The 107,842-nt window shown below is 43.9% G+C and overlaps 1 protein-coding gene across 1 annotated transcript; it reads left to right on the forward strand.

Annotated features, from left to right (window-relative positions):
* Positions 1-7,698: 7,698 nt before the first annotated feature.
* On the forward strand, positions 7,699-98,798 carry MYO5C (myosin VC). Its single transcript, XM_060095298.1, has 38 exons — positions 7,699-7,841; positions 11,126-11,282; positions 13,691-13,834; positions 14,582-14,663; positions 15,796-15,903; positions 24,010-24,116; positions 27,142-27,407; positions 31,997-32,078; positions 34,350-34,490; positions 36,111-36,236; positions 40,300-40,383; positions 42,234-42,368; positions 42,876-42,973; positions 43,877-43,963; positions 44,416-44,527; positions 45,302-45,513; positions 47,834-47,999; positions 49,361-49,507; positions 51,445-51,609; positions 52,818-52,911; positions 56,075-56,138; positions 58,801-58,981; positions 60,896-60,989; positions 61,250-61,313; positions 61,393-61,473; positions 62,682-62,862; positions 64,483-64,576; positions 65,251-65,314; positions 67,660-67,828; positions 68,951-69,038; positions 79,520-79,618; positions 80,892-81,046; positions 83,603-83,692; positions 86,313-86,463; positions 88,115-88,397; positions 96,663-96,837; positions 97,352-97,432; positions 98,646-98,798. Exons 1-38 carry the CDS (start codon positions 7,714-7,716, stop codon positions 98,796-98,798), a joined length of 4,908 nt encoding a protein of 1,635 aa, XP_059951281.1. The 5' UTR covers positions 7,699-7,713.
* The last annotated feature ends 9,044 nt before the right edge of the window (positions 98,799-107,842 follow it).

Below are 107,842 nucleotides of genomic sequence, written 5' to 3' on the forward strand. Positions count from 1 at the left end.
AGGGGACACGGGTTCAAGCCCTGGGCCGGGAAGATCCCACATGCTGTGGAGCAGCTAAGCCCGTGCACCACAACAAGAGAAGCCACCGCAATGAGAAGCCTGCACGCTGCAATGAAGAGTAGCCCCTGCTCGCTGCAACTAGAGAAAGCCCGCGCGAAGACCCAACGCAGCCTAAATAAATAAATAAATAAATAAGTGCAGCATTCTCTCCTAAAGGCACAAACATTCCCTGTTACAAGAGTTTACACACTCGACAATTACCTTCAGAAGGTCCATTTGTCCCATTGAGGGACAATGCCAGAGGACCAATATTCCTTTGGCCTGTGAATGTAAGGAGGTGGAAAGGAGATGCCACTGTAGGCACCAGCCATATTACCTCCACCACCCAACATATGGGTTTCATCTCAGCTCTGCTCTTGGAGAACTTGGAGTCCTGAGGCCAGTTTTCTCTGGGAAATGAGGGTTAGACGCTGCACGGCTTCTTAGGCTTCATCTAGATCTGGGATCCTGAGCTATTGAGCCTTTGGATTCAGGAGCTTTCCTGGGTGCTACTTCATGTCTCCATGTGAGTGCTTCCCAATTCTTGTTCCTTTTGGCCTGGTTATGTCCCAGGACATCAGGGTATCCTGTAGGGGTGCCCCCATTGATAGAAACCACTGATATGTGAGCAGACAGATGCAAATATACACATAATGCACATGCAGCTCCAGGTTAGAGATTGGCTGAGTTAGTAGGAAGACCATGATGATTAAGAGGAGATGCCTTTCTTTCTTGGTAATCCAGCACTGTGCCAGACGCATACATAAGAGTTGCCCAGGTGTTCTTTTTTTAAAAAATTTTTTTAGGTTTATTTTATTTTATTTATTTATTGGCTGCGTTGGGTCTTCGTCGCTGTGCACGGGCTTTCTCTAGTTGCAGCGAGCAGGGGCTGCTCTTTGTTGCACTGCAACAAAGACTCTCCCTGAGTCTGGTTGTGGCACATGGGCTTAGTTGCTCCTTGGCATGTGGGATCTTCCCAGACCAGAGTTTGAACCCATGTCCCCTGCATTGGCAGGTGGATTCTTAAACACTGTGTCACCAGGAAAGTCCCAGGAGGTGCCCAGGTGTTGGATGGTTGGATGGATGGGATGGATGGATGGGTGAATGAATGAACGAAAGAGTGAATGAACAAACAAATAGATGACCACAGGAGAATATGAAATGTGGGGTCTGGGTGAAAGCAAGAGTAGTCAGTGCATGATGCTGCAGCATGCATGCAGGAGAGAGAAGAATGACTCATGGGGCCCTGTGACAGCTGCAGTATAGAGACATGGCAGTCACTTTGTGTTTACCTCAAGCTGCATTCAGGTGCCCCTGATGACTTCTGGAGAGTGAGCCTGCCCCCTTCCCAGTGTGTGAGTGTGAATATTAGATGTGTGTATTGGTCGGCTTGAGCTGCCATAACAATATTCCACAGACTGGGTGCTTAAACAACAGACGTTTATTTTCTCACAGTTCTGGAGGCTGGGCAGTCCAAGATCAAGGTGTTGGCAGGGTTGGTCTGGTGAGGGCTTCTCCCCTTGGGTGCAGACAGCTGTTTTCTCACTGAACTCCCATGGCCTTTCTTCTGTGCATGCAGGTGGAGAGAGAGTGTGCATGCAAGCTCCCTGGTATCTCTTCTTATAAGGACACTAATCTTATTGGATCGGGGCCTTATGACCTCATTTAACCTTAATTACCTCTTAAAGACCTTATCTCCAAATATATTCACATTGGGGGTTAGGGCTTCAACATATGAATTTTGGGGGGATAATTCATAGCAATGTAACTGTGCTTAAGAACTTGCACATCAGCACTGAGCCAGGTGGGACGCTGAGCTCAGGACTTCCACATTTCCCACGGTGGGAATCCTTGGCTGCCGACCAGTGTGATAAGACTGTGATAACACTGCTGTAACACTGCTTCCACAGCATTTTGCAAAGTGCTGTCAGCTACTCAGTCCAATTTAACCTCCCAGCAAACCTGTAAAGTATTGAGTAGGTATTGTTGTGCCCATTTTATAGATGAGAAAAATGAGCACAAGAAGTTAAGTGTCTGGCCCAGAGCCCCATAGTCCATCAGTGGTGAACCACATCCCTCTGCTCCAGCTCTTGTAGACAGTGCTCAGATCTTCCCATTAAGAGACTCACAGATTTCCTTTTCACTCCCAGGCTTTCCTTTTTCAATATGTATTTAAGAGGCTTTGGGAATTCTATTACCTGTGAAATGAAGCAGCTAGGCCTAGGTGCATTGCAGATACACAAACGATTACCTCACAAGCAAAAATTAGGTAAAAGTATTCCTGGATTTCCCGGGTGGCGCAGTGGTTGAGAGTCCGCCTGCCGATGCAGGGGACGTGGGTTTGTGCCCCGGTCCGGGAAGATCCCACATGCCACGGAGCTGCTGGGCCCGTGAGCCATGGCTGATGAGCCTGCGCTTCCGGAGCCTGTGCTCTGCAACGCGAGAGGCCACAACAGTGAGAGGCCTGCGTACCACACAAAAAATAAATAAAAGTATTCCTAATGAATTTACTGACGTAGTGGACAGAAAGAAATCTCCCTGAGTCTAATCATCTAACGATTTGTGTTTTGCTTTTAAAGTGCTGAAACTAAGCCTTTCTTATTCTGTTGGTCAGTACAACAGGGTTTGGATTCCTGATCCTGAAGAAGTTTGGAAGTCTGCCGAAATAGCAAAGGACTATAGAGTTGGTGACAAAGTCCTGCGTCTCCTGCTGGAGGATGGAACGGTGAGGGTCCTCGATCATAACTACCATGATGTATAAAGGAGAAACTGTAGGGTGGGTGTGGGAGGGGAGCACCTTCGGCGGAGGGCACATGAGGGGGCACCTGACATGGCCAGCTGGTGCTGTGGATCCACCCGTGTGTTTGTACCCCTCCCCACCTCCCTGCCTCCACCCCCCACTACCCTAATGAAGACATAAAGTGCCCTGCGTCAGCTGGGCCTCTCTCTGGAATGAGATGCAGTGGACAGGTCTGTGCTCTGTGCTGCCTTTCTGGGGATTCAGCAATGTTGGGAGAATGCTGAAAAATGATTACCATTTTGGTTTTATGGGTCTCAGCACAGAGACTGGGTGAAGATGAGAAACTTGGAGAGGAGGTAGTTTGAGCCCAAGACATAAACTGGTAGAGCAAAACATCAAGATGGGAAGAGGAAGAGACACAGAATAAGGGAGATAGAAAACAGGAAGGGAGGGCTTCCCTGGTGGCGCAGTGGTTGAGAGTCTGCCTGCCGATGCAGGGGACGTGGGTTTGTGCCCCGGTCCGGGAAGATCCCACATGCCACGGAGCTGCTGGGCCCGTGAGCCATGGCTGATGAGCCTGCGCTTCCAGAGCCTGTGCTCCGCAACGGGAGAGGCCACGACAGTGAGAGGCCCGTGTACCGCAAAAAAGAAAAAAAAAGAAAACAGGAAGGGAGAGGGAGGTGTGGGAGAATGGAGAGTCAGTCTATGGATGGAAAGAAAGAGGTAAGAATTGGGACCTCCAGGAGGGAGTGTAACAGGGCAGTTGGAGGAGTGACGGGAGATGGGACAAGGGGACAGGAAGCCCAGCTGGGTAGGACATTATGAGGAAGCTCTGTGGTGCCGGTGTGGCAAGGGAGAGGCAAAGGATGAGCAGGAGGTTGGGCAGTTGTCCCCATGGTAGAGCATGCTCGTGAAGAGCTCCTCTCAAAGGCTGGTCATGGCTTTCGATGACCAGTTTCTACAGATTTTATCTCCGCTTTAAGTTTCCATGATGAGTTGTCCTTTCCCCCCATAGCTGTAATGACATCCCACTGGACCCATAGTTAGGCTGACCTTAGGTTTTTAGGATCAAGTATCTGGATGCAGAGCTGGACAAAGGATTCATGATCCATCTGGATGTCAGAGTTAGCCCTGGGAATTTCACATGAATATTAAAATGCTGGAATTTCCAAGGCATGGAAATGGTCTCTGCAGAGACAGGACATATTACTGCCAATCAGACTGTCCTGGATTTGGAGTCATCTCCTGAGATCCTGGGAAGGGAGATAAACATAGCAGTTAAGAGCACATCCTCTAGAATCAGACTGTCTGAGTTCAAATCCTGCCCAGTCTGTGGCAGACTATCTGGGTTCAGATCCCACTAAGTCTGTGACAGTGAGCCCCTCGGCTTCCTCACATGTCAGATGGAGTTAGTAACAGCATATCACAGGGCTGCTGAAGATCAGATGAGATCATCCGTGGGGGCGTGTGTAAATGCAAGGGGCGAGGCAGAGGAGCTGCTATTTCCATTTAGCCTTTCCCTTCCCATCAGAAACTCCTTGGGGGCATTTGTTGAGTATCTCCTGTGCACAGTCAAGGTTCTGATTAGGGATCAGATGGCTTTGGGGAGAAAAATCTGAGGGCAGCAGCTGCAGTGGCAGTTTTCTGCTTTAGTAATATGAGCAGGGCTTCAGGTGGTGACATTCCTGGCCCTGAATGAGCTGCTCGGAAGAGGGGGAGAGGCAGGTAAGATGGCAGGTGGCCAGACTGCTTTTTTTTTTTTTTTTTAACATCTTTATTGGAGTATAATTGCTTTACAATGGTGTGTTAATTTCTGTATAACAAAGTGAATCAGCTATACATATACATATACCCCCATATCCCCTCCCTCTTGCGTCTCCCCACCTCCCACCCTCCCTATCCCACCCCTCTAGGTGGTCACAAAGCACCCAGCTGATCTCCCTGTGCTATGTGGCTGCTTCCCACTAGCTATCTATTTTACATTTGGTAGTGTATATATGTCCACGCCACTCTCTCACTTCGTCCCAGATTACCCTTCCCCCTCTCCATGTCCTCAAGTCCATTCTCTCCATCTGTATCTTTATTCCTGTCCTGCCCCTAGGTTCTTAATAAACTTTGGTTTTTTAGATTCCATATATATATGTGTTAGCATATGGTATTTGTTTTTCTCTTTCTGACTTACTTCACTCTGTATGACAGACTCTGGGTCCATCCACCTCACTACAAGTAACTCAATCTCATTTCTTTTATGGCTGAGTAATATTCCATTGTATATATGTGCCACATCTTTATCCATTCATCTGTTGCTTTTTAACTTAACCCTTTATCTATACCATGAAGGACAAAGCCTGCTTTATATAAGAAAATATCACCTCTGTTTCCAGCTGTCGATCTCATGTTCTTCACATTCATATTTTCTCCCCTCCCCCAAAGACTGTCTGTTCTATTTGTCTTTCTCTCTCTCTCCTTCTGTTTCTTTCACACATAAGACACACACACACACAAACACACAGTGGCTGAACTGGAAAAGGAGGTTGTTGATTTAAAACATAACAGAGGGCTTCCCTGGTGGCGTAGTGGTTGAGAGTCCGCCTGCTGATGCAGGGGACACGGGTTCGTGCCCTGGTCCAGGAAGGTCCCACATGCCGCAGAGCGGCTGGGCCTGTGAGCCATGGCAGCTGAGCCTGCGCATCTGGAGCCTGTGCTCCGCAACGGGAGAGGCCACAACAGTGAGAGGCCCACGTACCGCAAAAAAAAAAACAACCATAAATAAATAAATAATAAATAAAACATAACGGAAAAACTCAGGGTAAGTATAAATTATGTATGAGCAGCGCTTTGTCTTATTCTTGAAAGTGTGTGGGTTAAAAATATCCTGCTTGGGGCAGGTCCATAAATATAATTGCATTGATAATGAGCAGGCAGCTGCTATGAGGATCCATGCCCAGTTGTCCTGGATTGCCCTGAGCTGCTCTCCTTATGGAAAACAGTCCAACCAGCTAACAAACGAAACCCCTGTCAGCGTTGACCAGGCATCATGACGCAGGCTTCAGAGTCAGCCAGACCCATATTAACTTTGTGACCTTCAACAAGGAGCTTGACTTCTCTGAACCTGTCTCCTTAACTCTTAGTTAGGGATGTCATGCTCTCCTTAGAAAGCAGTTTTGAGAATCAGATGAAAAACCAGTGCTGAGTACTTGGCACAGGGCCTGCAGAGTGGGCTCTTGCTAAGGGCAGCTGGGTCACTTTGTGCAGCTGGTCCAGGACCAGGTATGGAAAAGAAGGCAGCCTGGGAAGTGGAAGGGAAACAAACCTGCTGGGTGTCCTTGCTCAAGTCACTTCCCCAAGCTGTGAAGTGAAAGTGAAGGAAGGTAGAACAGATGGTAATAAGGTCCCTTAATGCTCTGACATCTGCAAGGCCCACAAGGCATGCTGACCTTGCCTTCATTCTGCTCAGGCAGCTACTTTCGGAATATACATTGGTGAAATCTAGCAGATGAGAGGCCATCCTGGGCCAGTTACTCAGCCCAGGGCTGAGCATCATAGAAATAGGCAGCCCTGCAGCCCTTGGGAACACAGGTGGCTGCAGACAGGAGTCACCTGTACAGGGGGCCTCTCACAGAGAGACCATCACCCCACGTAGGCTCCTTTAGACACTTCTCACCACCAAGAATGTCAACTTCCCACAGAGATTCGGCAACCTTAGAGCTTCAGGGGACCTTAGATCATTGAGTCATTTTAGCAACAGAATCCTGTTTCCAAATGAAAACTTTCATGGCACCAGCAGCTAAACCACATGCAAGTAGAGCCCCTGTGGTAGAATTGGGATGGGATGCCCAGGTCCCTGACCATGTAACTTCCCTGTCACCCCTCATTGAGGCCTCTGTAGCTCTGAGGACCCCTGATCTGGTCCAGCCAGTCTTTTCACAGATGAGAGAAGGGAGGGCCAGAGAGGGTGAGTGACACACCCTAAGGCACACAGCCAATACCTTGATCACCTGGCTGCCAAAAGTCAGCCACGAAGATTATTTTCTCATTGCTATACTTAAATTTGTTTTTTTAGAGTGTCAGGGATCACTCCAAAGTGGGGTAGATAGGAAAGAGGACAGTGATTCAGCAGAAACACCAAAAAACTTTTACTTCCAGAACTTTAATTTCATCTTTGTCCACAGGAGCTGGATTATTCCGTTGATCCAGAATCTCTGCCTCCACTTCGGAATCCTGACATCCTCGTGGGTGAGAATGACCTCACGGCCCTCAGCTATCTCCACGAGCCCGCTGTGCTCCACAATCTCAGAATCCGCTTTGCAGAATCCAAACTCATTTATACCTACAGTGGTAAGGAGAGCAATTCTAGGAGCGCAGGAATGACAAACTTCATGCTCATTGTCTAGAGCATCCTGATTATGTTTTATATTATGTTTATATTAGAAATGTTGACTCTGTCAAAGTGTGTAATCACACCTAAAAATTTGCCTAGATTTCTATCTAGAAGGTACACACGTCTGATCTTAGAGTTTGTTATAAAAAGAAGTATCTAGGTGGGGAGAGTCTTCAACAAAAACTAAGATTGGACTACCAAGAAAAATGTATGTGGATAAAGCTTGTGTTTGAGTTTCTCATTGGATGTGATAAGTTTATTACTTATTTTGGGCAGCGATATTATCATTATGTTTACACTGAGAATTGTAAGAGCCTCTCAGTTTTAGGGTGTTGCCATCTGTCATCTCATCTAACCTTCAGAGTAGCCTAGAAATGTAGGTGACCTCGGCAGGGAACTGAGATTCGGAGCATTAAGTGACCTGCCCAAAGTCACACAGGAGATTTAATAAGTGACAGAGCTGCGGTTTCTCAAAAGAACTCGGCGAAAGAGGTGACACTAAGAATCCCATCACTGCATCTGACATCTTTCCTCAGGAATCATCCTGGTGGCCATGAATCCTTACAAGCAGCTGCCGATATATGGAGATGCCATCATCCACGCCTACAGCGGGCAGAACATGGGCGATATGGACCCGCACATATTTGCTGTGGCGGAAGAGGCATACAAGCAGATGGCCAGGTAGCCTCCTGCCAGGCAGGGCTTCCTCTTGCTCTCCCAGTGCTCCTGCATTTGCTGGGCCTTCACAGTGGTAGGGAGACATCTGGCCGGGTCTCATTAAAAGTGACCATCAATCAGACCGGTGGGGGTGCTTGGTAGAGCAGACTGACTGTACCAAGTAGCAAATGACTGTTTGCTATATAACTGTCTAAACCAAGTTTCCTGGTTTTGCCCCTTCTAGGTAGTCAAGTCAGTCCTACCAATCTGGAAATAGCCGATGCTTTTCTTGCAGTGTGTTTGGTTGGAAGAAAATTGATTTATTCTTCACTGTGAGATGCTTAAGCATTTTTACCCATCCATGGCAGCAGACTCTAATGATAGATGAGCACAGGTTTTAGCTGTAGGAGATTGGGGGGTTTATTCTAATTTTGCCACTTGTTTTTTGTATGGCCTGTGAAGTTATTGTTCTGCTAGCAAACCAGGAGGCTTTTATGAAAAGCCTCCTGTGGACCAGGCACTGTGCACACACTCTCACACATCATCTTGAGTGCCCTCAAAAGAGCGTGTGATGAGGATGCCTGAGCAGTAGTCAGACAACTGAGATGTGAAGCCATCCACCCAAGGTCACCCAGCAAGAGAAAGGCAGAGCTGGGATTTGTGCTCAGATTTCTAGACTCCATGTGTAATTTCTTTTCCCCATAACTATCCTATTTTGGCTTCAACATCCTGATCTGTAAAAGGATCTTTGTAAATCCTTACAGTTTGCAAAAGAACTTTCACAGACAGTGGTCTCCTTTGAGTCTTAGAACACCTCTGTGAAGTCTTTTGAACCGCCATCATGCCCTTATTTCACAGATAAAACCTGAGACACAGGACCTGAGTCTGCTACATTTACTTCATAACCCTGGGCACAGCCCTGATCTCCCTCAGCTTCAGGATCCTCATCTGTGAGCTAGGTGCTCAGAGAGCACCCATTCCAAGCTCTACTGCTTATAACCAGGAAAAAATAATGGTGGCTTATACAAGGTAGAAATGCATGGTTCTCTCCTGCAGAGAAGTCTGATGGGCAGTCCAGGGCTAGCACATCAGCTCTACCAAGTCATCAAGGATCAGTGCCTTCCAGCTTCCCAATCCTTGGAGCGGGATCCTTGGCCTCAGGGCCAAGCAAGTACTCAGCCTTCTTTCTCTCTTTTCTAGGCTACAGAATGTCCCAGGGGAAGGGTGTGCCCCTCCTGGTTAAGGAGCCCTCCCAGAAGCCCCCACAGAGCACTTCTGCCCACAGCTCATTGGTCAGGTCCTACTCACATGACCATGCCTAGCCACAGGGGAGGCTGGGATATGTAGTCTTTCATATACGCAGCAACATGTCCGCTAAAAATTGGGGCCTAGTCCCTAAGAAGCAGGGGAGGATGAATGTTGGGTAGAGAATTACTGATTAAAAACCAGTAACCTGGGACACCCGAACCCCACGTCCTCAGTCTCAGCAGGCGCCCTCCATGCCTCGATGCACCTGTCAGGCCACAACGGATTGTGTGACTCCCTCTCTTTTGTAAACACATCAGAGGCTGGGAGCCAAGCCAGGCTCTGCTCCTGAGGACACCAGCTGGACCCGAACCTGCCGTCCCTACTCTGGTGCTGTGATGAATGATGTAAAAGTCTCCCCCCTTTCCTGAGCCCTGCGGGTAGTGTGGAGGCTCATGAGCAGAGGGCAGCCAAGCCCGATGGTACCAGAAAATGAAAGATCCTGGAGGTTCCAAAAAAAATTGCCAATTACCTTGGCTTCTGCTACAGCAAGGTTCTTTCCAGTGCTAAAACACCCGTGGTTCTGGGATTTACCCTGGCCCCTGTAGGTCTCCAGGGCATCTGCAAGATTAGAGTCTGTGTGGCTCAGAGCCTGACAGGCCAGGACTGCTCCTGGGTGTCAGTAGCATGAGCTCGTTAGAGCTGCAGGACTGAACCAGGTTCAAGCTTGAAGAGACAGTTTCCTCTGGAGGTCTGTCTAACTGTAGTAGCAGAACCGAACCTAAGGCAGGCTCTTACTGGACTTGCTGATGCTAGACTAGGAGTCCGGAGAGCCCAGCTTTAGTTACCCCAGTCCCACTCCATGCAGCTGAGGGGCACGGGGAGTGTCGTTCACCTCCTGAGCATCTTAGCTTCCTCACTGAGGCCAGGAGCTCTCTCTCTAAGGTCCTCTCCAGTGTTCACAGGGAGGATGTGTGTTCTGTGCCTCACTGAGTCACTGTTCTACTCATCTGTAAAATGGGTACACAGTATGTGGCATAGGATTTTTGTGAGGCTTAAATGAGAATCCCTGTAAAGTTTTCACCAAGCACCTGGCACGTAAGTGGTGTTAGGACAGCACTGTAATAAGGTTCTACCATCATGATCTTATGACACAAAAAGTTTAATGCATTTTTTAAGATCTCTAAGTTGTGTAGCAGAACATGTTGGCTTATGGAGCACACGTGTTCCCAAGCACATTTCAAGTAATTGCTCTCCAAATGATGATATCTTTAAAATGTTTTTATATTTAAGTGGGGATATACAGAAAGGAGTTGACATAGGCTTGAGACTGCTATCTTTAGAAACCTGCTTGCAGGTTTGACCTGTGGCAAACCTCTGGGAACTTGGATTTCAGGAAGGTTCTCAGCATTTCCTGTTTGCTGAGAGTGGCTCACTGCACCTAAACTGTTTGTGTGAACAATGTGGTTCCTGCTGAGTATCTTCTTTCCTTCTGGGCATCTGGAATTTTGGTGTGTGATAGCAGAGGATGCCTATGTGACCGGCCCCCAGTAAAAACCCTGGACACTGAGTCTCTATTGAGCTTCCCTGGTAGACAGTGTTTCCCGTGTGTTGTCATAATTCATTGCTGGAGGAAGTAAGTGCATCCTGTGTGACTCCACTGGGAGAGGACTCTTGGAAGTTTACACCTGGCCTCCTCTGGACTTGGCCCTGTATGCCTTTTCCCTTTGCTGATTTGCTTTGTATCCTTCTGGTGTAATAGATCTTAGCCATGAGTGCAAATATGTGCTGAGTCCTGTGAGTCCTGCTAGTGGATCACTGATCTGGGATTGGTCTTGGGGACTCTCAGCACAGGGGACACAACACGAAACAAAGTTGTGTGTTCAGCAGGATCACAGAGGAAAAGACTAGAAGGAAATTCACTGGTATGTTAAAAGCAGTTACTTTCAAGTGATAAAACAAAGTCCCTTCTTCGGGCTTATCTACATTTTTCTTGATGAGTATATATTGCCTAATAGGAAGAAATGAATATTTTAAAAAATCCTTTTATTTATTTGCTTTAGAAATAATAAAAATCAGTCAATAATTGTAAGCGGGGAGTCGGGTGCTGGAAAGACAGTATCTGCTCGCTATGCCATGAGGTACTTCGCCACCGTCAGCAAGTCCAGCACTAATGCTCACGTGGAAGACAAGGTTCTGGCGTCGAACCCCATAACTGAGGTGTGTACCCCGTGGGGGTGGGGAGTGGGGACAGAGGCAGAGGCGTGTATGGAGAAGTGGGCTGGTTTGTGTATACAGGCATACCTCACTTTGCAGATATTGCTTTTTTCTTTTCTTTTTTTTTTTTTTTTTTTTGCGGTATGCGGGCCTCTCACTGTTGTGGCCTCCCCCGTTGCGGAGCACAGGCTCCGGACGCGCAGGCTCTGGACGCGCAGGCTCAGCGGCCATGGCTCACGGGCCCAGCCGCTCCGCGGCATATGGGATCCTCCCAGACCGGGGCACGAACCCGTATCCCCTGCATCGGCAGGCGGACTCTCAACCACTTGCGCCACCAGGGAGGCCCTTCTTTTCTTTTTAAACTAGTTAAAGGTTTATGGCAATACTGCATCAAACAAGTCTATCAGTGCATTTTTCCAACAGCATTTGCTCACTTTGGGTCACGTTTTGGTAACTCTCACAGTATTTCAAACCCTCCACCAACAAAAAGATTCTGACTTGCTGAAGGGTCAGATGGTGGTTAGCATTTTTTAACAATAAAATATTTAAAATTAAGGTGTGTACATTGTTTTTTTAGACATATGCTATTTCACCCTTAATAGACTATAGTATAGTGTAAACATAACTTTTGTATGCACTGGGAAACCAGAAAATTCGTCCGACTTGCTCTATTGTGACATTTGCCCTATTGTGGTGGTCTGGAACTAAACTCACCATATCTTCAAGGTATGCCTGTATGTTGTCCTTGCTAACTTGAGTTCCCTTCCTTTAAAAACCAAAGAAGTGAGGGCAGGGAAGGAGCAAGGAAGTCTGTTCTCCGGTGGGATTTGAAGGAGATTGGGGCATAGATTGCTGCTTTCAAGGCCTCTCTCCTCTACCTGCTGGGCTAGAAATTCTACCATCAGGATTTCAGGAGTCCCCTGTTTACGTTTATATCCCAGGGGAAATTTCCTCAACCACAGAGACAACTGGTACACCAAGACCAGTGGTGTTCTCCAGCGAACCAGCACCAGCTTTCATGGGCTGATTGTTAAACATTCAGGAATTCTTTTGCAAGTTATTGTTAAACCTCTGGTAGTTTGAAATCAGTCATGGTGGAAGTATTTACACCTTATAAATTGGCAAATGTCACATATCCAGGCTGTTCATCTTCCCCTCCCCGAGAGTGATTCATCAGCACACCACTGACTGGCTCAGATATGTGGGCAAGGCCAACCACAATGGCACCCATGGGTAAGGAGACAACCCTCAAGGAAGAAGGGGCATCTGACAGCTCACGAGAGGGCCCAAAGGCCAAGCTTGGCTGCCTTGCAAATTGGGAAGAGGATTGATTTGGATTTATTTGGAAGCATAGCAAATAATTAAGAACGTTAGATTCCTAGACCCTTTCTCCCTGTTTTCTTGAATCAAAATCCTCCATGAATATTTATCAGACCACCTATTTTGTTTAAGCCACTGTGCCAAAATATAATACAGGAAGTAATGAAAATAAGGTCCAATCCCCAAGTTTTAAGACTCCTCTAACATAACATATTTTAAATTCGAATAGAAAGATAAATCATGATCCAAGATGGCAGTAAAAAGGTTGTCAAGAAGCACTACCCTGTTAAATGCCCAGTGGATGATATTGTGTGGTTATTTGTTTAGGGTTTGTCTCACCCACTATTGTAAGCTCCATGAAGGCAGGACCATGTCTACTTGGTTTACCTTCGCCTGCCAGTAAATACATGTTGTCCAAAAGCATGATGGCCTGGACAGGAATGCGATGTGTGTGCATAGGAAAGGTACTTCCAGATGGAAGGTGCCCAGGAAGGGAGAGCAGCGTGGGCAAGAGGAGAGACAGAATTCAGTAGCAGAAGTAAAAAAAAAAAATCATGCTCAGTGTGAGAGGGATGGAAGAAGGCAGTTTTTTGGTTGAGTAGAAAGTTCGAGTAGGGAAGTGGTAAGGGATAAGGACAGAAATAAAGGTTGGATGAAGGATGTAGACTTCGAATTGAGCATCTCTAATATTTTAGGTGTAGATGAGTTGAGTCACTGTATATTATCTCATTTAATTCTCCCAACTCTGTAAGATGCATACTTCCCCATATTACAGCTAGAGAAATTGAGACTTGGAAAGGTGAAATAACTTTCTAGCATCACACAGATAGTAAAAAAGGAACCTAGGGCCTTGAAACATCAGAACCCGTGTGTTTTCTGATCCCGCTCAGTGTCTACCAGTAAGATTGAGGAGAGCCTTGAGGTGAGACTGAGGAGACCTAAGGATGTGTCTTATTCCCTGCGAGCCCCTGCCTCCCGGCCTCCCTCTATAATCAGACTTTTCCCCAGCATACAAGACTGGATTTTACTGTAACTGCTCCAATAATATTGATGCAAAGGTTTTTTTTTAATGTTGTTACTATGTTTTGTAGGCTGTTGGAAATGCCAAGACCACCCGCAATGACAACAGCAGTCGGTTTGGGAAATACACAGAAATCAGTTTTGATGAGAAATATCAAATTATAGGAGCCAACATGAGAACTTACCTACTGGAGAAATCCAGAGTTGTCTTTCAAGTAAGGATAAAAATATTAAATTTCCTTTTCCCCAACTTTTGTAGTATGGTTCACATTCATATATTCATTAGACAACCTACATTGTTCTGTGACTTGAAGAATACAGTTTTCCTATATTACATTTGCAGTTTGGGTTATTTTTTTCTATTTCTTAAAAATGAAAATTGATGAATAGGTGCAGTATTAGTGGAATTGTATGGTTGAGGGAAAAGTTTATGACTTTCAATTTTAGGCACTTAAATCCTTAGCATTTAAAAATCAAGTTTATCTTTCTAGAACACAAAGACTACTTGAAATAGACAAAGCTGTTAGACTGGCTTTTGTATCAGGAAGGGAATGGGATCAGATCTAGAGAGGCGGGGTTTAAGAAAAAGGCTTCTGTCCATAAAATGGAGAAAATTCTCATTGTTTTGGCCCAGAAGGAGAGTAACAGTAAACCTTGTATTGCAGGGAGTTTCTTTAAAATTTCACCTGGTACTAACTACATTATTTCCATTTCGTAGAATGTTTTGTTTAATAACATTTTCTCTGCGGTGGTTATTCGGAAGGTGATCTTGGGCCACCAGTTCTCCCTCTGTGAGCCAGTGGAGGCAAGAAGTTGGGTCACGGCAAAAACACGTAGATGTCCGTGTCCATGAGAGCAGAACTGTCAATACAGATTAGCCATCTAAGACCCTCTTGTTGAAAACCTCACATTTTCATTTGTAAAGGGCTTGTGTAATTTCAGGGCTTTTCTTTATTTTACAGTCAGAAAATGAGCGAAATTACCACATTTTCTATCAGCTTTGTGCATCTGCACAGCAGTCGGAATTTAAACATCTTAAATTGGGTATGTAATGCATGGTGTTGGAAGAGTCTCTTTTTTATGTAGGAATTTTAATTCTAGGTTAATTTCGTCTTCTTATAATATCATCACTTAAAAAAAAAGTATTCTGTCCAAAAATATAAGATCCTTGGGTTCCAGGGGTGGAATTGATGCATTTAACTAAGGAGATAGATTAGTTAGGGGCAAAGTGAGTCCAGGAATAGGGGACCCCTTCAACTCCAGGGTTCTTTTCAAAGCTGCAGAGTGATTGTGGTCCATCCAGCCAGAACTACCTGAAGAAGGCCTTCTGACCACTGGGACTTACTGATCTAAGTCCCCAAACTTTTCTCTTTATCTGAACTTCTTGGATGGTCATTTTTCTAACAGCTATGACATACTTCCATGTCTTCTGAGACAGGGTACCTCTATCATAATTTGAATTTCCTTGATGGCTCAAAATCATTATTAATCGTAACCATAATTAATGAGCTATTTGTCATTTAGTGCAAATGGCCCAACTCCGGTGGTATCTCGGCTCTCCTGTCTTGGTCGTTTGTGCCATGTTGGTAGACAGAATTGTCTGGTGTGTCAGAGTTGAATGCACACTGCCTAATCCTGGAGAAGTTACTTGCACTTGTAGAATCTAAGTTTCTTCAGATTTCATACAATGATAATATCCATGCCTTGTCTGCCAAATAGAATGTGAAGAGCGAACATGGAAGAGCTTTCTGAAGGCTCCCCTACTATTCAAATATTAGATGCATATATGGTTATTATCTTGACCATAGTGATGTTTTTATAACGGTATATGTTTATCAAAACTTATCAAGTTTTCTACAGTTAATCATACGTTCAGTAAACCTCAGTAATGCTGTATAAAATTGTTAGATATGGGAACAAAAACCACGTGCTCTGGAGTCAGGCCTGTGTTTTAATTCTTGCTCTGTGGTCAGCTGTGGGTCCATGAGCAGGCCACTTCACTTTTCTGAGCCTCAGCTTCTGAGTCAGCAATGTAGAATTCTAAGGAATAAGTGGAAAGACATTTGTAAAGTGCTTAAGACAGCACATTAAGTGTGAACTTTTCTTCTCGCTTCTGATGTACATGTATGTTCACATTTCTGTGTCATAGATATCACAGCCTTACTTTTGATTTCAGGGAGTGCAGAAGAATTTAATTATACGAGAATGGGGGGCAGTACCATCATTGAGGGCGTGAATGACAGAGCTGACATGATAGAGACTCAGAAGACCTTCACACTACTGGGTAAGTGAAAGCATCCTATCCCAGGAGTGGCCATTTTCTCCAAAAAGGCTGGGATGCCCAGCATGCATGTGTTCTGAAGACACCTAATAAATTCTAATTTTAAGATTAGCCAATCAAAAAACATACTTGGAGGCCAAGCTGTCAAAAAGGTGCTTTTCCCTTAAAAGATATAGAAATCAACTCTGTGCTCTATGATGAACTAGATGGGTGGGATTGAAGAGGGGGTGAGAGGGAGGGGACATATGTATACATATAGCTGATTCACATTGTTGTATAGCAGAAACTAACACAACATTGTAAAGCAACTATACTCCAATAAAAATGAATGAATGAATAAATAAATAAATAATTTTAAAAACCCTATGGCAGGGACTTCCCTGGTGGTCCAGTGGTAAAGAATCCACCTTGCAATCCAGGGGACGCGGGGTTGATCCCTAGCCAGGGAACTAAAATCCCACATACCACCGGGCAACTAAGCCCGTGTGCCACAACTACTGAGCTCATGTGCCTCAACTAGAGAGCCTGAGTGCTGCAAACTACAGAGCGCACAGGTTCTGAAGCTGCGCTCCACAACTACAGAGCCCACACAGTCTGGAACCCGTGTGCACAGCTACAGAGCCCACACACCCTGGAGCCTGCGCGCCACAACTAGAGAAGAGAAAACCTGCACACCACAACTAGAGAGAAGCCCGCATGCCGCTATGAAGAGCCCGCTTGCCACAACAAAAGATCCCCAATGCCTCAACGAAGATCCCGTGTGCTGCAACTAAGACCCGAGACAGCCAATAAATAAATAAATAAAATCCTTAAAAAAAAAGAAACCTTATGGAAGGGGCACCGAATAATAGCAGTAGTCAAAGTATTCTTCACCTCCATGGGCTCACAGTAAAACAAGGTTTTACTTCAGGATATTCTTGGGAGGGTGAGATGAATTGGGAGATTGGGATTGACATATAATACACTAATATGTATAATAGATAACTAATGAGAACCTGCTGTATAGCACAGGGAACTCCACTTCGCTGTACAGTAGAAACTAACACAACATTGTAAAACAACCATACCCCAAATAAAAAAAAAAAAGGAAAAAAGAATATCCTTGAAGAAGCAATAAAAATAATTAATTTTATTAAAAAATAAATAAATGATCTTAACTAAGAGTCTAACTCTTTGAGAAACAGTGACTTATTGCCAGTGGTTCTCAATACTAGAATATCAGATCACCTGAGAAGATTTTTTTTTTTTTTTTTTTTCTTTTTGCGGTATGCGGGCCTCTCACTGTTGTGGCCTCTCCCGTTGCGGAGCACAGGCTCCGGATGCGCAGGCCCAGCGGCCATGGCTCACGGGCCCAGCCGCTCCGCGGCATATGGGATCCTCCCAGACCGGGGCACGAACCCGTATCCCCTGCATCGGCAGGCGGACTCTCAACCACTGCGCCACCAGGGAGGCCCAGAAGATTTTTTTTAAAAATTCTAATATCTAGATATCACCCCAGACCTACTAAATCTGAATGAGAATATTTGAGAGCAATGATATACCTAAAAGAGAAGAAATAATCATGTCGAAGCTTCTCATTCTCATCTGTGAACTGTGTGAAAACCTTGAGATAGACATTTCAAATAAAAAGTGTCTAACTTTGGGCTTCTTCCTTTCCATCAGGAATTTATGAACTAGCATTCAATTTCTACCCTAATCAGTCATTCTAACAAAACTTCTAATTTTAAAAAGATCAGATCTTTTTTTTTGCTACAAAATTTAATTTTGCAAAGTTCACTTAAACTGAACAAAAGAAAATCTTTGTAGAGAAATATGCAGCTCTTAATGTTCCTCCACATGTATGCATTGGACATGGCTATGAGTCCTCTAGGAACAAGAACTTTATCTTTCTTAAAATGACAATTTATTATTATCTCTTGTGATTCTGGGCTGACTGGGCTCACCTGGGCACTTCTTACTTGGGGATTCTCGTATGATGGTGGCAAGGGCTGGATCAGCTGAGTGCTTCTTCTGTCACATGGGCTGGGATGGCTAGAACTACTGAGGGCTGGGTGGGCATTTCTCTTCCTCCATGTGGCCTTCCTCACAGCATGCCGGTCACATGTGGCTAGCTTCTCCTAGAGCTAGTTCCAACAGGCTCAGGTGGACTCTGCAGGTTTTTTTATGAACCAGCCTCGGAAGCAGTGCAGCATCACTGCTGCTGTGTGCTAATAATCAAAAGCAAGGCATAGGGCCAGCTCAGACTTATGACCCTCAGGGAGAAAACTACACAGGGCATGAACAATGGGAGGGTAATGCATTGGGGGTCATCTTTGGAGAGTAGCCACCACAGTAGCTGTTGGGGATGTTGTGAGGATTAAGAGATAACGTCTCTTGGTTTATGAACTGTGGCATGCTCTATCAGAATGAGAGATCAGTACACATTTAATGAAAGCATGACCTCCAAGTATGAATCACTAAAAAATGTCCTAGGCCAGAGGTTGGCAGATTGCAGCCTGTTTTTGTAAATAAAGTTTTATTGGAACACAGCCACACTCATTTGAGTATGATCTATGGCCGTTTTCATGCTATGGTGGCAGACTTGAGTACTTGTGCCATAGACTCTATAGCCTGCAAAGCCTAATAAGAAAACGTTTGCTGACCCTTGTCCTAGGTGATAGAGTGAGCATAGTTGATGGGTTCCTTATAGTTTTCTTGCAATTTGTGAAAAGATTCGTGGGTGGACTCATGAAGCTAAGCTTCAACCCCAGTGCATTTAAACATGGATGTCCCCTGAGGACCCCTGGTCAGGCAAAGAAGTTTGAGCAGCCTTCAGAGGTCTGTTTGCTGCTGTGGAGTAGATTCATGCATGGAACTCACTATAACTTTGAGATTGCCATCATCCTGTGACCCCCACAGCCAGTAATCTCATGCTGTGTGTTGATTTCATGGTCTCTAAACCTGTGTTGTCCAACACAGTTAACTACTAGCCACTAGCCACAAGTGACTGTTTACACTAATTAAAATGAAATAAATTTTAAAATTCATTTCTCAGTTGCACTAGACATCTTTCAAATGCTCATAACCATATGTAGCTAAAATAGCTGCCATATTGTTCAGCACAGATAAAGAACATTTCATCCCCAAGGAAAGTTCTATCCAATAGCATGTGTCCAACAATGTGAATATCTCGTGTATACTGCTTGTCCCATTGGCTGTGTCCTCTTGTTTGTGTCTCAGTGTTATCATCTTAGACAGAGACCCCCTCAAGGGCAGACTGCCCAACATGAATCGTACATAGGCTTATAACACATTCGGGCAGATACCTTTTTTAAATGTAATTGCTAAACACGTACTTGTTGGTTGATTTGTCCATTGCTGTGGTTTGCTATGGAGACAGTTTGGAGAAACAGACAAGGTTAGCAGTGAGGTCATCTAGTTCAGTACACAAGTCCACTTCACAACACGCCCAGTAAACAGACTTCTGGGATCTGCTCAGACTTCTTTGCCTGGTGCAGGGTCATCAGGGAACCATCACTTTTATACACCCTGGGGTGAGCTAAGGCAGCTTCATGACGCCACAGGTCTTTTCACACACTGCAGTGGTCACTGGCGGTACACTGCTTAACCATGATACACCCGGTGTGATTGTAACTTTGGCAAGTTCCCTAACCCTTCTATGCCTTAGTTTCCCCCTCTGTAAAATGGGAACAGTACTAGTATATATATATATATATATATATATATATATATATATATATATATATATATATATATTTTTTTTTTTTTTTTTTTGTGGTACGCGGGCCTCTCACTGCTGTGGCCTCTCCCATTGCGGAGCACAGACTCCGGACACGCAGGCTCAGCGGCCATGGCTCACGGGCCCAGCCGCTCTGCAGCATGTGGGATCTTCCCAGACTGGGCCACGAACCCGTGTCCCCTGCATCGGCAGGTGGACTCTCAACCACTGCGCCACCAGGGAAGCCCACTAGTACTTTTTATATAGTTGTTGTAAGCATTAGACGAGGTGCTATGTAGAAAGTACTAAGGATAATGCCTGCTGCAGAGCTTCATTTGCTTTCCCTTCTGGCTCTGCTTCTGAGGTACTAAAATGGTTCTGAGACCCAATTCCAATGTGTGTTGGGGGGGAGGGGGAGGGGAGGGGGGTTCCCCACACCAAGCGATTCTCTGGACACCAGCTGGATGTCCTACAATTCGCCTCAATTCTGACACTATCTACCTGGAGAAAGCCTTAGATCCCACAGGTTGAGGGCTTAGTTCCACAGGACTGCCCCCAGCCCACCCCGCTTCAGATCAGGTTGTCACTTGTGATTGTAACCGAATGGCTGTAAATCAGAGGTTCCCACAACCACCTCCTTGGGTTCAATTAATTTGCTAGAGCAGCTCACAGAACTCAGAGAAACATTTTACTTACTAGATCATCAATTTATTATAAAAGGATATAACTCAGGAACAGTCATGTGGAACAGATACACAGGGGCAAGTATGTGGGAAGGAGCATGGAGCTTCCATGCTGTCTGAGTGTGTCACTCTCCACAATCCCCATGCATTCACGTGGGGGCTTGCAAACCTTGTGCTTTTGGATTTTTATGGAGACTTCATTACATAGGCACAGTTGATTAAATCATTGGCCATTGGCAGTTAGTTCAACTTCTAGCCCCTCTCTGCTCCCTGGAGTTTGAGAGGTGAGACTGAAAGTTCCAACTCTCAATCACAGGGTTGTTTCCCCTGGCAACCAGCCCCCATCCTCACATGACCTAGGGGCATTCCAAAATTGCCTCCTTAACAAAAGACATCTTAATCTCTCTCAGAAGTTAGGAAGTTCCTGGGGTTTTAGAAGTTCTGTGTGTTAAGAAACTGGATGAAGCCCAAGGATATACTTCTTAGTTTAAGTCACAATATCACAGGTACTTTAGCTAGCCACAAGTTACCCACTGAGGAAGCAGAATGGGGGTGCATTTTGATCAAGACCTCATTTCCTTTGTTCTTCTGCTGACTCTCATTTAATTCATCCTTTGATCTTTGCCTAGCCGTTAAGATCTCTGACAGAAAGAATACTCTGGAAACAGTCAGACCTATCCTGGACCTCAGGCTCAAGAAACTTGACCACTATGTTTCTCATTGAAATCTACCTCAGGCCAGTGGTGCTTTTGCAGTGATTTTATCTTACTAAAAATAATTACCTAAGTGAGGTCTTAAGTTCTTTCTTTGACATCATTGCTTTGGAGTTATTATTTCACTTTTGTCAGTTTTGGAAAGCATGGGGTAAGCAATGGATCATACAGAGAGTGGGAGTGCCGGAGCAGATTCCCAAACTTTGTATATTTAGTTGCTTTTCTTCATCACTTACCTGTCATTTATCATGGTGATGCTCAGGGGTTTATTTCTGTTAGAATTGTCTGTCCTTCAAATGTAGGCATTAGCACGAAATGGAACATCTGCAAATGCCTGGACTCAGATTGAACTGGAGGCTTCCATGTAATTTTGGTTTGAATTTTTTTTTAAAATTTTTATTGGAGTATAGTTGTTTTACAATATTGTGTTAGTTTCTACTGTACAGCAAAATGAATCAGCTATACGTATACATATATTCCCTCTTTTTTGGATTTTCTTCCCATTTAGGTCACCACACAGCACTGAGTAGAGTTCCCTGAGCTATACAGTAGGTTCTCATTAGTTATCTATTTTATACATAGTATCAATAGTGTATATGTGTCAACCCCAATCTCCCAATTCATCTCCCCCCTGCCCCGCCCTTTCCTCCTTGGTATCCATACGTTTGTTCTCTGTGTCTGTGTCTCTATTTCCATTTTGTAAATAAGGTTGTCTATACCATTTTTTTCAGATTCCACATGTATGTGTTAATATACGATATTTGTTTTTCTCTTTCTGACTTACGTCACTCTGTATGACAGTCTCTAGGTCCATCCACGTCTCTACAAATGACCCAATTTCGTTCCTTTGTATGGCTGAGTAATATTACATTGTATATATGTGCCACATCTTCTTTATCCATTCCTCTGTTGATGGACATTTAGGTTGCTTCCGTGTCCTGGCTATTGTAAATAGTGCTGCAATGAACATTGGGGTGCATGTGTCTTTTTGAGTTAATGGTTCTCTCTGGGTATATGCCCAGTAGTGGGATTGCTGGGCCATATGGTAATTCTATTTTTAGTTTTTTAAGGAACCTCCATACTGTTCTCCATAGTGGCTGTATCAATTTACATTCCCACCAACAGTGCAAGAGGGTTCCCTTTTCTCCACATCCTCTCCAGCATTTATTGTTCATAGATTTTTTGGTGATGGCCACTCTGACTGGTGTGAGGTGATACCTCATTGTAGTTTTGATTTGCATTTCTCTAATAATTAGTGATTTTGAACATCTTTTCATGTGTTTGTTAGCCATCTCTCTGTCTTCGTTGGAGAAATGTCTGTTTAGGTCTTCCACCCATGTTTTGATTGGGTTTTTTTTTTGATATTGAGCTGCATAAGCTGCTTGTATATTTTGGAGATTAATCCTTTGTCAGTTGCTTTGTTTGCAAATATTTTCTCCCATTTTGAGAGTTGTCTTTTCATCTTGTTTATGGTTTCCTTTGCTGTGCAAAAGCTTTTAAGTTTAATTAGGTCCCATAGGTTTGAAATCTTTTATGACTTTGATTTTGTGTGATCTTAGTAGAGAGAAGTCTCTCCAGGTTTGGAAATTATTTAAGAACGTGACCTAGCTGCTGTTGAGATAGTCCAGATATCCTCAAGTTAGAAGCAGCAGGTGGCTGCAGAGGCTCTTACTGGGCGTTTAGGGCCTGCTGCTTTTTTGCTGGAGGAGTCAGGGGTCTCCTGTTAACTGAAAAAAATGCACAACCTAAAGGTTGAGAATTATGTTTTATTTGTAGGATAAAACTGAGGACTTAAACCTGGCACACAGCCTCTCAGCTAGCTCTGAGGACTGCTCCCAAGAGGTAAGGGAGGAGCCAGGATATGTAGGAGTTTTAAGTCAGAACATCAAAAGATTACTGTTAATTAAAGAAAACCAGACATCTCAAATTAAGGAATTTAACACTTTTCTATTTATGGGAAGATACAAGAGTCTGGATTCATTGAAATCATTCCTTTGATACGCACCTTAGCTATCTAGGACCCGTATCCTGCTTTTCTCCATCCTGAATGCCCTCAGTGTGCACCATTGTGGGCAGCGATAGTGGCTGATGGTCTTATGGCCACAGCATCCATTGTTTGCTGATATGGCAGGCAACATTTTTCATTCACAAGTGATATTCCACATACACTGGTCAGGGTCCCATCGAGGAAACATGGGGCACATTCAAATAGGAAAAAAGGAAGAGGGTTTATTTATGAAGGGAGCAACTACAAACTGTGTGGGGCTAAGGGGGCTCTGAGGAGCAGTAGGGACCTGGAAACAGCAGCCCTCTCTGTTCAGGCACAGAGCCTGAAGGAAAGGTTGGGGAAAGTCAGCACTGACTCGGAACAGTCACATTCTGTCAGTCAGCAACACAGCCAGCCTGAGGCAACTTTGCAGGGAAAGAGATGGGGAGATGTACCCAGCACCTGTCTCCTCCTGCTCTCTGATCTCCTGCCAGGGCCCCCACTGGTCAAACCCCACCAGAGCCCATTACCCATTTGCCTTGGTCCAAACAGGCCAGTCCCCTGCAGAGAGCAGGGTACAGAGCTGGAGGGGCCAATGAAATCCTTCCAGCACCCACCATAAAAAGCATCCAGAGAGCTTATGAGCAAAAAAGAAAAAAAAAATTTAACAGTCAAGAAAGCACAGCACACAGAATGAATGAGAGCTGGTTCTCCCAGGAACCCGACATGAAGTGGTTACTCAGGTACTAATTTTTGTGTTCAACTTCCTAGCAGCCACAGCAAAAGGGAAACCTGGTGGGTTGTACAGCTCACATTGTGTGTCTGCACACGTCAAACTAGAAAGACAGTGAACTGGATTTTCCCTGGGGTCTACTCATTGTTCCCTGTCCCAGCTCTTGGCACGGATGGTACTAGAGTGTCATGAGAGAATTCAGGTGTTTATCTTACTAGTAACTGAGCAAGAGAAGAAATGCAGTATTCCTAATTTGGGAAAAATTTTGTTTTCAGGTTTCAAGGAAGATTTTCAGATGGATGTTTTTAAGATCCTGGCAGCCATCCTACATCTGGGCAATGTGCAGATCATAGCAGTGGGCAACGAGAGATCGGCGGTCAGTGTAAGATACGTTTGTTTCACCCTTCCTGTGTTGGGAGGATCATCAGTAGAAACCTCTCGTGGTTACCCTGCTTTTGCATTTTAGCACCAGGCACATTGGGCCTACTGGGGAGACCAGTTTAACAGGAACAAGGCAGGTAGGAGTTTCCACGGGTTACCTTCAAAGAGTAAAGCTTCTTCCCCTTGGAACAGTAGAGAAAGGGGAAATGCATTCTCTCTTTTTCTTTTATTCAAAAAATTTTTACTGAGTGCCTACTCTGTGCCAGACACTGTTATAGGCTCTGGAGAAACAGCAGTGAACAAAACAAGATCAGAAGGCCTTCATGAAGCTTATGATCTGGGGGAAGGAAGTGGAGGAGGGGGAGACACAATCAACAGTTACAGGCTCTGGCAGCTGGCGATAGCCATTAAAAAGGAAAATTAAGCAGAGTAGGGGTGGGGCGGGGCTGTGCCTTTTGTATCTGGCATTCAGAGAAAGCCTTTCTAATTCCAAGAAGTGAGTTGTGTCACTTCACACACACACTTCGAGGAAGAATATTTGAAGTAGAGGGCACAGCAGGTGCAAAGGCCCTAAGGCAGGAAGTGTTATTGGAAAAACAGCCAAAAGGTTGGTAAATGCAGAAAGGAGTGAGAGAAAGGAGGGGTGGTAGATGAGGCCAGAAAATGGGGGGTAGGCAGGAGGGAAAGGTGCAGATCATGCAGGGCCTTAAGGGCACTGGACAGTTTTAAGTAGAAAGGACACCTCCTACCTCCTGACACATGCCTGATTCAAACACCAGTGGTGCTCTCTATGGAAATATATTCCCATGTAAGTTTTGTGATGGATTTCTTTATTTAATGGACACAAGATAAGTTTATGTGTGTGTCTCTTTAGCAACACATGTTATGAGTGGTGATTCTTGGTGGGGTATGTGTTTGCTTATTCTCAACAATATCCATGTAAAGAGGACAGTCACACAGTTATAAATGTTTCTCTGAAATGCAAAATCTTCTTATCGTTAAAGCTTTGTATTAACATGTGTGTCTTAGTCATCTCTGGTCGCCATAACAGAATACCACAGGCTGGGTGGCTTAACAACAGAAATTTATTTTCTCACAGTCCTGGAGGCTGAAAGTCCAAGATCAAGGTACCAGCATGGTTGAAATCTTGGTGAGGGCCCTCTTCCTAGCTTGCAGGCAGCTGCCTTCTTGCTGTGTCCTCACACGGTAGAGAGAGAGAGACGGCAAGCTCTAGTCTCTTTTCTTATAAGGACACTAATCCTATCATGGGGGCCCCATCTGCATGACCTCATCTAAACCTAATTACCTCCTAAAGGCCCCACTTCCAAATACCATCACATTGGGGGTTAGGGCTTCAACATATGAGTTTTTCATATGACTGAAACATTCAGCCCATAACAATATCTACTTTCATGTCCCCAAAACAATGGATGGGAACAATTGTTAATTTTGTACACCTGGTAATTTCTCAACTCTGGGACCTGCGATTTAAGGGGAGAAAGCGCTGAGCAGAAATGGAGGGTGTGTTTTTGGCCTGTTGCCCTATGACCAGGAAGTAATTCTCCTCCCTCTCCTCAGATTCCTACGCTAAGCGCCCCACCCCCATCACCATCAATATCCAGCCCTGACAGAGTCAGTCAGTTCACAAAGGAATGGGAAGTTTGGAGAAAGGTGATGGTAGGCCTGGAATGTGTGTAGGTGTGGTTCTCCCTCTGGATCCTGGCTCATTTACCCCAGAAATGGGCTGCTGCACTTTTTCTTCTGAAACTCCCATGACTTCCACCCAACAAATGCCCTTGCTTTGAACTCTGTCCTGTGAAGTTTGTTGTGAAGGTTGTATTTTGGAGGAGGAGTTAAAATTGATAGACTAAAAATCCTTTGTCTATCAATCTTAGGAGACAGATTCCACAAAAAAGATGTCAAATCTTTGTAGAAAATTATCAGTCCTGTAATTTTCAGTCATTTGCATCAAGAACTTGAAATATTGGGCAAATTCAATTGGATGAAGCCAGCTTACTTTTTAAAACTTGCTGCCCCTTTGCATTTCCCCCGGTAGCTGCACCTGTAGCTGAATGTTTTTAACTCAGAAGGTTTGGTTCCTGCTTAGAAGGAAGGAAACCAATGGCTCTGCCAGTCCCCTCCCCCAGTGAGGGAATCAGGCACATTAAAGACAGGCTTCATATTATTGTGATCTTGGTCAGAAGGGATGTGGGTTGGCAGCAGGACTTTTTAGGTTGTTATCTCCACTGTAATCTGATGCTTTTTAAATACAATCATGTGGTTTTCCCGATTGGCTGAGATGGTGTCTACAGATCAGCCTGCCTCAGAAGTTCCCCTTCCCGAGAGGAATGATGGTGTGCAGTCACATGGGATCACATCTCCTTGCCTAGTGACAAGGACCCCTAGTCCATGCTGCCTGAAGACAAACAGGAGGAGAACTCTCCTTGCCTGCTGGCCAGTGGGGCAGCTCTCCTGCCCAGGCTTGGGAGAGAAATAAGATTCACTTTGTACGTCCAGGAAGAGCCCCCACCACAGCCCTCAAGTTGGCTGGGAAGCTACTTTAGTCCAGGGAGCCCACCATGTTGTCTCTGACAGTGACACCTAGGTACCTCCTGGGCCAGACCCCCCGGGGAAATCCCAAAAACACAGGGAGGGACAGGGTGAGTGTAGGCTCTTACAGGTGGCCTGGGTGTGATGCAAAGGGAAAAGAGGCTTCAAGGCTGTGTCCATATGCACAGGAGAGGGGAGAGGATTGCTTCTGTGGCCTAAATCACTACTGACATTCTTTGGCCAGAACGAAAATCCAGGTGGGACCAAACCCAGGGCTGCCTGGCATCACCACAGCAGTGCCCTGCCAGGGACCAGGTGCAGGCTGAGTGCCACTGCAGGTCCTCCTGCTTCACTCCCAGACCTGGCTCTGTGTCCTGAGGCCTGGTCATGCAGAGGCTGAGGGGCCTGGCTGAGTGGGCCAGTGCCAGTGTAGATGGCCCGATGGCCCTGACAGGGCTTGTGTCTTGCTTTTGAAGGAGGACGACAGTCACCTGGAGGTGTTCTGTGAGCTCCTGGGCCTGGAGAGTGGCAGAGTCGCTCAGTGGCTGTGTAATCGCAAGATCATCACAAACTTCGAGACGGTGGTGAAACCCATGACCAGGTCCCAGGCCATCAACGCCAGGGACGCTCTGGCCAAAAAGATCTACGCTCAAATGTTTGACTTCATTGTGGAGAGAATTAACCAAGCCTTGCACTTTTCAGGCAAGCAGCACACTTTTATTGGTGTTTTGGACATTTATGGGTAAGAGTCTCTTCAGTGAGCCTGTCTTTCCTCATTTAAATGTCGAATGTCTTATTTTTAGGTCATTTTGTTCTGGTTGCTCTTCTGTGTTTCACATGATCAGAAAGATGGTGTTCTCTTTTTTTTTGCATATATATGGATGTTAAATACAGTCCCCTGGGCTACAGTGTCTTTTTTCTAGGGTATATTAAATAAATTTAAAATCAATAATGGCCAACATCCAGAGCCACATGCCAGCTACCATGCTGAGTGGTCTCCGTGCACCTTCTTATTCCTCAAACAACCTTATAATTACCCTCGTTTTACAGACGAAACAACTAAGCCTTAGGAAGACTCTTTCACGGTTGCTCTGCTGGTGGGAAAACCCAGCACTGTATGAGGCTGTCACCCACTTCTGTTTCCCTATAGAGGCCCTGTGAGGTGTAGAGCCCTGACATACCTTTCCCATTTCGTAGGGTGAAAATAACAGCCCCAGCGGTCCCATACCTTGCCCACACTCACAGGGCCAGAGGTAGACTCAAACCCAGGCCTTTTATCAACCAGCCTCCTCACACCTAAAATCCTCTTCCATTCTTGGATCATGAGGGTCATGTGTTTGCCCCATTCTCCAAGAATTCTTTTTTTTAATTAATTAATTTATTTATTTATTTTTGGCTGCGTTGGGTCTTCGTTGCTGCGCGCGGGCTTTCTCTAGTTGTGGCGAGCAGGGGCTACTGTCCGTTGCGGTGTGCAGGCTTCTCATTGCAGTGGCTTCTCTTGTTGCGGAGCACAGACTCTAGGCGCACAGGCTTCTGTAGTTGTGGCACGCAGGCTCAGTAGCTGTGGCTTGCGGGCTCTAGAGCGCAGGCTCAGTAGTTGTGGCACACAGGCTTAGTTGGTCCACTGCATGTGGGATCTTCCCCTACCAGGGCTCGAATGCAGGGCTTGTCCCCTGCATTGGCAGGCGGCTTCTTAACCACCGCACCACCAAGAAAGTCCCTCCCAGAATTCTGATACATTTGGGGGACCAAGTTCCCACACTGGGGTTTTTTTCTTCTTTTCATTGCCCAGTCCTGCTTTTCCAGGTCAGACTTGTGCTAAAGACACTTGTAGAACAGCCAGGAAGAGTGAGTGAGGCCTGGCCAGCGTGAGGGGAGTTAGCACCCGGGCTTTTGTTTGTTAGCAACTGGCCTCGGGCGCCCAGCCCCTTCCCCCTCCCAGGACCCACCCTGGTTTCTCAGGGGGAGGAGGGGCAGATGGTCCCAGGGAAGGCATCACGGAGTATTCCACCGAGATTGGGAAGTATCCCCCCACACCCCGGGAAAAGCAGCTCTCCCTCCCCTTCCCGTTTGGAGGGGAGAGCCAGCTGGCCAGCTGGGAGGGCAGGCAGAAGGGGCTGCTGAACTTTTACCCATGTAGAGAGAAATCGCTTTTCCCACAGCTCTTTAATGTGAGGCTGTGCCTCAGGGGAGTTCCTTGTTTAACTTAGGTTCTAAGTTAGTACTGTACATATGACTCCCAATTAATAGTATCTGTCAACAGTTATAAATTAGTGATACATTGCTGGGGTAGGCTATTAAATTATTTACCTTGTCCGTTCAAAAAAAAAGGATTTGAGGGCGTCCCTGGTGACGCAGTGGTTGAGAGTCCGCCTGCCGATGCAGGGGACACAGGTTCGTGCCCCGGTCTGGGAGGATCCCACATGCCGCGGAGCGGCTGGGCCCGTGAGCCATGGCTGCTAAGCCTGCGTCTGGAGCCTGTGCTCCGCAACGGGAGAGGCCACAGCAGTGAGAGGCCCGCGTACTGCAAAAAAAAAAAAAAAAAAAAAAAAGAGTAGGATTTGAGCAGCCAGTAATCATTTAAGCAGACTTTTAAATGGGAATAGCCCTGCTTAAAAATAGTCTCTCTCATTGTGGTGGAAATGTGACTGTTATATTTTTTCTATTCTGTGTTTTTAAAATGTCTTTAAAATAAATAGCCCTTTATTTTAAGAATATATTATTTCATTCAAGAACAAATATGCATGTGCCAGGAACTATGTCAGGTGTGATTGATAAAGAAAATAGACATGGCTTCTGACCTCTAGGGACTTAAATTTTAGTGGAGGGGGCAGGCAGATACTTAGAGGTTGGGATGATTTCTGGGCAGGGAATAAGTAGATGGATGTGCTGCAGGTGAACAGGGCAGGAAGAAGAGAGGGCGCAGCTGAGAACAGGGAGCAGTGAGTCAGGAGAATGGCAGGCCGGCGTCAGATCCACAGGCTGATAGACCGCTGTCATAAGGAAGTTGAAGTTTTGGTTAAGTGGGCAAATCTTTGACAGGAGTAATTGTAAATTTTTAAGAACTTGTTGGAGTAGATTTTAAATTTATATTTTAAAATTAAATTCCTCCTTGGAAATTTAAAAAGTAACATGCTCACTGCTACCCATGAATTCATTTCATCCCTCCAAAAAAATAAGCTCTCCTCTTTAAGTAAGAGTGTTACTGTCTGGGGCGAATCCTTTCACACCTTTCTCCAGTATGCTTATGTCTAGGTTAGCCCTCGTGTATGCACATCTGCAGCTGTTGAGAGAACTGAGCTCAGGGTGACCTGGAAATAAGACAGCCTGAAAAGAAAAGTTACCCTCTGTGAAGGTGATTAAAGCCAAAGCTATGAGCCTTGAGATTTCAGCTTGGAAAAACATGGAGGCTTGTGGTTCCCCAGCCAGTCAGGTATTTGTGTTCTCTAGACCCAGAGGTGGAAAGGCCTGGGGCTTGGAGTCAGACCGCAGGGAGTGAGCATGGCACCACACCTGTTGTGTGGCCCCCAGAAAGTCACAGAACCTCTCTGAACCTCAGTTTCGGAGGGGACCTCTCTGTCAGGGTTATTACAAAGGTTAAATGGAAGAAATTGTGAAGATATTTTAAGAACAATAAGGGGGGCCTCCCTGGTGGCGCAAGTGGTTGAGAGTCCGCCTGCCGATGCGGGGGATGCGGGTTCGTGCCCCGGTCTGGGAGGATCCCATATGCCGCGGAGCGGCTGCGCCCGTGAGCCATGGCCGCTGAGCCTGCGCGTCCGGAGCCTGCGCGTCCGGAGCCTGTGCTCCGCAACGGGGGAGGCCGCAACAGTGAGAGGCCCGCATACCGCAAAAAAAAAAAAAAAAAGAACAATAAGGATTGTTCAAATGTGAATAGGAAAACAGTCATTGATGTTTGACATTCCGCCCCTGCCCTAGGAAGTCCAGCCTTTGGCCCCAGCTGCGGGCTGCAGGGCACGGTGAGGCCCTTTTGTCTCCCGTCCAGACCCAGCCGTGGCCTGTCTGCAATGTCCAGGCCAGCAGAGCCTTTGGACCACCCAGGGCGCATGTGGAATGGGGCTGTCAGGACTGTGGGTTCTGCTCCTGTTCCAAGTCACCCTGCAGCTGCCCAGAGGACAGTCCGGGCCCTTAACCTCCCCAGGAATTCTAAACTGAGCCAAACGGGCTCAGTCAAGTGAGATTCCCAGGGGACCCATGGTTGGAGTTGGCAGGAACCTCTTGGGATTAGAGCGATTAAGAACTAAGGCTTTAGAGGCACCAAGAGCTGGGGTCGAATTGCATGTCTGGCACCACATCGCAACGGTCACCATCTCTTCTGACCCTCGTGTGTAACAGTGGGTGGGGTCAGGGCAGCTCTTCACTTAGGGCGGTGTTGGGTTAAGTGCGGTGATGAGCATCAGTGCTAACACCTAAAGTACTCAGCCTCCTTCTGGCGGGAGCGCTCATCTGGACAGGTGGTGAATTGGGTGCCCCAGTTTTGTTCAGCCCACATCGTAGATTGGGGTAATTCACATAAAATCAGGTTTCTGGATTCTCTTGAGAATCAGGTGACCTCACATCCTGACCTGCATTAATCCATGGCCACAGCTGGCTGGAGCTGAGTAGTACCTGCCCGTTGGGCAATCCTGGTTATCATGGGCCCCGCACAGTTCCAGCCTGCCCCCCATTCTGTCATCTCCTGGTCTCCTCTCAGCTTGTGAGTTTGCAGCTCCAGAGACAGACACTGAAAGTCTGAAAATGGACGTGGGGCTGTCTGCCTTGGACCTAAAGGGGTCTGCTGGGCTATGGGTATTAGATGGCCTTGCCCTTTTCCTCCAAGGACTATGAAAGCACCCCTTGGGAGGCAAAACCGTGCTGCCTCTGCGTGCAGCAAAGAGTGGGGCAACAGGAAGCAGCATTGCTTTTTCACTGGAAACATAAGTGTTACAGTCAGGTCAGCTCACAGCTCAGTCTGACACTGTTTGTCCTCGGACAAATTTTTCAACTTCTCAGTCTTATAAAGTGAGGATAATAATGCTGATGTCAGTGTTATGGTGTGGATTAAATGATATGCCATGTTGTACCATGCCTATTTTAATGCCTGCCTCAGGTAGGTGTTTTGTACACACAAGATGCCTTCCTGGGGCAGCCTGGAAAAAGGTGACTTATAAACTGAATGCTAGGATATTTAAACCAGAAGCTTTGAGGCATATTTAAAACTTGCAGAAAACATAGCAAACTTTTAAACTGTAAAATCTGTGAAAAAATGCTAACCTATAAATGAGTGTATATATCCTTCAAGTTATATCTTAACTTGTTTAAACTGTATTTCAGTTTTGAAACCTTTGATGCGAACAGCTTTGAACAGTTTTGCATCAATTATGCTAATGAAAAGCTGCAACAGCAGTTTAACCTGGTAAGTGACTTTTCTGCCTTCTTGAAACTAGCTCTCAGCCGTGTGTGTGTGTGTGTGTGTGTGTGTGTGAGAGAGAGAGAGAGAGACAGAGACAGACAGAGACAGAGACAGAGAGACAGAGACAGAGAGAGAGAGACAGACCATGGAGAGAGGCTCAGTCTGGTTCCTTCCCTCTTCAAGTCTTGCTGGATCACTCACATGCTGGGTCACTGCACCATCTTGTGGCCATATCTTGAAACTGCACCTTCCCATCCTATTTCATCTTTGTGGAGCTACTTGCCAACTTCTGTTTCAGTTCATCACCTGCCATTCTTGGACACAGACCACCCGCCCCTGCAGCCAGACCAAACCACTTAGTTTCCTGAAGGCTCCAGTCTTTGCGAGCGTCAGTATCTGCACCTGCTGTTCTCTCTGCCACACCCCACCTGCCCCTGTCCTTTCCCCATCCCTTCATCTTCACCTGAAGAACTCCTACTTGTCGTTTGAAATTCAGCTTCTCCCAGCTGTCTCCCACTGTCATGAAGAGACAGTGTGACATCATGGAGAGCATGGGCTTTTGCTCAAACTGAACTGGGTTTGAGTCTCAGCTGTACCACCTCCTTCCTCTGGGACCTTGGGTTCTCTGAGCCTCATTTTTCTTATTTTGAAAACAGGTCAGTAGTATCTGCCTAATATCCTTGTAAGGAGAAGACCTAACGTTGAACCATACCCAGCAAATGTTTTTTTGCTTTCCTAGCCCTTGCTCCAGAATTAAGTCATGTATAAGCATAAGATTTCACCCTGTTGCGAATTTGTATTCTGGTAACATTCTCAAGGATTCCCTGGAAGTTGAGCATTTAATAACTGAAACTAAGATTTATTCCAAGTGGGTGTGCAGCATAACTCACCTGAAGTCGAACTGTATCTGTAGATCCTGCCCCTCCCGGGACGCCAGTGCCATCTTGTTCCCCAACATACACATTCACTTCAACCTCAGAATAACATGTGCAAGACACCTCCTGAAAATGCCATGTCAGAGGCTGCAATTCCATTTTTCTCTTTTTTTATTCTGTTTTTCCTCCTTTTCCACTTCATCCTCCTTTTCCCCCACCCCACTTTTTTTGGGGGGGGTTTGAGTCATCTATCAATGTACAGATCCTCCTGGAAGAGGTAAAACCTTAAAATATCAACATAAAAGCCTTAGTGAGCCCTCTCCTAGCTCCAGACCCATAAATCTGGCCTCTACTGGACCCCTGCATCTGGGTGGCCTCTGGGAGTTCGGCAGTGACAAAGTGAACCTGCCACCTTCCCTCCTTGGCTCCTTGCCTTCTACCCTCCCTCTTGCGATTAAAGCACCACCGCTGACCCAGTGTCCTGAGCCTCAAGTTCATCCCAACCTCTTTCCTCTTGCTCACCTTCCTTGCACAGTGTTTGGCCTCCACAGAACCCTGGGCTGAGTCCTGACTGGGCTTTCTGCCTCCAGTCCTGCCCTCTTCAAAACCATCCCCACCCCCAAACCAAGTTATCTTTCCAGAACTTAGGTCTTATCATGAACTCTGTGGGTCCTCACTGCCCCTAGGAAAAGGCCACAGGTCTGAGACTCTCTGGGGGTCCACAGGGGGCTGGTGTCATCTCCCCTCTGCTGTCCTTTGCAGTCCCATCCATTGCCCCCCCACCCATCACTGTTGTGCTGTCTCTCTGGCCTGTACAGGTGCCATTCAGTTCTCAACCACCTATTGGGCTTCTGTGCAATTCCCACTGGGATTCTCCTGTGGGCGCCTTTCTCCTCGTAGCCCTTCCCCCTTTGCCACCTGCAGCCAGGATGACCCTGAGCCAGCCCTCTGGGAAGCCTCCTTGGTACCCTCATGGCCTGAGCAAGTAATGTACAAAGCTCTCCAAGTTGTTAGCTTCTCATACTGGCCCCAGAGCCAACATTCTGAGGTGGGCTGGTTCCCACCTGGCCAAAGAGGCTGGGTCTGCCTTGGACAGCAGGAGTGACTGAGCAGGAAGGAGCTCCAGGACCACCCTGAGTGCTAAAGGTGGCAGGCTGGCTCAGGCCTTACACCCCAGGATGTGGGGACCTGCTGCGAGTGGGCTGGAAGATGACAGCTACACCCACGTTAGGACCTCAGCAGCACTGATCATGGGTAAGGAGGGTGGCATGCACCTCAGGGTCTTCCATAAACATCAAATCAGTCATATATCTACATTTTCCAAATGTTTATGTCCTGTTCTTCAGAAGCACACTCTAATATTCTCTTTTACTTTCTATGTTGACTTCTGGATTCCCAGCATGTCTTTAAACTTGAACAAGAAGAGTATATGAAGGAAGATATTCCTTGGACTCTGATAGATTTTTATGACAACCAACCAGTTATTGACCTGATTGAAGCAAGAATGGGTATTTTGGAGTTACTGGATGAAGAATGCTTGGTAACTTTTAAAAATAATTGTTGTTTTCAACTTCTGAGTAGTAATAGATGAGCATATTGCAAAATGGATTTTTTTTAATGTACATGTAAATTCCTGACGTGTTACTATTTGGTTGGATGTTAATACTGAGACACCAGTCCATAGCAGGAGCCCCAGAGGGCCCGGTGAGCCTCCCGCCCTCAGCAGGTGTAGCCCACCCTTGGGTAACATGCATGACCTCTTAGGTCATGTCCAGCAGGGAGGAGCCCTTTGAAGCTGTCGTTAGGCGTATGTATAGAGTGGACATGGAAACAACAAGTGACTACACACCAGTTGTTAATGACTAATAGGAACTGAGTTTTCTCTTACTTCCTGATTCCATGAGTCACCCACTGGGAGGTACAGCTGAAAAATCAACATCATACAATTGACAAAAGAGTCTCTAGGAATTTTCCTATTATTATTACCCTCTGGGAGGAACAACTTTACAGTGAGTCAGCCTAGCAGTGTCCTTCATCAGGCCACAGGAAAAAATAATCCCTAGGACAGTATTCATTTTTTTTTTGGTTTAAAGGTTATATTTTAATGTTTAAACACACATCTTGTTTCTTTTCCAAAGATTTATTTTTACCACCCCCAGCCCCAAATGCTTGTAGCGTTGAAGACTTACTGGTATTTTCTCCCTAGAATTCTCAATTCCATGGTTCTTCTCACAGAGTAGCCTTTCTGGTGCCACCTATGCTTTAGCCCCTTCAGTGATGTAAGATTAAAAGACAGGCATCAGGGCCAAACATTCTGGACTGGTCTACTGGGGGCAGGGGGCAGAGGCCAAGGTAACCTCTAGGAATATTTGTACACACTCTACAGAGTTATTCCCTATATGGGGTATTAGATTCACAGAGTTCAGGCTGAATATAATTGATAGCTTCACAATCACCAGTATCAAGAACAAGTTTTGCAGCTAGCTTAGTTTAAGTAGGTAGTTATTAACTAGGCAGTAAAATAAAAGAACCACTTTCTTCCTGAGGCAGGGGGTGGGGAGGACTACATTTGGGTTCCAATCTTCCCCCATTCAACCAAGAATAAAAATCACGTTCACACAATTTTGGGAGGAAGAAATGTTAAAATACTGCCAATTTTGCATAAATAAAATCCTTCATTCTTACGTCATTATATGACCTTTTCCTTTTCATCAATAACATTTTGTTCTTCTAAAAGAGCACTGATATGTCCATTTAAATATCACTCTAAAGAATAAGATCAAAGACAGATTTATGCCTAGAGTTGCATTTGAAACAGGAGCCTCTCATGTAGAGCAGTTCACTCTGAGGTGCAGCTCATCTTGGTTTCTTAGAATTAGCGCTTTTCCTCCCCTGTTTTCTTCTGTTTGTTTGTTTGTTTTTTGCCGTACGCGGGCCTCTCACTGTCGTGGCCTCTCCCGTTGCGGAGTACAGGCTCCGGACGCGCAGGCTCAGTGGCCATGGCTCACGGGCCCAGCCGCTCTGCGGCATGTGGGATCCTCCTGGACCAGGGCACGAACCCGTGTCCCCTGCATCGGCAGGCGGACTCTCAACCACTGCGCCACCAGGGAAGCCCCCCTCTGTTTTCTTACTTGCTATTTGGTTTGCTTTTCTCTTCCAGTTACCACATGGGACTGACGAAAACTGGCTTCAAAAGCTGTATAATAATTTTGTCAACAAGAACTCTTTGTTTGAAAAACCCAGAATGTCAAACACATCCTTTATCATCAAGCACTTTGCTGATAAGGTACATACAGTGAGAGTTTGGAGCAGTGCTGTCTGCCCCTGGCCCACAGCTGTCTCCTGGGAGGAGCAAGCAGGCCAGGGACTTTGCTGGTCAGAACCCTCACGCTTAGCACGCAGCTGTGATGAAGGATACCTGTGTGTATGCACGCGTGTGTGAGCGTAACAGTTCTTAATTTGTCTTTACACAGAATATATGCGTTTCAGTTGTACTGCTTTAAAGATAAACGTGTTGCCAATGGACCTCATTTCTGATTTGGGGCTTATTGTGAGTTCATTAACCTTTTATCAGTTTATTATCTCCGTGAAATTGCTATAATCAAGACAGCATAGTTGTTTCCTATATTGAAAGGAATATCTTTTTGTTGACCCTTTCCTTTCTTATTGTCATAATATATTTTTACATTGGTAACAGAGACTGACTCAAGATGATGGGTTTTCTAAGTGATCTTTATTTTCTTTATATGTCTCCAATTTCTTATGAAAAAAATGTTTAGTAAAAAAAAAAGTTTTTTTTAATCAAATTACAGAAAGCTTAGGAAATGGAAGGAAAAAAAAAAAGAAAATGTACCACAACCACCTGCCCTAAACATGCTTTCTCATCTTGCTTTCCTTCCGTAAGGAAACTCCTGCCCTCTGTGTTATTGCCAGGTTGGGTGTTACTTCAGTGGCTTGGCCAGCACCTGGGGATCATGGGGACAGCCTGTGCTCGCCTGTCCTAGAGGCTATTGCTGTGGGTCAGTCTGCTGGTTGTACCTGAATGCCCACAGGGGCAGTGGAGGGACAGCCAGACAGACAGCAATAATAACCTTTGTGGGCCAGAGAGTTAAATGTGATCGTCGTTTAGTGCTTAAAGTTTTTCAGATAGGCTCCTGAAGAGATGCACATGAAATGAGTGATGATATATCAAGTCATATTTTCTAGTTGTTGTCCTTTATAATTTCACAGTTGTGATCCCAAGGGAAAAAAAAGGATCAGACTTCATGTAAAGCACATATGGGATTTACTTCAAGAGACCCTCTCTATAGTACATGGTTTCTGTACGTTTAATTCTTGTCACCTGGCACTTCCAAGAAGACCCTCTTAAAAGAACTAACAGTGCAACATTTTGTGTGTACTATGGATTGGTGAGAAGAAACCATACACACCGTAGGGTCAGCTTAGGGTCTCAATTTCATTAGCCAAGGAAATAAAATTGTTTTGAGAGCGAGGCAGCTGTGCTTAGATGCAGAAAATCAGCACACTTTGCCGTGGTCCCCAGTGCCCCCCAACAGAGCCACTCAGGTACCTGCTACCCTGTTCCTGCAAACAGTCTCCTGGGATTGGGAAGGCTCTATATTTGTTACGCCTTTGCTCATTTATACTCGTGGCTCACGCACCAGCCTGGAAGACTTTATACAACAGTCCATGTGCTGTACTCACAAGGGCATGTTTCCAGACAGGATTAAACAGTTAAATGTAAGACCTGAAATCATAAAACTTCTAAAAGAAAACATAGGCAGCACGCTCTTTGACATCAGTCTTAGTAATACTTTTTTGTAAATGTCTCCTCAGGCAAGGGAAACGAAAGCAAAAATAAACAAATGGGACTGCATCAAACTAAAAAGCTTTTGCACAGTGAAGGAAACTATCAACAAAACAAAAAGGCCACCTATTGAATGAGAACTTATTTGCAAATGATATATCTAATAAGGGATTTATATCCAAAATATATTAAGAACTCCTACAACTCATCTCCCAAAAAAGAAACAATCCTATTAAAAAATGGACAGAGGATCTGAATAAACATTTCTCCAAAGAAGACAGATGGCCAACAGGCATGTGAAAAGATGCTCAACATCATTAATCATCAGGCAAATGCAAACCAAAACCACAATGAGCTATCACCTCACACCTGTCAGAATGGATAAAGTCAACAAGACCACACATAACAAGTGTTGGTGAGGGTGTGGAGAAAAGGGGACCCTCCTGCACTATTGGTGGGAATGTAAATTGGTGCAGCCACTATGGAGAACAGTATAGAGAGTCCTTGAAAATAGAACTAACATTTGATCCAGCAGTTCCACTCCTGGGTATATATCTGAAGAAAACAAAAACACGAATTCAAAAAGATACATGTACCCCTAGGTCCTCTGCAGCACTATTTACAATAGCCAAATCTCTGGACTATGTATTTTAAAATGTGATATATATTCTTCATAAATAAAAAAACAAAAATTTACAAACTGAACAAACAGGCTTTCAGGGGTGCTGGAATATGGAGGCAGAGAGGGTGTTCAGGGACCCCAGGGCAAGGACTCTGCTTTGTCCCCTAGGTAGGAAAGTGTCCTTCCTGGTGCACAGTTCGGATTATGAACCAGGAACGCTGGCTGTATGGAAACACGCCCTTGTGAGTACAGCACATGGACTGTTGTATAAAGTCTTCCAGGCTGGTGCGTGAGCCACGAGTATAAATGAGCAAAGGCGTAACAAATATAGAGCCTTCCCAATCCCAGGAGACTGTTTGCAGGAACAGGGTAGCAGGTACCTGAGTGGCTCTGTTGGGGGGCACTGGGGACCACGGCAAAGTGTGCTGATTTTCTGCATCTAAGCACAGCTGCCTCGCTCTCAAAACAATTTTATTTCCTTGGCTAATGAAATTGAGACCCTAAGCTGACCCTACGGTGTGTATGGTTTCTTCTCACCAATCCATAGTACACACAAAATGCTACACTGTTAGTTCTTTTAAGAGGGTCTTCTTGGAAGTGCCAGGTGACAAGAATTAAACGTACAGAAACCATGTACTATAGAGAGGGTCTCTTGAAGTAAATCCCATATGTGCTTTACATGAAGTCTGATCCTTTTTTTCCCCTTGGGATCACAACTGTGAAATTATAAAGGACAACAACTAGAAAATATGACTTGATATATCATCACTCATTTCATGTGCATCTCTTCAGGAGCCTATCTGAAAAACTCCAAGCACTGAAAGGCGATCACATTTAACTCGTTAATATTTATTTATTTATTTATTTATTTGGCTGTGCCAGGTCTTAGTTGTGGCAGGCCGGCTCCTTAGTTGTGGCATGCAAACTGTTAGTTGCAGCATGCATGTGGGATCTAGTTCCCTGACTAGGGATCGAACCCAGGCCCCCTGCATTGGGAGCACGGAGTCTTAACCACTGTGCCACCAGGGAAGTCCCGAAATTTATTTTTGTGCATGGTGTGGGAGTAGTCCAGTTTGATTCTTTTTGTGTAGCTGTCTAGTTTTCCTGGCACCACTTATTGAAGAGGCTGTCTTTTCCCCACTATATACTCTTGCCTCCTTTGTCGTAGATTAATTGCCCATAAAAATGTGGGTTCTTTTCTGGGCTCTCTGTTCTGTTCTATTTATTTATGTGTCTGTCTTTATGCCAGTACAATACTGTTTTGATGACTGTAGCTTTGTGATTAACTGGAGAGTTGAATGTTTAAGCAGCCACCCTGGATATGTTGTTTGAGGGATTTGAGAAGCCTCATGAATCAGAAAGGGCTGCAAAGAGGGTTTTTCTAAGCCAAATTCAGTCAGGGCAAACACTGACCCACTCTAAACGACTCTAAGGGTTTTGTGGTCCTGGAAGGTTTTGTGATCAGCTGGTCAATTTTTCTTTCCTTTCTGCCACATTAATGCTGATTCAGGAAAACATTTCTGTTTGACTCAAAGGACACCACTGAGCTTTTTTCCTCCTCCTGGTGGCTTCAAAGGCAAAGGGAACCCTAAACCAGGTCTTCTTGTATTAGCTGCACATGTTACAGGGAAAAATCAGTCACCTGTGTCCAGTGGGAACTAATGGGTGAGTGTAGAGTGACCAGCGGCCAGTGAGAAGTCCAGGCAGTGGGAGAGCCTGGTGCTTTGCATCAGATGACATATTCCCAGCTTTTTAAGCTTTCTGTAATGGCGTTGCTGTGACAAACAGAAACTGAATCTCTTTTTAAAACATTGCCTTTATAGCCCCTTCATTAATCTTTCTTTAAAAAGAAAAGAAACCTGTGGTACTTAGACACTGTCTGCGTTTGCCTCTTTGGAACTAATTCCTTTCTTTGCATAGGTAGAGTATAAATGTGAAGGTTTCCTTGAGAAGAACAGAGACACCGTCTATGACATGCTGGTTGAAATCCTGAGAGCCAGCAAGGTTTGTAAAGTCCTAAGAGGTAGTTAATGTTATTCATTGTGTACTTGATGTGGATCTAGATGTGTATCAGGAAAGAGTAAGAAGTGTGTGTATGTGTTAACTGTCTTGTAGCAGCGAATTGTAGCTCCTACATACAAAAAATGACTATTTTGGAATTGGTACTAAAATATGTTTCTAGCTTCTGAAAGCATGCAAATTTCCACTATATGCAAAATCAGAAATCAAATATGCAGATGGCAGAGACGAAGGACAGATAATACAATCATTTAAAGAATCATAATTCACATTTTATTCATTCACTCACTTATAAAGCACTTATGTGCCAAGCACTGTCCTAGATTCTGGGGATACAGCAGTGAACAGGGCAGACAGGGTTCCTGCTCTCATGGAGCTCACATCCCAGAGGGAGCAACATACCTTACACATGAAAGCAAACAATGGTAGGTAGTGCTAAGTAAGTGCTCAAGGAAAACCAAAGCAAGATGGAGTGCTGCTCTGCATATGTGAGCTCCTTGAATCCACGGATCTGTATGATGAAGTGTCACCATAAGAGTGACTTCTGGCTTTTTCTTTTCCTCCTTAAACATTTCTTTCAATTTAAGAATTTTAAGAATTCAAATTCTTAAAATTTGAGAAAAAGGATATATCATACACAGTCCTTCATTTTTTGTGAAGATTTGGTTATCATATTTATTTTCCTTCTTTTAGAAGGTCCCCAGTCCTTTGCTGATGCTCAAGTATTTTTTTTCTCTTTTTTAAAAATTTTATTTTAATGCAGTATAATTGCTTTACAATGTTGTGTTAGTTTCTGCTGCACAGTGAAGTGAATCAGCTATAAGTATACATATATCCCCTCCCTCTTGGACCTCCCTCCCCACCCATCCCACCCATCCCACCCATCTAGGTCATCACAGAGCACCAGATGCTCGAGTATTTTGACAATTTCCCAAATGAGCCTGAGCACTTCCCACTAATGGTCATAAGTAAATCACAGGCCATGGCAACTTCAGTTATTAAAATTGATTTATGACAGAGAATTCAGTGTAGGAATAGCCTGTATTTGTGTACAAAATTAGTTGATGTATTTCACCAATTGTTTACCTGGAGTCCAGTCTGGAAGAGGGACACAGATCGTGGTGAAGCACAGATGGGTCTCTGCACTAAGCCCACAAGCTGTCAGAGGTCTGGGAATTTCAGATTCACTTGTTCCACAGGGGTTACAGGATGCATCAGGCAGGAATTCTCCCCCAAAGAAGATTCTCAATGTCTGATTTAAAAGAAGAAAATACGAGGTCTTCTCCAAGAGGGAAGATAAGACATTGAAAGAAATAAGTGATGCAAGGTAGAAAGTAGTGAGTGTCTTAAAAGAGGTACAGATCAAAGATTAAGGTAACTCAGAGGAAGTTGGGATTAATTCGCGCTGGGACACCAGGGAAGTTATTGTGAAGGGGGTGGGGCTAGAGAATATTATAATAGCACCTTGAGTAATGGGTAGGGTTTGGATCTGCAGGGATGAGAACGTGGGGTTAGGAGGGAGGAGATTCCAAGTGCAGAAGCAACGTGAGCCAGAGCGCAGAGGGAGGAAGAATAAATGCTTCTCCTGTTCTGACACTTAGAGTGATACCCACCTACAGACATTCACATGCTTTCCTTTCTGCTCCCATTCCTGGGAAAGAAACCGTCATCCCGAGTGAGGACGACCCCCTTGTGGAACTGAGATTTTTGGCCAAGATTGTTACTTTACCCCCCCACTGGTTTAGACGTGGTTGTTGTGACCATTTCCTTGATTGTTCCAGCTGAGGACTGTGGGCGAATACTTTTGACATTGAAACCCTCTTTGTTCTTCCCAGTTTCATCTCTGTGCCAACTTTTTTCAAGAAAACCCGGTTCCTTCTTCACCTTTCGGTTCAGCGATCACAGTTAAATCTGCAAAGCCAGTCATCAAGCCGAACAACAAGCATTTCCGGAGCACCGTGGGGAGCAAGGTACTGAGAGAGTTTTCTGAGGGCGAGGGGGCTGAGGGCAGGGAGCCAGGGATGGGTGGCACCCATTCCGGGCCTGGACACGGGCACTGGGTTTCTTCAAATCTATTAATATAAATGCAAATGCAAAGAAAAGTAGTAGTTCATCATCATAGTGCCTCAACCTCTAAGGCTACACACATCTGAGCAAACCATATGTTTGCACAGTAACCCAAGTCACTAAAGTCCTTTGCTTTTGAGAGTATTGGATGGAGAACTGCATCCACAAGAGCAGGATATGCTGATAAACCCAGTCACAGACTAAAACCTTTCATAATAGATGTTTATGCATGAAGTTAACTTCTCCTCTTCTTGAGTAACTTATCCAGGTTGGACCTTTTTTTTTTTTTAAACATCTTTATTGGAGTATAATTGCTTTACAGTAAGGTTGGACCTTTTTTTTTTCCCTTTTAACCCGGATCTAAGCATTAAATTTCAGCACGATGTTTGTCACCTGACCTTGTTTCCTAGTTCCGCAGCTCTCTGTACTTGCTCATGGAGACCCTCAATGCCACCATGCCCCACTACGTTCGATGCATCAAACCAAATGATGAGAAATTGCCCTTTGAGTAAGTGTTCTTTTGCAACAGAGTGGGGAAGAAACACCGAGGAAACGGTTTCTGTCTGATGTTGGAGAATTTGCTTGCAATTGTCGTGAACTTTACTGTTTCTCGGTTTTTAAATGATTTCAAAACAAGCCTGCCCTCTACATATAATGTTAGCACAACCCCTCTGGCTAAGCCATCTCATCTCTGGGATTAAGCAAAAGGGTTAGATTTGAAAGAATTATTCTACAGCTAAAGGTTACGCAACTGAGAAAGCCAGAACATTTTCCTTGATGGTAAGAATTTGTATGTGTTTGCAGGAGAAATGCTGTAGAGGGGTCTGAAGTTTTGTCTTCAAACACGCCATGAAGCCTTACTTAGACTTGTTCTCTGGGGCCCCAGGGAAAAGGCTCAGACCCACGAGTGGAAGTTATAGAGAGCCTCTTAGCTGACTCAAGCTGAGAGGTGTCTAAGGGAGTGGTCCATCTGGAGGTGGTGACTGTGTCTGTGTGTCCTCAGAGGGTCAGGCCTAAGCCAGAGGGCCACCTGTTGGGTGTCTTATAAAGGGAACTCAGCAACAAGTAGGCGCTGGGATGGGTGAGCTTGGACATTTCTTCCACTCTGGTTGTCATTCGAAGCTCAGCCCAAAGGCCATTTCCCCACAAGACTTCTCGCTGTTGCCTCCCTCAGTCAGAATCAGCTGCTCCTTTCCCCGTGTCCTCAGTGAAGCTTTCTGAACTGTTTCACAGAGGTGCTATCTTCGTTTGACGTGCAACACATATTTATTAAGTATCTGCTGGGCTCGGGGATTACACAGGCAGATCCTGCTGCCCAGGAGCTCACGGTTGGGGCAGGTCCGCTACACTGTTCATGGGCCTGTTTATCAACCTCGATGGCTTAACACATGATCAGATCGTCTTCTTTCAGGTTTGACTCCAAAAGAATTGTTCAGCAGCTGCGAGCCTGTGGCGTTTTAGAAACCATTCGCATTAGTGCGCAGAGCTACCCTTCTCGGTACGTTGTCAGTTCCTTGTTTGGGGGGAAAAGTGCCCGACTTCAGGTCTGTGCTGAGATCCAAGGGAGGGGCTGCCGCGTTTTCATCAGATATGTTCATAAGATGTCCCTCTGTGCTGTGGGAAGGCCAGATGAACGAGCAGCATGTGAGACAGAGGCCACCGTCCCCACCCTCACACCCCACCCTCATCTCTGCACTAGTGAGGGTCGCCTGCCGCCTCCCTGGTGCCCCTGAGAAAGGGAGCTGGAGGGGGAGACAGCTGTCGGAGCGGAATGTTAACAGGAAGCATCCAGGGAGCATAACCATCCAGGTGTGCTCAGGTGAGGTGTGGGGGCAGAGGGTCAAAGGTCAGGGTCATTGTCCCCAGAACAGTGGTAGGTAAGCCCTTGGGGTCCACAGGCAGCATGCGTTTCCTCCGGCCCGCCTCCTTAGGTCTGCCTTGACTTTCCAGGTGGACGTATATCGAGTTCTACAGCCGCTTTGGGATCCTCATGACCAAGCAGGAGCTTTCATTCAGCGATAAAAAGGAGGTGTGCAAAGTGATTTTACACAGGCTCATCCAGGTCAGTCCTGCTCTCTCCTGGAACCACGGGCTCGCAGACACTGTCCTCATCTCTGGCTCTGGCTCAGGGCTGTAACTGTCGTGAATGCCTAAGCAGAAAGGAAACGTGCCCCGCGCGTCTGTGTGCTAAGGAGATCAGAGCAGACCTACTCATGGGGCATCATCTCCTGACAGCAGGAGACACCTTGAGGGACCCGAATTCAAACCCTGGCCTCCACCGCCACCATGTCCTCCTGTCCTGCTGTGTTCTCCCACAGCCTAGGGAGCTTCTGCGGGCCAAGCTTATGTTACACAGTCAGCTAGACGGTCGCTGAGCCGGGGGTTCCAGGCATGGCCCTCAGTGTGGACTTAGAGGTTTGCTGAAGCCATGACTTGTGACGGAAAAGGGGGGGGGAAGCAGTTATGATGGCCAGGAATGGGTGATGAAGAGAAGCCAAAGGAAGACAGAAACCAAGCCTTTCCAGGTGCCTCTGCTGTTCTGTGGAAACCACCTGTGAAAGGCTGGAGCTCCCCGGTAGCCCAGCCAACAATGCACACACTCCTTCCCACCCCACAGACGGATGCCTCACCCTCAAGTCCATTTCTTCCCCAGAAAGAAGCTTTAAACAAGGCAAAGTATAAACTTATAGGTCATAATCAAAGCTTTTCTGCTTTATGTCAAAGAGATGTCAGAATAACCATGTTGGTGGCATGTTTGGATCTCTAAACATCTTTTCCAAATACTAGAGAAAATCTGAAAGATTTTGTTTCTGATTATGTCATTTTTCTCTTCCAGGATTCTAATCAGTACCAGTTTGGTAAAACCAAAATTTTCTTCAGAGCAGGGCAAGTGGCTTATTTAGAGAAACTCCGGTTGGATAAACTGAGGCAGGGTTGTGTTGTGATACAAAAGCACATCCGTGGCTGGCTCCAGAGGAAAAAATTCCTCCGAGAGAGACAAGCGGCCCTGATCATCCAGCAGTACTTCCGGGGTCAGCAAACCGTGAGGTATGTTGGAACCAAGAAGACGTGTGCCATCATTTGGCTTTCTCCGCTGTCACCTCGGGGGGCGGGGCCTCCTTCCTCCTGGGACCCGGGTGCAGATGCGTCCCCCGAGGTGGCCGTGAGCCTCCAGGTGAGATGGGTGTGTCCTTGGGGGCAAGTGGTGCTGACTGCCTGCTGTCCCTACGTGGCAGAGGTGACAACCAGAACCCTGAAGAGAGGAAGCCCTGATCAGCCTGCTGCTGAAGAGGGTCAGAATTCCTGGTGAGACCAGGTAGAGGGGCTGGGCCGCTGGTCCATGGGAACTGAAAACACCTAAGGTGATCAAGGTCCAAGTGAAGCGTCAGAGTAAAGACATCAGTGTACCTTGCAGGTGGTGGGGCAAACCATGCCTGAGGGGACCATGGCAAGGCTCTGCCCGCAGGCACTAAGCCCCTGGGTGGGGCTGCCTGAGTGGAGGGCAGTTCCGCCGGCCACGCCCACCCCGCCCCTCCTTGAGTGCTCCCAGGAGGCCATGCTGGCCTGGCCAGCAAGACGGGCATCCCTCCTGGGCAGCATTTTGTGGTTCTGTGTCTGCCCTGCCTCCCTCCTTCACTTGCTCTGAGGGTAGTTGAGGGCGCAGGTGTTTAAGGGTCAGGCTGTGTGGCTCAGCCTCCCTTGTCCCAAGCTTGAGCCTGACAGCAGCATCTGGGCTTCTGCACGTGGCTGACACACCACAGCCTTCATCTCAGCACACCCCAAACTGGACTCGCCATTCCACCACCCTACCCCCACCCCAGCCCACTCTCCTCCCAGGCAACCATCTTACACAGAAACACAGCCAGCCTTGCCCTCCTGAGCCTCTGGTGTCAGTTAATAGTAGCAGTCTCCAGGGCAGGAAACTCCAGAGTTAGCTTCTTCCCCAAACTCATAGTCCCTTTCCGTTTGGGAATCACCGTGGCCTGGGATTCTATTCCCGCTTGCCTCTTGTGTCTGTCCCGTTCATTTCATTCCTGCGCCCCTGCCCTGGATGAGGCCTTCATCATTGTTTGCCTTTCACTCTACAGCACAGCCCTCTCCACCTGCTGCCTTTCTCTCCCATCTTCCTAAAGCAGGGCCTGCCCTGCTCCTGCCGTGAATGCCTCCAGGGGTCCCTGTTTCCCACAGAAGAGCACTCAGGTTTCAACATGGTATTCACGTTCCCCCATGGCCTGGATGCAGTTATAAGCATGGAAGCTCTGTGAGGACAGGGACCATACTTGTCTGGTTCCCACTGCATCCATACGTAAGACCCAGCACAGTGATTGTCACATAGTAGGTGTTCTATACGTACATACATACATATATATATATATATATATTTTTTAAATAACAAATTGTCCCCATCTATCTTTCTCACCTCACAGACTACCAGTTTTCTCCATGTGTCTTATATTCTAGCAATTCCAGACAAATTCCCTTTTTCTGAATATTTCAGGCACTGTTAGGCCTTCATGCCTTCACTGGTCCCTTAGTCTGAAATGCCTTTTCCAGCCTTCAGTGTCTACAGAAATCCTACTTTTCCATCCAGGCTGGCTGACATCTCAGCTCTTCCCAAGCAGAATGATATTTCAATAAGATCTCTCTTACAGATCTTTTAGTAGTTACTTTACTTTTCTTCTTCTCCCACTTGACCATTTCTAAGCCTGTCTGTTTCATGAGGTTGCAAACATTGAAGGTAAGAACTTTGTGTTCACCTCCAGGCCTTCAGATAGGTCCTTCAAAAAACTTTTTCTGTAAGGGGCTAATACTTGGGCTTCTGGGGTCATGTGGTTTCTCATGCAGCTGTTAAACTCTGCCTTTGTAACGTGAAATCAGTCATGGGCCATTTGTAATGAATAGTTAGTTGCAGCTGCATTCCAACAAAAGTTGACAATAGGTGGGAGGCTGCAGATTTGGCCCCAGGCCTTAGTTTTCCAACCCCTGATCTAGAGCCTCCAGCGTGATTTCCCACAAGAATGACTAGAGGAGTGAGTGAGTACAATGCCAAAGCACAGTTGTGTTGTGACGGTCTCTGTGGGTATGTGAGTGACAGTGGGGTGATCGGCCTGAATGTGAAGAGTGTGGCAGTTCCCACGTGGTGCCTCGTTCCTGGAACAGGTCCACAGTTCGGATCAGGGTGGAAAGGAGAGGTAATGACACTGATCTTGAGTAGACATCAGCATAAACCACTTACAGCATTTAATGTGTAGATTTGCAAAACATTTGAATATGCCTCAGTTAAGAGGTGTTGCACAAGCTTGCTGCTCTGGAGTAGGTGTCAGTGCCCTGTGGGTAACAGATTTACTCTATATTCTTTTAAACCAAGGAAAGCTGTTACCGCCACAGCCTTAAAAGAAGCGTGGGCAGCCATAATCATTCAGAAGTACTGTCGTGCGTATCTTGTCCGCAGTTTGTACCAACTGATTCGCGTGGCCGCCATCACCATCCAGGCCTACACCCGAGGATTCCTGGCGAGGAGGAGGTATCGAAAGGTGCGGCTTTCTGGGATGTGAATGTCTGTTCGTACATGTCCACTACAGGTGGGATTTGGTTATTGTTTCAAAAGTCTAGGTAGGAGAACATTTGCAAACGATGCTACTGATGGATTAATTTCCAAAATATGCAAAAGAACTCGTACAGCTTAATATCAAAAAAACAGCCCAATCAAAAAACGGGCAGAAGACGCAGATGGACATTTCACCACAGAAGACATACAGATGGCCAGTAGGCATGTGAAAAGATGCTCAACATTGCTAATCATTAGAGAAATGCAAATCAAAACTACAGTGAGGTATCACCTCACACCTGTCAGAATGGCCATCATTAAAAAGTCTACAAATAATAAATGCTGTAGAGGATGTGGAGAAAAAAGGAGCCCTCCTACACTGTTTGTGGGAATGTAAATTGGTGCAGCCACTATGGAGAACAGTATGGAGGTTCCTTAAAAAATTAAAAGTAGAGTTATCATATGATCCTTCAATCCCACTCCTGGGCATATATCCAGAGAAAACTCTAATTCGAAAAGATACGTGCATGCCTATGTTCATAGCAGTGCTATTTACAGTAGCTAAGCCATTGGAAGCAACCTAAATGTCCATCAGCAGAGGAATGGATAAAGAAGATGTGTGTGTATATGTGTGTGTGTGTGTGTGTGTGTGTGTGTGTATATGTATATGTATATATGTATATATACAATGGAATATTACACAGCCATAAAAAGGAATGCAGTAATGCCATTTGCAGCAACATGGATGGACCTCTAGATTATCATATTAAATGAAGTAAGTCAGACAGAGAAAGACAAATATCATATGACTTCAGTTATATGTGGAGTCTTTAAAAATGATACAAATAAACTTATTTACAAAACAGAAATAGACTCACAGACATAGAAAACAAACTTAGGGTTAGTTACCAAAGGGGATAGTGGGAGGTGGATAGATAAGACTTTGGGATTAACATATACACACTACTATATATAAAATAGATAAACAACAAGAACTTAACTGTATAGCACAGGGAACTATATACTCAATATCTTGTAATAACCTGTAATGGAAAAGAATCTGAAAAAGAATATATATATAGGTATAACTGAATCACTTTGCTGTACACTTGAAACTAACACAGCATTGTAAATAATTACAGTTATTTACAATGTAAATAATTGTAATTTACAACGTAAAAAAGAACTTGAAAAAAGATAGGTAATAGTGCTCTGTGGATTGATTACAAGAAATTCAAAATTTTACCCTGTAGGAATATTTTGGTAGTTATATCTCCCAACACTGGAAGAGTTGATGAGAAAAACAGTAGAGACCCAGTTTGCGTTTCACGAAATCTTGTTTTAAAGATGCTGGAGGAACACAAGGCTGTGATCCTTCAGAAGCATGCCCGGGCATGGCTGGCCAGACGCAGATTCCAAAATATCCGACGATTCGTGCTCAACATTCAGCTTACTTACAGAGTTCAACGTTTGCAGAAAAAGCTAGAAGACCAGGTAGGTGTTCCTAACGCACCTTTCACATGTACTTTTTCTCACAGATATATTTTGCTCTGGGCCGGTTCCTTAGCTGTGCTGTTGATGAACTTATTTTAAGGCAGGACAAGGAAAATTGAACATAAAGTTTTCTCTGCCATTTGAGCCACAACCTTGTCCCCTTTAGCGTGCATTGTGCAGCTGCATTATATGTTAACTAGATCCTCTTAGAAGACACAGGAATGCCTACCCACCCCCTCCTCCCCAAAAAAGCAGTTTCCTCCTGGTGCCAGCAAGGTAGCTGCTTAAGAGATAACTTTCCTTCCTTAATCCTGTAAAGGGTCACAGTGATCCACTACTTGTCTTGTTGGACTATGTAAACTGTCAATATATTACTTTGACGTATAGCCCTTTGTCTTAAAAACTTAAACTGTGCTTTGACCTCTAACAGGTGGAACAGTGCTCAGAGCTTTCTGAAAGATTGTCTCCTGGGTTATACTCCTCAGGTTGGCTTGAATAAAATACTTTATTTCTTTTCTAGATTGAATATTGATTAATTATTTTTTTTTGTCAACACTGTTAAGATTTATGCCCATGTTAGGAGCTTCAAACAGCTTACATGGACCAACTGAGCTAGGAGACAGAAGCGCACTGTGAAGGGCTGATACATATGGTTGTGTAGGTTGCACACTGCACAAGGGCACCTGCCCAAGAGAGCAAGTGGGGCTGAAATCCTGTCTGGCTTCACTTGCCAGCCCATGTATCTTGGTATAAAGCTGTACTGCCTTGAGGCATGGGTGCCTTTTTCTAATTTGCACAAAGATGCTACCTGCATGCCAAGCCATGCTCCCTCAGAGCTGCACTGGCCCAGAGAAGTTGCCGTTTTCTAACTTGCCCAAAGGTCTATGTGGTCTAGCTACAGCCCTGCCAAGTTTGGGAAGATTCCCCATACCATTCTCTTTGATAGGAAAAAACTTCATATACCCTCAGCCAGTGGGAGAGAGCTGTGGAATATGCAGTGTCCAGTTCTATGAAACTTACTCCTGCATCTGTCTCAAATAATACTGAGATTCTCCTACAATAAACTAATAAAAAAAGCATGTGTCCAAAAAAAAAAAAAAAAACTTAGCCCTAGGGGTCGTTGGTGAATGGATGAATGTGCAGACAAGAAACTGTAGGTTTTGATAAAGTTCCCCCTCCTTGTGCTGTTGTGCAGCAGGCCTGCATGTTATATAGTTTGTGGAGAACAGCATTGAAAAACAGCCCTGGCCAAGTGGGAGCAGGGCCCGTGGGAGTGTCCACACACCCTGAGCTCCTTTCTAGGTGTTCATATGCTTAGGGCTGCCATAACAAGCCAGTACAGACTGGGCGGCTTAAACAACAGACATTTATTTTCTCACAGTGCTGGAGGCCGAAAGTCCAAGATCAAGGTGTTGGCAGCGTTGGTCTCTCCCGAGGGGTTTCTCCTTAGCTTACACATGGTCTTCCTCTCCCTGTGTCTTCACATCATCTTCCCTCTGTGTGTGTCTGGGTCCTAATCTCTTCTCATAAGGACACCAGTCATACTGGATTAGGGCCCACCTGTATGACCTCGTTTTACCTTAATTACATCTTTAAAGACCCAATCTCTAAATACAGTGACGTTCTGAGGTACTGGTGGTTAGCACTTCAACATGTGGATTTGGGGGGATGGAGGGGACACAGCTCAGCCCACCACATTAGGGCTGTCCTGGAGCTCCAGGGTTGCACTAAAAGAGCCACCCGCTCAGGAAGGCATTTGCCTAACTAGCTCTGCATCCCTATTTCACTAGGTTGAAGGTGCTCATACATGCCATTGGAATGATAACTGGGGTCAGTGTAAAGAAACCTCCGATTTAGATGAGAAGTTGTGAGGAGCAAATGGAACAGCTTCTTTATATTTGTTAAACCCCTAAGTATAGGATGTTTCTTTCCTCTAGAACAGAGAGAACCATGGGCTGGTGGAAAAGCTGACCAGCCTGGCTGCTCTTCAGGCCGGTGACGTGGAGAAGATTCAGAAACTGGAATCAGAGCTGGACAGAGCAGCCACCCACAGGCAGAATTATGAGGAGAAGGGGAGGAGGTACAAGGCTTCCGTGGAAGAGGTCTGTGCCTGTGGGCGTAGGCTGTGAGTCGTGCCGTGAAAGAGATCACAGTGCAGCACTTTCCCACAGAGTAGACTTCTGCAGAGCAAATCAGATTTTGCCATTGGCTTCCATTACCGAAGAGAGCCTGCATCCTAGGGGAGGGGAAATCTGAGGCCTGGAGTCCAGGGTGGGGGGGCAGAAGAGGAGGCTAATGCTTCAAGAAGCACAATATAAGGTTTCCTCTTCCTTCCCACGTCTGTAAAGTGATGAAGGGCCTGAGAAAGAGCCCTGGTCAGATGCTTCCCTCTCTTCCAGCATGACCTTGATCTCCTGTCACCTGTCCACCTGGTGTGCATCCTGGAAGCATCGTCCCCAGAGCAGCAGTGCAAAGCATGGGCAGGTTTTCGTCTCTGTGGTGTCGTAAAAAGAGCAGTAGACAGAAAAACCAGATATCCCAGGCTCAAATCTTCTCTGGGCAACCTTGGACAAGTCACTTACCCTCTCTGAATTTTGGTTTCCTCATAACAAAAAGGGACTGACAGAATTATTGTGAAGATAAAATTGTCAGATAAAATCATTTAACCAAGTGACTGTCATAGAGCCCTGCAAAAGCGTGAACTGCGGTCCTCCAAGCAGGTGGGCTTCATTACCATCCGTTCTGCACCTTCTGAGGTGCCACAGCACCCACCGTAGTGGCAGTCTGGAGCCCCAGGGCATCCCTTAGCCCTCCCCACGACCAGATGCCTGGCTGCACCAACACGGCTGCTGGCATCCCCCTCACTGCCAGTCACCAGCCGTCAGCACCCAGGGGCCCCCAGCTGCCAGCCCAGCAGGCACTTGACAAGAGAACTTCGGTCGTGATCACACATCCTTCCTGAGTCTCTAAGTGTGAATCCATTTTATATCATAAATTTCTTATATTAAATATATAAATACCCTGGCCAAGAAAAAGACAGAGAAGTTTCCTTGACTTTGGGAAGACCTTGGGTTTGGTTCTTTCTCCTTGATTTCAGCCATTTCTGGGCGAGGCTGGGAACTAGTGTCTGTTGAAGTCACATGGAGCCCTTGCACGTGGAGCTAAACACAACGTCTTGGTGGGCTGGTGCCGGCTGTTACCTATGGATGGGAGCCGAGACCAAAAAATACTAATTTAAAAATATACAGGCAGTGGTGACAAAACTCAAAGCGAGGTTTTCAAAAAAGCATTTTTTTCTTCCCTTTGCTAGACATTGGCAAAGCTTCAGAAGCGTAATTCAGAATTGGAAATACAAAAAGAACAAATACAGCTGAAGCTTCAAGAGAAGACTGAGGAGTTGAAAGGTAAAGCCCAAGGTGACCCGACACACATTCACCCGTTCACAAGTCCAGTCATTCAGGAAATAGGTACTGGGTGGGAACTGAGTTTCAGGCTGGACCAGGAGGCTCTGGCATAATGAGAAAACTTTCACTCCACAGAGGATAACTTTATTTAAATCGTGGCAGCTGTACCCTACAGATTCATCCGGTTTATTTCCATCTTTTGTCGGAGCACGGCCGTCCCTGTCTCAGAACCTCCTGAGCCATTTACAAAGTACCGATGGGTGGGCCGTCAGCCTGGAGCTGTGATATCAGAAGATGGGGTGGGGGAGTATCAGTGGGTGGTGGTGGCAGGTATGGTTCAGAGTCTGTATTTTTTTTTTTTCTTTGCGGTACGCGGGCCTCTCACTGTTGTGGCCCCTCCCATTGCGGAGCACAGCCTCCAGACGCGCAGGCCCCACGGCCATGGCTCACAGGCCCAGCCACTCCGCGGCATGTGGGATCTTCCTGGACAGGGGCACGAACCCGTGTCCCCTGCATCGGTAGGCGGACTCTCAACCACTGCACCACTAGGGAAGCCCCAGAGTCTGTATTTTTTTAAACCTTGTAGTCATTCTGATACATTGTCCAGGGCAGTGTTGGGATAATGTTTGTGGCTTACCAAGGATTTGCACTCAGATTTCAGCTCTGTCCAAGTTACTTAGTCTAAGTGGTACCCAGGTCCTCTGCCACTGTCCTGGCCCTGAACAAAGGGCCCTGCTTAGCACTGAGCTACATTAGCCCTGAGCTGTCAGATGCAGGCCCTAGGGACCAGCAGTAACACTTTCCTTTGGAGTGTGGAGCAGCCATCCTTAGCCTAGCTCTGTCCATCTGTACTTGTCCGACCCAAATTCTAATTGCAGGCCCTTGCTAAATCCCAGAAAAGGCAGCAGGAACATGAGCCTAGTGGTTCCTCACCAGGTAGTTTAAATCACCACACTGGATTATCTGTCGTGTCCAGGAGCTATTCCTTAAGCTCCAGCATGGGGGCAAGAGTGCAAGGGTTCAGGCCTGGGGATCTAGCACACCCCTTAGGCCCAGCTGTTGGTGGATGTGCCAGCATCTGGAGCAGCACTAAGCCCTGGGGGTTCAGGTCAGAGTGCAGGAGAAGCACATGTCGGGAGGAGGAAGTAAACATCCTGAGACCTGGCCAGCAGAGCAGGCAGGGTGTTCAGGTGATGCCCAGGATGAGCATAACCTCCTGCTGCAGATACTGTGTGCCCTGCACCCTGTCTCTAAGGGCTGATGATGTGGGTGCTGGGGCCCACGTACGTGGCAGTGATGGACAGGAAGAGGTTAGAGGTCTGTGAGAAAACTTGAACCTGAATTAGGTAAGGGCTTTTTAATTACAATCCATTCCTCTTGAGTGTTTGTCCTTCTTTCTAACTTCTTTAAGTGGAATTTCCCACAAAAAATTTTAAATTCCCACAAGTATATCCTGAAAATTATATTCTTGACAGCATTGACATGTTTGGGTGGGTAATTTTATAGCTCCTTCTAAAAAGTGCCTGAAAGCTTTCACACCCCATGTTTATAAACTGCTTATCCCGTGGGTCTCCCTACACATGGCAAACTGAGTTTTACAAAAGCACCAACTTCCACTTACTCTTGTGACGTGGGACTCAAGGATATTATCGAATGCTGTTTCCCCTTTTTGAGATTCCACCTTGGGCAAAATCTCATTGCTTTGGGGAAGAAAGTCCCATTTGGGCAGCCTCTTTAGCCCATTTGCAAATAGCCCAAGGTGGTAAACACCAGAATTGAAGTCAGTTCTGTGAATGAATTAAACACTTAAATTATACCAAATACGGTATCTTCGAAATTAAAGCTTAAGCATTTTCCCTAGTATTTTCTGGCTGACTCATGACATTCTGAAGCAGTCATTTTGATTCAGGGACATTTTACACTGCATTAGACAAACTATTAAACTGTTGGCTTTTTTTTATTTTTTAAATACAAAGTCATGTGGAGGATTACTCTTGTCACCTCATCCCTGGGCTCCCCTCTGGGGCAGGACTCAGAAATGAGGTAGAACTCAAGGACGAGGTGTCAGCTAAGCACATATCAGGCTGTCAGGCTTTGATGGGCTGCATCTGTTAATCCTGTTCCCATTCTGAAGGGCACCTGTTGTGTGTGGACACATTGGGAACGTGGAGCTGTCCTAACCAGAGACTGTCTTGAACCCCAGTGATTGTTTCCCAGTGGTCAGGTAGGTGTCCACTTAACCTACACTTTGTGTTAGATTCTTGTATTGTATTTAAAGGCAACAGTGGCTTTTTAGACTTCCTCCTCCCCACATGAAGACAGACACTTTATTATTTTCTTGGTTATCATGAATGAGTGATTCTCCACCAAGGCCCTTTTGTTCACACACCCCCCACCCCCCGCCAGGGGACATTTGGTAAAGTCTGGAGACATTTTTGGTGTCACAGCTAGAGCAGAGGTGCTACTGACCTCCAGTGGGTAGAAGCCAGGGACGCCAGTCAACATCCTGCAATGAGCAGGATGGCCCCCTCTCCACAGCAAAGAATTATCTAGCCCGAAGCATCAATAGTGCTGAGATTGAGAACCCCTATCATAAATTGATCATCTTCTTCCCAAAGGGTTTCTATTTATTTTTAATAATAATATTTATTGTCTCAAAGCCAACGTATCTATTTTAATAAAGCAAATGGTATTCAGACCAATAAAAGTACTCTGAGTGAAACTATTTATAGATTCCAACACAACAGATTTGTGAGGGTTATTATTTTGAAACCCCCTTATCTATTTCAAACTTATAAAAAATGACAATTATAGGGCTTCGCTGGTGGCGCAGTGGTTGAGAGTCCGCCTGCCGATGCAGGGGACACGGGTTCGTGCCCCGGTCCGGGAAGATCCCACATGCCGCGTAGCGGCTGGGCCTGTGAGCCATGGCCGCTGAACCTGCGCGTCTGGAGCCTGTGCTCCACAACGGGAGAGGCCACAACAGTGAGAGGCCCGCGTACCGCAAAAAAAAAAAAAAGACAATTATACTCTCATCTTAAGTCCCATTAATCATAAATATCACATGATTGTTCTTACATTCTCACTTTCTTAAATGTGACATGAAACAATCAAGGCATTGCTTTGCGGACACATTTCAAAGAGCATTCATTCTCTTTCACAGAAAAAATGGACAGCCTCACCAAACAGCTCTTTGCTGATGTGCAGAAAGAAGAACGACAGAGAATGTATGAAACCTCATTTGCCTTAAAGCCACTGCTTTTTTCTCTCTGCTGTTTTCTGTTTTGCTTCTCAGCTTGCAGGTAGCAGATCACAGATACAGGAGAGCAGGGTGTGAATATTTTTAGGAAGTGAGAGATTGAGCTTTGTGAGAGCTAAGTCCCCAGTGTGCACCTCTCAGACACTGCACAGGTTCTGGAGTTGTGGGCACAGTGGACCTTTATTGCCAAGACAGTGAGAAGTTCAGAGACTGCCACCTCTTCACCTTCCATCAAGTCCAAGAATGAAAATTATTGCCTCATAAATAAACCTCCCTTCCTTCCCCTCACCCCCCACATTTTATCTGTAAAGTTGACTCTTGTCTCAGACAGTAAGGTGTGTAACCCACCTCACAAAAATTAAGGCAGGTCCCATGAGCTTGTACTGTACCAGCCCTGCCTTTCCTGTCTCACTGTCAAATCCTTTGCTAAGGTCTGGAGGCTCCAGTCTGTGCCCCCCTCTCTTAAGAAGTCAACTCACAGGTTTTTAGATCTCCAGGTAGGGATTCATGGCAGGGTGTTGGGGAGAGATGGAACATTCTTGCATATCTCTGTCCAAGGCTAGAAGGCACAGGGCTGCCTGGGTGGCAGGATATACAACTTCCCTGTGAAGTTAGTTAGCAGGAGAACCTGGGTCTGGATGAAGGGGGCAGGATGCTAAGCAGTTAGGGGAAGGGAGTGTCACTGAAAATCTCCAAGAGTTAACAGATACATAGAGTGTTTCATGATCCTACATCAGTTGTTTTTTTTGATGTATCGTTGATTTATAATATTAGTTTCATGTGTATAACATAGTGATTCAAAATTTTTATACATTGTACTCCATTTATAGTTATTATAAGATATTAGCTAATATTCCCTGTGTTATATAATATATCCTTTAGCTTATTTATTTTATACATAGTAGTTTGTACCTCTTAATCCCCTACCCCTTTCTTGCCCCTCCACCTTCCCTGTCCCCACTGGTAGCCACTAGTTTGTTCTCTGTGAGTCTGTTTCTGTTTTGCTACATTCATTCATTTGTTTTATTTTTTAGATTCCACATATAAGTGATAACACACAGTATTTGTCTTTCTCTGTCTGACTTATTTCACTAAGGTATTATACCCTCCAGTTTCATCCATGTTGTTGCAAATGGAAAATTTTCTTTTTTTTATGGCTGAGTAATATTCCATTGTATACATATGCCACATCTTCTTTATCCATTCATTTGTTGATGGACACTTAGGACGCTTCCATATCTTGGCTATTGTAAATAGTGCTGCTGTGAACATTGGCGTGCATGTATCCTTGTGAATTAATGTTTTCATTTTCTTCGGATATATACCTAGGACTGCAATTGCTGGGTCATACTTACATCAGTTTTTAAATAGGGATAGTTAACTCTTTACCTTGAAAAGTCTGTTTTTCAGTGAACTCTAAACTCTAGGATAGAGGAGCTCAGCTGTTGGCATCTGCTAGTGTTCTGGGGCCACTTAGGAGTGATCATTTCAAGCAGGGGCTTAGAGAGCCAGCCTGAGGCCAAGTCACTTTGACCCCTTTGCAGTCCTCATCAGCCCTCACCTGCAGCTCCTTTTGGTCCCTGGGCAGCTGACTGGGGAAGACTTGGTCCTGTCACAACCCTTGAGAGGCTCAGAGGTGCCACAGTCAGTGGACACACTTCTGCTCAGTTTAGGCTACACGTCTGAGATTCTCTTTACGTAAGATTTCTGGTTGCAGTTTGCTTCATCAAATGTATTTTCCTGGCCTCTTAGGAGCACTGTAGTTTTTTTTTTTAATCTGAAAACAAAGTTTAAAAGTTTGTTAATACCTGTAAGAAGAAATGAAACAAAAACCTATTGGGAATATGACTCTCTTCCTCAGGATTTTCCCCTTTCTGCTATAAAAGCAAGTCATAAAATGGACTGAGTTGACAGCCCAGCAAGTGGGAAGATGATTTCTTAAACTCACAGAGCTCCTAGGATGGCTTCAATTCCGACTGGGCCCCTGTGAGCTGTGTAGGGCTGGTCTAGGCTCTGTATCTCTCTCGGTTATCTTTCTTGGGCTCAATTGAGCAGTCATCGTACAAGGAATTGGCTTTCTGTGGCCTTTTGGGCACCTGGGTTTGCTGCAGTTTATTCTAAAATGATTGAAGAGCTGAACCCTTTCACATATTAAATGGCTATTAATTTAACAACAATTTAACTGTTTAGGACTAAATATTAACTTGTTTAGGACTAAGCCAAACTGGTCCAAGGATCCTTGGTTCGAGGCAGGGTACAGGACTTAGCAGAATGTGCCACGGTCTTTTCTGAGTGAAGTGGCCCCTTTAGGGGACCACGGGGAACCGGGGCGGCTTGGGGGATACACGACCCCAGCAAGCATTGAGTCTTTACATTTAGCCTCCCTCTCCTGTGCGTCCTCGGAGTGACCCCTGTAGAGCCACACTTCTCTGATCAGAAGGTGTAAGAAGCTGCCTTAACCTAAGGGGACAGAAAGCAGTCTGCTAAACAGAAGACCATTGTCCTCACAATAGGTCTTAACTTGGCTCTTCCTTTCTGAAGGAAAAGCCTCTTATTTTCCAAATGATCTGTAGTTCTACTTCAGGGTAAAAGCCTTTAGAGACGGTTCAAAATTTTCTTTTGCTGCTTAGACTTCTTGAAAAAAGTTTTGAACTGAAAATGCAAGACTATGAGAAGCAGATCCGGTTTTTGAAAGAAGAAATGGAAGCTCTCAAAGATGAGAAAATGCAACTGCAGCATCAGCTGGAGGGAGAGCGGGCCACCTCTGATGGCCTGAAAGGGGAGGTGGCCCGGCTGAGCAAGCAGGCAAAGGTAGGAGCTGCTCACTCCCCCACAAGCTCTTTGGCTGACTCCTCTGACCTGCATGAGAGGGAGGAACTTCACATCCCTGCAGGGTCAGCTGACAGTACCCATGTGAGGGCAGAAAGCCAAAGGACCCCAGTTCCTCCAATCCTTCCAAGTATAAACCCCCCCGCTGCCTTTGACTTAGCAATACTGTTTTTTTATGTTTTAAAAGTCAGCTTTCTAACTTTGTAAAAATTACATTTACATAAAGTTCAAGTATGTTGACCCAGAGAATACTTCCATATTAAATTATAAATTGATGTGAACCCCTGTTATATAATCCATCACGTTGTATATCTGTTAATACTGGTATTAAAATTAAATGCCCATATCAGAATCTTCCATTTAAAAGTGTTATCAGATAATCTACACAAGCAGTGGTCCATGCCTGGACGATCAAGGTTTAACTAAATTCCTTCCCCATTGGAAAATACAAACCTGTTTGTCCCTCCATTCTTCAAGGCAGACCATTTTAGTGTAAGGTTGGAAAGCTTTTAAGCTTCCACTAGATATGTGAGACACATGTTAGTAGAATAATTGTTATGATTACACAAATATCCTCTGTAATCATCAAGGAGTACCCGTGCATAGTTTAGAAGATGTGTCATGGAATCATACCTGGGTTGCCTCTGAATTTCTTAGCAGAACTGCCAGTATTCTCTGGGCCCTAGTTTCCTGTTGTTTGAAAGTAGTAGATTGGACTGTGGAATCTGGAAGGACCACATATGCCTATGAGTCCTACATTCTTAGCAGCCACATAAGACTGATGTCAATCCGGGAGTCACGTCATCTGGCTGCAGTCTATATCTTGGGAAATCATGTGGCTGCCCTTGGAGTACGGCACCAATATTTGTCACTCGTTTCCTCTTTGGTAGCTAAAACTATGATCCACACTCTCCAATGTGGTATATTAAGGAGATTAGTCTGATTTTCAAAGAAAATAAACCCATTGTCATCATGATACATGTTATAATGAGCCGGTAAGTAAATACAGATAGGACTTGGAACATTTACTGAAACATTACCAAGAGTTGGGCTTGAGGGTGGATAGTCCTGGGTCCCCTGTCAGCTGTCCATGTGACCCTGAACGTGCCGTGTAACGCTTATGCAGCTTCAGTTTTCTGATCTATAAAAGGTCATTCTACTCACCTTATAGGCCTGTTACAAGGATGAGGTCGTGTATGTAAAATGATCAGTAAATGCCAACTTGATCTGCCTTTTCACCCCCTGTGGAAACAAGAGCTTTAACCTTTAAAACACTTAGGCTAACTGAGAAAATACCCAGGAAGGGTTATTCACCTCTGAACAGCTCCCATAGCTGCAAAAGCACAAACCTGAGCTCACAGGTGAACAGAGGCAGAATCCAGCCTCTTCCCCACAGCCAGAGCTGCCCCTCTTGGGCCCGGGTCACGCCCTCACTGCCAACTCCAGACCTCCAGGGCATGCCCTGCCCCTGCCGCCGGGCCACATCTAAACGTAGCTGGAGCCCAGACCCTTGACTTTGCCCACTTCCTTGCATCCAAGATTTCATCATACAGTGAGAGAGAACTTAGCCCCTGTGCTTGACTTCTCGCAGCTCCTTCCCCTCTCCCTCCCCTCCCCAAGCTTGTAGTAAGTACTTATTTTTTCCCTTTTTATAGTAGGGAAGCTAATTCTATTGCTACAACCAAGTACCTCTGGGAAGCACAGTATTTTAGATAGTTAAACAAGGTTTTAAGGCCAAGCTTTATGGGCAGTGATGGTTTAACAAGATTTTAACTGAGAAACTGCAGTTAGGACAACTTGCATAGATAAATAAAACAGTAATAGTGTTCCCTTTGCCTGATGTAAATCATGATAGCTGTTTTTTCTTCACCTGGTTCCATCATTGCTGGGATTCAGACAGTCTCTGAGTTTGAAAAGGAGATAGAGCTACTTCAGACACAGAAGATAGACGTGGAAAAACATGTGCAGTCCCAGAAACGGGAAATGAGAGGTAACGAAAATACGAGTCACTGAGTCCATTGGGGTGTGGGCTGAATTTATCATAGGTGTCACTGTTAAGGCAGTATGTCCTTTGATTGGTCTGAGGCTGGTTAGTTAGTTGCTTGGTTGAATAGCTGGTAGGTTAGTCAGCTGATGAGATGGTTAGCTGGAGAGTCTGAAGGGCTAGAGAACTGGGTCCTTAAAAAGGAAATGGGAAAAGTGAAATTAGGAAAAAGTGTAATTTATACCAGTTCTGCCTTTTTCTCTCAGAAAAGATGTCAGAAATCACCAAACAACTTCTTGAGAGCTATAACACTGAAGATGTAAGAAGCAGGTAATCATTTTTGCATTACCAAGCATTCATAAAAAGGTAACACATGAAAGATGATTTTCTTACCCTCCTCATGTTGCAGGCTCTCTCCGGAAGATTTGGAACATTTAAATGAGGATGGAGAACTTTGGTTTGCTTATGAAGGACTAAAGAAAGCAACACGGTGAGAAATTTCCCTCAGGTTCTTTGTGATTTTTCAGAGATAATGTACTATTGGAAACTCAAAAGTTTATCTTTCATAGATTTGGTAGACAAAGTAAATTCCTTACAGTAGAATGGTCTAATAGTCCCTGGAAATATTTCTTTGAAGATTGAGTAAATTAGTTTAATAATGAAGAACAATCTCTTTGTGGGATAACTGGCCAAGTAATAAAACCCATAACCTATACAGTGAAAACTGACTATATCAAATAAGTTAGCCAGTGTTGCTATAGATATATAAATATGTTTATTTATTTATGTATTTATTTTATTTTTGGCTGTGTTGGGTCTTCGTTGCTGTGCGCAGGCTTTCTCTAGTTGTGGTGATGGGGGGCTACTCTTCATTGCGGTGCGCGGGCTTCTCATTGCAGTGGCTTCTCTTGTTACGGAGCATGGGTTCTAGGCACGTGGGCTTCAGTAGTTGTGGCACATGACCTCAGTAGTTGTGGTGTACAGGCTTAGTTGCTCTGTGGCATGTGGGATCTTCCCGGACCAGGGCTCAAACCCGTGTCCCCTGCATTGGCAGGTGGATTCTTAACCACTGCGCCACCAGGGAAGTCCTTATAGATATGTTTAAATTTAAGGCGTTTGCTTTTTTAAAAATTAGTAAACTATTTTTGGAGCAGTTTTAGGTTCACAGCAAACCGAACAGAAAGTACAGAGGTTTCTCATATACATCCTACCCCTACACACGCACAGCCATTATCAACATCTCTCACCAGAGGGTACATCTTTTAAAACCGGTGAACCTACGCTGACACATGATTATCACCCAGAGTCAATAGTTTACCCTAGGGTTTACTCTTGGTGTTGTACACTTCTATGGGTTTTGGAAAATGTATCATAACGTGTATCTTTATCATTGTTGCATCACACAGAGCATATTTTTTTAATTATTAGAGTAAAAATATAATTTTAATAATGTCCAAAATAAAATTTCTTATCATTAACTGCATGTTAACACCACATAACACTTCCTAACCAGCTAGAAGGAGTTTATAATTATATGTTCCTAATTCCATAGCTTGTAACCTTGTGTACACAAGTAAACTTTATGTGCTTAGCGCCTGGCTCTTAATTGTGGGTTTTCATAACTGCTGCAGAAGTACACACTCCGAGTCATCAGCAGAAGAAAGACTGCAGTTAACTTCTTGACCCCTCCTCTAACAGCATTTTGGAGAGCCATCTCCAGTCCCAGAAGGATTGCTACGAAAAGGAGATTGAAGCTCTGAACTTCAAAGTGGTGCATCTAAGTCAGGAAATCAACCACCTTCAGAAATTATTTAGAGAAGAGAATGACATCAATGAAAGTATCCGTCATGAAGTTACCAGGCTAACATCAGAAAACATGGTATGGTCTCAGCCACGGGCCCCAGTCGTGGCCATTATTCCGGAGATATTATGCATTAGTGGAGTAAAATTCGGTGTCTCAGCTGTAAAACAGATTACATTTCCCAGGAGTGAAATAGCTGGTTCAGAAGATAAAACTATAAAATTACCCCAGGCTGGAAAGCATTTTAAGAGGGTTTACCATAGGATAGGTCCAAATTCTGTGATGTGTGTGCTCTTAAATCTATCCATTTTAAATCTAGCCCTAACCCCTTCGCAAGTAACAAAAAGCATTAAGGTAAAAAGGTACCTCTTGAGAGGGGTGTGCATTCAGAAGGTCAGTCGCCCTGCTCATGCCCCTCATCTCACTGTTTCAACAGCTTCCTTCTTCTGTGATGCCTGTTCTTCCCCACGGTCATTTGTCTCATCCTTTCTTCTCAGTCATGTCTATTGGCATGAAGAAATACCTTAGGAACCTTCTCAACAAAAACAATCCTTTCTTAACCCCACACCCCTTGCAGCCACCACCCCATTTCTCTGGGGGACTTGGCCACACTTCTCCATGCCACCTGGCTGTGATTTCTCCACTCACCTCCCGTTTACTCTGTGGCCACCCCATTCTGTGGGCTGCCTCTGCCACTAACTGAATCTGCCTGCACAGGGCTGAGCACAGAGGGTTCCTTTCCACCCTTAGTCTCTCAGCAGCACTTGGTGATGTTAATGACTCCCTCTCCCTCCTCTCTGTTCTGCTGGCTTCCAGGACACTGTGGTCTCCCAGGCTTCTCATCCCACCTCGCTGGCTGCTGCTTCTCTACTTCTTTACTGGTTCCTCCTCCTCCCGCTATAGCCTGGAAGCATTAGGAAATCTCAGTGCTGTGTCAGCACGTGAGCATTTGTGACCCTGGGCACAGCGGACGTATGGAACGGTAGTTAAGGACCTGCACATCTTTGTTTATTCCTTGGGTGATGCTTTAATGAGGAATTTGCAGTGAAATCCAATTGCACAGTCAAACAAGTATTTTTCATTTGGACTTCAGAGGCACAGGTGTTTTCATAAACTTGCACAATAGAAAAACTCTCCGTACGTGACTAGGGGTGGAAATGATGGACATTTCAACAAATATTAGCTAGACGAAGACAGAGGATTATGAAACATGTTGGATCATTCCAGACCTCTGCTAACAGAGCCGTGCACAGCCTGGAATTCAGAGGGCACGGTAGGACCCCTTTGAGATGTTTCTAGATGAAGAGATAATGTCTCTGGGCCTGGACCAAAGAGACTGGCTGCCATTTCGTCACATCATCCCTCCCTCAACTCAGCAGAGAATTCCCGTATGCCCTCCCAGATGTACACTTCCTTCTCTCCAGGAGACCTTGGAGATGTGGAGGGTTGTAGCTATGTGAGAACCGCTCACCCTGAGCATGCTGGTATTTCTTGTGACTATATAGGTCTTGAGGTAAAAAAAAAAAACCAACGTTCCATCAATCCAGTCTATGCTTTGGCTAACCCTCTTACACAACTATACTAGATGTATGTTCCATGGGGTTAATGACCTAGACAGTTTAGTTTGCTTCTGAGCAGCTCTGAGATTTTAAAGTTTATACGTGAAAGTATTCTAATATTTCTAATTCTTCTCTAAAGATGATCCCAGACTTTAAACAGCAAATTGCAGAACTGCAGAAACAGAAGCAAGATCTTGAAATCCGCCTGAATGAACAAGCTGAAAACATGCAAGGTAACTGAAACCATGAAGCTGCTTTTAGAGAATGGTTTCCTGTATCCAGGAAATGACCAAAAAATCATCCTCAGACTGATTCTCCGTGGAGCCAGGCAGGTGACATAAATGTGAGAAATGGGCTGGGTGGACAGTACATTAAGGTTCATAGGCATTTAAAGGCGGCAGCTGCCTCCAGGGTCCATTGATTGTTAGCAAGTAAGAATCTGGGCCCCAGTATTACTTGATATTCCTATTTTTAAAGAAAAACCAGAAATCCAGGTTTTTATGTGAAATATCACTTTTTTTTTTTTTTTCGGTACGCGGGCCTCTCACTGTTGTGGCCTCTCCCATTGCAGAGCACAGGCTCCGGACGCGCAGGCTCAGCGGCCATGGCTCACAGGCCCAGCCGCTCCGCGACATGTGGGATCCTCCTGGACGGGGACACAAACCCATGTCCCCTGCATCGGCAGGCGGACTCTTAACCACTGTGCCACCAGGGAAGCCCTGAAATATCACAATTTTTAAATAATGGCTTGAAAAGTTTTTAAACACTGTTCAGACCACATAAAACCTAATCTGTAGCTGGGTACAGTTTTGAACCCCTGATAACTGAAAATATGAAAATATGACCAAACCGAAATCAGAATGCAGTGACATGACCACCAAAGGACTGATAGTTCTTCTCATTATAGGAAAACTAGAAGAGTTGTGTAATCAGTTGAATCACAATCAGGAAGAGGAAGGAACGCAAAGAAAGTAAGTATCATCGTGCATGTACCTCAGGTTCACGTTCATGTAATGCTTTTCTTTTCTGAAATTGTGGGTGATACCAAAGAAAGGTTATTAAACCAAAAAAGCAAGGTGTTAATTAAGATATATAATTTGTTAGCATTCAAGTGTGAAGAAAAGAAATACATGTGTACACACACACACACCCTTCTCTGGGAGAGTGTATGAGAAATGAAACAAAACATTGGTTGCCTGCAGGGAGGGTAACTGGGTGGCTGCTGCATAGGGGAGGGAGGAGACTTACTTTTCACTGTGTAGACTTTTATACCCTTAGAACATCATGCCATACGCATGAATTATCTCTTCAGAAAAAAATTGATAACATAAGATCATGTGAAAGAGAACAGTTTCTCTCTCAGCAGACCACTTAGGGTAAGGCTTAAAATCCATGTTGATAGAGAATCTTCATCGATAAACCCCCCAAATTAAATCCTGACCAACAGAGGGCCTGGTAGAGCCTTGTGAGGAAAATGTTGTGCCACCAGCTTGTTGAGATACTTTTTTAAAAATGGTGGGGTTTTTTGTTTTTTGGGGTTTTTTTTTTTAGCATCTTTATTGGAGTATAATTGCTTTACGATGGTGTGTTAGTTTCTGCTGTATAACAAAGTGAATCAGCTATGTGCGTATGTATATCCCCATATCCCCTCCCTCTTGCGTCTGCCTCCCACCCTCCTGATCCCACCCCTCTAGGTGGTCGCAAGGCACTGAGCTGATCTCCCTGTGCTATGCAGCTGCTTCCCACTAGCTATCTATTTTACATTTGGTAGTATATATATGTCCATGCCACTCTCTCACTTCGTCCCAGCTTACCCTTCCCCCTCCTCACGTCCTCAAGTCCATTCTCTACATCTGTGTCTTTATTCCTGTCCTGCCCCTAGGTTCATCAGAACCATTTTTTTTTAAGATTCCATATATATGTGTTAGCATACGGTATTTGTTTTTCTCTTTCTGACTGACTTCACTCTGTATGACAGACTCTAGGTCCGTCCACCTCACTACAAATAACTCAATTTTGTTTCTTTTATGGCTGAGTAATATTCCATTGTATATACGTGCCACATCTTTTTTATCCATTCATCTGTCGATGGATACTTAAGTGTCCATCAGATTGTCAATGCCCTTAGGTTGCTTCCATGTCCTGGCTATTGTAAATAGTGCTGCAATAAACATTGTGGTACATGACTCTTTTTGAATTATGGTTTTCTCAGGGTATATGCCCAGTAGTGGGATTGCTGGGTCATATGGTTGTTCTATTTTTTGTTTTTTAAGGAACCTCCATTACTGTTCTCCATAGTGGCTGTATCAATTTACATTCACACCAACAGTGCAAGAGGGTTCCCTTTTCTAAAAATGTTTTTGAAGCTATTTTAATTCAATGCTTTTGTAATAAAATATAGATTTACTTATTTATACGTAACTCAAGTTGGAATTACAGTTTTAGAGTTTCACACTCATTAGTAAGGTACCATTTTACATCCTAGTGTTTTTCCATACCACAAAACATTGCTTATAACAAATAATAGTTTTTATAACTTAGATTAGATTGCAGTTTTGTATGGTCAAAATATTTTGTAAAACTTTATAATCTTCAGAAAAGTCAGTTACCCTGACTTCTTCACTGTGAATTTTATTCACAGTCATTTCTAAGTCATCCTCATCAGATTAAAATTGACTCCCATATTATTAGTTAAATCATCAGAGGAATAGATGTCAAATTTGTCATCAGTGTTCCATTCCAATTTAAAAATCCTTGAGATACTTGATTTTAAGAACAGTAAATGGACACTCTATGTCCCAGGGAGCATTTTTCATCATGGGACTTCTTTGGTAGGATTGGGGCGAAATGAGGGCCCAAAACAGTAGGAAAGTGGTGAGCACCATTTTGGAACTCTTTGGATGGGTTTTTCTTCTCTGTCTGATCGCTGGGTTTTGGAGTACCTGTTCCCATTCTTTTCACAAAGGAGATAATTAGCGAGCTTTTGGTCATAAGAGTGTAAGTGGGTATGGATGTCCTGTGGGAGCAGTCAAAGGGTGTAGGCAGGTGGGGACAAGAACTTCTTATCAGGTTAAGGAGACTGGAGCAGACGTGGACTTTTATACCCCACGAACCCTGATCTCTTCCTCCCACTTTGAGCACTCCCCTATTCAGGTACCACCTGCTTTACACATAAAGTGGCCAAAGTATTTTGCCATCTTTGGAAATATCACTGCTTGCTATGACAATGATTGGAAATATCACTGCTTGCTATGACAATGAGAGACATTTCCATGACGGTCAAACTGATACCAAAATTTCCTAATCCTTTTCTCAGAACCATAGAAGCCCCAAATGAAATGCATACCAAAGAGAAAGAGAAGCTGATGGATAAGATTCATGAAATGCAGGAGGCCAGCAAGCACTTGAGGAAACAATTTGAAACTGAAAGTGAAGTCAAGAGTAGTTTCCAGCAGGAAGCATCTTGCCTCACTGTGGAGCACACGGTGAGGAGTTTTGTCACTTGTTGATAAGTGATGCCTGCATATGCAGACATCACTGAAGGGGGTCAGGCCACCTAAAGCATCCAATGAGCAGCATCTGCCTCCCACCAGAGCAGTCTGTTTCCTTATCTCAAAAGACAGGTGGTCTCTGAGGTTACAGCTGCCTCAGGGGAGCCTGGGGATTAACGAGGGCTGAGAGAGGACGGGTGGTGAGGACCTGAGCACTGTCCCATCGACGGCACCCATCTGAGATGATGACGCCCTGGCCCAGAGCACCTTGAGGGTGGTAGGCTGATGTGTGACCTCTGAGCAGAGCTTACCCCAACAAAGGCCTCTGCTTGCTTCTGGGGGGTGTGCCCTTCCTGCAGTTTTCAGAGTCAAAATGTTCTTCTATGCAATGGTCATGATAGTAGATGACTAACTTTTTAACTTGTGAAAATCTTCATCAGATTGTCAATGCCCTTGTCAAAATGATATCTGGCAACTCTGTCAGCTTCCGGCAGTTCTTTTGAAATTTTATTGGTGTGTGAAACCCACAAGAATGAGAAGCACCAAAGTAGCAGATTGGGTGCTTTCCTGGGAGATGGATGCTCACAGGCCGCTTCCTGGCCCGGCAACCTCCAAGACCATGACCAGGGGAGGGCTCACCCAGGCGTTGGTCAGCCTACACATGTCCACGGGCCCTGCTCCCTGTTGTCAGGGTCCCTCATTTCCTATCTCACAAGAAAAACATGATAAGGTAGGGGCTTCCCTGGTGGCGCAGTGGTTGAGAGTCCGCCTGCTGATGCAGGGGACACAGGTTCGTGCCCCGGTCCAGGAAGTTCCCACATGCCGCGGAGGAACTAGACCCATGAGCCACAACTACTGAGCCTGCGCATCTGGAGCCTGTGCTCCACAACAAGAGAGGCCATGATAGTGAGAGGCCCACGCACCACAATGAAGAGTGGCCCCGGCTTGCCGCAACTAGAGAAAGCCCTCGCACAGAAACGAAGACCCAGCACAGCCACAATATACATACATATGTATATATATATATATATATATATATATATATATAAATAAAGTAAAAATAAATAGGTTAAGATGCTTCTGAGCTCATGTCCTTGTTTCTTTTGATTTCTGTAGGATCTTGAAGAAGTGTTAGACATGAAGGACAGAGTGATTAAAAAGTTACAAGATCAAGTGAAGACTCTAACCAAGACAATTGAAAAAGGTAGGAAAAATAACATTCACTTTCCTATTTTTTGAACTTTCAGCTAAGGTCCACATGTGTTGACATGTTATTTCCTGATGTGGTCCAAAGAATTTGAAAACCAAAGGAATGGATCTCAACTGGTGGATTTGGGGCTCAGTGATGGGCTAATGGAAGGATCCTTCAAGGCAGGAAGATAGCTCACCACCTCTCAGATGATACCAGATATGCTCATGCAATTGTAAGGGACACCCTGGAATGACTACTTTTAACCTCTTTCTCTGTTAGCTCTCTCCTTGTAAAAATGAAACTGAAAAAGTTTCAACTTTAATGGCTTTAAAATTTATTTCCTCTCTCAGTGACATGGAATCAATATCCCAGTTTCTATTAGAAAAAAGAAATAGACAACTAAGAAGCTGGACAGCAGCCCTAAACATGGACTGAACTGCACACTGAGTGTCCTCATGAGATCCTGGGAAAAGGACCCTCTGCCTTTCTTTCCTTCACCCGCTTCTTTTTTTTTTTACATCTTTATTGGAGTATAATTGCTTTACAATGGTGTGTTAGTTTCTGCTTTATAACAAAATGAATCAGTTATACATATACATATGTTCCCATATATCTTCCCTCTTGTGTCTCCCTCCCTCCCACCTTCCCTATCCCACCCCTCTAGGTGGTCACAAACCACCAAGCTGATCTCCCTGTGCTATGCAGCAGCTTCCCACTATCTAGCTATTTTACGTTTGGTAGTGTATAATTATGTCCATGGCACTCTCTCACTTTGTCACAGCTTACCCTTCCCCCTCCCCATATCCTCAAGTCCATTCTCTATTAGGTCTGTGTCTTTATTCCCATCTTACCCCTAGGTTCTTAATGACCTTTTTTTTTCTTAGATTCCATATATATGTGTTAGCATATGGTATTTGTTTTTCTCTTTCTGACTTAACTTCACTCTGTATGACAGTCTCTAGGTCCATCGACCTCACTACAAATATCTCAATTTCGTTTCTTTTTATGGCTGAGTAATATTGCATTGTATACATGTGCCACATCTTCTCTATCCATTCATCCGATGATGGACACCTAGGTTGCCTCCATGTCCTGGCTATTGTAAATAGAGCTGCAATGAACATTTTGGTACATGACTCTTTTTGAATTATGGTTTTCTCAGGGTATATGCCCAGTAGTGGGATTGCTGTGTCGCATGGTAGTTCTGTTTGTAGTTTTTTAAGGAACCTCCATACTGTTCTCCATACTGGCTGTATCAATTTACATTCCCACCAACAGTGCAAGAGTGTTCCCTTTTCTCCACACCCTCTCCAGCATTTATTGTTTCTAGACTTTCTGATGATGGCCATTCTGACTGGTGTGAGATGATGTCTCACTGTAGTTTTGATTTGCATTTCTCCAATGATTAATGATGTTGAGCATTCTTTCATGTGTTTGTTGGCAATCTGTATATCTTCTTGGGGGAAATGTCTGTTTAGGTCTTCTGCCCATTTTTGGATTGGGTTGTTTGTTTTTTTGTTACTGAGCTGTGTGAACGGCTTGTAAATCTTGGAGATTAATCCTTTGTCAGTTGCTTCATTTGCAAATATTTTCTCCCATTCTTTTGGTCTTGTTTATGGTTTCCTTTGCTGTGCAAAAGCTTTGAAGTTTCATTAGGTCCCATTTGTTTATTTTTGTTTTTATTTCCATTTCTCTAGGAGCTGGGTCAAAAAGGATCATGCTGTGATTTATGTCATAGAGTGTTCTGCCTATGTTGTCCTCTAAGAGTTTTATAGTGCCTGGCCTTACATTTAGGTCTTTAATCCATTTTGAGTTTATTTTTGTGTATGGTGTTAGGGACTGTCCTAATTTTATTCTTTTACATGTAGCTGTCCAGTTTTCCCAGCACCACTTATTGAAGAGGCTGTCTTTTCTCCATTGTATATTCTTGCCTCCTTTATCAAAAATAAGGTGACAGTATGTGCATGGGCTTATCTCTGGGCTTTCTATCCTGTTCCATTGATGTATATTCCTGTTTTTGTGCCCGTACCATACTGTCTTGATTACTGTAGCTTTAAGTGGTATAGCCTGAAGTCAGGGAGCCTGATTCCTCCAGCTCCATTTTTCTTTCTCAAGATTGCTTTGGCAATTTGGGGTCTTTTGTGTCTCCATACAAATTGCGAAATTTTTTGTTCTAGTTCTGTGAAAAGTGCCAGGGGTAGTTTGATAGGGATTGCATTGAATCTGTAGATTGCTTTGGGTAGTAGAGTCATTTTCACAGTGTTGATTCTTCCAATCCACGAACATGGTATATCTGTCCATCTGTTTGTATCATCTTTAATTTCTTTCATCAGTGTCTTATAATTTTCTGCATACAGGTCTTTTGTCTCCTTAGGTAGGTTTATTCCTAGGTATTTTATTCTTTTTGTTGCAATGGTTAATTGGAGTGTTTCCTAAATTTCTCCTTCAGATTTTTCATCATTAGTGTATAGGAATGCCAGAGATTTCTGTGCATTAATTTTGTATCCTGCTACTTTACCAAATTCATTGATTAGCTCTAGTAGTTTTCTGGTAGCATCTTTAGGATTCTCTGTGTATAGTATCATGTCATCTGCAAACAGTGACAGTTTTACTTTTTCTTTTCTCATTTGGATTCCTTTTATTTCTTTTTCTTCTCTGATTGCTGTGGCTAAAACTTACAAAACTATGTTGAATAATAGTGGTGAGAGTGGACAATCTTGTCTTGTTCCTGATCTTAGAGGAAATGGTTTCAGTTTTTCACCATTGAAAATGATGTTGGCTGTGGGTTTGTCATATATGGCATTTATTATGTTGAGGTAAGTTCCCTGTATGCCTACTTTCTGGAGGGTTTTTATCATAAATGAGTGTTGAATTTTGTTGAAAGTTTTTTCTGCATCTATTGAGATGATAGTATAGTTTTTGTGCTTCAATTTGTTAATATGGTTTATCGCATTGATTGATTTGCGTATTTTGAAGAATCCTTGCATTCCTGGGATAAACCCCACTTGATCATCGTGTATGATCCTTTTAATGTGCTGTTGAATTCTGTTTGCTAGTATTTTGCTGAGAATTTTTGCATCTATGTTCATCAGTGACATTGGCCTGTAGTTTTCTTTCTTTGTGACATCCTTGCCTGGTTTTGGTATCAAGGTGATGGTGGCCTCGTAGAATGAGTTTGGGAGTGTTCCTCCCTCTGCTATATTTTGGAAGAGTTTGAGAAGGATAGGTGTTAGCTCTTCTCTAAATGTTTGATAGAATTCGCCTGTGAAGCCATCTGGTCCTGGGCTTTTGTTTGTTGGAAGATTTTTAATCACAGTCTCAACTTCAGTGCTTGTGACTGGTCTGTTTATATCTTCTATTTCTTCCTGGTTCAGTCTCAGAGGCTGTGCTTTTCTAAGAATTTGTCCATTTATTCCAGGTTGTCCATTTTATTGGTATAGAGTTTCTTGTAGTAGTCTCTCATGATCCTTTGTATTTTTGCAGTGTCAGTTGTTACTTCTGCTTTCATTTCTAATTCTATTGATTTGAATCAATTCTATTGATTTGGATGATCTGTCCATTGGTGAAAGTGGGGTGTTAAAGTTCCCTTCTATGATTGTGTTACTGTCAATTTCCCCTTTTATGGCTGTTAGCAGTTGCCTTATGTATTGAGGTGCTCCTAATTTGGGTGCATAAATGTTTACAATTGTTATGTCTTCTTCTTGGATTGATCCCTTGATCATTATGTAGTGTCCTTCTTTGTCTCTTATAATAGTCTTTGGTTTAAAGTCTATTTTGTCTGATGTGAGAATTGCTACTCCAGCTTTCTTTTGATTTCCATTTGCATGGAATATCTTTTTCCATCCCCTCACTTTCAGTCTGTATGTGTCCCTAGGTCTGAAGTGAGTCTCTTGTAGACAGCATATATACGGGTCTTATTTTTGTATCCATTCAGCCAGTCTATGTCTTTTGGTTGGTGCATTTAATCCATTTACATTTAAGGTAGTTATTGATATGTATATTCATATTACCATTTTCTTAATTGTTTTGGGTTTGTTATTTTAGGTCCTTTCCTTCTCTTGTGTTTCCTGCCTAGAGAAGTTGCTTTAGCATTTGTTGTAAAGCTGGTTTGGTGGTGATGAATTGTCTTAGCTTTTGCTTGTCTGTAAAGGTTTTAATTTCTCTGTCGAATCTGAATGAGATCCTTGCTGGGTAGAGTAATCTTGGTTGTAGGTTTTTCCCTTTCATCACTTTAACTATGTCCTGCCACTCCCTCTGGCTTGCAGAGTTTCTGCTGAAAGATCAGCTGTTTACCTTATGGGGATTCCCTTGTATGTTATTTGTTGTTTTTCCCTTGCTGCTTTTAATATATTTTTCTTTGATGTTAATTTTTGATAGTTTGATTAATATGTGTCTTCGCATGTTTCTCCTTGGATGTGTCCTGCATGGGATTCTCTGTGCTTCCTGGACTTGATTGACTACTTCCTTTCCCATATTAGGGAAGTTTTCAACTATAATCTCTTCAAATATTTTCTCAGTCCCTTTCTTTTTCTTTTCTTCTTCTGGGACCCCTATAATTCAAATGGTGGTGTGTTTGATGTTGTCCCGGAGGTCTCTGAGACTGTCCTCAATTCTTTTTTTTTTTTTTTTTTGGTATGCAGGCCTCTCACTGTTGTGGCCTCTCCCTTAGCGGAGCACAGGCTCCAGACGTGCAGGCCCAGTGACCACGGCTCACGGGCCCAGCCACTCCGCGGCACGTGGGATCCTCCCGGACCGGGGCATGAACCCATGTCCCCTGCATCGGCAGGCGGACTCTCAACCACTGTGCCACCAGGGAAGCCCTGTCCTCAATTCTTTTCATTCTTTTTTCTTTATTCTGCTCTGCAGTAGTTATTTCCACTATTTCATCTTCCAGGTCACTTATCCTTTCTGCCTCAGTTATTCCTTCTAGAGAATTTTAAATTTCATTTATTGTGTTGTTCATCATTGTTTGTTTGCTTTAGTTCTTCTAGGTCCTTGTTAAACATTTCTTGTATTTTCTCCATTCTATTTCCAAGATTTTGGATCATCTTTACTATCATTACTCTGAATTCTTTTTCAGGTAGACTGCCTGTTTCCTCTTCATTTGTTTGGTCTGGTGGGTTTTTACCTTACTCCTTCATCTGCTGTGTGTTTCTCTGTCTTCTCATTTTGCTTAACTTACTTACTGTGTTTGGGGGTCTCCTTTTCGTAGGCTGCAGGTTCATAGTTCCCATTGTTTTTGATGTCTGCCCCCAGTGGGTAAGGTTGGTTCAGTGGGTTGTATAGGCTTCCTGGTGGAGGGGATTGGTGCCTGTGTTATGGTGGATGAGGCTGGATATTGTCTTTCTGGTGGGCAGGACTGCGTCCAGTGGTGTGTTTAGGGTACCTGAGACCTTATTATGATTTTAGGCAGCCTCTCTGCTAATGGGTGGGGTTGTGTTCCGGTCTTGCTAGTTGTTTGGCATAGGGTGTCCAGCACTGTAGCTTGCTGGTTGTTGAGTGGAGCTGGGTTTTAGCGTTGAGATGGAGATCTCTCGGAGATCTTTCGCCGTTTGATATTACATGGAGACGGGAAGTCTCTGGTGGACCAGTGTCCCAAACTCGGCTCTCCCACCTCAGAGGCACAGGCCTTACACCTGGCTGGAGCACCAAGATGCTGTCAGCCACACAGCTCAGAAGAAATGGGAGAAAAAAAGAAAGAAAGAAAAAAATAAAGTTATTAAAATAAAAAATAAAAATAAATTATTAAAAAAATTTTAAAATTAAATAGTAATAAGAAAGAAAGAAAGAAGAGTGCAACCAAACCAAAAAACAAATCCAGGGCTTCCCTGGTGGCGCAGTGGTTGAGAGTCCACCTGCCGATGCAGGGGACACGGGTTCATGCCCCGGTCTGGGAAGATCCCACATGCCGCAGAGCAGCTGGGCCCGTGAGCCATGGCCACCGAGCCTGCACATCCGGAGCCTGTGCTCCGCAATAGGAGAGGCCACAGCAGTGATAGGCCCGCATACCACAAAAAAACCCGAAAAACAGGGCTTCCCTGGTGGCGCAGTGTTTGAGAGTCCGCCTGCCGATGCAGAGGACACGGGTTCGTGCCCCGGTCCGGGAGGATCCCACATGCCGCGGAGCGGCTAGGCCCATGAGCCATGGCCGCTGAGCCTGCACGTCTGGAGCCTGTGCTCTGCAACGGGAGAGGCCACAACAGTGAGAGGCCCACGTACCACAAAAAAACAAACAAACAGACAAACAAAAAAACAAATCCAACAATGATAACAAGCACTAAAAACTATACAAAAAAAACCAGAACGCTAGGACAAATGGTAAAAGCAAAGCTATACAGACAAAATCACACAAAGACTCATACACATACACACTCACAAAAAGAGAAAAAGGAAAAAATTTATATATGTATCTTTTGGGAAGTGTGAGGTCTTCTGCCAGCGTTCAGTAGGTGTTCTGTAGGAGTTGTTCCACATGTAGATGTATTTCTGGTGTATTTGTGGGGAGGCAGGTGATCTCCATGTCTTACTTCTCTGCCATCTTGAAGGTCTCTCTCCCTTCACCCACTTCTGTGTCACTGAACTTTTCTGACTTCTCTCTTCTAACTCCCTTTACTCTTTTGTTCAGTATTGCTTTTTCCTCCCAACCTTTATCACTAAGGCTGTATCTTCAATTCTCTGTTCTCTTTACTATATTCCTTTCTTTGAAGAGCTCCTTTACTATTATTTATTCAGCTCTCACCTCACATTTAATATGTCCAAAACCAAAATGAGGATCTTTCCGCTTCAATAATTAATGATAAAGGTCAGTCTGCCCTCATGAGGGCAGAGACCATGTCTGTCCTTCCCATTGCCCAGTGGTGTCCCCGTTGTTGGAATGAATGAAGGAACTGCCATCGCTACATAAGGACTTCCAAAATCCACCTGCCATTCCTCACTTTTCCTGAGTCCCAGTCCCTTTTTGCCTCTAAGACTCCTCCTTCACCTTTCTATTATCACCTCCAACCCAGTGTGTCTAAAGTGGAATATATCAGCTTTCCTTCCTGTATCATGTATCTATTGTCATATAACAAACTATCCCAAAATTTAGCAGGAATAAAGACGCAGGTGTAGAGAATGGACTTCAGGACATGGGGAAGGGGAAGCTGGGATGAAGTGAGAGAGTGGCATGGACTTATATACACTACCAAATGTAAAATAGATAGCTAGTGGGAAGCAGCCACATAGCACAGGGAGATCAGCTCGGTGCTTTTTGACCACCTGGAGGGGTGGGATAGGGAGGGTGGGAGGGAGACGCAAAAGGGAGGAGATATGGGGATATATGTATATGTATAGCTGATTCACTTTGTTATACAGCAGAAACTAAAACACCATTGTAAAGCAATTATACTCCAATAAAGATGTTAAAAAAATATCACAGTTTCTCAACCTAAGTGTCCATCATCGGATAAATGGATAAAGAAGATTTGGCACATATATACAATGGAATATTACTAAGCCATAAAAAGAAACGAAGTTGAGTTATTTGTAGTGAGGTGGATGGACCTAGAGTCTGTCATACAGAGTGAAGTAAGTCAGAAAGAGAAAGACAAATACCGTATGCTAACACATATATATGGAATCTAAGAAAAAAAAAAAGGTCATGAAGAACCTAGGGGTAAGATAGGAATAAAGACACAGACCTACGAGAGAATGGACTTGAGGATATGGGGAGGGGGAAGGGTAAGCTGTGACAAAGTGAGAGAGAGGCATGGACATATATACACTACCAAATGTAAAATAGATAGCTAGTGGGAAGCAGCCGCATAACACAGGGAAGTCAGCTCGGTGCTTTGTGATCACCTAGAGGGGTGGGATAGGGAGGGTGGGAGGGAGGAAGATGCAAGAGCGAAGAGATATGGGAACATATGTATATGTATAGCTGATTCACTTTGTTATACAGTAGAAACTAACACACCATTGTAAAGCAATTATACTCCAATAAAGATGTAAAAAAAAAAACAAAAACACAGTTTCTGAAGGTCAAGAATCCATAAGTGGCTTAGCTGGGTGGTCCTGGCTCTGAGTTGCAATGAAGTCATCAGCAGGGATGCAGTCATCTGAAGGCTTAGCTGGGGCTGGAGTGCCTGTCTCCAAGCTCATTCACATGGCTGTGGCCTGGAAGCCAGTACCTTTTGGACACTCCATAGGTGGCACTAGCTCCCAAGGAATATGGTCAGATACAAGTGACCACACTTAAGAATACCCAGGGCTTCCCTGGTGGCGCAGTGGTTGGGAGTCCGCCTGCCGATGCAGGGGACACGGGTTCATGCCCTGGTCAGGGAAGATCCCACATGCCGCGGAGCGGTTAGGCCCGTGGGCCATGGCCGCTGGGCCTGCATGTCCGGAGCCTGTGCTCCGCAACAGGAGAGGCCACAACAGTGAGAGGCCCGCGTACCGCAAAAAAAAAAAAAAAAAAAAAAAAAAAAAGAATACCCAAAGTATGATGTTCTTATCATGTATTTCTGCTTCATTTATTGTTCTTCCCAGTCCAGATGCAGTTCAGCAATCAGAGTTTATTCTTAGCATAAGCAGGTTGCTTAGTAAAACAGTTAACATTCTACCTTGATCCGCCTCCAAGGGAACAGAGCTAGTAAATCAACAGGACAGAGTCTCATGTAGTAGAAGAGAGTTCTGTTAACTCTTTACCTGGATTATCTTCTTTTTCATCCATCAGAGCCTACTCACTTCTCTTGGCCCAGCTGGAGTGCTGCCTCCTTCAAGAAGAATTTTTCAACAGTTCCAACCTACCTATGTGTAAAGTCTTATGTCCCCTGTATTTATTTCCTATGGCTGCCTAACAAATCACCATAAAATTAGTGGCTTAATAAAACACGAGTCATACAGTTCTAGAGGTCAGAAGTTCAAAATGGTCTTCACTGGGTTAAAGTCAACATGTCAGCAGGGCTTCTGTAGGCTTTAGGGGGAGATTCTGTTCTCTTGCCTTTTCCTTCTTCTAGAAGCCACCCACTTGTACTGACTTATGGGCTTCTTCCACCATCTTCGAATTCAGTAGCATGGCATCTTTAAAATCTTTCTGACTCTCTAACCTGTGCTTCTGTGTACATCTCCTCCTCTCAGAATGGACATGAATCTTTGGAGACCAGAGGGCAGACTGTGGCCCACCCAAAGATGTCCATGTCCCAATCCCCAGAACCTGTGAATGTGTTATCTTATATGGCAGAAGGGATTTTGCAGATGTGATTAAGTGAAGGATCTTGAGATGGGGAGATTATCCAGGTACAATACTCACAAAAGACCTTAAAAGAGAGGCAGGAGTGACAGAGTGAGAGAAGCTGATATGACAGTGTAAGCAGAGAGAGAAAGATGTGGTGAGAGAAGCAGAGGTCAGAGTGATGTGGCCACAAGCCACATCACGTGGGCAGCCTCTAGAAGCTGGAAAAGGCAAGAAATGAGTTCTCCCCTAGAGCCTCCAGAAGAAACACAGCTCTGCTGACACTTCGATTTTAGCAGTGTAAGATCTATTTCAGTCTTATGACCTCCAGAAATGTGAAACTTTTTTTTTTTTTTTTCTTTTTGCTGTATGCGGGCCTCTCACTGTTGTGGCCTCTCCCGTTGCGGAGCACAGGCTCCGGATGCGCAGGCCCAGCGGCCATGGCTCACGGGCCCAGCCGCTCCGCGGCATATGGGATCCTCCCAGACCGGGGCACGAACCCGTATCCCCTGCATCGGCAGGCGGACTCTTAACCACTGCGCCACCAGGGAGGCCCCAGAAATGTGAAACTTTTAAAATTATATATATATATATATATATATATATTTTTTTTTTTTTTTTTTTTTTTTTTTTTGCGGTACATGGGCCTCTCACTGTTGTGGCCTCTCCCGCCACGGAGCACAGGCTCCGGACGCACAGGCTCAGTGACCATGGCTCACGGGCCCAGCCGTTCCGTGGCACGTGGGATCCTCCTGGACCGGGGCACAAACCCGTGTTCCCTGCATCGGCAGGCAGACTCTCAACCACTGCGCCACCCGGGAAGCCCTAAATTATATATATATTTTTAAATTGTGCTTTGTGCTACTGAGTTTGTGGCACCTTGTGATGGCACATAGGAAGCTAGGCCAGCCACCTTGGGATCATGCAGTTTGGTGTTTTGCACACCACATGTTTTGTGAATCTCATTTTTTTAACTGTAACCTCAGCGTCCTGAAGGCAAGAGCATCATCTTGGATTGTTTTCATATCCCCACTGTGCTCGATATATACCAGATGCTCATGAGGATATATACCAGCAGCCATACTCATTGATATACTCACAGATAAGAATCACTACCAGAAGAAATTCTTCAGGATTTAATAAAGTTTGCATTTATCAGAAAGCCACAGGAATTCATGGGCAAACCAGCCAGTATGGGATGGAAAGAGACAGAGTAGTCTCATGATAATGCTGGTGAAAGTTGTTTTTGTGTATTTAGTTGATCGTTTGCCTCTGCCTACAGCCGATGATGTGCACCTGTCCTCAGGACCCAAGGAGTACCTTGGAATGCTGGAATACAAGAGAGAAGATGAGGCCAAGCTCATCCAAAACCTCATTCTTGGTAGTGAAACATGGAACTCTGAATTTTTGCTCTCTCTTTGAGAACTTGAGCATCAGCCATTGCTACAGTCTTGGGCAGGGGTATTTCCTCCTCTTCCTCCACTGCTTCTTCTCAGCCTCCCCACTGTTGACCACATAATTCTTTGTTTGGGGTGGGGAGGGACTTTGCACTGTAGAATATTGAGCAGTGTCGTTGGCTTCTATTCTGTAGAAACCAGTAGCAGCCCCTAGCCACGACAATAAGAAATGCCTCCAGACGTTGCCGTATGCCCTCTGGGGGTGCCTTGCCTTCAGTTGAGAAGTACTGCCCTAACCTCTTCCCAAGTCTTATCACATGGTCAGGGTAGAAGACACATCTCCTCATCTTTGTGTCTCAGCACAGGAGCCATGGGAAAAGTAATTGTGGTTCCTTTCTTCCATCTGACTTCTGCTGAGAAATTTATTTGCAGGCAGTACGGTGGAGGCTTTCCAGCCACACCTCAGTTACAGGAATCTCCCAGTGGGCACACTCTAGGGTTGGTGGTCTTAGAAACAATCTTACTAGACTGTCTTCACCATGAAAACCACATGGTTTTCCAGGGAAAAGGAGAAAAGCTGCCTCCCTATCAGCGGGTTGTAACATCTCAAAGCAGAAAGCCCATATGTAGCCTTACTCCTCTTGTCCTAATTGACTCCCCTCAGAGGACATGAGCACCCCTACCCTTTCCTTTCCACCCTCACTGGTGCACAGCTGTGGGGCCTCTTTTTTCCCCTGTCTTAATGCAGACATGGGGAGGTCTGTGTTTACTTACCTTAACTTGTTCTATAAAGTTTCTATCTTCCCTTCATTCCCACTCTGCCTTCCAGCCATTCTCTTCTCCTCAAGACCAGCTGGTCCTCCTCTGCAGGACTGCTGTGTACCTGTTTTCCCTTGTCAAGGCAGATGCATGTGATTGCTGAGATCATATTCCATCCTCATCCTAGAGGCTGAAGTGAGGGTGCATGGAACTGGGGTTCCTCTGTTACCTTGGAGATATGAAATTCTGTCCTTTATTCAACCTTAGAAAAGAGAAGGTACTTTGCAAATGAGAAGTAAGAGAAGCAGGTGGCACCTGCATGTATATTTTTGCCAAGAAAACCGCCAGCCTGAACTCCTCAGAGGGAAAAGACATCCCTATGCATTCAGGCACTGCATCAAGTACAGAAAAGCAGACACCCCCTGCCCCATCATTATAGGTTCCCTATCGGGAGAGCTGATCGTCAGCTGTAATCCTCACTGACTCTCTCTGCTCCAGACCTGAAGCCCCGTGGTGTGGTGGTGAACATGATTCCCGGGCTGCCAGCTCACATCCTGTTCATGTGTGTACGCTACGCAGACTCTCTAAATGACGCCAACATGCTCAAGTCCCTCATGAACAGCACCATTAATGGTATCAAGCAGGTGGTTAAGGTAAGGAACTACCTTTGACATGGCCCTTGGTATTATGGCTACTTTAGGGCAGCTAATGTGGGAAATTTTTGTAGTAAAACTCCAGAGCCAGTACACACTAGCGAGTTCACGTTGATGTGAGGCCTTATAAGAACAGCGAATAAGGGAACATCTTTACATACAACTCTGGTCTTGTTAAACACTGTTGAATTTACACTGGAGAAATGCCTTCTGAGTGAAGTGAATGCTGGAAAGTCTATAGCCAAAACTTCCATTCATTTGGCTCCAAAAAGTTCACACCAGAGAAAGAACTTATGAAGGAAGCAAATGGGGAAAGGACTTCAGCTGAAAGTCTGCTCTGATTGGCACTGTGAAGTACATATTATGTACTTTTGGGTTTTTTTTTCTCCTTCTTATTGTGTTAAAATACACACACATAAAACTTGCAAAAAAAAAAAAAAAAGGTGCTTAGGAACACCTGTGGGAATGACCAGATGCCCGTACTTTTCCCATCCTTCATCTCCAGTCTTTGGTCAACCACATGATTCCTCAAACCAGTCAGAGGCCCAATCAGCAAAAGAATCCAAGCTGTTAGGAAAAGACAACTTAGGTCAGAGAGCCCTAAGGGTAGGGATCTGCCAGTGGACCCCAAATCCTTACCTGCAAGACTACAGCCTGGTAGCCACCAGCCCACCACTTCTGTCCCCCGGGGCTGCAAAGAGGGGCTGGCTGCAAGGAGTATGTGTCTATCCAGATAACAAGTGTGAATGCCAAGGAATGGGAAGGACTGAAAAATTACTCATCTCTTCCCTTGGCATTTATGTAATTCTCCCTTATAAAACCACAGTATGTACTTTTATTCTCAGCCCAGAAATGAAGATAAGCTGTATGTAAGGGACCAGTAAAATATAGACCCATTATTCTTCATTCCCCTTCCAAATGGGAAGTAATGTTTGATTTTGAGATATATTTAATTTTTTTAGTTGGGGAAGTCCTATCTCACTTTTAGTAAAATATGTGTTCTAGAAAAGTCATGAGCAATTAAATCCTATTTTGAATACTCTAGGAAAAGGGAAGAATAAAAACAGTGAGTGCATCAGGGCATGGATAATTCTTCCCCCTATCCCCCCCCCGCACCAAATTTTATACTAAGAATCCATTATTCATCAGGAGTTAGGAGTAGAAAACTAACGTTGATTTGGTGCTGGGTGCTTTATAGTCACTGTCTTCACAGGAGCTACCATTGTATTCTTAGAAGAGACCTCCATAAATTCATGTTTTCCCCGTCCGTATTTTCATAAATTGGGTTTTCTCAGGGTACATTTGCATTAAGTTCCAGGTCGTGGGTACACAGTATTTGCCGCATCCTGCTGCTCTGGAATGCTTAAATACTTAGAAACTGAAAGACACATGGCATGAGGAGTGTAAATCCTTCCTTGCCAGCATCTTCCATCTCAGCTTCTTCAGTGGCTTCCCACCCCTCCCCCTCCAGTGCTCAGCACATTAAAGCAACCCTCATTTGGCCCACGTACCCCCTTGGCCACCGTGCCTTTTTTTTTCACCCCTTGCAATCTGGCTTCTACCCCCATTACTCCACAGAAAGATCACAAGTAATTCCTCTTGCTAAATCCAATGGTATTTTCTTAATTTTTTTTTTTTTTTTTTTTTTTTTTTTTTTTGCGGTACGCGGGCCTCCCACTGTTGTGGCCTCTCCTGCTGCGGAGCACAGGCTCCGGACACGCAGGCTCAGTAGTTGTGGCTCACAGGCCTAGCTGCTCCATGGCATGTGGGATCCTCCCGGACCGGGGCACGAACCCGCGTCCCCTGCATCGGCAGGCGGACTCTTAACCACTGCGCCACCAGGGAAGCCCAATTTTTATTCTTTTTAAATGGACTGAACAGTAGCACCATCTCCTTGAAACGCTCTGACATTGTCTTTCAAATCCCAGGACTTTCGCAGTTTTCCTTTTATCTCTCTGGTCTTTATTACCTCTGCTTCCTTTGCTCATTCCTCTCCTTCCTGCCCCATAAGCAGGGGTGTTCTTGCCAACAGAGTCCTCGATCCTGAGCTCTTGTCTCTCCACCCCTTTCCTTCAAGGAGGTCATCCTCCCACCTTTCTCCCGAGGTTTTCTCAGCTGTCCACGTTCCACATCATCTCTGCATCCTCTGAGCTTTTGTAGCACAGTCTATGCCCATCATGTAGGCTGTCGGCCACCTATTTAACTGTGTCCTATATATGTCATGTCTGTCTTACCAGTCAGAATGTGAACTTTGGAGGGCAAGGACTGAGACATTTCTCAGGCATTCCTGCAGTGCCTGCTTCAAGCATCATAACAGGTGGTACAACCTGTACAGAAATACTTTGCAAACCATAACGTGCTAAATAAATATAAGAGCCTATTTTTATAGTATAAATTTAATAAAGTCTTTAATGAATAAAAAAGGAATTCTTTTTGGTCAAAAGCCACCAGCTAACCAAACAGGTAAGATGTGTCTGTTCTTGGCTCAGAGGTACCAAATCCAACACCAAAATCCAACTTTGTCTTTTCTTGTTTTTTTTTTTTTTTTTTTTAAAGGAACATTTAGAAGACTTTGAGATGCTGTCCTTTTGGCTTTCCAATACTTGTCATTTCCTCAATTGCCTGAAGCAGTACAGTGGAGAAGAGGTAGGATTGCCTGCCCACTCTGTGTTCTATGCTGACTGCCAATCTCCTACCTCCTCATGAGCCAGAACTCACCATAGGAGTTAGGAATTGGGATGCCCAGCTCCAGGGGCAGCTTCTGCTCCAACTGGCTTTCTCACTGCCCCCTTACCCAGGAGACCAGCTTCACATCACCAGCTGAATGGAAGTCACAGGCAAAAAAACTTCTAGAAAGGGCTTCCCTGGTGGCGCAGTGGTTGAGAGTCCGCCTGCCGATGCAGGGGACACGGGTTCGTGCCCTGGTCCGGGAGGATCCCACATGCCACAGAGCCTGCACGTCCGGAGCCTGTGCTCCGCAACGGGAGAGGCCACAACAGTGAGAGGCCCGCGTACCGCAAAAAAAAAAAACAAAAAAACAAAAAAAAAACTTCTAGAAAGAAGTATAGACCTCGGGCATGGTACTAAGCCTCAGTTTTCTTGACTTAAAATTCATGAGGTAGATTCTGTGATTTTTCATTTTCCTTCTGGTTGTAAAATTCTGAAGTTTTTAGTATTATCACTCTAAAATACAGCTGTTAGTTCAACATGCCTGTTTCTTCATAGCTGTTCTCACTATGAGATTCTGATTGTTCCTCCATAATCTGCAAATCCTTTGCCATTCTGACTCTGCTTTCAAGGGGCTGACATCATAAAGAAGCTTTTCACCTCCAAGTACTCACAGAGCAATATTTCATTGACCTAAGATAGCAAAAATGGCTTTCACGGTTTTCACTGCTCTGCAAAATGGTTCTACCATTTTATAGTCCTACCAGTAGTATGTAAAGGTTCCAGTGTCTCATACCTTTACCAACAGTAGGTATTGACAGACATTTTATTATTTATTAGTCTCATGGCTCTAAGATGATACTTTGTTGACTTAAATTGTAATTACTTGATCACTAGTGAGGTCAAGCATCATTTCATGTGCTTACTAGTCAGTTGGGTTGCCTTTTAAATTGCCTACTCACATCTGTTCTCCATTTTCCTCAAGGGTGATTATTTTTCTTATTGATTTGCAGGAGTTCTTTACATATTATGGGTAGATTGTGGCTTATCTTCTACTTTTCCTTATGGAGTCCTTTGTCAGACACAATTTTTGAATTCTGATGTACTTAAACCTATCAGTCCTGTTCTTTTATGATACCTGATTTAATGTCTTATTCAAGAAATTCTTCCCTACCCTGAGATCATGAAGTTATTCTTTCTTCTAAACTGATAATTCAAATTTAGAGATCATAATTATGCTTTTATCCAAAATTGGTATGATTATTTGTCCCAAGTTGACATGTGAGGTAATTTTCTCATATCTTCTTCCATGTGGATAGCCAGTTGTCCCAATGGAGAGAAAGTAAAATAAAATATAAAAATAATCCTACTGGTACTATTGAATAAAAGGAGAAATAAGTAAAGAAAATCCAACCTCTAACCAAAAGGAATATTGGGGGAGGGGGGGAGACCAGCCCATTTAAGACAAACTGGCATCTGTGAGGCCTTAATGGGAGGCATTATTCAACACCATTTTTAAAAATCCTTTCTTTACCCCCTTCTGCCATGTATACAATGTTCTTGTCCCTGTCTGAGTGGATTTTAATTACTGTATTTTTATTTCTAAAATTTCAACGGTTCTTTTTCACTTCTGCCTTTTATAATGTCCTATTCTTAATTTTTTTTCTTTTATCTCTTTGAACATGGTAAACATATTGTATTAGTCTCCTTGGCCTGCTAGCACAGACTAGGTGGCCTAAACAACAGAAATTTATTTTCTCATAGTTCTGGAGGACAGAAGCCCAAGATCAGGGTGCAAGCATGGTTGGTTCACTGGTGAGAGCTCACTTCTGGGCTTGCAGACAGCCACCTTCTCACTATGTAGTCACATGGCCTTTCCTCAGTGCATGGGGTAGAAAGAGAGATTGAGCTCTCTGCTGTCTCCTTCTGTAAGAACACTAATCCTATCAGATCAGGACCCCACCCTATTACTTCATTTAACCTTAGTAACTTCCGTAAAGACCCCATCTCCAAATATAGCCACCCTGGAGGTTAGGGCTTCAATATATAAATTTGAAGGGGGGGACAAATATTCAGCCCAGAACCCACATTTTAAAACATTTCAGATTGGTCTATACTCTAATTATAAAGTTATGAATCTCATTTATTCACCTACCAACCTCTTACAGCAGTTTATTTCCTTGGGTGCTTTGCAGTTTTTTCTGTGAGCTTCCATGGGAGTTGTTTTCCAATGTAGTCTAGCTCTGGAGGCACATATTTGTCAGGGAAATAAACAGGACAGTAATGTTTACAGTTGACCCATCCTCAGATTCAATCAACTGTGGATCATGTGGTACTATAGTACATATTTAGTGAAAAAATCTGCATGTAAGTAGACCCATGTAGTTCAAACCCATGTCATTTAAGCGTCAAGTATAGTTAGTTATAGAAAATAAAGGCTACCACAAACATCAAGAACTCATTCGATATAAATCAGACATTAAGTTTTAAAGTATAGGAGTTATAGTAGAAGCTTATTATAATATCATTAGTAGAGATAGTATTTTAATTTTCTACATGTCTACATTATTCTAATATTTGTGTTCAAAATTACTTCCAGGAATTCATGAAGAATAACAGTCTACATCAGAATAAGAATTGCTTGAACAATTTTGACCTTTCAGAATACAGACAGATTCTTAGTGATGTGGCTATACAAATATATCATCAGTTCATTATTGTAATGGAAAATAACATTCAACCAATAATAGGTAAGAAAAGAATCGATGACCAAGAAATATTTATAATGACATTGAGACCTTAAAACAATAAATCTGGTGCACGGCATATGTAATTGCAAAGAACATAATTTTAAAACAAGAAGATTTACTGATGTAAATATCCACTTTTTTATTCTTTGATTGCTAAAATGATTACATATATAAAAGTACACAGGTCATAGTTTTCTTTCTGTAAGGGGGAATCCATCCTGAAGGGAAAGACTTGGGAGAACTGCTGCTACTTATGTGGCTAATCCTGGTTCTTAGCCAAGTATTTTTTTTTTTTTTTGCTTTATAACAAATTTAATCAGTTATACATATACATATGTTCCCATATCCCCTCCCTTTTGCGTCTCCCTTCCACCCTCCCTATCCCACCCCTCCAGGCCGTCACAAAGCACCGAGCTGATCTCCCTGTGCTATGCGGCTGCTTCCCACTAGCTGTCTACCTTACGTTTGGTAGTGTACATATGTCCATGCCACTCTCTCACTTTGTCACAGCTTACCCTTCCCCCTCCCCATATCCTCAAGTCCATTCTCTAGTAGGTCTGTGTCTTTATTCCTGTCTTACCCCTAGGTTCTTCATGACATTTTTTTTCTTCTTAAATTCCATATATATGTGTTAGCATACGGTATTTGTCTTTCTCTTTCTGACTTACTTCACTCTGTATGACAGACTCTAGGTCCATCCACCTCATTACAAATAGCTCAATTTCATTTCTTTTTATGGCTGAGTAATATTCCATTGTATCTATGTGCCACATCTTCTTTACCCATTCATCCGATGATGGACACTTAGGTTGTTTCCATCTCCGGGCTATTGTAAATAGGGCTGCTATGAACATTTTGGTACATGACTCTTTTTGAATTATGGTTTTCTCAGGGTATATGCCCAGTAGTGGGATTGCTGGGTCATATGGTAGTTCTATTTGTAGTTTTTTAAGGAACCTCCATACCGTTCTCCATAGTGGCTGTACCAATTCACATTCCCACCAGCAGTGCACGAGTGTTCCCTTTTTTCCACACCCTCTCCAGCATTTACTGTTTCTAGATTTTTTGATGATGGCCATTCTGACTGGTGTGAGATGGTATCTCATTGTAGTTTTGATTTGCATTTCTCTAATGAGTAAAGATGTTGAGCATCCTTTCATGTGTTTGTTGGCTGTCTGTATATCTTCTGTGGAGAAATGTCTATTTAGGTCTTCTGCCCATTTTTGGATTGGGTTGTTTGTTTTTTTGTTACTGAGCTGCATGAGCTGCTTATAAATTTAGCCAAGTATTTTTGAAATTCTAAAGCCTCACTCAAATTCTTGTATACTTTCTTCAGTTTTCTGAAATTTAAATACTCGAGGCTGTAAGTAGTTCCAGACCGTGGGTTGTCACGCTAACCAGCTCTCTCTCCTGTGAAGTTGAAAGAAGAGGAGCTGTTGCCCTGCTGTAGATGACGGTCCATCCCCATCCACCCCTAACATCCTGGTGCTCCCCAGCCCTCCATTCTTCTGCTTCCTCTATCACAGCTATATCCACACTAACTCGTGTGGAAAACGTCCCACCTCCTGAAACAGACACATGAGAGCAGTGGAAATGTTCTCTGGGTGTCCCCACTGTGTGTGCAAGAAAATCTTCCCGTTTTTCTCCATAGTGCCGGGCATGCTGGAGTATGAGAGTCTGCAGGGCATTTCCAGCCTGAAGCCCACAGGCTTCCGGAAGCGGTCATCCAGCATAGATGACACGGATGCCTACACAATGACCTCCATCTTGCAGCAGCTGAGCTACTTTTACAGTACCATGTGCCAGAACGGCCTGGACCCCGAGATCGTGAGGCAGGCAGTGAAGCAGCTCTTCTTCTTGATTGGGGCGGTCACCCTGAACAGCCTCTTCCTGCGCAAGGACATGTGCTCTTGCAGAAAAGGCATGCAGATAAGGTAAGACCCATAAAGCACCACTAATCCCGGAGAGACTGGCCAGAAAGGATGCTCTTAAAGTCCAAGGCCACACACTCTGCCCTCCCTCCACAAGAGCTGCACTGCTGGAGGGTGTGCAAGATGACTCTTAGAACCTTGGAAATGTCAGCCATCTGATACCAGGCCCTCTTCCCATCACTCTACCCCACGATAACTTGACGGTCTGGCAGAATGTCTTCTACTAAGAACTAGTAATTGTGTATTTTAAATTCTGGCCCTCTGTGGTTATCATATACTCAACCAGAATTTATTGACCACCACTTCTGTGACTAGCACTGCTGGTGGGGGACACAGGAAACAGAGGAAAGGGTGATTTGATCCCTGCCATTGAGAAGCTAAATGATGATTCAAAACCACTAGAATTAAGTCACAAACAAGTGGTGAGGGAAGTGCTTCAGAGAGGAGAGATTATCGTGGACAGAAAAGTTAAAGAAGCCTGAAAACTGTGTGTAAGTGATTAAAAATGGGAGAACATTTCAGGCAGGGGAATGAGTGGGCAAAGGCACAGTGGTAGAACTGAGTGAGGACCATCCTCAGGCAGGAGTAAATAGCTCCGTCTAGATTAAGCGGAGGTTTGTGTTGGGAACAACAGGTCCGCAGTAGAGTGGTAAGTTGGACCCAGACTGGGAGGGTCTGGAATGCCAGGCCAAGCACTGGGAGTTCATCCTGTGGACATGGTCATCCAGTTTTGAGGTGTGTTGACTTCTCTTTGTCTCTAAACCAAGGAAACACAGACCATTAGCTATTGTTTGAATTAACACTGTCACATTATTAGAAAGCATATAATATGGGATAGATATTTAAGATTTTTATAATATGTGCAGGGATTTGACACCTGTAGGTGATAGGAGAACCTGGGATGGTGATGATGGCAGTGATACAATGAAAAGTGACCCAAAAAAGTTTATTAAGCCAAGAAATAAACAAGAGGCATCCATTACATCTTTTTAGCATTAGAGGTGGACATCCCTACAAATCACTGTGGCAAATTCTCATGATACCAGGTTGTCGTTTTCAGATATGAGGGAGTATTCAGGAGGACTGGGCTTTTTTCCCTCTTCATTGAGAGAGGAAAGACTTCTGTTTATTTCCCGAGCACTGAGCAGATGCCCTGTAGCCCTCTGAGGTAGGATTCAGGCCTATTTAAAGTAAAGCCATAAACCTCATGTGCCACCAGAGTCTTTGCTAAAAACTCTCATTCCACCAGTAGGTCCCCAAGTTGAGTGAACATCTGTCCCCATAGGTGCTCAGTATTTTCTCCTCTCACCAATTGAAAGTGCTATTAGAGAAGTACTGACTTTCCAGTGTGTTGGTCTGAGTAAGTAGTACATGCATTTAAGAGGCATTCATTCATTCAGATATTGACTCAGCTCCTGCCATAAACAAGGCGCACCAGGATTTACAGTGACTTTACTATGACAACACAAGCAACACAATAACAAAACATGAACACAAGTGGAAAATCAAAACCACAGAAAAGAAAAACATAAACAGTAGACAGAGTAGCTTGAAAACTGGCTCTGGGCTTTCTGACTGCCAGGAGAAAAAGCCAAACGTCATAGCTCTCTGGTCTCATCTGGCTTGGTGAGGCAGACCAGTTCCTGGGAAGATATAAAGATCCTAGTATGTAATTCTTTTTTGTGCGTAGTCATGAATTGTAAAAATATTATCTCATGTGGAACTTTATCTCACCATCTCCACAATAGCATTTTTGCTGCAAGTTCCACTGTGGCTGTTTTGCCCAGGGATCTTTGATAAGAACCTAGGTAGGGGTCCTGGAGACGGAGACAGTTCTGTTAGGAACCAGAATAATGTGGCCCAACTACAAACATTGCTTGCTGGCCTGAGGGAATTTGGGGGGAATACGAAAGGCACTGACTTGGGTCTTGAAGGACAAGTAGGATTTCAGCTGACCCAGAACCAGAGGAATGAACACAGACCTCAGTGAAGGAAAACTGAGGGCAGGGTATGAACAGCCCCCTTTGAAAGGAGCACCAGGAGTGATGGGAGGACCTAGAAAGATGGGTTAGAAGGACAAAGCAGAATGCCAGCATGAGAAATGCATGCTTTAGTCCCTCAGGAGTGGCAGCCACCACAGATTTTTTTTTTCTTTTTCAGAAGGCTTTAAACTATGAATTCAATTTCTTTAATAGTTGTAGGAATATTGAGGTTATATATTTTATCTTGGATGAGTTTTGGTAGTTTTTGGTTTTCAAGGAATTGGTCCACTTCATCAAAGTTGAGTTTATGTGTGTAGAGCTGTTCAGAATATTCCCTTGTTATTCTTTTAATTTCTGCAGAATTTGTAGTGATATCCCCTCTTCCACTCCTCTGTGGGTAATCTGTGACTCCTCTTTTCCTTGGTCAGTCTTGTTAGAGGTGTATTGGTTTCACTGATTTTTGTCTTTTTTTTAAATTTAATTGATTTCTGTTACTGTCTTTATGATTTCATTCCTTCTGCCTACTTTGCATTTATTTTTCTCTTCTTCTTTTAGGTTCCTAAAGTAGAAGCCTGGATTATTGGCTCTGAGGCCTTTCTTTTCTAACATAAGCATTTAATGCTATACATTTCTCTGTAAGCACTACTTTAACTCTATCACACAAATTTTGATATGTTATATTTTCATTTTTGTTCAGTTCAAAATATTTTCTAATTTCCCTCGAGTCTTACTCTTTGACCCTTGGATTATTTAGAAGTGTGTTAATTTCCAAGTGTTTAGAGAGTTTCTTGTTACCTTTCTATTATTGATTTTTAGTTTAATTTCATTGTGCTTGAAGAACATACTTTGTCAAACTCTTAGAAACAGAAGGTAAAATGGTGGTTTCCTGGGGCCGAGGAGAGAGAGAAAAAGGGAGTTGTTCATTCAATGGATGTACAATTTCAGTTTTACAAAGTGAAAATGTTCTGGGAATCTGTTATACAACATGGTGCATATAGTTAACACTACTATACTATACACTTACAGTAGTTCAGATGGTAATTTTATGTAATGCGTTTTCTACCACAATTTTTTAAAAAATCTCAAGGTACATGCAGGTTAACATGTACCATAGATTGTGGTACTAGAATTACCAACCATCCCACTTTGCCCGAGACTTTCCCAGGTTTATTTTTATTTTTTTATTTTTTATTTTATTTATTTATTTTTACAACTTTATTGGAGTATAATTGCTTCACAGTGGTATGTTTCTGCTTTATAACAAAGTGAATCAGTTATACATATACATCTGTTCCCATATCCCAGGTTTATTTTTAAAATACAAACATAAATATTTTGGGACTTCCCTGGCAGTCCAGTGGTTAAGTCTTCACACTCCCAGTGTAGGGGGTATGAGTTTGATCCCTGGTAGGAGAACTAAGATCCCACTTGCTGCATGGCGTGGCCTAAAAAACAAAAACAAAAACAAAAACAAAAACTTATAAATACTTTTACATTGAAAAAAACAAACTTTGTATGATTTCAGTTATTTTTAAATTTGTTAATATTTGCTTTTGTGACCCAGGTCTATTTTTGTGAATCTTCCCCATGCAGTGGGTTGAGAAGAATGTATATTCTGCTTTTGTTGGGTAGAATGTTCTATAAATGTAGATCACACCCAGTTTGTTGATGGTGTTTTTCATTTCTTCTAGATCCTTGCTGATTTTCTGTCTATTAGTTCTACTGATTATTGAGAGGAGTGTTGAAGTCTCCAACTATAATTATGGAGTTGTCTATTTCTTCTTTCAGTCTGTCAGGTTTTGCTTTATGTATTCTGAAGCTCTGTTTTTAGGTGTATACACACTAAGAATTGTTATGTCTTCTTGGTGAGTTAGCCCTCCTATCCTTATGTGGGATCTCTCTTTGTCCCTCCCTGGTAATTTTCTCTGCTTTGAAGTCTACTTTGTCTGAAAGTCTACTTTTTATTTGGATCAGTGTTTTCATAGTATATCTTTTTCCATCCTTTTACTTTTAACCTATCTGTATCATATCTGAAGTGAGTTTCTTGTAGGCAGCATATATTTGGGTCCATTTTTTTGTTTTATTTTTTCATCCAGTTTGACAATCTATGCTTCTTAATTGGGGTTTTTAGACCATTTAAATTTAATGTAATTATTGGTATACTCAGATTTAAGTCTACCATTTTGTTGTTTTCTGTTTGTTCCTTCTGGTTTTTGTTTCTCTGATTTCCAGTTTCTGTCTTCTTTTGGGTTCTTTGAACATTTTTGGTACCCCTTTTAAATTTATCTATTGTGGTTTTACTGTATCTCTTTGTATCTTTTGTAATGGCTGCTCTAGGAATTACAGTATACATACTTACCTTTTTCAGTCATTTTAGAATCAGTGTCTTATCACATTAAGTGGAATGTAGAAACCTTACCATTACATAGACCCCTTTCCCCTCTTTGCTTGTTGTCTTATATATTATATCTACATACATCAAAAACTCTGCCAATGTTATAATTTTTGTTTTAAACCATCCAACATATTTTAAAGGACTTAATAGAAGAATAGTCTATTGTATTTACCCAGGTACTTATCATTTCTGTTATTCCTTCATTTCTAATGTTTCAACTCTCATTTTCCCCCCAAATCTCATTTCGATTTCATTTTCCTTTTGCCTGAGGAAATTATTTTAGTAGTCCTTTTAGAGCAGGTTCACTGATGATAAATTCTCTTAGCTTTCTTTCCTCTGAAAATACCTTCATTTCACCTTCATTCCTAAAGTGTATTTTTATAGGCTACCAATGTCTGGGTTGACAGTCCTTTCTTTCATCAGTTTAAAAATGTTCCACTTTTTCTGGCTTCCATGGTTTCTGATGAGAAATGCACAGTCATTTGAATTATTATTTCCCTATAAATAATGCATAGTTTTTCTCTAACTGAGTTCCAAGGTTTTTTTTCTTTGTGTTTAGTTTACCACAGTTTGATTATGATGCATCTGGGTGTGGATTTCTTTGGGTTTAGCCTCTTTGAGCTTCTCTGAACTTCTTGACTCTAGGTTTGTGGATCTCACCAAATGTGGCATTTTCAGCCATTTCTTCAAATGTTTTGTCTGCATCACACTTTCTCCTTTCCTTCTGGAATTTCAATGACACAAATGTTAGACCTTTCATTATTTTGTTATCCCTAAAGTTCTGTTCTTTGTACTTTTCAGATTGAATAGTCTTTATTGATCCCTTGAAGTTCACTGACTCTTTGCTCTGCCATCTATATTCTGCTCTTGAGCCCATTCAGTGAGTTCTTTTGTTTCAGTTATTTTTCAGTTGTAAATTTCCATGTTTTTGAAACATCTTCTGTTTCTTTTCTGAAGCTCTCTATTTTTTCATGTATTTCAAGATAGTTTGTCCTTACTTTTTGGAGCATTTTTGTGATAGCTTCTTTAAAGTCTTTGTCATAGGATTCTAACATCTGTGTCATCTCAGAGTTGATACTATTAATTGCCTTGTTTAATGTGACTTAAGATTTTCCTGGTTTTCATATGCCAAGTAATTTTGAATTGTATTCTGGACACTTTTATTATTATATTATGAGACACTGAGTCTTTAAATCCTATGGAGAATGTTGATACTTTTATCAGGTAATCAGCTCACTTGGGTTCAGGCTCTGCAGGTTGTGGTTCCTCTGTCAGTTCTGTCTTCAAAGCCTTTGTAATGCTATTTGGTTTTGTGTCGTGTGTGACACACAGTGGCCAGTCTGAAACCTGGGTGGTGTGCAATCCTATAGTTTAGTCCTCAAAGTTTATGTGTGCTCTTGAGGGTCAGATCCATCCCTGGGCTCACGGGTATGTCCAAGAGTTCATAAATAACTTTAAGGGTCACTTTCCTAAGCTCCTCCTCTCCACAATACCCCTGGTACTTTCCAGATACCTGGGGATCCCCTCTTTGGTCCTCCAGACAGAAAACTGGGGCTTCACTTAACTCGCTGTGTGGTGCACTTCCAGCAAATGTCCCCACCTGGGGTCAAGTGGTGAGAGGAAGAGCAAGGAGAGTTCATGCCATCCTCTTTTTTTTTTTTTTTGCTGTACGTGGGCCTCTCACTGCTGTGGCCTCTCCCGTTGCGGAGCACAGGCTCCGGACACACAGGCTCCGCGGCCATGGCTCGCGGGCCCAGCCGCTCCGCGGCATGTGGGATCTTCCGGGATCGGGGCACGAACCCGTGTCCCCTGCATCGGCAGGCGGACTCTCAACCACTGCGCCACCAGGGAAGCCCCATGCCGTCCTCTTGAGCCACAACTCCTCCAACTGAAGAAAGTTCCCCTCTCTCAGAGTTTTAATTTCCTACTGGACCCTGTTGCCACAACCATAGGACTGTTTGGGGCTTGCACATGAGAAAATGAAGAAGAAGAAAGGAAAAGGAGAAAAAGGAAAAACAGAATTTCCACCCTCTCTCAGAGCATTAGGACACCCCTTTCCAGCACCTCGAGCCAGAACTAGAGGGCTCCTCCTGGAGCTCTTTGTTGGCACCCATGCCCACTACTGAGTTTCAGGCTGCTTTGAGTTCAGGCCAATGAATAGCAGAGGGAAAGATACTGGTAAACTCATTGTCAATTTGGAGATACTTGAAATTCTGGTCTTCTCTCCCAGTCCACCTGCTACTGTTTACTTTTCAGAGTCCTCAAATAGCTGTTCCAGGCATTCCATCCAGGTTTTATAGCTGCATTCAGTGGGAGAAACAAAATGGAGTGCTCGCTTCATCTTACCAAGAACCAGAACTCCAGCCCAGAGTTTTGAGTGGGAGGATTAACATGCTCAAAATTCAGTAGATTCCCATTAGGAATCTATTGTAATAAGAACTAGTGGGACAAAATTGACAGTGTAAAAAAAGGGGGGGGTAACCAGTGCAAGAGATGTTATCTCACACTCATTACATCCCTATAGAATACATTAATTCAGCATTATTGTCCCAATGTTATAACCCATGGGGAGTTGCTAATCTGGAAGGTCAGAGCTGGAACTGACCTTAGAGATCACCTAGTTCAACACTCAATTTTTTAAACAGCTTCATTGATATATAATTTACATGCCATAGAGTTCATTCATTTAAAGTGTATAGTTCAGTGGTTTTTGGTATATTTACAGAGTTATGCAGCCATCACCATAATGTAATTTTAGAACAGTTTCATCACTCCAGAAAGAAACCTTACACCCAATTGCAGCCACTCGTATCCCCTACCCAAGTCCCACTGGGGAGTCCCCTCCCCCTCAACCTAACCAACAACAAATATATTTTCTTTCTCTATAGATTTGTCTATTCTGGACATTTTTAAAATAAATGGAATCATAAATATGTTGTATTTTGTGACTGGCTGCTTTCCCTTAGCATAATGTTTTCATAGCTCCCCGCTGTGGTAGCATGTGGCAGTACCTCACTCCTTTTTATTGCTGAATAATATCCTATTGTATGGATAGACCACAATTTGTTTATCTATCCATCAACTGGTGGACATTTGGGTTGTTTTCTTTTTTTGGCTATAATGATTAATGGTGCTGTGAACATTTGTGTATGATTTTTTGTGTGGACATGTTTTCAGTTCTCTTTAGTAAGTACCTAGAAGTGGAGTTGCTAGGTCAGAAGGTAGTTTTATGTTTAACATTTTGAGGAACTGCCTAACTGCTTTCCTTAGCAGCTATACCATTTACATTCCCACTAGCAATGTATGAGTGTTCTCAACACTCTGATTTACCAAGAGAGGTTGAGTAACTCTCCAGGCTCACACAACGGATTGGTGGGATTAAAACCCATGGCTCTTAACTCATAAACCTATGATAATCAGCGACAGAAACAAGAATAAAAACCCCAGTGGACTAAAAGAAAGCCTCTACCAATTGAAAATTTTCTGCTAATTTGGGAAAAGAGATCAAACAATTTTTATACCAATGTAAGTCTTCTCTTCAAATACCACTATGATTTTTTCCTTTAATATATTTTCAATCTATTATTAAGGGTACTTGAATAGATTATAAATTATTGTAGTCACTGTTCTTTGCTCAGATTTTCTCCAAAGTTTATTGCTGTTATGGCCCCTCACCCTAGACCATCATGATCCTAAGAACCATGAATCGTGAGAGCTGATCATCTGGCCCAACTCTGTCTTGTTACAAATAAAGAAACTGCTGGGCTGTAGTCCTAAGGATCTCAGTGAGCTCTGGTACCATGCTGGGACACACTGGAGGATTCGGCACCCTCCCCTAAAGTGTTCTAAGCAGGTCACCCCTCTTCTCTGCTCCTCTGGCGTTTACTCCAGGTGCAACATCAGCTACTTAGAAGAATGGCTTAAAGATAAGAATTTGCAGAACAGCTTGGCCGGGGAAACCTTGGAAGCTCTCTCTCAGGCAGCCTGGTTGCTTCAGGTCAAGAAGACCACAGACAGCGATGCCAAGGAGATCTACGAACGCTGTACCTCCCTGTCTGCTGTGCAGGTGACCAGCCTTGCTGAGTGTCTCCCTGATCTTCACCCACAGATCATGTAATTGGCATTGCCTTTCCTGGCTTAGCCAGCTGTGGGGTGCATCTGCATCTCTCTGTGCTCTTTGGGGAGCATACGTATCTCCCGTGGGCTGCCCTCTTATCTAACAAGCATTTATTAAATACTAACTCTAGGCCTTAAAAACATAAAAGTGCATATGACACATTCCCTGCCCGCTATACTCACATATGTGTATGTGTGGGGAGAGGGGGTGGGAGCGGGGAAGGAGGCTGGAAATGGGGAATTCTCTTAAGGTCATCTAATTATACAATGTCCTTGCTGCCTTCTGTGCTCTTCTCAGCTTGTTTTCTCTTTTGGAAAAAAATAACACATGGTTCCTAGAGCCAGATTATAGTCTAAAAGAACCACTTGTGGTTCCCAACTGTTCCCAGACCACTGGAACCATTATTTCATGGACAGAGTTGTCCTTTTCTGTGGCCTCACACCATCTTATGTACTGTTTGCAGATCATAAAGATCCTTAACTCATACACACCTATAGATGACTTCGAGAAAAGAGTGACTCCATCCTTTGTTCGCAAAGTACAGGTGAGATCCTTAAGGATGTGCCTTTTAATTTTTAGTATAAGACAGTGTTGTTTAATTACCATTATAGAAATTCAGGATTAAAGTACATGTACCAAATATACAAAGGAAAGGCACCCAGGAAAAGCAGCAGGAATTCTCCCTGTCAAATTCCCTGTTTTCAGAACCCATTTTCGCCCGGGTAGGAAGGGAACAAAAACACCAAAACCGTGACTCACATTCTGTGTTCCTTCAGCATGTCTTGTTTCTCATCAGTCTTCGAGTATATGCAAGGGAGCAGAGGCTGAATGGAAAGAGAGAACCTGTGTACCCATTTTCTCTTATTTTAATCCCTGAAGTTTCTTGCCTAATGAACTAGGGCAGCACTTCTCAAAGTTTGGTTCAAGGGTCCTTGGTGGGCGGGGCGGATTCTTGAGATGATTTCAGGGAGTCTGCAAAGTCTTCCTTTTTCCAAATACATAGCTGTATGAGGCAGACTTTTCTTCATACACTTCAACCAAAATAACATATCCCTAGAGGTGAATGCAGAAGCAGATACAAGATTCCACCTGTCATATTAAGTCAGACATTTAAAAGAGTTACAAAATTATGAAACAATACCACTTCTCACTAGTTTTTTGATTTGTTTTCAAAAATGTAGTTGTTTTTCAATAAAAATATGTTAACATGTATTGGGCTTGTTATTTTAATGAATTAATAAATATTTAAAAGTATTGTTTTAATTACTAATATGATAGATATCAGTAGTTGTAACCACATGCACAAAAGCTGTTTGGCGTCCTTGGTAATTTAAGAGTATAAAGGGGTCCTGAAGCCAAAAAGGTTTGCAAACCACTGAACTAAAAAGAAATATTAATGCAATAACAATTAAATACTGAGCTCCACTCTTGTTTGGTCTTAGAATTATGCCATGAGAATAGGTAAGAATAGAAAGTAGATCGATTTACAGTCAGTCCATCCTGTGGGAAATTAACTTCTGAAGTGAAACAGAGCAAGTTAAGTATTCATGAGAGCTGATCTGGAAGACCTGGATAAACCATTTCACCTTGGAGTTGTGCTGTTGAAAAGCCCTTTTGTGTGTTATCTCACATGATTTTGCAAGGAGTTTTTCGTTGGAGATAGAGTTGTTGTGTTTTCCTTGCTCTTGACTTCCAGACAGCCATAAAGCAGAGTGCCCTGGTTTCCATACTCATTTTTCCTCTGGTTCTCATTTCAGGCTCTCCTCAATAGCCGAGAGGATTCATCACACCTGATGTTGGATACCAAATATCTCTTTCAAGTCACATTTCCTTTTAGCCCCTCTCCACATGCTCTGGAAATGATCCAGATCCCCAGCAGTTTCAAACTAGGCTTTCTCAATAGATTATAGCAGGAAAAAAGAGAATAAATGCACTTTTCTTTCAAAAGCTAAATGAAGGTCAGATAGAGGGATGTGGCTTATTAATTGGAACTGGAAATGCTTTGGAATGTGATTTAAGGAAGAAAATAAGAATTCTCCCAAATGGGCCACATCTTCTCTTGCTCATGGTGATGGTGCTGCCACTGTCATCTTGTAAGAATTAACACATGCCGGCTGAGGTTGGAAAGGCCACTGCTACCTTTGGAATCTCAGCCAGCTTTTACTAGAGTTCCTGCAAGTTTTGTATTTTCTGCCAGGTGCCTCTTGTCTAGATCTATTTTGTGACAGGGGTCCACCCAGAGGGAGTGAGACCCAGAGACACAGTTTATCCTAAGTTTTCTGAAGTTCATGTGAAGCCCAGATACGTTTATGAAGCCACAAATGGGTTCTAGGGCTGAGTCTTCCAAATAATCCCATTTGGCCATGGTGGTCTGTCAAAGTCCTCTCACTCCATGCCTGCTTGATGGGGGCAGAGGTGTTTCACCAACTCCTTTTACTAAGAACGCTCCTGCATAAAAAAAATATTTATTTCAGGCCCCTCCAATTTTTAAGAGAATATTCAATCTGAAATGAATCATAGAAGTATTTTTATTTTTTTTTAAGGAATTTTGCCTTTTTTAAAAAAATTTATTTATTTATTTATGGCTGCGTTGGCTCTTCGTTTCTATGCGAGGGCTTTCTATAGTTGCGGCAAGTGGGGGCCACTCCTCATCGCGGTGCGCGGGCCTCTCACTATCGCGGCCTCTCGTTGCGGAGCACAGGCTCCAGACGCGCAGGCTCAGTAATTGTGGCTCACGGGGCTAGTTGCTCCGCGGCATGTGGGCTCTTCCCGGACCAGGGCTCGAACCCGTGTCCCCTGCATTGGCAGGCAGATTCTCAACCACTGCGCCACCAGGGAAGCCCTAGAAGTATTTTTATGTATATATCCATTTAAAACTAATATATCAGGGCTTCCCTGGTGGCGCAGTGGTTGAGAATCTGCCTGCCAATGCAGGGGACACGGGTTCGATCCCTGGTCCGGGAAGAGCCCACATGTCGCAGAGCAACTAAGCCCGTGCGCCACAGCTACTGAGCCTGCGCTCTAGTGCCCGTGAGCCACAGCTACTGAGCCTGCATGCCGCAACTACTGAAGCCCACGCGCCTAGAGCGCGTGCTCCACAACGAGAGAAGCCACCACAATGAGAAGCCCACGCACTGCAACAAAGAGTAGCCCCCGCTCACTGCAACTAGAGAAAGCCTGCGTGCAGCAACAAAGACCCAGCACAGCCAAAAATAAATAAATACAATAAATAAATTTACTAAAAAAACAAAAAAACTAACATATCATTCAAGCTTAATTTCCATGCCATTTATCATCTCCTCCTCCAGAAGATTTCTTTAAATTTTATCTGCCAGCATATTTGCCATAATTTTTCACTGTTTAATATCCTTCATAAAATAACTTTAAAAAAAGTTTGAAAAGGCAACATAGATGATTTTCTCTATCTTATCAGCATTCAAATATGTTTTTAGATTTTCTCATAAAAATAACTGAAGAATTTTGTCAGTTCCTCCTTTTGAGAAATCTGTTTCCCAAGTTTTGTGGGAACTATTACTTGTTCCCCCCAAGTTTTCTCCTTTCTTCCTTTCAGAGCATAAAATATCATTTGATAAGCACTCCTGGCCTGTGGCCTCTTCTGTACCACCCCAAAGTCACAGGCCATAGCTGTGATTCTGTAACATGGGCATGTATCTTAGGAGTGGAAATAATATATGATTATGAAGCAACATCACCCTACTAATATGTAATGTCTTTTCATATTACAAATGATTGAACTTAGTTCATTTAGATACATTGTATATGAAGAAATGAGAAGTAGAACTTGGTGACATTTTAATCAATAAAATAAATTACCAAATGAATTGGGCCAGATTCTTTTAATTGTTAGGAGATTACAGTTTTTTTAAGTGCCCAAGTTTTATGCCTTTCTTTAAGGGTCATACTTGAAGATGCTAGAATCTTTATAGATTCATAATATCTCATGAAACATATATAAAATTTTTTAGAGAGGAAGTAAATATGCCTTCAGTCCTGGCTCAGGCTCTGTCTGCATGGGGCTCCCAGACTGTGCCAGAATGAGGGGCTACTTGGTGGAGAGCTGGCTGGGTTTTGGTCCACACAGACTGCCTTCTCCATGCCCCTTCCCGGTCTCCCCTATGCCACAAAGAGACCATCACCCTTCCTTTTTGGCACCCGTAACTCAGGGCTCCTGTCTGTTTTACAGCATTTATCCTGGGCTATAAGGCACTAACGCTGGCCATTCCCTCCACTACCCTATGAGCTCCTGGAGAGCAGGTCCCCATCCTGCTCATCCCTGTGGTCATCCTGATGTGGCGAGCAGAGCTGCAGGGGCAAAGTCCTACTGGAGGCGGCAGGGCTTGTGAGGGTTCAGTCCTGGGAAGGAGTAGATCCTGTTTGGAGATGGGGAGACCTGCAGAGCCTGAAAAGTTTATGCATGGAGAAGGGGGCAGGGGAGCCCTCGCCCCACAGTCTTGATCGGCTCTACAAAGCTGAATGTAGCAAGAGGGGCCAAAACAACGAGGTGCTGGCGGGGTGAGGACTGTGAAGAGGCGGGAGCTGCTGATAACCTTCAGTTACAGGTGAATGTCAGGGTTGCTCAGTAAAGCGGGGTCTGAATTTACGGGGGTCAAACCTGCTGAACTCTGCTTCCTGCAAAGGGCAGAGAACTGAGCCCTAGAAACTGGTCAATGCGAGTTCTGACGGCACCTGGCAGCGTGGATGGTCAGAAGATTCAAAGGGTGAGTGATGCGAACTGCAGTGCGTGCTTCAGACGTGAACGCGGAGCTGCAGGTGGGAAGGAGGGAGCAGCTGAGCTGTCAAGCCCAGGTAAGGAGATTAGTTAGATGGGATGCAATTGCCTTAGCACTTGGAGCCACAGCTCTAACTTCTCACCGTCCTGCTGATCGGTTCCATGTGTTGAGTCTCTGGAAGGTATGTATGTGTTAACATTAAATTAGAATGCTCAGGCTTCCTTAAATGCTCAGAAAAATGTTCAGGTGTGTGCATACCAAGGTGTCGACAGTGGTCTTTCTGTGTGGTAAAGAGTATGGGTGAGGGGTGGTATGGTAGTTAGTCTGTATGTTCTTATTTTTCCACAATACACATGCATATCTTTTGAAATAGGTGCTTTGTTTTCAAAATATATTTAGTATTGGCATCAGCGGAAAATTAAGCATATTTACAATTATTTAATCTGTTAAAAATTGACCCACATGGGACTTCCCTGGCAGTCCAGTGGCTAAGACTCTGCACTCCCACTGCAGGGGACACGGGGTTCGATCCCTGGTTGGGGTAAGATCCCACCTGCTGTTCAGTGCGGCCCCCAAAAAAATTGATATTAAAAAAAACTGACCCACGTAACATTTCACATGTTAAAGTAAACCTTAGAGTGCAGCTTATGGAATAGAGGTTTCTGACACTAAACATTACATAATTTTAGTTAAGTCTGTGAGATTCATCCATTTACTGCCATATGTATCGGCAGTTTATTCTTTTTTATTACATAAACATATCACATTTTATGTATCTAGTGTATATTGATAAACATTTGAGTTTCTCCAGTTTGGGACTATTATGAATAAATCTGCTATGACATTCTTGTTCATGGGGGTTTTTTTGAGGATGTAAGTATGCATTTCTGTTGAGTATATATCAAGGAATAGAATTATATGTATGTGTGGCTATAGTAGGTCCTATCAACCAGTTTTCCAATGTGGTTGTACCAATTTATCCTCCCACCAGCAGAGGAGGTCCAGTTCTTTACATTCTCACCCACATTTCACATCATCAGTCTTTTTTACTGTTAGATATTCTGGTGGGTAAGTAGTGGATTCACGGTGTGGTTTTAACTTGCGTTTCTTTGATGCCTAATGATGTTGAGCACCTCTTTATCTGTTTATCGACCATATGAATATCTGCACTTGTGAAGTGTCCAAGTCTTTTGCGCACTTAAAAAATAATTTGTGTTGAGATATGCTTGCACACAATATAAAACTCTCTATTTTATAGCATACATTTCAGAGGTTTTTAGTATATTCACAAGAATGTACATTATCTAATTCCAGAACACTTCCATCACCCCAAAAAAAGAAATTCCGTATTCATTAAGCAATCACTCCCACCCCCCTCTCTCCCACCTTGGTAACCTCTAATCTACTTTCTGTCTCTATGGATTTGCCTGTCCCGGACTTATCGTATAAATGGAATCACAATTTGTGGCCTTTTGTGTCTGGCTTATTTCACTTAGCATAAAGTTTTCAAGGTTCGTCCATGATATAGCACATATCAGAACTTCATCATTTTTTATTGCCAAGTGAGAGTCTACTGTATGAACAGACCACATTTTCTTTATCCATACCTCAGTTGATGGATATTTTAGTTGTTTCCACTTTTTGTGTTAAATGCTGCTACAAATATTCGTGTATAAATTTTTATGTGAACATATGATATATCCAGGAGTGAATTTGCTTAGTCATTTGGTAACAACTCTATTTAACTTTTTGTGTAACTGCCAAACTGTTTTCCACAGAGGATGCACCATTTTACATTCCCACCAGCAAAGTCTGAGGGTACTTTTGCCCATTTTTAATTGGGTCAATGAAGCATTATTTTTGAAGTGAAAACTGGTGATATCCTATATATCCAACAGTAGGAGGTTGGTTTATTAAATTATGATGCTCCATTACTCCATAGGATAAAATAATACTGAAGCTATTACCAGAAAATAGATAGCTCTGTAAGCACTAACACAATAAGTTAGGTGAAAAAAGCAAGTAGCTAACAGCCTCATTTATATAACTAACAAAGCTTTATCTATGGCATCAGAAAAGTCTGGACGAATAGCCATCAAACTCAGGGAATTGAATGCAGGGCAGATAGTGGGGATTTTCACTTTTGATTTTCTATCTTGGCACTGACTTTTTAAAAATAATCATGGGGTAGTGGGGGTTTTGGTGATTTTTTGCAACATCTATTTAAGTGAAACATTTCAAAGAAATTTTGTGCGCGCCTTAGGGTTAGGGAACTCCTACTGCAGAGCAACTGCATGTCAAAACTTGTTAAAATGGGGTATTTTTATCTTTTTCTTGTTAAAATGCCCATTGAAGCATTTGCTCTAGCTTGAAAAGTTCCCTCATCATAAAAAGGATTATTGTCAATAAGTACAATAGAATGTACTGAAATTAAATTTAGCCCATGTTATAAATATAAATGAAAAACACCAGGATGTAAAAATATAAACAGTGTACATGATCAGTATGACCCCTGGTCCTAAAAATCTATTCTTGCATACGCCGAAATGTGAAAAGGAGTCTCTCTGGGCAATAGGATTATAGGTGATTGTTTTCTTCCTTATACCTTTCTGATTTTTCCAAACTTTCTACAACAACCATGTATAATGTTTATAGTTTTAAAATACTATAATCTTCCAACTTTAGTTTGTAGCTTGCCCATGTTCAACCAACCAGATCTAAGATGCTAGCTATGCGATATGATTTAAGGTTGATATAATTCAAAATTTGTGGTCTCCATTTAAAAATTGGTGTTTTCCAAGAATATGCAACGACATGCAAAGGCGAAAACACTATTAAGCAAAAAGCTAAAGTTCAAAATTGCGTATGGCATGTAATTCCAATTTTTTTAATGTATACACATAGGTGCTTATGAAGATACTAGAAGAAAACATAAAATGCTAACACAGGTCAGTTATTTGTTAGGACAGGGCATGTAGGTGATTGATTTTCCTTTTTCATGTTCCTTTGTTTCCAATTATTTATAATGAACTGTACAGCTCTTATAATTTGAAAACCTTTAAAATTCAGTTTGGGAGAAAAAAATTATCTCTATCCAGATTTGGAATATTGGCAATTTTTCTTTTCTCTTTAATATTTCTTGGAGTATAGTTGATTTACAATATTATGTTAGTTTCTGCTGTACAGCAAAGTGAATCAGTTATACATATACATATATCCACTCTTTTTTAGATTCTTTTCCCATATAGGCCGTTACAGAGTATTGAGTAGAGTTCCCTGTGCTATACAGCAGGTTCTTATTAGTTACCTATTTTATATATAGCAGTGTGTATATGTCAGTCCCAATCTCCCAATTTATCCCTCCTCCCCCCTTATCCCCTGATGACCATAAGTTTGTTTTCTACATCCATGACTCTGCTTCTGTTTTGTAAATAAATTCATTTGTACCCCCTTTATTTTAGATTCCACATGTAAGCAATATCGTACGAAATTTGTCTTTCTGTGTGGCAATGTTTCTACTTCTCTCTTTGTGGGGGTCGATCTCCCATAATTCCTAGTCATCTTTCTATTCCTTCTGCCCTTGCTTTCTGGGTTCCTCTCGCCTTCCATTCCTGCAGCTGCTACTCTGTCCAGAGCTCATTTCCTCTTCCCCAGAACATGATAACAGTCTCTTAACCTAGTTGATTTTCCTGCTGTGCTTTGTCTCTCTGACCTACTTCTGGAAGCGCAAATGCTGGAATAATCCACTTGAATGACGTCGCTCCCTTGCTGAATAAATCCATGGCTCACCTTCCTAATGCTATTACTTGGAGTCCTCAGCATGACCTCGTGACTGGCCTCCTTAGCAGGTTTGGGCAGTGGGGGGCGGGAGGTGGGCAACATTACTAGGCCCCCGGCACGGGCCAGGCTCGGGTGGGCAGGCCCTTTGCCGGTCTTTAACTCGCTCTTTGGGACAAAGCAGAGTGGCTTGATGGTCTAGCTCTGTGGTAAACGTTGTGGAGTCCCACTACATACAGATTCAGGCTCCGTCACTGACCTTGATCTCATTTAAGCCCTCAGCATTTCCTCTGCGGTAACACGGATGTCCTTCCTCCCTCCCAGGGTGGCTGTGAGAGGTCAGGGACCAGCCCTTTGAGGTGATCAGTAGCTGGTTCCCTCCTGATCTCTCATCCTTAGGGACTGCCCTCTACTCCTTTGTTCCTCAGAGATCTCAAGAACTCCGCCAGCTGGCCCTTGGCTGTAGGAGTCCACCCCAACTCATGAGCTCCCCATTCTCTCCCCGCCCCATGGTGACCTCTGCATGGTAGACATTCCCCCTCAGCGGTGTCCCCACTGCCACCTGCCCCACAGATACATCCCTCTCATTTTGGGCTCTTCCAAATGTTCAGACCAGGGCCCCGATACCTTTACACTCAGTGGTTCTCTTCTTTGCCCTTGACACGGCCCACTCTTTGGAACGCCTGTTAAATCGGCTCGGCGACAATGTCTGCTCCCTCCCACCTTTACCCCCTTGGCCTCCCTCTCCAACAGCGGCACCACGACCCCTCAGCCTCCCAAACAGAAACCTAGGAGACATCCTAGACGTCGCCCTCTGCTCATGCCCACACGTCACCAAGTCCAGCTCCCTCTTCTTCGTAAGCATGCTCCAAATCCACCCTAGAGCATTGCTTTAGTTCACGCCTTCATCTCTTCTGAACTGTGGCCATAGGCTCCTCTCTGCTCTTTCCTCATCTCCAGCCTCATCCCCCCTCCCCTCCTCGCCCCCCCCCCCCGCCCCGCTGCTGTGGTGGCTGCTGCTATTGTAGCCACCCACAGGGCAGCATAACAGCTGTGGAGCACTCACTATATTCCAGCCTTGAGCTAAACGCTTCCTGCGCTGTCCCTCATAATTCCCCTGGTACCCCTGTGATGGTAGATTTTAAGATACCCATTTGACAGACTAGCAAACAAAGATTCAGAGAGGTGAAGTTACTTGCCTAAGTAGTAGGGCCAGGATCTGGCCAGCCAGAGCCCTACCCTTAGCACAAGATGATTTTGTTTCCTCAACGTTACCCTCCCTTCAGTGACCTGGACCTGTCTGTTGACTTCTGGGTGAACAAGCGGCGACCCCTAGGTCTGTGACTGTCAAATGTTTCATAAATGAGATGTGTTACTTGCAGGGAACCAATACCACATTTACTCGGTTGGGGTCAGGCTCTGCTGCTTTCTGACTCTTGTATTTACTGCAAAAGTTCATCCTGAGGGGAGGAATTTTTTTTTTAAGTTTTAAATTACAGTATCCATTACAAGGACACTTTCCTTTGTGAGGCCCCACAGGATTAATACTGTGCTGCAAAGATCAATTGTGTCCATGTCTGTTCAGGAAACCTATTGTCTGACACTCTCTTACTGATTAAATAAATGAGCTGGTGTTGACCCAGCATGTTGTAATAAATCGAAGGTTACAAATTAACTGCACAGACTTTATTCCTCATGTAGAGGTCTGAGCAGCTACCATGATAACAGGGAGATGAGGTTTAAAAAGCGGTTTCTGATGGCTTTTCTCATGTACCCACATGCCTTTTTTTTCTCTCCCCCTCTTTTCTCTCCCTCTTTTTCTTTTCTTCTTTCTTTTTAAGTCAACAAGAGCATGTATTGGGGACTTCCCTGGTGGTCCAGTGGTTAAGACTCCACGCTTCCACTGCAGGGGGCACAGGTTCCATCCCTGCTCGGGGAACTAATATCCCACATGCCATGCAGTGTGACCAAAAAAAAAAGAAAAAGAAAAACAAAAAGCACGTATTAATCCGCTGATTGGAAACTAGTTAAAGATCAAGGCACTCAGACTTATGGTTTCCTTGAGGTTACAGTTTTTGGCTGCTCTTACTACTATTTCAGAAGAAGCACCTGACTACGGTGATGCCCCATGCTGCGTGGGAGGATGAGGCCTGTTTTGTTTAACAATCCAGCTCTGCTTTCAGCTCAGCAGCCTCAAGTCAAGAAAGTGATTTTTACATCCACACTAACTACCATGTTAATACAAAGTTCATTAAAGTCTCTTACAATGTTTCTTTTATGAACAAACAGTAGAAAGTAAAAATTTGCACACTGTTATAAAATACTTAGGAATGTTTCATAATGCTTTCAGTTGCTGTCAAATGCCGGAGAAATCAGAGAAATGAGACTAAAGAGTTTGTGAAAGGTTGTTTCTTAGGTTGTGGAAC

The sequence above is a fragment of the Mesoplodon densirostris genome, chromosome 4, assembly GCF_025265405.1.
Source record: "Mesoplodon densirostris isolate mMesDen1 chromosome 4, mMesDen1 primary haplotype, whole genome shotgun sequence".
Taxonomy (NCBI): Eukaryota; Metazoa; Chordata; class Mammalia; order Artiodactyla; family Ziphiidae; genus Mesoplodon; species Mesoplodon densirostris.

Bases quoted from the DNA above. Each gene is read 5' to 3' on its own strand.
- MYO5C (XM_060095298.1), top strand. From the start codon at position 7,714: ATGAATCCTTACAAGCAGCTGCCGATATATGGAGATGCCATCATCCAC. The intron at 7,842-11,125 runs GTAGCCTCCTGC...TATTTGCTTTAG, and splicing joins GCATACAAGCAGATGGCCAG to AAATAATAAAAATCAGTCAA. The intron at 36,237-40,299 runs GTACATACAGTG...TTCTTTGCATAG, and splicing joins TCAAGCACTTTGCTGATAAG to GTAGAGTATAAATGTGAAGG.